Source organism: Cavia porcellus, unplaced genomic scaffold (assembly GCF_034190915.1).
Source record: "Cavia porcellus strain 051 isolate PalLab524CR breed Dunkin Hartley unplaced genomic scaffold, mCavPor4.1 scaffold_12, whole genome shotgun sequence".
Classification (NCBI taxonomy): Eukaryota; Metazoa; Chordata; class Mammalia; order Rodentia; family Caviidae; genus Cavia; species Cavia porcellus.
Genome location: NW_026947495.1, coordinates 9,740,790 through 9,884,968, shown reverse-complemented (window position 1 = coordinate 9,884,968; position 144,179 = coordinate 9,740,790). Strand labels below are relative to the sequence as shown.

Below are 144,179 nucleotides of genomic sequence, written 5' to 3'. Positions count from 1 at the left end.
ACGCATTAGGAAAGGTTTCAAGATGCTGGCTGAAAAAGCAGAGCTGGAATGACTGAGGCTGTACTTGATAGAAGATTCTGGTCAGAGACCAGAGTGCTCATAGAAATTCTGCTGGTGAAGGCCAAGCTCAGGAGGTTTCTGCTGGAAAAGAGGACTATATTAACTCTTGGATTCCAGATTATGTGTTATGCCTGAGCAGAAAGTTTGTCTGCATTTTCCTCATATCCAGAGACTTGGCCTGAGATTGAGATTAAGGACAATGGACTATTCAACCTTGCATAAAAAATTTCTAGGCAGTCTAGTGTTGGAGCAGTATCATGGCTAATGTTAGGATTTAGCCAGATTTATACTGAGAATCAAGAGTAAAGGGTATAGCAGAATGATTTTAAAACATTTTAAGCTCCAGGAAAGTTGTGCCTTGTGAAGATGGAACAGAGGAGAAATTGGTTGCTGAAAAGAGTATCAAGAAACAGTCAATTATTTCAGAAGAAGACAACAGAAAAGATGGCATCACAAGAAGTTGCAGGACTCCACCTTTTGCATGTTGCAAAAAATGAAAGATTGCTTTGAGAAGAGACCTCCAGAGCACCATTTTTCAGAATGGTAGCAGCTTAGGGAAGTTTTTCCTCAGGATTTATTACATGAGCACTGGACCTATAGGCAAGAGAGAAAAGCTTGGCTACTGTCCCAGCTGGCAGCAGAACTGGCATCATTCCTGTGGTTCTGGTTTTAGGTGCATGTAAAATGCAAGAGTTGTGGAATAAGGAAGGCTTCTACCACAGTTTGAGGTCTTAAAGGACAGGCAATGTGCCCCTCAGAGGGCAGTGTGTGAAGCTGTGAAGTCAAAGGTGCAGTGGAGAAGCCAGGAGTATGGATGGTCTGAGGAAAAGTGCAAGGAGGGAGCAAATCTGGCCCCAGAGAGAAGCCACAGGAGCTACAACCATCAGCAGTGCTGCAGAGGTGAAGCCACCCAAGCACTTTGGAGTTCACAACTTGTCATAGATTGCTGGAGATGCTGGAAGCAGAACTGTGGGGTTTAATGTTTGCCATGCTGGATTTTGGTCTTGCTTTGTTCTCATTTATTTTGTAGCTTACATTTATCTTATGCCATTAAGTGTTGGAAATGTTTAACTTTCTTTTCATTTGTACAGTGGCTTGCAGCGAAGAGTTCACCTTGAATCTCAGAGGACACTCTGGTCTTGAACTTTTCAGTAGTGCTGAAACTATTAGGATTTTGACACTTCTTGGAAATGGACTAAATGCCCATTGCATGAAAGGATATGCATGAGTCTTTGGAGGGCCAGAGGTGCAATGTAATGCCTTGCATTTAAATATCTTCTCAAAGTTTCATCTGCTTTAGGTGGGGTTTATTCAGAGGTGGCTGAATCTAGAGTGTGTCATGATGGAATTGATATGGTGCAAGAGCACTGGGATTAAGGATACGTGTGCTACTGGTCCTAAGCAGCCTGGATAAGATATGAAGGACAAAAAGAACTGTGGTCATCCCTTGTTGCTTTGTTACCTTCTGCCCATTGTGAATGGTTTCTCCTCTGTAATACCTGTCTCACATGTCACCCTACCTTGGAGCCAGCCAATTATGGACTGCAACATGTACACATTTAGCTAAATAAACCTTTTCTTCCTTAACTTATAAGTGTTGGATATTTTGTCTCAGCAACAAGAAAAGTAACTAAGACACCCAGCTAGTGGGATTATTGGGAGAATTTTTTTTATTTTTACTTTTGAGATCTTGTGTTGCCCATGCTTACCTTGAATTTGTAATCCCTCTACTTCAACCTCTTGAGTAGCTAGTGCATGAGAACATGAAAACCTCTCCCAGGTCCCCATCACCCATGGTAACATATTGGCCATCAAAGATTCATGCCTACACTTCCATAAAGATTGAGTCACAGCTGAAGAGCTAGCTCCCCACTAGGACTGCACTACCCAGACTCCACCCATCTGCAGGGGCATGTCACTTGTTCTCACTAATAGAATGAGACTGGCAGTGATGGGGATCACATCCAACATGAACTGCTTAAAAGGGTCTTCCTTCTTCACTCTTTCTCCTCCTGCCAGACACATGCAGGTTAGTGTGATGGATTCATCTCATCCCAACCCAGGAAAGCTGTGACTGATACCAAAATCATATATCCTTGAGAGGTAGACACACACATCCTCCCCATCAGCACCCAAGTGAGCCACCAAAGATTGAGCTTTTCTGGCTTCAATAGTTGTAAGGCATGATTTTCCAGGTGTACCAGGAGGTCTTCATGTGCTGTGTCCTCTGGGACCTCTCTGCCTGCATGTCCTGCCCCACACAAACACTCCTGAGTTACCACCTCCCCTACAACCTGCCTCTAGGAAGAGTGGTAGCATCCACACACAGAAATGCTGGGGAGCCTCTGCCTCTCCACTGGAACCCATTCTGTGACCTACTATGTCAACCAGCCATCCCCCCAGGTTGAGTGACTCCTGTCCCACCTCTACTTATCCACAAGACAACCCCTCTAAAGGAGGTGCCTACCCCTCTGAAGTCTTGTTGTATATAACTATGAGGTTACATACACCCCCACATGGTAACGCCCTGACAACTGTCACCACACAGATTCCATTTTAAACACCCAGTGCACCAAGGATCAGTGGGAGCTACACCAAGGAGGCTCAGCCAAATTGGCTAAGGACATAAAAGCAAAAACCTTTAGGTTCCACTTAACCAGGAACATCACCAGCTCCTATCAGAGGGAGGAAGGATTCAGTAAATTTCAAAGTGTTATATCACAGTGTGTCTAGTTCGTAATATATAATTATGCCCACACTAACTGTACAGGGAACTCGGCTTTTCCCTCTCAGTGAATCCCTTTACTGTCGTATCTTAAAGTACAGACTTTTTCAAGGTTTCCCAAGGTCCTACAGAGAGCACTGAGGGTACATCCACCCACTCATACTGTTAGGAATCTGATACCCCCACCGACAGACAGCTGTGCGAGGGCCCATAAATGAAAATGACTCCTTCACTTTTTCTTCCTAACTTTATTGGTTTGTTCTCCACCACCACTGCATAAATAACATACACTTTCTCTAAAACGAAAAGGACCAATGGCACAGAAAAGCAGGGGAGGTTTCGTTTCCTCCACAGCAACTATCCTGACATTTATCTGTCTGCAGGTTTGATGCTTATTGGGTTGATTGTGCTTAGGTTTACATAAATGAAGACTGTTGCTGGAGCAGTGAGGCCACTCACTAGATCTGTGACCTGAATTTCCTTATCAAAAAGTGAATTAAGAATGTAGTGTCTGTCTCACGGGGCTGCTGAGAGTACCGATGAGTACCCTAGAGGCAAGTGTTTTACCCCCTCTTGCATTTGCATTTGTCATTTAAATGCAGTATCTTCTGTCATGCACGAACTCCTCTGTACTCTCCAGCCCATACCATAGAGTGCATACATTGTTCTGTCATGTAAAAATCAGGTAGAGGCCAGTGCTAGGAGCCAGAGCACCCCGCCTTTTGCATCAGAAACCCTTGACCCTCATCATACCACCAGGCCTCCTGGTTACGGATGTTGGCCAAGCTCATCCCTGGAGAACAAACCATCCCCCTGAAGAACCCCAACCTGCAACTGCACCTACCCCAGCTTCTGCCACAGTCCACTTTGGACCCTGTGATTTAGGACCAATGCAGGAACAACATAGCAACCAGCTCCCTCAGGCAAATGGGACTTCACTGACTGTGGCCACCACGGGGCCCTATGCATCTTGAGACTAGGGAAAGAGCACGCTTCATCTCCCAACTGTGTTTCAATTTTCCTCCTATAAAATGGAACCACTGCTTTAAAAGTTCTTGAGTGTCCCCTCTGCCTTGACATTCTGCCTACTGGGACTGTTATGGAGATGTAGGTCTCGCTTTAGACTTCTAGGGCCTGCTTTGACCTTCCTAAACTGGGCTGTTTCCAGCCTGTCTGCCCCTCCACCCAAGTGTGCCCACCATCTGTCCTGATCCTCCCCTCCTTGATCTTAACATCACACAAAGTCACCCAGCACTGGCAGTGGCAGGCCAAACATCCTGTTCTTAAGACAGACATGTAGTCTGAAGCACTTACTTGTTCAGATCCTAAAAAGGTATAGGCACCACAGAAGCCAAGGCGCCATTTTCACTGTGTCACAGGTTTTATCTCTATGATTAGTCTATAAAAGAGATGTAGGTGTCAGGAGAATCACTTGAAATCTGGCCCCAGGAACTCTGTAATATGTTTGCAGACCCATGCGTCAGGTGGCCTGGCAGCTCCTATGCTTAGTCCGTAACCCTGAAGAGGTCTCAGGTCAGGTGTTAACTTCTAGCAAAACGTAAAAAGGTTTGCATCCCACCAGTCAGCCTCAGCCCCTGCAGGGTTAAGCAGTTTTGGTACCCAGTGCATTGGCACGATTAACAGAATGGATTCCACAGTTTAGCAAGTGTGCACATTTGTACTACAGAGTGTTTTCACATGCTAGAAGCTTGGATTCCAGTGTGGCAATGTTAAAGCTGTAGAATTCTTTTTTTAATTTTAGGTCTCGTTTTGTACTTTAAAAACAACCAAAAAAGGATAAAAACAGTAACAAATTTCAAAAAGAAATAAAAATTAATACTAGTTACTATATTGTATATCTTGAAAGCAGTTGTTACAAGACCTAGGCATAAAAAATGATCAGTCAGACACGGAAAGCACAAACTGTTCTTTTTGATGAACAGAAGTTAGCAGCATAGTTATCCATCTCATATATATTTACATACATGCATATGTATACTTTTCCCTTTATCTTTTCTCCTTTCCCTTAGCCCAGTTGTTCTTTCTTATTGAGCACTGTCTTTCACTTTTGTTTTCACAATACTTGCTGTACATTTTGAATATTATTTATTTTGTTTTGTACTACGGAGGCAATACACATGTGAGTCTGACTCATTTCATTTATGAGTATAATTTCTAGTTGCATCCATTTACCTATAAAAGCCTCATGTTTATACCACTTCATAGCTGAGTAATATCATGTTGTATAAAAATACCATATCTTTTCTATCCATTCTATGGTCAGTAGACATTTGGGTGGTTTCCAGGATTGGGCTATTACGAATTGTGATGCTATCAGCATGGCTGCACATATATCACAGTGGTATAATGTTTTCCGTTCTTCTGGGAAAATATCCAGAAGGGAATAGCTGGATTGAATGGGGCTCTGATCCTAGTTTCTTGAGGAACCTTGACACTGATTTCCACAATGGTTGTATCAGTCTACACTCCCATCAAGAGTGGGGAAGAGTTTGTTTTTCCTCTCAGACCCACTAACATTTGGTTGATTTCTTGATAATAGCCATTCTTTATGTAGTAGGATGGAATCTCAGTGTTTAACTTGCGTTTCTCAAATGACCAGTGATATTGAACATATCTTTATATATTTAGTCTCATCTGAGAAGTGTGTGTTCATCTCAGTTGCCCATTTTTGGACTGGGCCTTTAAATTTGGGGAGGCCTGATGTTTTTCAATTTTTTATATGTTCTGGATAAAAGTCCTTTGTCTGAGGACAGTTGAATTACATTCTTTCTCTGTGGGTTTTCTTTTCACTCTGTTGTTGATTCCTTTTGATGTGCAAAAACTTTTTAATAAGATGAGATCCCAGTTGTTGATTCTTTGAAGTACTTCCCATGTGGTTAGCATTTCGTTCATGAACTCTTTGCCTAACCCTATGTCTTCAAGATTTCTACCTACCTTGTCTTCCAGAATATTTAGTGTTTCTGTTTTAATATTTAGATCTTTGATCCATTTTGACTTTAGTTTAGTGCATGCTGATAGACATGTTTCTAGTTTTACTCTTTGGCATGTGGAAAGCCAATTTTTCCAACACCATTTATTAAAGAGGGTATCTTTCTTCCAGTGAATACGTTTGGCATCTTTGTCAAAGAAAAGGTGACTGTCTTTGTAGTTGTGTCTGCATCATCTAATCTGTTTTGCTGGCCCCAGTTCTTTTTTTTTTTCCAATACCATGCTGATTTTATCATAATAGCTTTGTAGTATAATTTCAGGTCAGGGATTGTGATACCTTCTGCCTTGCCTTTGTTACCCAGGATTGCTTTTGCTATTCTAGATCTCTTCTGTTTCCAAATGAATTTCAGGAACATTTTTGTTACATCTGTGAAATATGATAATGGTATTTTGATCAAGATTGTATTCAATCTGGGAGTATTGTCATTTTCACAATTTTAGTTTTTCCTATCCAAGAGCAAGGAATAACTTTCTATTTTCTAATATCTCCTTTAATCTCCTTTTTCTGAGTGCTATGTTTCTCAATGTAAAGATACTTTACATCCTTGGTTAGATTGATTCCTAAGTATTTCATTTTTTTTTTGATGCTATTATGAAAAGTGCTAGTGCCATAATTTCTCTCTCAGTGAATTTGTTTCTTTTCTTGTGTACAAGAATCCTATTGATTTTTGATTGTTGACTTTGTGTCCAGCTATGTTGCTGAGTTTGCTTACTAACTCTAGTGGACTTTTGGTGGAAAATCTGCAATCTTCTTTATAGAGTGTCATGTCATCTGCAAATAAGGGTAATTTAACTGCATCCTTTCCTATCTTTATTCCTTTTAATTCTGTCTCTTGTCTAATTGCTCTGGCTAATATTTCCAAAACTCTATTGAATAGGAATGGTGATAGTTGACACCCTTGTCTTGTTTCTAATTTTAGAGTGAAAGCTTTAAGTTTTTATCCATTTAGTAAAATATTGGCTGTGGGTTTGTTATAGATGGCTCTTATCACACTGAAGTAGACACCAGACCATCTATTCTGATTTTTCATAGGGTTTTTATCATGAATAGTTGTTGGACTTTATCAAAAGTTTTTTCTGCATTTATTGAGATGATCATGTGATTTTTGTGTGTGAGTTTGGCTCTGCTGATGTGGTGTGTTACATTTATTGATTTGTGTATGTTGAATCATTTTTGTATTCCTGGGATGAATTCAACTTGGCAATGGGGTATAATCTTGATGATTTGCTGCATTCTGTTTGCTAGTATTTTATTGATAATTTTTGCATTTATGGCCATTAAGGAGATTGGCCTATAGTTCCCCGTTTTGGTTGTGTCTCTCTCTGGTTTTGGTATCAGAGTAATACTTGCTTCCAAGAATGAATTAGAGGGGCTGGGGATTTAGCTCAGTGGCATAAGCGCCAGCCTTGCAAGCAGGCAGTCCCAAGTTCGATCCCTAGTACCAATAAAAATGAGAAAGACCAAAAAAAAAAAAAAGAATGAATTAGAGAGAATTGCTTCCCTTTCAATTTTGTTAAAGAGTTTGAGGAGTATTGATGTTAAATCTTCTTTAAATTTCTTGTAGAATTCAGCTGTGAATCCTAAGGACCTGAGTTTTTCTTTGTTGATAAGTTTTTTTAATTTTTCTTTGTTTCAGTAACTGATATTTGATTACTCAAAATTTTTATATCTTCTTGATTCAATTTTGGTAATTCATATAGCTATAGGAATGTGTCCATTCCTTATGTGTGTTCTAGCCTACATGAGTAAAGACTTTTGAAGTAGGTTTGATGATCTTCTGAATTTCCACAGGATCTGTAGTAATTTCACCTTTTTCATTCCTCATTGTGTGAATTTGAGGTTTTCCTTTTCTTGATAAGGTTTGCTAGGGGATTTGCCAATTTTTTTTATTCTTTCAAAGAATCAACTCTTTGATTCATTAATTCTTTGCATTGTTATCTTAGTCTCAATAGCATTAATTTCTGCTCTGATCTTTATAATTTCCTCCTTCTATGAGTTTTGGTCTTGACTTGCTCTCCTTTTTCTAGAAACTTGAAGTGCATCATTATGTTATCTGAGCTCATTCTGTTTTCCTGATGTGAGAATTCATTGCCATCTATTTTCCTCTTAGGACCACTTTCACTGTGTCCCACAGGTTCCAGTATGCTATATGTACATTTTTAATTAACTATAGATAATGTCGAATTTCTTCTTTAATTTTATCTGTGACCCATTCAAGAGAATGTTATTTATTATCTGTGTTGGTGGGATTTTTGCAACTTCCTTTAACATTAATTTTCAATTTCAGTGCACTATGGTTAGATAACATGCATGAGATAATTTCAGCTCCTTTGCATTTAGTTAAGCATGCTCTATGGACTAATATATGGTCTACCTTAGAGAATTCCCACGTGCAGCTGAGAAGAATGTGTATTCTGAGGTTACTGGGTGGAAGTCTGTGAACATCTAGTAAGTTCATTTGTTTACAGCTTTATTTCAGTTCTGTTATTTCTCTGCTGGCTTCTTGTCTAGTTGATCTATCTCTTTGTGACAATGTGATATTAAGGTCTCCTGTTACAGTTGTGTTACTGAATATTTGATTTTTCATGTCGATTAGTATTTGTTTTGTATAGTAGATTATGCTCATATTTGGTGCATATACATTTATGATTATTATCTCTTCCTCTTGAATTTTTCCTCTAATGAGTATATAGTGATCTTCTTTATTTCTTTTGATCATTTTTTTTGTTTTAAGTTCACATTGTCTGCAAACAAAATGGCTGACCTCTGCTTTCTCCTGGATTCCTGGCAGGTGGAATATTGTTTTCCATCCTTTGATTTTCAGACTATGAGTTTCTTTTTGAGTTAGATGTGTTTCTTGTACACAGCATATTGTTGGATCCTATTTCTTGATCAATTGTGACAATCTACTTTTTTACATATAAAAGGGCCTTTATTATGGGTATGGGAGGATTGTAGAGGAGTGCAAGATCCTCTCAAAGGAGACAAAGACAGGGAGTTGCTTTTATGGGATTGGGATCATGGTAGAGACTATGTGAGTACATAAGTCATCATGTTGGGAGAGGACTGGAGAACTTTTTGACACAGGGGATGGATACTACCTGAATGGACAGTGTCAGGAGGAGGGTTGGAGAATCTTTGTTGAATGCACAAAAGGGAGACAGAAATTTTATTGTTTTGGGACCAGATGATGAGCACAGGAGTCAGTGTAGGAGGGATATGCTGTTGTTTTAAGAGTCAGTGCCATGATGACTGGCACCATTTAGAACCTGGCAGAGACCCATATCAGCAGAACCTGTAATTCCTGTCTTGGTATTATGGGCTGATGATTCTTTTAGGCTGGTTCCTGCTGATAAAGGATGTTCTAGTTTGGGACAATGAGTTGGGCTCATGTAGAAGCTGGTGTCAGGGATCTTTGCCAGGACAAGGAGTTTTCTGGTAGTGGAACACACAACCTGGATTGAAGAAATCTTGAAAAAATTTAAATAGATGAGGAGCTATAAGCAAATCAATAACAAGTAGTATGAGGGGGTCCTACCCTGGGGAGAAGATAAGGAGCCCAGCGTCCTATGGAAGAACATATGGGAAAATGTCGGTAAGAAGCCTCCTTTAGGATGGAGAGTGGTAACGTGCCTAGAGGTAGTATATTTGTGGATTTTTGCCTTATCCATTATGATATTTGATTAATTAATAAAATACCAGCATTTTTTTCTAGCATGGTGCCCTTTTATATCTAACTTATCATAATTTTTATATATCTTTTAACCCTCTTTTCTGCTGAATGTTTAAAACAAAGTTAAATTAAGACCTGTACTAATTCACATTAACCTCTTGCTACCTATCAAAGTCAGTTAAGTCTCCTCAGGATTTGTCTTGGAATCATGTATAGAGCCACTTGGTTCTTGACAGTGTCAACCACAAGGATGAGTCATGGCCATTGCTTGACCAAGTTGTTTTGTGTAAAAGCTTGGTGATTCTCCTTAGGCACACTACGTGTGATAGATTACTTTCCTCTGTGGTCCCTTAGTCTCCTTGATCAGAAGACCGAGGACTCACAGGGTTATAGGATGTTGCTACAGAGGTTCTCTTACATCCTGAGTCCTCACTGGCCTCAGTGGGCTACAGACAAACTGTTGGTTGCCTTCCTAGCCCATTTATCTTCTTAGTTTTTGTTTTCTGAATCTCAGTTGCTGAGCACCCAGAAGAGAAGATTGATAACATTATAATGTAATAAGGCAGTAAGCATAACATTATTAATTTATCTGAATATCAAGCACCTTAGAGCATAAAATAGAACCATTTCTTTTAATCAATCATGGATGTCCTGGTACTTAAATCCCTGTAGAATATTAACAGTTACATATTTTATATTAAATTTGAAATTAAAACCATAATATGGTAACATGATAACTATGACATTTTGTAACAACTTGAATTTCCATTTTAACATGAAATATCTCTTTTAGTCAGTCATCACTGTCTAATACATAAAAAGCTTTTATTTGACTTGTTGACCTTTGGTGGGATGTACATCACAAAAGTTTTTGTTAAAGTCAGAGATCAGAATCTAAAACAAAGTCTATCACTATAAACAATCCCTATTTTACATTTCTGAAGACCTGTAAATCTGAATGCATGGATACATTTAATTATAGTTATATGAAAACCTTGATTTTTTAAATTTGGTTTGGTACTAAGAGCATGTTTTATGCAAAAACTTTATTGTATTACTTTTATAAAATTTAACCTTTTGATGATGAGCAATGTAAAACCCAATCAAAACAAGAAAAGTCATGATACATAAACAACAGTATACATTAAATTAATTACCAATTATAGGATTATTTTGATCAGTTGGCAACTCAGGTAGAAGCAGCCTTTTAGATCTATAACCCATATTAAATTTTGAATGAATGAGCCAAAAATGAAAAAGAGCAAAAAATGTTGAATTCAAATAAAAAACAACTGTTTATAGATATGACAAGGAAATATATATAGATGATCTGTACAGATTGAACATAGAAACATGTACAGTTTATTAAACTAATACCTTATAAAATCAGAGTACACTCAAATATATTTGGCAAATTTGAATTATAACTTTTTTACAGTTTTTATATTTGTAAGTATAAATAGACTAGTTAGAACATTTTTGTAGGTCAACTAACAGAGTTTTTGTAACAAAAATCACAAAGCATAAAGCCTTTTGCATCTTTGAAAGCAAAGACAGTTATTAAAGTAAAGATAGCTATTAGGAAGTCATAGGAATTAATCACAAATTGGAGCTCTTTTATGTAGTTGTGGGGGTCTGCTGAGAAAGAGCCCAGGCTGGGGTTGCAAGACTGATGGTGACGACTGGAAGGGGCAAGATCACCACGGTGGGAGAGATCACAAGATGGAGATATGTGGGAAGAGTTGCAAGGTGCTGGCATGTGGGGGAAGCTGCAAGAGAGATGGTGGTGGGTGGAAGGAGCAAGATCTAGTATGGTGTGCTGGTGAAAATCATGGTGACAGTGGAGCAGAGGAGGAGTCAGAAGGGGAAGGAGCAATGAAGAGCGGAGGAGAGCACAGAAATGGAGAAGAGGTGGGAGGAGGGGAAAGATAGAAGAGAAGGAGAATAGGGAGAACTTTGAGAATATGGTGGAGGGAGGCAAGAGCAGAAGGAATATCATCTATAGGGTCAGCAGGGTTGTCAAGTGGGGAATTCAGCAGTGTACAGTGGGCCAGAAATGCTTGGACCACCCCACAATCCTGAATGAGGAAGAGACCTTCCCTGAGAGCAAAAAAGGCCTGGACATAAGGAATCTCCAAACACTTGCCATTTTGGTAGCAGAACTTGTCTAGATCACAGAGGATGGCAGAAGGAAAACTACCCTCCTCTGGCCAGTGGCTGGCATTATTGAGTTTGTATTGAGCTCAAGCTATCTGCAGTAAATTTGGGGGGTTTGGAAGGAATATTTCCCATGGTGATAACTGACATGGATCAGTGTTGGATGGAGGCTAGCAATGGCGAGGGCAGGGACAAGGGGAGCTAAAAAAAAAAGGGTGAGAGAAAGCAGAGAGGTGGCTCATTGGTAGGGGGATCTCAAGCCAAGGGTGACCCCTAGTACTCACCCCACGAATCTGAGTCACAGCACCAACATGTTAGATTTTTTGGCACAACTGAGAGAGAGAAAGAGAGAGACAGAGAGACAGAGACAGAGAGAGAGAGACAGAGACAGAGACAGAGACAGAGACAGAGAGACAGAGAGAGAGAGAGAAAAGCCTTTAATGTGGGCCCAGCAAAGGTGTAGAAAAGTGTAAGATTCCCTCCCAATCTATTTTAATTGATGGATTGAGGCCACTGGCATTGATAGTTATTACTGATACATATTGGCTTACCTTGGTCATGTTGCTTTCCTGTTGTTGGTTCCCTGCTTTTCCCTTTGTTTAATTGCTTAGCCTCCTTGGTGGTTTCTTTCTATTGTTCTTCTGGGAGTTACAGTCATTTTTATCTCTATCTATATTTTACAGTACTCTTTCTAGGGTAGGTTTGATGAATATGATTTTCTTCAGTTGTTCTTTGTCATGGAAGTATCTTATTTCCCCATTATTTTTTTATCGGTACCAGGGATTGAACTCACGACCATGCTCTTGCAAGGCAGGCGCTTCTGTCACTGAGCTAAATCCCCAGCCCCGACATTCCCCATTAATTTTGAAAGAAAGTTTTTCTGGGTACATCAATCTGGGTTGAAAGTTGTTTTCTTTCAGAACTTCAAATACTTCAAGCTCTTCTTGATTGAGAGTTTGTGTTGAGAAGCTGGCCATGATTCTAATGGGCTTTCCTTGTTAGATGATCTATTTCTTTTCCCTGATAGCTTTTAGTATTCTGTTTTTATGTGGAATTGTTGGGCTCTTGATTATTATATGTCTGGGTGTAGATTTATTTTTATTATGGCTATTTGAAGTTCTATGTGCTTCACTTACCTATATATCAGATTCTTTTCCAATGCCTGGAAAGTTTTCTGCTATTACTTCTGAAAGTAGTGTTTTTATATCACTTGCATTGACTTGTATTTTCACTGACACTTATCAATCTTATTTTGATTTTCTTTGCATCATCTTGGAGCTGTTGAATTGTTATTTCATGGCCCCTTGTTATTTTTAAAAGTTCTTTCCTTTGTGCTCACTAGCTGTGATCCTGTTTTCAAAGTCTATATTCAATTTCATTCAAGCATTTTGCCAACTTTCAATGGAATTTTTAATTTCCTGGATATCTCTTTGGGTCTGTTTCATGCATTCTGTTTCTTTCCTATATTATTCGTTCAAGATTTCCATCATTTTTCATGCTCCTGCACTTTCTTATATATGTCTTCTCTAGCTAGGCTGAGTAACTCTTTTGTTAAGGCTGTCATTTCTTTCTTTACCTGATAGATTACTTCTGATCTGATTTCTTCTATAGCCTCATAGATTTGTTTGTTTACTTCATTTGGTATCTTTTCAAAATTTCAGGTGTGTGACTTAACAATGTCCTCTACTTGGTCCAAACGGGCTATGGGTTTATGATTGCATTTTGCTTTTTCATTTTGTTGTTTTCACTTCTTGGTTAATATTTACATCTTTTGAATCCCACTAGTCTTGACTGCCCATCATGTGTGTCTCAGGGTCCTACTGTGTAGCTGACATTTACCCCTAGAGGTGTAACCAGTCACCTGAATTCCTCCAGCAGGGCCAGTTGGATGAGTCCTATATTCTTCCTTGGCTGACTAGCCTAGGAGTATTGATGTGAACCAACCCTAACTATACTGTTACTGTGGCTTCAGACTGTTCCAGGCTTCCAGACCCTTCTGTCCATGGTGTGACCCTACTGTGTCACTGGAGATCTTGCAGGCCATTAAGTTTCCCCTGAGTTGAAGGAGGCCTCACCTGTTCTCTTGCCAGCCCACCCAGGGTTCTATGAATGGCAGAAGGACTCACCCATGCTCTCACCAGCCTGCCAAGGTCCCCCTGGTGAGGGGAGGGTTCACCAAGGCTCCTACTGACTCAATGACATCCTCTGGTTGAAGGGGACTCACTACACTCTCATTGACCTGCTGATGTCCTGTGGATGAGGGAAAGGGTTGCCAAGGTTCCTGCCAGCCCACCAAGATACTACAGGTGGCAGATGTCTTCAGGGAACAAGGGAGTGGTGGCTGAGGTTCCCCTTGGCTGTTGAGGTCATCAGGGAGAGGGAGAGGAGCACTGAGGCTCCAGTCAGCTGCTGAGGTTTTTCAGGTACAGGGGAAGGGTCTGCAGAATCTTTAAAAGGGGGTCCCAGCAGGGCATGGTGACACTCCCAGATACTCTGGGAGGGCGAGGCAGGAAGATCACAAGTCTGAATCCAGCATGAGCAATTTAGAGATTTAGAAAAACTCAGTGTCAAAACAAAATATTTTTAAAGGCCTGAGAATGTAGGTCAGTAAGTAGGCTCTGAGTTCAATACCAAAAAAAAAAAGTGAGGCCCAGTGGAAGATAATTAGGTTGTGGGGTTCCAACTTCAGAAGGAATTAACATAGGAGTAGATTCATTCCTGCAATATCAGATTGTTATAAAAGAGCAAGCCTGTTCCCTCGCAGGTCTCTTGCATATTCTTTCATGTCATCCCTTCTGCACACACTACTCACCATGGACTCACTCTACATCGTTTATGCCCTCATTAGACACCAACCCCATGGTATTCAGACTTTGGTGCCACCAGAATCATGAGTCAGATAAACCTTTTTTTTTCATACATACCGCAACTGTTCTGGCTCGGCAACACAAAATGAACTAAGACATCGGGGTTGCCTCAGTGTGCTGCTTCCTGGGTGAATTTCCCCAGAATATGCCTCAATTTCCTGCAGAGTGATACTGGCCCTGGCCATGCCAGCAGTGCTTCAACTGGACATTCCTGAAGGTCAAGGTCATTGTCCCTGAGGGCATAAACCAATGAGCTTGATCCTACTGTGTTTTTCAGGTTAATGGTGCTTTATTCAAGTATAACTGAATTGAACCCAAATCTTAAATATTCATATACTCATGTACGAATCCAACATTATCCAGACCCAGACTTAGAACATTCCAGTCACCACAGAAAGAGACACTCATACCCTAGAGCCTCTCGCCCTTGCCTGCTGCCTCCAGGCAATTACTATTGTAAGACCTTTTATTCTCTAATTTCAATATATCTATAAACATCATACCATTTGCTACACCTGAACAGTTTAACTTAACAAAAGTTTTGAGATTCATCCATTATTGTATATAGCAGTATCTTTGTTTTCTAATCATGAAACGTGTTCCATTGCTCAACCCTACCATGGCTGTCCCACTTGTTGGCAGAAACTGGATTGTTTCCAGATTGGGGCTGCTGTGGAAAGTCCATGAGCATGTGCTTTTGAAGACAAGACACTCATTTCTCCTAGATAAACATCCAGTATTGGGACTAAAGAGCCAAAGGGTCAATATATGTTTAACATTATCAAAAATGGTCAAATAACTTTTCAAAGTCATTGTGGCATTTTATATCCCCATAATTGGTATGTGAGATTTTTTTACCTGGCCCACATTTTTATTTTAGCCAGAAAAGTGGGTGTATCATGGTATTTCATTATGGAATTGTTTTTGTTATTGTTACTGTTTCATTTTGTTTTATCTGCATTTCTCTTGACTAAAGAAAATGAGCACATTTTATATATTTATTGTCTATCCTAATATCTCCCTCTACAAAGTGCCTGATGAACATTTCCTCATTTTATAAATTGGATTATACAGTTTTTTGTATTATTGATTTTAAGGAGTTTATTATTTGTTTTTCTCTGAATCCTTTGTCAGATATCATATACATGCAATGTTTTCTCTGTGTTACTTGACTTTTCACTTCTTTAATGAGGATTTTGGTGAGCAGACATTATTAATTTTTATGAAATTCAGTCACCAATGTTTCTGTCATTGTTAATACCCTTGTGTTCTGTTTAAGAAATGTTTCATTTCCCCAAGCTCATGAATATGTTCTTCTATGTTTTGTTTCAGAAGCTTTATAGTTTTAGCTGTCACATTTATGTTTCCATTCCTTTCAAATTAATTCCTTTGAAAGTCTTGAGGAAGGAGTTAAGGCCAATTTGGTTTTCCTCATGGATATTCCATTGTTTTATCACCACTTTTTGTAAAAACTATTTCCTTGCTTCTACTGAATTCCTTTGGTGACTGTTGAAAATCAGCTTACTGCGAAATGTAGGCCTGCTTTGCCTTGGTACATTGATCTTACGGAAGGTAGCTAAGAAATGGCCAAAGAGGAAAGGGAAGGCCAACAGTGGAGCCTGCACTCTGAGCTAGATCTGCTTTCCGGGTTAAACTTCGAGCCAGTTACATGATAATCAGTTCTAAATGCAATGAGGGAAAGTAACCAAGTCATACACAGTCAGTGTGCAAGCATGCACCCATTGCTCCTCAGCACTCCACGGCAAAGCCCAACCCTAAATACAGAGGCACTGACTATGTGGTTCTGACACCCCTCATACCTTGGGCTTGGGGCACCATGATAGCTCCTCGAAGGGCCCTAAGAAGTCACAAACTTTCCAACTCAGTGACGAGGTAAGGTCAGTCTGCTCATTAGCAAGAGCAAAACCCCAGACTGACCCCTCAATCTAGGCCCCAAACCTAATACTTAAGACATGCGACACCAAGCCTCCATGGGACTCTCCTGTTCCCACCCTGTGGAGTGTACTCCCTTTTTAAATGTTTGTATCGGTGTATGCGGATGGTACATGGTGATTCCATCCAGCTTGGGGGAAGGTTTGATGCACACACCTATCACTTCTTGCTTCTTGACCTTATTACTCCCCTTCCCCACCCCAGCAGCTCCTCCTTGCCCAGGTCTCCTTCTTCCCACAGAGTCCACCTCTGCACTGTTGGTGAGAGTGTGGACTGGTGCAACCACTGTGAAAGACAGTCTGGAGATTCCTCAAAAAGCTGGGTTTGGAAGTCCCACTTGACCCAGCTGTTCCACTTCTTTTTTTTTTTTTTTTTTTTTTTTTTTTTTGTCTTTTTCCTTTTTATCGGTACCGGGGACCAAACTCACGACTGCCTGCTTTCAAGGCAGGCGCTTATGCCGCTGAGCTAAACCCCCAGCCCCAGCTGTTCCACTTCTAGGCATATTCACAGAAGAACTGAAAACATCATACTACAGTGATATATGTGCACCCATGTTTACAGCAGCACAATTTGTAATAGTCAGATCTTGGAAACAACCTAAATGCCCATCAACTGAGGAATGAATAAAAAATATGTGGTATTTTTACACAGTGGAGTACTACTCAGCTATAAAGAATGATCACACTGAGATATTTATAAGTAAATGGTTTAGCTCAGTGGCCTAAGCGCCTGCTTGACAAACACGAGGTCATGAGTTTGATCCCTGGCACCAAAAAAAAAAAAAAAAACCAAAACACCATTCTTACCAGACAAGGGTAAAATCTTAGTGTTGTTTTCATTTGCATTTATTTAAGTGCCAAATACACAGAGCATTTTTTGATTAATTTATTGGCCATTTTTGTGCTTCCTTTTCTAAAAATTGTATTAATTTCAACTACCAATTTTTGATTGAATGTTATTTTGGAGGGAGTCTATTTTTTTTTAGTTCTTTATATAATATAGCTTTTAGTCTTCTGTCGGATAAGTAAATGGCAATTTTTTCCCCATTTTCACCCCATTGGTTGTTTTCTTTCCTGTGCAGAAGATGTTGAATTTAATATTATCCCATTTGGTGAATTTTGATATTATTCTTTGTGCAATAGGAGTCTATTCAAAAAGTCCTTATCTGTGCCTATGTTTTCAAGAGTTTTTCCTGGTTTATCTTCTAGCAGATTATTTCTATTTAAATACTTAAGACTTTGACTCATTTTTATTTTATTTTAGAGCATAGTAAGAATTGGTCTAGGTGCAGTCTTTTGCATGTGCATGGCCAGCTTTCCTGGTGCCATTTGTTAAAGAGTCTGTCTTTCCTCCAGCATTTGTCTTTGGCCTCTTTGTCAAAGATCAGATGACTGAAGGCGCTTGGTGTTGTTTCTAAATCCTCTAATCTATTCCATTGGCCAAAAAGTCTGTCTTTGTGCCATTATCACACTGTCTTTCCCTCTGTGACTTTGAATTATAACTTGGATTTTGAGATTGAAATGCTTCCTGCCTTGCTCTCGTTGCCAAGAACTGCTTTTGCTATTCTCTGGGATCTCTCCTGGTTCCATTTAGATTTTAGAATAATTTTTTCTGCTTCTTTAAAAAATTTTAATGGTATTTTGATGGAGATTGGGTTAAATATACATATCTTTTCTATAATATGGCTATTTTGATGATATCAGTTCTGCGTATCCAAGAGCAGGAGATGTGCTCCATTTTCTATTATGGAAACAGAAATATTCTCTATAATCACTTGTTCACCATAAATTTTGCTATTGAAGTCTTTTCCTTCCTGGGTTACATTAATTTCTAGGTATTTAATTTTTTGAAGCTAGTGTGAATGGGATACATGGGATTGATTTCCTGATTCTTTTTTTCATGGGTTTATTATTGGATTTTGGTGCTGGAGTCTCTTTGTGGAAGCAGTTTCTAGGTCTTTCCATCTTGAGCAAAAAAAAAAAAATGAGTCAAGACAAATACACACTGTAGCAAGGTTTTTTAAAAGGTGGGAACAGAAATTGGTTCTACAGAGTGAGTTTGAGCTAAATAAAAGTAGAAAAATAAGTACACCCTACCACTCCAATTATTTAAATACATAAAGATCAAAATTCACATTTCTAGTTAATTTTATAAGATAACAGACAATGTAATTTTATCAAATTTATTCACTACTTTTTGTGCATATGCTATATTTCACAACATTCAATACACAATGCAATGTTATAGTCCAGACAGCAGTACCTAGTCTCTTAGCTGGGTGTGGTGACATACATCTGTCATCCCAGGACTCAGGAGGCTGAGGTAAGAAGATCTCTGTGAGTTCAAGACCAGCCTGGGCTACAAAGTGAGCTAAAGCCCAGCCTGAATTGCACAATGAGACTCTGTCTCAAAAAAAAAAAAAAAAATGTACTTGGTCATTTTCTAAATTCTTTTTACATTATTGTCTTTCTTTGAAAAACACGCTATTGGCCTTTCCTTTTTTTCTGCAGATGATATAATTTCAGGAAAACATATATCCTATAAATGTAACAGTGAAATTGTGAGTGATAGATCTTCCAGTTGGCTCCTTCAGGTGAGTTGGGTTCACTGGCAGGTCTGGGCTCTGCAGTGAATGTGGGTGACTGTCAGTGTCTGTGGGTTATATGAGGGCAGGGCCACCCAAATGCTGGCCCAGGCACGTGCAGTACAGAATTTCTATAAGGAGGGTACAGTATCTGTCAGTGTCTGGGGACCACATAGGATCGATGCCCTACCAGTGGGTACAGAGGAAGCCACTCAGCTGCTTTTCAGCTAGTAGAAAGATAAACAGGCTTCTCATTTGACTTGTGGAAAGTTTTGTTGAATGAACTATGCCAAAGTGGTATCTCCTGGGCTGCAGGAGAGATGACATAGCCTCCTGGTTGGCTTGCAGGGCTGGACTGGAGAGTCCGTTTGAGGCAACTGCTTGGCTGCTTCCCAAGACCCGGGGAGGTCTCAAGACAGGTCCATTCAATTAGCGCCCTGGTGAGGTGGGGCAGAATAGGAGCTGAGTTCTTCGTCATGGACAGTGTAGAGCTGTCCTGGCATCCTCTAACTTTGGCGGAGGGCTCGCTAAGGTCACAGGGTTCTCCGGCGAGAAATACCTCTAGTATCCATAGCATGAATGCGGACTTCCAGGAGCCTTCTGATTTCTCCACCAAGTAAAGTTCTTCTGGATCCAGGATTGATCTTGGGAAATAGAACAGTAGATGCTGTATGCTTACTTTTCTTCCTAGCAGCCCAGCCTGCATCTCCCTGCTTTGTAAGGCTTCTTTTATTTCCTCACTACACACTGGCACTGAACCTCTCTCCAGGGAAATCATCGTGTTTTAGTTGTGAGAAAGGTTGCCAGGCAACCCTAGTCACACACTGTCTCCTGCCCCAGTCCTCCTGATGGTATTGTCAGTGTACTGTTAATCTGAGTACGTATTTTTCTTTTTTCACCTATCAACTATCCTTTAAAAAAATTCAAATAAGTTTTTATATTTATCCAACTATTATAGTTTTTAGGGTTCTTCTTCATTTCTTTTAAATCTGACCTCATGTCTGGGATCTTTTACCTTTAGCCCAAAGACTTTCTTTGTCATTTTCTGAAGCACAATTCTCTTAGCCACAAATTACCTCAGTTTTTGTTTGTCTTTTTAAAAGCCTTCCCCCACAACACTTCATTTTAGAGAACATTTTTACCCAATAAAATATTCTTGGTTTTCAATATTAACATTTCTAAGATGTCATTTCATTTTTTTCTGTTTCCATTGTTCTTGAAGAGAAATCAGCCCTGATTCTTCCTTTATATTACATGGCTGAAATATTAAAAACATACATACCAGTTACTTTTGATATTTTGTCTTTATCTTTGGTCTTCAGAAATTTGATGATAACATGCTTATTTAATTTTCTTTCATGATGTTTACTGGGCTTCTGAGATCTGCAGTTGAAGTTCTGCATCAGTTCTGGAAGTTTTCAGCAATTATCTCATTTTGAACATTTCTTCTCTCTTCATTTGAGATTCCGCTTGTTCATGAGGTACACTGACATTATCTTAGAACTGTTTTGGGATGGATTTTTGTTTCTTTTTTCTTCTTAGTGTTCAGTTTGTGTAATTTCTATTTACCTGCTTTCTATTTCATTGATTCTTCTCTCAATACAGCCGGACTAGTTTTAGGCTAATTAGAGAAATTTCAACTTCAAGGAAGGTGTTTTTCAGTTCTAGAATTTCCATCTTAAATTTTCTTAAAGTTCACATTTCTTCAATGAAATTGTCCATCTATTCACTCTTTTTTCCATCTTTTTAATAAAATGTTAAAATACTTAAAATAGTTGAGTTCAATCTCTGTGTTATCTTTGGTATATTTTTATTAATTTCATTTTTTTTATGGCCCACATTTTCCTGTTTCTTTGCAGGTCTGGTTATTATTTATGATATGCTAGACATTGTTAGGGATGGTTTGTGGAGATTCTAGATTTTATCATCTACCCAAAATTATGCAAAATTTTGTTCTGCTGGCCATCTAAACTACTGTTGAGGAGATTCTGTTTCAGATTTATTCTTAGACATGACAGTATTTCTTGCCCAGGATATAGTCTTTTATCTGAGATGTGATCTTTCTTGGTTTATACTAAATGCTGTGTTCAACAAGTTTGCTCTGCTTGGAGCTCCAATATCTCCCTAACCCTTTATGACATCAAAAAAACTATTTAGCTCTGATTACAGAGCCTAGTTTCTGTTGCTACAACTTACATTCCTTCCAAATTTAGCAATTTAAAAACCACTTCTGTTATATTCTCAAATTCTGGGTAGGTAATTATACAAAGTATGCTATCTGTGTTGGCTACCATCTCCTCTACAGTATCTCAAGCCTAAGCTGGGAAGATTTGAATGCCAAGTCTAACATGACAGTTTAGACACTGAGCTGTCTGATGCATGGCTTCAGATGACTGAAGTCCAGGACTCTGACCAGAACACCAACATGTAGCTTCTCCATGGCTTAGCTTTCCCATAGCATTGTATCCTTGGTGTAGCCAGAATTATTACATAACTGCCCAAGGCTCCAAACACAAGAGATCTAGAGAAAAAAGTGAAATGCTAATGCATTTTTATTGCCTGACTTCACAGATCACACACCCTTTCCCTGTGTGATCAGTTGAAGCAGTCGTAGCATCTCAAGGGGAGAGATACAGACTTCACCTTTTAACAAGACCATGCCAAAGTCATAGTTTTGAACCATATGTGGGAAAGCAGATATTGCTTGGCCACTATGGTAGATTGCTAACTGGTGGTCAACTTACACACTAGCAGAACTGAATCAGCATGGTGTTGAGCATAGATGGCCCATCTGAGGACTGTTGCCAGCATAAAAGGGAGAACCAGGGAGGAAGAATAGGTGTTGTTGGTTCTCCTATTGCCATGAGTTCTCCTGGAGACGCTTGTTGAACTTCTTTCCTGATATGAACTTGGCTATTCTCATCATCAGAGGAGCTCAGAACCTACTGAGAATGGCTGCAGTTCACTTGGAGAGAGCTTTGGTCCTTACTTTGAGCATCACTTCCCAGCTCCAAGGGGGAAGATGGTATGCTGTTCAATCTCCAGGAGAAGCTTGTCACACTGTCTTCCTGATATGAACTCAGCTGTCAGTGTCAGAGGATCTCAAAGCCTCACTGTTGCTGAAGGTGGCTGTGGTACTTTTTAGGGAAGCCCCAGTCCTTACTTGAGTGTCACTTATTGACTACAGATCAGAACACTTAACTTACTGGCACAGATCCTTCATCTCACTGGCACAGACTTTCTGGCTTCCACCACTAACTACTGGGTCTTCCCAGCACAGATTCATGAAATAGACTTGCAGGAGTCATTGTCATGGACTCTAGTCTTCAGCTGGACTCATGGAAGACACTGCTGTGGGATCCAGACCCTGAGCTTGATTCCTTGGGTCTTAGTGTATGAACAGATTTCCTGCACTTACTTACTAAATTTAACTCTTCGCATGATTATTATAAGCTAATCCTATAAATTGTGTGTACTATATTGTCATGTTCTCCTTGCAAACTCTGAGTACAAAAACCATCTTTATAAAATACAATCTGCCACAATCCTTCAGCAGCTATCATCAGAGTCTTTCACTACATACAAGCAACCTGGGATTGGTTAGATGCCCAGGGCATTTCGGGGATGTCTCTGTGGTTGCCTCCTTTCTAGTACACTGTCACTCAACTTCCAGCCACCTAACAGCCCCAATTCCAATTTTTCTCCCTCTGCTTGGGCAAAACAGCACCTTCTACTTATAAGTTCTATTTTCCTGAGCTCAGATTTATAACTGCCCCCTAAGCAGAAAGCCAAACTAAATATCGAGCTCAACTCCGGTGCTTCCCCGGGGCTCACTGTCTAGTGCTGTCCTTGGGTATGTTTGAAAATAGTTGCTTCAAAGATTTTGTTCTATTTTACATGCATTCGAGTGAAATGCCCTGGAGGACAGACCCTAACATGACTCTCAGTTATCTCTGTCTCTTGATGTGTATGCCCTGGTGTGAGCCTCTTCCCCTTGAGCGTGGGAATCAGTCATATAGAATACATACAAGATAATGGGGTTTATGTGATTATGTGTCATGATTACTGAACGTTATTATGATATTTGAGATTGTAGTACCTCTTTTACCACAGCCTCTCCCTTCCTCGATGACTTTTAGAAGCAAGCTGTCATTTTATATGGTAGCATGTAGCCAGCAGTGATCTCTTGTCAAAATCCAATACAAAACTGGAATCCTTTGCCTAACAACTTTCAAGGAACCAACTGATGAGACTCCAGCTAGATCCAACATCACATTGTCACCTTACAGAGATTCCATCTAAAGGATGTATGGAACCCTGAGCCACAGAAACTATGAGAAAAGAAGAATGTGCTGTTTTAAATTACAAAGTGTGTGATGATGTTGATATACAGCAAAAGATAACGAACTCAGGTTCAACAGCAAATCTAATACTACCAGTTCATCTGCAACTACAACCACAAGCCATCCTTTGCTGTAAACCATAGATGGGGAAGGCCTGTAACATAGGGCCTACCTGGGAGGGTGAAAGATGAGGCATCACATGCAACACTACTGCTCAGACAATTCAAAGAGACCTCCCAGCCTCAAAGCATTCCGTTACCCCAGTATTCAACAATCCACCTTCAGAGTTTTATTCTAAGCACTCCTGCATGCAAGAAAGTCATATTTTTTCCCGTGTGGTAGTTTCTGTGCTTAACACTGAAGAAACAAAGGTGAGTTACAAGCTCTCCCTTCCATCAAGAGAGATACAGTGCTTTCTGCGTTCTGCTGTATCCACCGCCCGATTTGGTGCTCATGATAAGCCTATGGAGTGGGTGCCAGTATTGTCCACATATTGCAAGAGAAGAATTATTTAGAGAGATGGAGTCAATCATCATAGACATAGTGGTGGAGTCAAAATGGTAACCCAGGATTGCTTTTACTCCTATATTTTCCCATTACATCATGGGCAGCTACACAACTTCCTTAGGGTTCAGTATTTCAATCATACAGAATTAGTTCCCACATCACAAGTTATTGAGAACATTATCTGATGACCAAAAGCTTAACTATAAATAAGGAAAAAAGACACATGAACCAGAGGCAATATTGTAAACTAAGTAGGCTGTACCTAGCCCTGTGAAAAATATTTGTATGCAGAAAATTTTTGGAACCATAGAAATGATAACAGTGATCATCTTTTGGTCACAGTGCTTGAGAAGAAAGAATGTTTCTTTCTGTTTTTCATCTCAAATCTGAGAATTTGAGCATTTTTGGTTTTCCAGTTCTGCTATGGTGATGCCCTGTCCCCATGCTCCAGGCTCCATACTCCTGATTTAGTTACCTGAACAAGGGGCAATGCAAGTGTTAAGGGCCCACCAAGGATAAAATAGTTCTATCACATCAGCAATATGCTCTGCTGTGTCTGCATTATGCCTGCTCAGACTTATCCACGGTATCTCCTTGGTCTTGAGATGAAGCCGCACCCCACATATACCCCACATACATCAAATCTCAAGTTGTCTGCATCATGCTGATCCTTCCTCGGGGGGACATATTGTATGTACAGCTTCCCCAAGCTCACACACTTACAGGTAGGTCCTCTCAGAGCCCTCATGCCTTGGAAGCTGCAAGCCTTGCTTCCAAGCCCTTTCCACCATTGGGAAGCACATACCTTCTCCAAAACACTGCCCAGATCTCAGACCCACCCTCTCTGCAATCAGCCTCAGCTATACCCAGGTCTTGCCTTCTGCACAGTCTCCAGGGTACAGAATTTTGCATCCTTCCTCGAGTTTCCATGGAAGCTTCTGCTGCTTACTTGTCTGCAGCTAAGGGCAGATATATGTTAAAGCATATTTGTGAAACACAATCCAACATATCAGAGAAAATCAATCCTTGAAAGCAAAAATGGATGGATAGGTGGATGGGTAGATAGATGGACAGACTGATGAGTAGATATATGAGTCATAGAAAAAATGAAAGGAAGGACTCTTGCCTCCTAGTTCCTCCCTCTGTCCAGAAGTTCCGTCAATCTGCTCTCAATGTCCTGCCTTCTGGCTGCTGGCACAGCATCCTTCTTCCTCTGTTGCCTGGTTAGGAAGCAGAGCTGCTCATGCCTTTGCTTTCCACTGCCTAGCATCCTCCTTTCTTTGGAGATTCTTCAGCTTGTCCTCCATCCTCCCTGAAGCTTACCAGCCAGCCAGCTCTCTTCACACTCTCTGCCTGAAATCACTTTGAAAGGCCCTTTGGATGTTGGAATCATCCATCCTTGTGCCTCTGTCCTCAAGATTTCTGGGCTATGAACACAGTATGTGCAGGGCTCCCTGGGAAGCACAAGGCAGTGGCAGAAAGATGAATTTTCCAGAGAGAATCACTTGAGTTCAGAGGCGACCCCTCCACTCTGTAGCTGGGAAAGTCTTGCCTATCTCTGACAGAGTTCAGTTTTCTCTGCCATAAAATGGGCTCAGTTTTACCCTCTTTCGCAAAACTTTGAGGAATAATGGAAATGTAAATAGACTTGTAATACCAAGTTTTCAGTTAATGTGAGTTCCCTTTTCTAGAAAAGATAACTCTTTTGCCAACTGTTGTGGATGGGTAATTGATGGTCAACTTACACATCAGCTGAACTGAATCAACGTGGTGCTGAGAGTGGGGGTCCAACTGAGGACTGTTGCCAGCATAAAAAGAAGATGTGGCAAGGAAGAATAGCATGGTGGGTTTTCCTAAGTGTTGCTGTTTGAAACCGTTGGTTCTCCTGGAGGAGCTTGTCATGCTGGCTCCCCTAATATGAACTCAGCTGTTATCATCAAAGGAGCTTGGGACCTTGTCACTGAGAATGGTTCTGGCTCACTTTGGGGGAGCTCTGGTCCTTACTTCGATCATCACTTCCTAACTCTGAGGGGCAAATGTGTGCTGTTTAATCTCCAGGAGAAGCTTGTCATGCTGGTTTTCTGATATGAACTCAGCTGTTCTCATTGTCACAGGGGCTTGGGACCTCAGTGTTGCTGAGGATGACCGCGGTACTTTTCAGGGGAGCCCTGACTCTTATTTCGAGCATCACTTATTGATTCTAGTACAGAACACTCAGCCTGCTGGCACAGACTTTCTGGCTTCCACTGCTGACCTGTGGGCCTTACCAGCTCAGATCTGTGAAACAGGCTTGGATGTCATTGTCATGGGCTCTAGGTTTTTAGCTGAACTCATGCAGGTTATATCTAGGCCTCCCAGCTGGATTTTCTAGGTTGTTAGTGTTGTAGACAGATTTCCTGTGCTTTCTTTGTATATGACTCCTTGAGTGGCCATTATCAATAATACTATAAATAATGTGTCCTGTATGTAATTGTTCTCCTTGTAACCCCAGACTACAACACCAACTCCTAGCCTATGAGTAAAAGCCACCTAGCTTCTTTCCCTAACCACAGCCTGTACGCACTTTTCCTGAGACTCACCACAACAGATTTAAGGTCTATTCAAGTTTATGAAAGACTCCAGTTCATCACTCAGCCCAAGAAGTGGCATTTGTTTCCGTCTCAGCCTGGGCAGGCCCTGGAACACCCACAGAAATCAGGGACCTGGATCTGGCCTTTCGAGAAGTAACTTCCCCTTCCTCTATCCTGAAACACTTGCTCCTGAGGATGCAGCCTCTTGGACAACCAAGCCCAGATGAGCTCTGTAGGAGGTCATCAAGAGGCAGCTGCAAGCCACCACTGCATTCTGGAGAGGTTTGTTACTGAGCAAATTGGTGCCCAGAACAACTACCTTGGCGAGAGTCACATGCAGCTTGATTCTGGCTGGGGAGCCTATGGAGAACAAGGGACTTTGTCAGGTCCCTCAGCTTTCCCTACATTAAGCTAGAAGCAGCTGGCAGAGAAGCAAAGTCAAGCACAGGGTTCTGTCTCCCCCTTGCTGAGCTGAGCCAGCACTGCAGAGCACTGCCTGCCAGGCCTGCATCTGGGTTCCATTCCCCTCCCACTCCTTCTCTGCCAGGGAGCTGGCTGTCAGGCCCACAGCAGCCAACACCAGGAGGACAGCCAGCCCTGGCACTCACAGCGGCTGCCAAAGGATTTGAGAGAACAATGTGAGGTCTTTTCCTCACAAATCAGGGGCTGCTCCAGAGGACGTGACTGGCACTGGGACTGAAAGCGGTCTTAAATAAGGGTGCCAGCAAGGCCTGGCCAATGAAGGGGTCCTTCCTCACCAGGAGAAGACCTCACGGGGCCAGGAGGAAATGGTCAGAGAAAACAAAGGGCTCATAAGTCAGTGAGTCCCTTCCACTCTCCCCAGAGTGAATGCCACTGAAGTGTAAATTCTGGATTGTTTCCTATAGTAAAACACATACAACACGTATTTACCATTTTAACCATGTTGCAGGTCATTCAGTATGTCTGCACTGCCATACACCTGCCCCACCCATCCACCTCCACCATCACTCTATTCTACTGCTGTGTAAATTTCTGTGCTCTGAGTACCTTGTGTGAGCAGAATCACACAGCCTCTGACCCCTCGAGGCAGGCCCATCTCCCTGAGTCAGGCTCATCTCCCTTAGCGGTTGGTGTTCTCACCACCTGCCCAGCTGCAGCATCAGAACCCCTCTCCACTGAGGGCCTCACAGAAGCGTCTTGCTCCATCTGTCTGTGCATCTCTCCGTTTATGTTTGGGTTGTATCCACCTCCAGCTGCTGTGAATGTGAGCATGTGACGACCAGCTGAGTCATTGCATTCATTTCTTTGTGAACATCTTAAAAAGGATTCTTTTCCTTCCATTGATTTAAATTAGAAGATCTGAACCTGTGGGACTCCCCTTGAATGCAAAACCAATGCTGCAACTTTGATTATATGGAGACTGATTTCCTTATACTAACATGAACAGAGCTGGCTACAGTATTTCCTTCTCTCCTCAATTGGTTTTAAGCACTGCAAATAAGGCTAGGAGAGGTACTGGTATGTAATCTCTAAAGCCATCAGACCGTCTCCTGTCTCCTCACATAGTGTCCTCTGTAAAAGATATGAGCACAGCTGGATGGTAGAGCCCTTAGCTCCAGGAATGTCAACTAGGTATCAGCCTCAAGGTAAAGAGGCTATGACTTCCCAGGGCACAAAAGCTTACATATCAGAAGCAGAAGCAACAGCCTCCAAAAACAATTCATTTGCTACCTTAATTGAATTATGCAAATTGATCCTTCTTCATATCTCTGCATTTTGCAGAGATACTTTTCTCCCTACCTGGCTAGCCAGCTCAAGTTACTCATGTAATTCCTGCCCTCCTATCACTCATCCTCTAGTCACTGGCTTCTTCACAAGAAAATAAATTCTGGGAGAGGCCTACGATCAGGGCCTTTGTCCACACATCCTCACAGGGATTGAATTTAGGACCCCTTGGTTACCCTTAACTTGGAATATGTCTCGGTGTCTTTATTCTCTCCATGGGTTGCATTGGAGGTGGTAGATTGGAATTAACTTGCTGGGATTCCAATAACATCTCAATGGGATTGTAAATATAACTTTTTGGATTGTAACAAAACTAGAAAAGGGATTACAATATTTGGATGACTGTATTAAATTTTTGGTATTACAATACAAACCTAATCTTGCAACCTAACCAAAGGCCAACTTGAAGCTTCACTGCTAAGCCTCTGAATTTTCCATCAGATTAATAGTAACCAGCATTCACAAGGTAGTTATCACCTGTTGAGGTTTTATGGATGCTCTAAGTCCATAATAGCTCTACATGGTGTGTGTTATCGTCTCCTCACTTCACAAGCGAAGCATGGATGGGGGATACCGTTGTTAAACTGATCAGCAGGAGTTAGTGTCATCAAGGCCATGAGAGTCGAAACTTCACACCCTCACAGCTGCTCTGCACCACCTCATCCCATCCCTACCCTGAGAAGTCCACTTCTGTGGTTTGTTTTGCTCTTGAAACATCTTTCTCCTCTCTCCCTGGATCAAAACTGCAGTGTTTCTTCCCTGAGAGGAGGGGTGAAGACTGGCACCCTGGTAGGCACCTGCCTGCACCCACCCAGGCTGCCCTTCGAGCCAAGGCACAGAGCCTGCAGGGGCCAGAAGGCAGCCTTGCCCTGAGCCATGCGTGGTGCCCACTGGGAGATGAGGACATAGTCTCCTGGGAGGCAGGATACAGCCAAGCTCTTTTATGTGGTTCAAGTCTTTGTGCTCAGTCTCTTTCCACCAGAATCCAGGAATAGAAGTGAAAGAAAAGGAGTGGACAAGCCAGGCATCCAGCCCTTTTGAAACTTTGCCAGGGAAAAGAAGGTTCAGCCAGGGAGTAGCCAGTCTTCACTGCAGAGGAAGGCAATGCAGCAGCTGGAGACTGACCCAGATACTACCATCCATGCAGCTGATAAGCCCTGGCCACTGAGAGCCAGAATGCCTGTCCAGCCCTAGTGCTGAGATGTGCTGAAATGGTATGCAGACCTAAGAAGTGGATGTGCACTCTCTGCACTCTTAGCCTTCAGCTGCTCAACCTCCAGTCTTTGCATCTTGGAAACCTCAGGACAACAGAGTGCAAACCTCAAAGACCACCAGTCATGTTTTAACCAGATGATTTCCTGGAGTCAGTTTACCCTTGAGCCTGAAGGCAGTGAAGCCAGCGGGGTTTCTCTGGACAGAGGCATAGCCTTCATTGGGAACTTCCAAGGTGGATACAGGAAATGTCCAGGAACCTCTCCTCCCATCAACAAAAAGACTAAGGGGCCTCTCCACAATCACATGAACCTCCTCAGCACCCCATCTCATGGCCAGGAGAAACAAGGAAGCACTGGAGAGGTGAGAATGGGGCAGAGGAGAGGAGAAGCCAGCAGGGCAGAGAGCCAAGACTCACCAAAGGCCTCCATGGGGAAAGCAGCCAGCCTGGAGAAAGCACCATAAAAATGGAAAGGAGGCAGGGGTGTTGCTCAGTGGTAGCCAAATCCAGGCCTGCCATGTCAGGGAGCTGAAAGAGGTTGGATACCTGCTGGATCCAACTGTAACTCAGGACTCCCATGGAGAGTGTGGGTGTCTGCCAAAGAATGGGCATCTGTGCCCTTTAATGTGCAGTAACAGTCATTCAAGGCTGGACTGCAAGTAGCAGCCTGTTTGCTTTAAAAAAAAAAAGTGCCTCTCTCCATGGCCCTGGCTGTGACCTCACTTTGGAGAGAGGAAGTAAGATCTCATTCACATGAGAACAGATGTTGCACCAACAGAAGGTATCAGAATCCACATCAGTGGAAACTGCTGAAGATGTTCTTAAGAGAAAATAAAGGGGAGACTCTATGGAGCAAAAACAAAGCAAAGGAAAATACAGACTCTCTATAGATATGCACCAATAGGAAGATTGTTCACAACTTAGAGCAGAAATGGGGATGATCAGGACCCATTCATTATTTTGTGAAATGCGTGTGGATTGGCTGCCCAGTTCTGGGCTGTGTGTTGTGACAGGGACCACTGTGGTGAAAAGTGCAATAGCCTCTGAGTGTCTTGCTTGGACATCTGGGAGGAAGAAAGTTGCTCCACCTCTTACTGTACCCTGGGACATCTCCCGGGCACATTTGTTAGGATAGTGTTGTTGTTACTATAATGGAGACCAAGATTAATGAGGATGAAGCAAAATTAAAAAGTGTATTTCTCACTTAGAGAAGTACCCCAGTAGGGACCTTGGGGCTGGTGAGGAAGCTGCCCTCATTGATAACCGTTTCCCGTATTCATGGCTTCGCAACCCTTAACATGGGGCTTCCATCACAAGCACTTCCGGGACAACATAGCGGACAGATAGCAGCAGCTACGGAGGCTCTCTGAAACACCCAGCTTAGAATTCAGGAATGGTGCTGAGTAAGGAATCATAAGCAAGAGGAGATATGCCCCGGTGATCCAAGAATGAACTGGGCTGAGAGAAACCAACTGGGAATGCAATCCTGGTGCTATAACAGGAACATATAAAGCCTCAGTGTGGAAGCTAGAGCCCGCACCATTGGAAGCCGCAATTTGGGTTTCCTGCTGCCACAGCTGCGTCTGCATCAGCTCGGCAGGGAGAGAGACGCACGGAAGCTCTGAGAACGGGAATCGGTGAACGGAGTTGAGAGCAGGACGGGCGGGGAGCCGTGCATCCACCTCCAGTGAGTGAGGGAAAACTGGGTCTCTTCCCCACGGTCTAGGAGACTCCAACAGAGGACATTCTGGGACCGGGCAGACTTGCAGGAACAGGGCGCTGCAGTGACTTCAGTCGCCAATCCGCCTCTCAAGCGGGATTGGTGAGCAGTGCCTAGCCCACGTGACGCTGCTGGTTGAGACCCAGTAGGCTAGCACAGCCCAGGTCCCAGCTCCTGAAGGTAGATTGACCTGAAGGGGTGGGCCCCGCATAGGCTGCCTGCTCTGCAACTTCCTGGTGTGCTGCGGTGGGTGGGAACACCTAGCCGGCACAATTCAATCAGACTGTGGCTGACAGGGAAGGAAGCTGGGCCTCCTATATACGCTTGCATATATAAGGAACAAAGAATATGGGAAGAGGCAGCAACAAGAAAGGATCCTTGGCCCCTAATCCTGAGAAAGAGGCAACAGCAGACACAGCACCAATACATATAAAGCACTATCTCGAGAGCCTCATAGACAAGTTCAGGAATGAAGTTATTAATGACCTGAAGCTAGACATAAGCAGAATAGTTAGAGAAATGCTAAGCACCACCCAAGAAAAAACAGATGGTGGAATGGAAGAACAGAAAAAGAGTGGAAAATAGAGAAAGCATAGAATACGTGAAGCAGGTTCAAAGAGAATACCAGGAAACTAAAAAGTCTATCGAAAACTGGCATAACAGTTTGAAAGAAACTAAGGACAGCCGGGCGTGGTGGCGCACGCCTGTAGTCCCAGCTACTCAGGAGGCTGAGGTGGGAGGATCGCTTGAGTCCAGGAGTTCTGGGCTGCAGTGCGCTATGCCGATCGGGTGTCCGCACTAAGTTCGGCATCAATATGGTGACCTCCCGGGAGCGGGGGACCACCAGGTTGCCTAAGGAGGGGTGAACCGGCCCAGGTCGGAAATGGAGCAGGTCAAAACTCCCGTGCTGATCAGTAGTGGGATCGCGCCTGTGAATAGCCACTGCACTCCAGCCTGGGCAATATAGTGAGACCCTGTCTCTAAAAAAAAAAAAAAGAAAAAGAAACTAAGGACAGATTATCTGAACTGGAGGGCAGATTTGTAATATGGGAGCATGAAATGAAAAACTTCTTAAAAATAACAAAGAAACAAACAGCAATAATACAAAGACTAGAAGATGATAAGAGGATCTACAACTTAAGAATTAAGAACATAAAAGAAGAAGTAGGGACACAAACAAATGAACTACAAAAGCTACTCACAGAAATAATCCAGGAGAATTTCCCTAATTTAGCAAAAGGTAAAGATACTCAGTTGTATGAAGCATACAGGACCCCAGCCACCTACAACCCAAACAGAGCAACACCCAGGCATATAATAATTAAAATTACAGAAATCCAATATAAGAACAGAATACTAAAAGCCATCAGAGACAAGAAACAGACCACTTACAAGGGAACACCCATCAGAATTACAGCAGCCTTCTCGGCACTAACCATCAAATCACGAAGAGCATGGGGGGAAATAATTCAAGCTTTGAAAGATAATAATCTCCAGCCAAGATTGATATATCCTGCACAACTGTCCCTGGAAATTGATGGAAAAACAAGGTCTTCCAGGATAAAGAGGAACTAGGGGAATATGTAACCACCAATTCAACTCTACAGAGAATACTGCAAGATATTCTAAAAAAGAAAAATACGAAGAATCCAGAAGTAGCGGCAGAGAGGCCACAATGAATGGAGCAGAAAACAAAATGAAGAAGACAAACTGACAACTAATGACAGAAAAGGAGCTCAACAGAAATGAGGCAGAGAAGATTGGATGATAGGAACAGCTATTTTGGAGAAAATGACGTCTTAAGAGGTAATACTGATTTAGTATCATCTTGTTTTGAAGTCTCATCAAGCTTTTGTTCTTCTGTCTCCATTGGTCTAAACAGGTTGTATCTTATTGGATTTTATTATATATGATAGTATAAGCAAAACCTTTTATAGACAAGGAGATTATACAGAAACCATTGTTTATTTTCTGTTAGTTGATTCTAAATACCCTGTAATACTGTCATTCTCTTGAATGGTTTTACATTGTTTTGATATATTTGATGCTACAGTATATGAAGTTATGCTCAAAGATTTCAAGGAAAGAGACAATATGGTAACTACTTTTATGTCAGGATTATCTTGTGGTGAAACACTATTTTGCTTAAATGGTTATGTTTTGATCTGCGCTGATTTGCTATTATGCCCTCTTTTATCTCAATCTCCATTTTATTATTTACTTTTTTTATCCTTTTAATTAAGGGAAAAATAAATTTAAAAATAGCAAGATATATTATAGTAACCCACTTTGACTTTCCATTATCTTGATTTAAAGCCCTGTATTGCTCTCACCATCTTGTTTTGACTGATGTTCCTCTATTCTGTTTTGCTTGATAGTACCAGGTTCAAAAGTTTAGGCAACAGCTGTGAAGATAATGAGATTCATTATAACGCCCATTCTGGTTGACTATTATCTACTTTTGAAGACCTATAATGTCTCCAATGTTTTGGCTTTGTTGGTTTTGTTCTTTACTGTTTTGTACAATTTTATTATAACTAATGATATAGGCAATTCTATTATTTTTTTTATCTTTTTTTTTTTATTTAAGAGGAAAAAGAGAAAAACACAAAACAAACCAAAGCAGTGTAAGGGTACACGTAATACAGAACTACAAAAAAAAAAAACAAACAAACAAACAAAAAAAACATAACAATAAGAAATCACCTGTTAGTATATTACATATTATCATCTTGAAAATAGTTCCTCAAATCACAGTATCAAAGAATACAAGGTGGACATTCAAACAGGTAGACTGCAAACAGCTGTGTTCAATGATCCAAAAACATTGATACAGTCAGCTATTTAACACCCCTAAACACACTTGCTGTTATATCCGTTAGAGCTCTTTTTCTTTTTTTTTTTCCCTCTCTTTTTTACAACAAAATTCACGCACTTTGGATTTCATTACTCCTTAGTGCTTATTACTTTTTTTTTGGGGGGGGGGGGGAGAATACAGTCAAATATGGCAAAACAAAGCTGTCAGTCAATACCAAGGATAGACATAGCACATGATGTAGAACAGAGTACAAGTTTATCAACAATGGTTATCAACGTTGTCCCTTGATTCCTTAAAAAGAATTGTCTATGTCATTAGATATTATAAAGTTGGACAAAACAGTAGAGAACAAGACCAATAAAACTTAGGCATTATAAACATTACAGGACTTCCAAAGAAGACAATAGTCAAACCAGAATGGGTATCTTAGTGAATCTTATTGTCTTCAAAGTAGTTGCCTATGTCTTCAAACTTGATACTACCATATAGAATGGAACAGAGTCTAATCAGTCAAAACAAGATCGTGGGAGTACTACAGGACTTCAAAACAAGTTAATAGGAAATCAAAAAGAGTTACTATTTATATATCCTAATTTTTTGAATTTTTTCTTTAATTAAGACAAACATAAGAAATGACTAAATAATTTTTTTAAAACAATAAGGGGGAGATTGAGATAAAGCAGGACATAACAATATAACAATAGAGGTCACAGCATGACTGTTTCAACAACCTAGTACTTCACCACCATATAACCTGACTTAATAGTAGTTACCATAGTGTCTTTTTCCTTGATATATTTGGATAAAACTTCATATACTCTAGCTTCAAATATTTTCAAATCAAGAAGCCCAGAATAAAGCCTTTCTAATTAATGAGTGAAAACTTTATAAGGCTCCAAGGCCACCAAATGGGGAATCATGATTACCACATATTTTTATATATTTGAATCATTACTTACATTAGGGAAACTATTCGGTATTCACACATGCGAGATTGATTTATTTCACTTATGAGTATGGTCTCAAGCTGCGCCCATTTATTGATAAATATCTCAATGTGATCCTTCTTTATAGCTGAATAATACTCCATTGTATAGAAATACCACAACTTTTTTATCCATTCCTCAGTTGATGGACACTTGGGTTGTTTCCAAGATCTGGCGATTACAAATTGTGCTGCTATAAACATAGGTGCACATATATCACTGTGGTATGATGCTTTCAGTTCTTCTGGGAATATGCCTAGAAGTGGAATAGCTGGAATAAATGGGATTTCCAGTCCCAACTTTTTGAGAAATCTCCAGACAGATCTGCACAAAGGCTGTACCAGTCTACACTCCCACCAGCAGTGCAGGAGAGTTCCTTTTTCCCCACAGCCTCTCCAGCATTTGTTGTCGGTTTTCTTGATCCTGGCCATTCTTTCAGGAGTGAGATGGTATCTCAGTGTGGTTTTAATTTGCATTTCTCTAATGATCAATGATGATGAGCATTTTTTCATGTATTTATTTGCCATTTGCATTTCTTCATCTGAGAATTGCATATTCATCTCAGATGCCCATTTTTGGATTGGATCTTTGAATTTTGGAGGTCTGAGTTTCTTTAATTCTTTATATGTTTTAGACAAGAGGCCCTTGTCTGAGAGAGAGTTCACTAAAATCTTTTCCCAGTTTGTGGGTTTTCTTTTCACTATGCTGGAGATTTCTTTTGACATGCAGAAACTTTTTAATAAGAAGTGGTCCCAGTTATTGATTCTGGGAAGTATTTCCCGTGCGGTTTGAGTCCTGTTCATGAATTCTTTACCTACTCCTATGTCTCCAAGGTTTCTACCTAATTTGTCTTCCAATAGATTTAGTGTTTCTGTTTTAATATTCAGATCTTTGACCCATTTAGATTTTAATTTAGTACATGGTGATAGACATGGGTCTAGCTTTAGTTTTCGGCAAATGGAGAGCCAGTTTTTCCAGCACCATTTATTAAAGAGGAGCTGGGCAGATCTGGGGTGCCCTCACCGGCCTCTCTGCGTGTCTGGTGGACTCTGGATATCTCCACCCAGACTGCTGGAGTTCCCCCAGGCTTCCAGGTGCAGTGAAGGAGAGAGGTGGGTTTGAGGCTTCCATATCAGCCTCCCCATTCCGGCTCCACTTGGAGACCTGCTGAGCTGCGGACGGATGGGCGGGCCCACACTATCAGCCTAGCCCAGCCTGTTTAGCTGCCGCGCCTGGCCATAGGCCTGCAGAGGAGGAGCTGGGCAGATCTGGGGTGCCCTCACCGGCCTCTCTGCGTGTCTGGAGGACTCTGGATATCTGCGCCCAGACTGCTGGAGTTCCCCCAGGCTTCCAGGTGCAGTGAAGGGGAGAGGTGGGTTTGAGGCTTCCACATCAGCCTCCCCATTCCCGGCTTCATTTGGAGACCTGCTGAGCTCCCCATAGTGGGCTGGCCCACACTACCAGCCTAGCCCAGCCTGTTTAGCTGCCGCGCCTGGCCATAGGTCTGCAGAGGAGGAGCTGGGCAGATCTGGGGTGCCCTCACTGGCCTCTCTGCGTGTCTGGAGGACTCTGGATATCTGCGCCCAGACTGCTGGAGTTCTCTCAGGCTTCCAGGTGCAGTGAAGGAGAGAGGTGGGTTTGAGGCTTCCACATCAGCCTCCCCATTCCCGGCTTCACTTGGAGACCTGCTGAGCTCCCCATAGGTGGGCTGGCCCACACTACCAGCCTAGCCTAGCCTGTTTAGCTGCCGCGCCTGGCCATAGGCCTGCAGAGGAGGAGCTGGGCAGATCTGGGGTGCCCTCACCGGCCTCTCTGCATGTCTGGAGGACTCTGGATATCTCCGCCCAGGCAATTCTATTAGAGATAGCAGGAAGCATTATGGTAACCATTGTTGATCACCTAGTATTATGCTTTTACATTATCTATTACGTCCACCCTTTTGATTTGACTGACTGTTCTGTCACATTTGGTTCTACTCTCTTCCAAAAAAGTAATAAGAACTGTGGGAGCAACAAAACCCAAAATGTGTAATTGTCATTGTACAAAAGAGAGGAAAAGAAAGTGCTCTAAATGATATAACTGCATGTGTATTTAAGTGTATAGGATAGATAATGATATTACTGAGTTTTGTTGGATCATTGAACAGAACTGTTTGCAACCTCACTGTTGGAATGTCCACTTCATAAGCTTTAATTTTGTAACTTGAACAATTGTTTCTGAGATGACAAAATGTAATCCATTAACTAGTGATTTCCTACTGTTTTATTTTTTTCTGTAAATCTGTATAACTTGTACCCTTTCTCTGCTTTTTTTTTTCTTTTTCTTCTTAAATAAAAAAAAAAAAAAAAAAAAAAAAAAAAAAACCAACCAAGCACAGCCTCTGCCTTCACTCTCACCTCCAGACTGCTGCAGGCACAGCATGAGGGGACAGCCACACTGTCCTTCCAAGGCAGAGCTGCAAGCCTTCCCATAGAGGGCGTGACCGCGCATCATTGCCGTGCACATTCCTTTCCTCTGGGAAGCTGAGACTCTGTCTTTGGCTGCTTGGCATTGTGACAATTACAGCTTCCTTTACCACATAAGGAGAGACATGTCCTGGGGAGAAACCAGCAACTCTACTACACAGTGTGGCTCTATTAGCCAAAGAGATCTTTTAAAAAGCATCAGTTGAATTCTTTCAACTGTCAAATTGAAATCTCATCCCTTTGTCATGGTTAAGCTTGGCTAATTTGAGGGGTGCAGACAGAACTCGCAAACACTGTCTAACTGTGTCATGGCACATGTCCAGAGAAAATTGTATGCAGGTTAGTAAACTGAGTGGGGAAGACCTGCCCTGAGCAATCCCAGCACCACCCAGTGAGCTGGAGGCCTGTACAGAACAGGAAGAAGGGGACCCTCCTGCATACATGCCTCAGCCTTCCTGAGCAGACAGATCATTGCTGCTGCTGTCACCCACGGACATCATGATCTGGACTCTGTAGCTTTTGAACACACACGCACTGACAACTCTCCAGGGACCTGTCTGGCCTGCATCCTAAGACTTGGGCTCCTCATTGCCACCTTTCTCTTGTTCTGACGACTCCAACTTCTTGGACTAAGCAGCAACTGATTTCCCGGACTCTCCCACCTGAAGGTGACCATTGTACTACCCAGTCTATAGTCACATGAGCCGATCTAACAAATCCTGACTATATTTCCTAGTGGTTCTGTGTCCCTAGAGGAACCTAATACACCCGTAGAGTAAAATCCAGTCCCTTACGAGAGTGCACAAGGCCCTGGAAGAATTGGTACCCACCTACTCAACTTTGTCTCGTACCTTGTTCCCTCTTGCTTATGGTTCTCTCTGGCCACACTGGATAAATCCTGCGAGATTTTGGTAACAGAACTCAGTTCCTCGCTAGAATGAGACTTTAGATGTTCAGTCCTCTCAGCCAAGAAAGCTCTGCTCCAAGCTCTTCCTTATCCTGCAGGCTCAGACAGCACAGGACCCTCAGGGAAGCCCCTGGCCAGCTCACATGAGCCAGACCCTTCCCGCACACCATGTTCCTCTCTACTCATCACTTTACACCTCTGTTTGAAAAGACTTATCAGCGTGTGTAATATTCATTTATTTGGCTGTATTTACCGCACTTCTCTAACTGGAAACTCCACGAGGGTAGGGACAGCACTGTTTGGTGTCTGATGTGTATGCTGAAGAGTCCCTGCACCTGCCAGAGGGAGGCACTTGGTGAGCATTGTTTACATAACCCCTGGGTAGTCTAAAACCTCTTCCTAGAAGAGTAAACCTTAAACCCATACCTCCAGAATGCTTGAAGAAAGTTAGGTAGGTAATTTATTCCAAGAAGACCACTGAATCCACTTAGATAACCAGCCACCTGGGGCAGAATGTCTCTCCTACATCTACTTGTTACCCCATGAAGATGTCACACAGGGTAAGAGAGAAGAAAACTACCCAGATTTTCCTAGCATGGAGGCCCCATCACAGTGACCCTCCCAGACTCTGTCCCTCATGGAAGTGCCTCAGACAGGGAGTGAACTGAGAAAGGAGGCCTGCTATGGAGAGGAGTAGGGCTGTCTTCCTACACTAGAGAACCGGGGCGGGGCGTTGGAAATGGGAGCCAGGGCTGCAGGTGGGGGAGCAAGGGAAGCCCCGCGGCACAAGGCAGAGCCAGCCTTGGTTCTGAGTCTGTGCTGCCGGCCGTAGCTACATCTTTGCTTGCTCAGAACAAGGACAGATCATGCCAGTGTGCGAAGTGGCAGTGTCTCCACCTGGCTCATCAGAGTCAGCTATGTTACCTGTAAAGTCCCAGAAACTCCTCATGGCCCACAGAGAGCAAGGGCTTCCTTATTACCCTCCAAGCCCACCCAGCTCCCTCCGGACAGGCTTCCTCTGCAACCACCTCCCCTCCTATCTCTGCTCAGCTCCTTTGCTAAATACACCTCGTTTGGTACACACACGTCAAGTATCAGCAAAGCAATCTGAGGAGCATCACTTTGCTGGTCTGTCAAACCAGGATGTGTGAAGCAACCAAGAGTGGCTTTTTGTCTTCTTTGCTGCCTTGGCATAGAAAAGCAAATAGTAGCATCCTGTGCCCTGGACAACAGGTGTTAAGGGAGCCAGGAACTGCCCATCCACAGCCAAGAAATTCCTAGTTGAGTTTCGGCTTTTCTTTCTTCATTTGTTTGAGTTTCTGTGTGCCTTTTGTTTTGTTCTGTTCTGTGATGTTCTGTTCTGTTTTGTTTTGTTTTGTTTTGTTTTGTTTAGAGGCAGGGTCTCCTAAGTAGTTTGAGCTGGACTTGAATTCACTGTATAGCTCAGGCTAGCCTTGAACTCATGCTGATCCCCCTGCCTCCAAGTGCTGACTCCCAAGTGCACCACCACACCTGGCTGGTTGAAGACTTTTGCTATCAAAATCCCTCATAAATGAGGTGCTAACATTGAAAGTAGCATCCTTTTGGATTCCAAGGAAAGCAAAATTTATAAGGGATTAATTTTTTTTAATTTATAAAGGTTCCTCATCAAGATTTAGCTAAATAAAAGCACAGAGATTCTACCAAGAATGTGGAGACCAAATGGCTGGGGATCTGTTTTAAACTCACCCCTAGACTAGATGCCGTGAGTGATGAGACCCAGGATGTAGCAGCAGCTTTAAGCCAGAGTCTTTACATCTCCTTCTTCTTTTACAAGTGGGCTGTAAAAACTGAACAAGTTTTTTAAAACACGACAGACACAAAAATTAAAATCTTAACAATTCTACAATGTATCAAAAAGTAAAACTATATATTAAGAAAGCATCTGAAAACAAAAATATTTTCACAAAACAAAGATCCAAGTCAAGAAGTCTACCCCCAGAGAACTTTAACAAACACTTAGAAAAGAAATAAATACAACACTACACACAACCTCCTGGAGATATAAAAATAAAAAATGCTGCCCTAGTCATTTTATAAGAGCAGCATAACTTTAATTAGAAATTAGAAAAAAAATTGGAATTTCTGGATAATATATGCAAAGTTTCCAAAGCACAAGAAAGTAAATAAATAAAGGTATATAAATAAAGGGTAATATATAACAAGGCTGTTTAACATTCAAAAATTAACCATATTAACTGCATAAAGGGAAAAATAGAATTATTTCATAAGAAGCCAAAAAGATGCATGTGATGAATATTAAGACTTGTCAGTAATAAAGTTCTCATCAAGCTTAGAATCAAATGAAACTTCCTAAGTCTGACAGCATACAGATCACATCCTCCTTAGCTGTGGCAAACGAAAATCTCCCCCAGAAGTGCACAACTCAAACTACCTCACATTCTGTGAATACCAGAGGAGACTGCAGCTCTGAAAGAACTCGAAAGAGCTTGTGTGGCAGTCAGGCCCAGCCACTACTAAAAGCTACCTAATCACAGGAGCGACTATATCCCCCTCACATCTCCACAGCCCATGTGAAGAGCGTCTGTGCATCAGTTTTGGGGGACACGCTTCAGTTCTGCCAAACGCAGTCCATCCTCTGGCTCCCTAGTCCCAAATACAAGAACAAATTCACCTTCTAACAAAACAGGTGAGGGCCTCAACACATGAAAGAATCAATCTGAAGTTCAGAATCTTAAGATAAATCTCATTATATAAGTATCTAAACCCTGTGTGACCAGGCTCCCAGCATAGTCCATAAAGCACAGTCCTGGGCACATTTCCTCTTCATGTGCACACCCGTGACCCCAAAAAGGGCCATCTGCCCCCAACACCCTCCTCATGCCCTTGTAGGGCTGGTATAACTTCTAGTTAAGAGCACTGAGCTTCTTAGACCTGACACCAAAAGTGTCTAGGAGGAAAAACTGATGCACTGAATCTCATCAAAATTTTAAAGTTTTTTCTGTAAAAGATTTGCCTAGAATAAAAATGTGGGAAGAATGTTTTCAGACCACGTGTCTAACAAAGAGTTAACTATAAGGCATATGTAAAGAATTGTCTTTAAATCCAGTGAAAAACGTACAAATGATCCAATTGGAAAATGGACAAAGGCCAGGAACAGATGTCTCACCACGTGTGTACACACAGCAGACAGTGAATGTCAGGAAGGAAAGATGTTCAACATGCATGAACCAGTGCAAATTATAACTGCAATGAGATATCACCACACACTGTTTCAAGCGGCTAAAATTAACTGTGGTGACAACATCACATACTTGCAAGCATGCAGAAAAACTGGATCACTTGTAGACTGCACATGAGAGTGCAATAGTATCACTGCTCTGGAAAACACTTTGACAGTGTTTTGAAAAGCTAAATACATAAATACTGCATGAGCCAGCAGCAATTGAACTTTGGGATATTTATCTCAAAGAAATGAAAACTTAGGTCTACAAAATCTGTGCATGAATATGCCTAGCAGTTTTATTAGCCGAAAACTAGAAACCATGCAGCAGGTGAATGATAAAACAAAATTGTAATACACCATACGAGGAATACAACTCAGCTGTAAAAAGGAATGAACAACGGTCTCTCAGAACAAACTGGGTGGCTCTTCAGGCAAGGGACATTTTGGGGATGGAAATGCTGTCCATCTTGGCTGCTCATGTCAGTATCAGGTGTGATATTTTGTAAGCTGTAACCGTCAGGAAAAATTGAGTTGGGGTCACATATTTCTTACATGTGAAACTTCAATGGTCTCAGAACAAGACACTTAAAGAAAACATTTAAGTAGCTTTGGAACTGGACAGCATAGTTATATTACTAATTTCTGTTCATCAAAAACAAAGGTTTGTGCTTATATTGCTTGATCAATTTTTGTGCCCATATCTTGTAATCTGAGCAACTATTTTGAAGATAACAATGTGCAATGTATTAGCCATCCTTACTCTCATACTGTTTGGTTTTCAAATTTCTTATCGTTAGTGTTTTTTCCCTCTTTAAAGTAAAAAAAGGAAACTGATAAGAAAAAACTGACTGCCTCAAACAAAACAGGTAGAAACACCAATGTTAAAGATGAAGTTGAAGGTGGAAAGGAGCAAAGTAGAGAAATCTTAAATTGCCTTAAATAACCCTAAATCTCTGTGAACAAACTCTTAATAGAAATCTAAGCCATAAGAACATTTTTGGCAAGGAGCCTGTCATTGGAAGTTGAGAGAAGGAATATCCTTGTTACACGGTAAAATAAGTCTTAGCAAAATTATGTCATGCAGTTATATCAAAAGCCACACACAGAGGCCACAATTTCCACACCCTGAATCCCACCAACTGTGGATGGAAAATATTCGAAGAAAATCTGTGACTGTGCCGAATGTGAACAGGATTTTTCCTCTTGCCATTATTCATTAAACAATACAGCATAATAAGAATTCACATATCATTTGCCTTGTATTAGGTACTGTAAGCACCTAATTATCTGGAGATAATACACAAGACAGTGTGTGTAGGTTATACGCAAATGCTGTGCCATTTTATGTAAGAAGTTCGTGCATTCTAGATTTTGGAATCTGCAGGGGTTTCTACATCCCATCTCCCACAGATTCCAAGGGATGATTGCACTTTAAGTACCACATTTACACATTTGCTTACATACTAGAGACCTCAAAGCACTGACCACAGGATCTCCAAATGGTCTCCATATTACATAGGGGAAGTAAATGTAACTCCAAACCTGCTAGATGTCTGATATGCATCCTGTCCTGAGAGAGACAGGAGGGGTCCAAGTGGGCTGCCAAGGAGCTCACTTCACAGAGGAAGTTTTATAGAACAAAACCACAAGGTAGATACAAGGTGGATTAAAGTTACAATCAACCAATAAGATTACAAGTACAGCCACTTAGATAATATTGATCCAGTGAAGAAGCAAGCCATGAAAAGAACAAAGAACTTTTGGGAAAGAGACAATTCCAGGGGTCTTGGACACCCACCAAGGTAGTCTATCTAAACTTTCTTAGACCAGCTGTTACCACTTACCTTGTCCCTTGGGGAAACAGGTAGGCCTATTCATTCGGTCCTTATCTTGAGGTCTGACCTCTAACAAATGCACTTGTGGTCACAGCTCTAGTATGTTTTCATCTTTTATATTGACTCTTTTGAGGGCCTATGCCTCTGACTCCCTCTAATATTTCTACCTAACTCAGCCATCTATAAAAACAGTACTTTCTAGTTTATTCCTGTTGCTATAAAGACAGAAATGAGAAAAAGAGAGAAAGAAAAAAGAAAGGAAGAAAGAAAAGAAAAGAGAAAGAAAGAAAGAAAGAAAGAAAGAAAGAAAGAAAGAAAGAAAGAAAAGAAGGAAGGAAAAGAAAGGGGGCAGAGACATAGAGAAACACAGAGAGGGGGAAATGAAACAATAAAACAAAAACAATAAAACAAAAAGGAAAAGAAAGATTAAAAAAAAGTAGTCTGCTCCTGGGATGAAAGTTCTCTAGATGTCTATCAGGTCTGGCTGGCTTATGGTGTTGTTCAAACCTTCTGTTCCCTCATGTTTGCTAATTCTATCCTCTGTCACCTCTACAATTACTCCATTATTGAGGGCATCCACTGAAATTTGGTTTTGTGTTTAGAATTTTTGTCTTGTTTGTCTTGTTTTGGTTTTGGTTTGAGGTATTTATTAGTTTTATATTTTCCATTTGACCTTTTTAAATGGCTTTTTTTTTTTTTTTTTTTTTTTTTTTGGTACTGGGGATCAAACTCATGACCTCGTACTTGCCAGGCAGGTGCTTATGCCACTGAGTTAAGTCCTTGGCCCTTAAGTGACTTTTTCTTTGCTGAGATTTTCTCCTTTTTTATTTGGTTCCAGAAAATTCATGATTGTTTATTGAAGCATTTTTTGATCATCACCCTAAAATTCACATCATATAAGCCACAGCTGATTCTTCTCAAATGCCAATTGCATTTTTGTGTTTTTCATGTTTCTTGATGTGACTGATGTTTCAGTGCCAATGTGAACATGTGGGATATTAGGGATTCCATTTTTCTTTTTACACAGGTAGCACCCATGCAGAGTAGTGCAAGAAATGGTTGGTATGTGTGTTCAACCCTCTGCTGGCCTGACTGGCAGCATCCATGAAGGGGCTAATGACTCACTCTGCCTCTTTGCAGGCAGGTGAGGTTGAAGTTTAGTTCCTCCCTCTGTGTCCACTGACATCTTCCTGATGCACTAAGTGGTGCAGACTCCTTGCTTCCATTTGATATGCAAAATTATCCCTAGGGAAGGCCACATAGCTGTGAAGGGAGGCTCAGTAGGAGAGGGCTGAGTCCTACTGCTTCACTGCTACCCTGTGGAGTCAGAAGGCCAGGGAGGAGGGGAAAGAACTCCAAATAGCCCCATTTTCCTTGGCTTTCTTCCACCAATCTGATCCCAGGGCGGGGGAAGGCTAGTCCCCCTCCTACTACCTTAGTAAGTTTTATAGCAAAAGAAAACCTCTCTCTCTGCAAATTAAACTGCTATAATGTAAATTAGCAGGAGAAAAAACTTTTGTTTATGCATACAACATATGTGCACACAGGAGAACACAATAGTGAATAACTCAAAATCGTGATTAGAAGTTGGGGGGAATAAAACCATCTTAAAGGGAAATAAACTTGTAGAGAAATGGAAGAAGAAAAACAATTTAGGCTTCTAAGATTAGTAAACTGTGGGAAGGAGAATATACACCGAAAACTAAGGGAAATAAGGATTATTTTTAGCGAGTTGAGTCCTGTTTTTTTTTTTCCAGATCCAACACAACACCGACTTTTGCCTCCAGTAGTACTCCTTGTATGAGAAAGGAAAAACCCAAAAGCATACCTTCTCTTTGGGCAAAAAACGGGGAGGGTAGAGAGCTTTTCCTGTGTCCACTATTTCTCACTTCACTTCAGCTCAAAGTAATGCCAGTGCCAAGGAGGAATGTTTGGGGCAGCCTATTCTGACCCCCTTCTGTCCACTGCCGCCAGAGGGGAGTGGAGGCTCGATCACCACAGGGCCTTCTTCACACCTTCCTGGTAGGAAGGATGGAGCAGCACCCGCTCCCCTGGTAGGAGCTGCTCTGCCCACCGAAGCACAGAGTGTGATTTCCACCGGCGCTGGCTTGGAAGAAGGAGATCACTGAGAAGGTGCCTGGCCGTCACCCTTTCCCAGCCCTTGGGTGGGTACTGTTTGTGGCTGTTGGCAGTCCTGCATTAGGGGTTCTGCACACTCGGCAGCTGTTCAGCAAGCAGTGCCAGAATGGGGCTCACCACTGTGTCCTGCCTCGTGTCCTAAGGTCCTAGGAAGCTAGCTGAGTGCTAACTTTTAGGGACTTCCTATGGTTGTTTGCTCTATTGTGGAGAGGAATTTTTAGCTGTACGAGTCAGGACAGAGGAGGCACATGGCTGCTCCATCTTTGCTCACATTTTAGATACTTAAGAGCAACACCAAACTCTCAGTTTTAAAGTCTGTATCAGTTTGCTATTACTGCATACCAGTGGCCATAATCTGAGTAGCTTAGACAGCATTAACTTACCACCTTTTGTTTCTGTGGGTCGAAAGTCCAGGCCTGATGTGACTGGATTCTGTGCTCTGATCGCACTGCCTTCAGCTTTATCGTCCTCTCACTGGTTCTTGGCACAGTTCACTTCCCTGCTGCTGTAGGACCTAGGTCCCCCTCCCTCTGCCCCACTTTTGATGGCTGTGTGCCAGGGACCACTCTCAGCTCCTGAAAGTTGCCCTCAAGTCCTTGTCCAGTTGTCCCCTCCTTCTCATGAATTTCCCTCATATCAACTACTTCTCATGCTTTGAATCTCCCTTACTTCTCTTTCCGCAACCAGCCAGAGAGTTGCTTTTCAAGGACTCCTGAGATTAGGACCATTCAGATATCTCTCTATTTTAAGGTTGACTGTACCATATGACAACCTAATCACAGGAGTAAAATCCATCACCTGCACAGCCCTGGGGATGAAGTCAAATATTAAGTTATAAGGATAGGAAACCTTGATATCTTTAGGTCCTACAGCATCCCACAGCACCTCTCCCCAAACTCACATTACATTACTAACATAAAGTCAACCATGATGGAGTCTATTCCATTCAGAAGTCAGCAATTGTAAGCTGGGGATGGTGAGTTTCTCCTTAGCAGAGCAGGTTTACCAGCTCATTATTGAATAAATCTAATAACAGATCTGCAAAAATCTCTAGCATTGAAAAATGCAAGACATTGTTGTTTCAGTAAAGGTGATGGACCAATATCACACCCACGGATTAAAAAACTTAATATTGTTAAAAAGTCAGTTCTCGGGGCTGGGGATTTAGCTCAGTGGCATAAGCGCCTGCCTTGAAAGCAGGCAGTCATGAGTTCGATCCCCGGTACCAATAAAAAGGAAAAAGACCAAAAAAAAAGGTCAGTTCTCCACAAATGGTCTAGAGATACAATCCAATCTCAACCAAAATCCCACCAACTACATTAGCATGTGTTAGGTGACTCAAAAATAAATATGTAATGCAAAGATCTACTATAGATATAACAATGTTGAAGCAGAAAAAACATGTGAAAAGTTACATATAACATTTCAGAGCTGACACTAAAATCACAATTTTTTTTAAAAGTGTACTACTGGCATGGAAATACAGACCAGAGATACAAATTTCTCAGCCCTAGGAAAAGACTCACACATATACAGCTATTTAATTTATGACAAAGACACCACTGAGTTGCAGTGAGGGAAGGATGGTCTTTTGAATAAAGGATGCTACAGAAATTAAACTTTGATTCTTCCCCTATGAAATGAATTTATAATAGATCACAAACCTAAATATGAAAAGTGACTCACTAAAACTATTGCCAGAGTTAGGACAAAAGCCCTGGCTACATCAGTTTCAACAAAGGAGGTGCAGCTACCCACCCCAGGAAGCTACTGCAGGAGGTAAAGCAGAAGTGAAAACAGGAAGGAGTTTTATTCTCAGTGCGGCCACACAAGGAAGAACAGAGATCCGTGATGCAAGATATTTCCAAAGTGCCTCCAGTAGTTTCAGAGACACAGAGAAAAGGAAGGCAAGCAAGGGTTTGGGTCTCCATCGTTGGACATCCAGGTGGTCTGGGTCCGGCTGTGGTCTGCTTGGTTTTCTGGGGCCATCATTACACAACAGGTCATGCAGAGCTTTATTGGTACCAAGAGAGTCAGTGATGCTTGGAGTCATTTCAGTCCTCAGTGCCACGCTGTTCACCATTTAACCCTGGACATGTTTTATTCAAGGTGGTCAACATCATTACTCTCCCAAAAAAATCACAAAATAAAGCCATCACAAGATTCTACTACACCACTAATAAAAGTAAAAATCAAAGGAAAAGACCATACCAAACACTGGCCATGATCTAACCAACATCCTCATATATTGCTAGAGAATTAAGACATCAGCTTTTCCCTAAGGCCCATAAATTGCACACCTGATTTTATTCCCCAATGGCAATGTAAAAAGATCTTTGTAAAAACTTAATCACAAGAGAAGGTCAATTCAATTTTCCACAAACAGACTGGGTAGATATTTAATGGCATGTTCATACAATGGAACACTCTCAAACAATGAACAAACTGAGATATATACTACAGTGTGAATGAATCACTCAGATATAACGATGGGTAAGAACAAAAATGAGTATATATAACGTATTCTATTTATATGAAATTTAAGAATTAAACTACTCTTCCTACATTAAAACATTTGGAGAATTTTGATTAGTACTAGATACTACAAATATTAGAAATTTAATTTTCTTAGTTCTGGTGATGGTATTCTTATCATTTATCTGAAACAATTAGAACTAAAAAGTGTCACAATATCTGCAACTGACTTTTAAATGGTTCTCAGGAGCATATGTGAATGTGTATGTGTGAGTCAGCCTTCCACTACTGTAAAAAAATATCAGAGATGGTCAGCTTTAGAAAAAGAAAGGTTTATTTTGCCTCACAGTTTTAGAGGTTACAGTCAGTGGTCAATGGGCCTTGTGGGGTTTGGGTCAGTGTTGAGTCAGGGTACGTAACAAAGAATTTATTGTGGAGGGAGCTCTCTGGCTGGGAAGCAGAAGATAGAAGAAGATATTCCAGTGTCCAATATCACCATCAAGGGCATCCTCGGTGGCCTAACCTACACCTAGTAGGACTCACTTCCTAAAGATTACACCACCTTACAGGCCAGATACCAGATCTTTAAAACATGGTTCTTGGGTGACTACCCTACACTGCAACCCTGGCATCTAACATAGGCCTGGTCCAGAGTAGCTGTGGGTCCAAATGGTAGTGGTCTCCATTTTGGACCAGAAAATGAAAACGAACTACAGTTTTTTCATAAAATATGACATAAGCACTTAATTTTGTAATAACTTTTTAATAAGGCTGTAAAGGAAAGGATTGATATTTTTGTATTGAAATTAAAATTTTATTTTATCAAAAAATAACATTAAAAATAATAAAGGAGTTAAGTGTGGTGGTGCACACCTGGTAATCCCAGCATTCTGGGAAACTGAGGCAAGAGGATCACAAGTTTGAGCCCAGCCTGGGCAACTTAACAACTTAGTGAGACCCTGTATCAAAATTTAAAAAAAGGAAAATGGGCTGACAATTTAGTTCAGCTCACAGCACTGAAGAATAAAAAAAAAAAAAAAGAAAAAGAAAAAGACCAAGCTGTAAGATAGAAAAAGATAGTCCCAGGTGTTCATTTCATAGTAATTCATTAGTCTATATATTTATATATTTTATGTGTATCTTTGAATTTGATGTGTATCTTTGTTATCTAGTATAACAAATAAAAAAGTTAAGAAATTAAGTTGTAAAGGACCAAGTAGATTTTACTCGGCCACGAGAGACTCCAAGGAGCTTTTCATCCTGCTTGTTAAGTGGGTCATTTAGCTGCAAAGAGGGGTAGCATTGTTTTCTATGGAAGCCACTAAAAAACAAACAAACAATAAAACTAACAAGCAATATTATCCAAAGTTCTGGAGAAGAAAAGCCAGAGGCTGAGAAGAGGTGAACGCAGCAGTTGGGGAGCCCCTCCTGGAAAATGTGAAACATCACGATGCCAATTAATTTTCCCTGGTTGGCATGGAAATTAATTTACCTAAGATTACTCACGCTGGAGGGTCCTAATTATTCATCTCCATCAAAATGCAAATTGGGTATTACCAGGGAAAACAAGAGGGAGGCTAAAGGGAAAATGGCAGGGAGTGGAGGGCAGCCAGCTGGAGGGAGAAGGAAGGTCTGCACCGAGGGAACGCGGGTGTGCAGCGCTAGGGGAGCCCCAAGGCCTGCTTACCTTTGAACTAGAGTGGTCCTTGCCCATGAAGGGACACTGGGATGGAGCAAGACTCAGGTGGTCACTGTGCCAGTCCCATCCCAGGAGTGATGCCCAAAGTCGGGACCCCAGACACACACTGTCAGCTGGCACCAGGGTCACCCTGGGGATAGTTCAGGGTGAACTATTTTTTTTTTATTTTATTTAAAGAAAGACTAAACAAAACAGAAAATAGGTAGAAATAATACATATGTTCAGAGAAAAAATAAACAGTAAGAAATCACTAGTTGCTGTTTACATATTGTCGTTTTACAAATAGTTATTCAAGGTACAAGAGTGGAATATATAAAGTGGGAATTCAAACAGCGAGACTGCCAACAGTTATGTTCAACTGTCCAACAAAAATCTAGTAACATGGTTGTCAATCCTATACACTTAAACATACATGCAGTTATCCATATCTTCATTTATGTTTAGATTAAACAAACTAAAGCAGGTTAAAATCATTCTGAACAAAGAATAATAGCATTGCTGATTTCACATCATGACACTCCATGATCAGCACTGGGTACCATAGTGTCTTTTTTTTTTAACTTAATTTAAAGAAAGACTAAACAAAACAGAAAAGGGGTAGAAATAATACATAATTTCAAAGAAAAAATAAACAGTAAGAAATCACTAGTTGATGATTACAGATTGTCTTCCTACAAATAGTTATTCAAGATACTAAAGTGGACCATATAAAGTGGGGATTCAAACAGTGAGATTGCAACCAGTTCTGTTCAACTATCCAACAAAAACTTAGAAATATGATTATCAATCCTATACACTTAAACATACATGCAGTTATCCATATCTTCAATTATGTTGAGATTGAATAAACCCAAGCAGGCTAATATCACTCTGAACAAAGAATAATACTATGGCTGGGTTTCACATTATGACACTCCAGGATCAGCACTGGGTACTTTAGTGTCTCTTTTTCTTCAAATTATCTCTTCATTTCATCATGTGTCATAAGATTAGTTCTCATGAACTGTTTATAGATTCTACACATGCATGAGTCTTAACATGTATTTATATCCTTTCTATATTAGAGGGAGAAACAAAAAGCAAAGCAAAACAAAACAAAACATATTCCTACAAACACATGAAATGAAATAAACATATAAGACCATTGTACAAAGAGTTCTACCATGATTCCTGTGTTGTCTCTTGTTATCTCCAATAGAATTGGCTATATCATCAAACATAGTATAATTGAATATATCAGTACATAACAGTATTAATAAAAACACTTTGTATATAGCATAGAACTTCGAAAACTGACATTTATCAAACCAGAATATGTATCGTAGAGTCTTGTCATTTCAGTGCAATTGCCTATACTCTCAACTTGATACTATCAATCATCAGTTTTGAATAAAATCTTCTCTGCCTCATTTCTGTTATGCTCTTTTTTGCATTCAGTTGTCTGCTTATCTTCTTCATTCTGTTTTCTGCTCCATTTATTGAGGCCTCTCTGCCACTGTTCCTGGAATCCTAGTACTTTTCTCTCTCTCTAGAATGCCCTGCAGTATTCTCTGTAGAGTTGATTGGTGGTTGTGAATTTCTCAAGTTCCTCTTTGTCTTGGAAGCATCTTGTTTCTCCATTAATTTCTATCAGGGTATATCAATCTGGGCTGGAGGTTATTTTCTTTCAGGGCTTGGACTATTTCACTCCAGGTGCTTCTTGTCTTGATGGTTTGTGTCGAGAAGTCTGCTGTTATTCTGATGGGCATTCCTCTATAGGTGATCTGTTTCTTGTCTCTAACAGCTTTTAATATTCTGTTCTTATATTGAATTTCTGGAATCCTGATTATTATATGCCTGGGTGTAGCTCTGTTTTGGTTGTAGGTGGCTGGAGTTCTGTATGCCTCATATTTCTGAATATCATTTCCTTTTCCTATGTTTGGGAAGTTTTCCTTAATTATTTTTGTGAATAGCCTTTGTAGTTCTTTTGTTTGTACCTCAGCTTCTTCATTCACATTTTTTATTCTCAAGTTATAGATCCTTTTGTTATCTTCTAGCCTTTGTATTGCTTGTTTCCTTGTTATTTTTAAAATGTTTTCCCTTTCATACTCCCACATTGCAAAATTGTCCTCAAGTTTGAATAATCTATCCTTAGTTTCTTTCAAGCAGATTTGTCATCTTTCCATGGAGTTTTAAATTTCCTGGTAATGTCTTTGAATCTGCTTTATGTATTCTATATTTTTTTATATTCATCAAATGGTTCTCTCCTTTGTTTGAGTTCCTCCCTTCTTTATCTGTGTCTGCTTGAGGAGTGCTTAGCACCTCTTTTATTGATTTTCTTATATCTTGCTTTATTTGGCTAAATATTTCACTTTTGAACTCCCCTATGAGGTCCCAAATATCTCTCTTTTTGTCCACTGGTGCTGTGTCTGATATTGCATGTTTTCTGTTCTCATTCTTCTTTGTATTTACCTGTCCTGGGTCAGTGTTCTCAGAGTTGGGACCTGGGGACTTTTTGTTGTTGCTTCCTCTTCCCATCTTTTTTGTTTCTTCCAGGAGGCCCCAGTTTTTTTCTTCATTGGTTACAATTCTTCTGAAGTACGCTGGCTAGATGATCCTTCACACTGCCGTGTGCTAGTGAGTTGCAGACAGGGACAGCATATGCTGACCCCTCCCCTCCGGGTCAGTCAAGCGCTATGCCCTTCACTGTATTTCTTTGCATCACCTCCCCTCTGGGTGATGACGGCTGGAGCACGGTGGTGGTGGCGGTGGCAGCAGACTGCACTGCCTCCCCTACAGGTTGGCAGCGGCAGGGGTGGGAGCAGGGGCAGCCAGTGGGCACCCAGTCACTCCTAGGCCCATGGCAACAGGCCTAGCCAGCAGCCCGGAGGCACCGCAGGAGGTGGCTGGAGCGTGGCGGCACAGGGATCAGTCAAGTTGCTGTGATGTGCACTGCATTTCTTTGTGCCACCTCTCCTCTGGGTCAGTTAAGCTGCTGTGGCCTGCACTGTCAGTCAAACTTCTGAAGTTTCACTGCGTTAGTGTGGTTAGTGTGTGCCACCACTGTGTAGGGACTTGATTTCAGATAATCTATTGGGTCTCAGCCAGGGCACAGGACCTAGGCCTACCTCATTCCACCAATCCCGTTTCAGAAGGGTGCAATTGACTGAAGTCACTGCTGCCCCTTCTACTTGCCAGTCCTGCCTGGTCCCAGAATGTTGTCTGCCAGAGCCCCCTTATTTATGGAATGGCTCTACTCCCATCACTCACCACAGGTCGATGTAGGCACCCTGCCAACTAAGCTCTCCCTTTGGCTTGCCAACCCCGACTCAAAGTTGAAGTGGAGGGACCTCGGGCAGTTACAGTGGGACCTCTGCAAGTCGCAGCAGGACCTTGGCAAGCCGCGCCATGGCGAGACCTGTGATGGTCAGCAAGTCACCTTAATTTCTTCTTGGGATGAGAGAATTCATCTCCCTCTGCTTGGGGCTTCCCACTCTGTATTATGTTGAATTCTAAGTCGACTATCTCAGAGAGCTTCTGTAGCCAGTTGTTATCTATCCACCATCTTTGCTCCTACCTTTTGTCTTTTTGAAACAGGGTCTCATCATCTCAGTAATAATTTTAACAGGTGTTTTTTATATGTATCTTTGCCTATGATGCATGTTCAATAAGTGTTTGATGATTTGCTGTTGCATTAATTATATTCTGGTAAACCAATTTTAGAAGTCACCTTCCATAGGAATAAAAAATCCATTAATTATGCAAGAAATCTGTGCTACACAGCTACTCTGGCCAGGCCCGTGTTAGATGCCAGGGTTGCAGTAGGGGCAGTCAGCATTTATGTCCTGGTGGAGCTCGCCATCTAGTGCTGAGACCACTGAGGTGGTGAGGGCTATCCCAGCAAGGGAGCAGAGACATGTAATGTTTCTTTCACTGAAAACACAAAACATAGTTGAGGGAAAATAAAGATGATCTGAGAAGATGGAAATTCAAGTGACCCACATTAAATCAGAGCACTTTAAAAAGAAGTAGATTATTTGTTGTCTAGGCTAGCAAAACACTGCAAATTGATGGTGCATTACTCAGGAATCTCCACAGAACCAACAAGATGTAAATAGAGAGATTTTTTGAGACAGAGATTTATTTTTAACTAATTGCATCATGTGACTGGGGAAAGTCAGCAAAACCAAAATCCACAGAATCTTAGAGTGGCAGGCTGGAGACTCAAGGAAGGCTTGCACTTGAATCCAAAAGAAGTATCTCAGTCCATTTTCCTTTTGCTCTAATTGAATATGACAGACTAATTAATTTTTGAAGAAAAGATATCTATTTATTTCCTGGTTCTAGGTGCTAGAAGTCCAAGAGCATGTTGCTGGAATCTGATAAGGGCCTTCTTCCCGCATTGCAACATGGCAGAGGACAGCACACAGTGACAAATATAGCTAGGCTATGGATCCAGCCCAGGTCTCTCTTCCTCTTCTGATAAAGCCACTAATGCCATCATGGGGGTCTCACTCTTCTGGCCTCATAACCTTATCAAATCCTTATTACCTCCCCAAGACTCCACCTCCAAACACTATTAACATCTGACTTTGAAGATTAACTCTCACGGACACATTCAAACCATAGCACCCATCAACATACATTAAGCACAACAGCCAAGAGGAGTACATCCCAAAATTACAAATTTGACTTAACATTTAAAAATCAATTACATGATTATATCAATTGATGCAGAAAAAATAGCATTTGACAGAACACAACAAATTTCATATTTTTTTTTTTAAAAATGATAATAGGAATACGTCTTCAACCAAACCAAAAGCATCTGCAAAAATCTATGGTGAATTCTCCTCCAGGAATTGGGGACACAGCAGGTCTCTTATGTATAAAAGGAAAATGGATGGAACTGGGTAGTCCAGATACATTTCAGGAACTGAGAGACCATAGAAGTACCTCTCAGATTTTTCTACTGTGAACAAGAAATCAAGACCCACAAAGACTTCTTGGTGGTTACTGTGCCATCTACTTGAAATCTTTTTGTACAAGCAGAGAGAGATCAGGACTCTTGGTTGTCCATCTTCTGAGACACATACATTCCTGGCAGGCTCAGGCACAACACACGGAGGCCGACAGGGCTCTCAGCACCCAGCACCCATCAGAGTTTGCTACCATTTGTGAACTCTGAGGCCTAGAGAGGATCAGTTACCTGGTTTCTGCTCTTTTGTTGCTTATGTTGTCACTTCTCTTTGGGGAGTTATTAATTCATGAAATTTTAGGTGGCGACAGCTGACAATTTGAACGGGAAGAGATGAACGCTAAATATAACTATGTACTATTCCATAAGACAAAAAAAGATTTCTGCTTTAGATTCAGCAGATACTTTCCATCCCTCTGATTTTATACCGGCACAAATTTTATTTAGAAGCTGCTATGACAGGTCTTGGTCAAATTCCACTTTCTTGGTTTCATAGGAACCAAGGTGTCCAGCCTTTATCCAGCTACTGACACTTTCTTTCCTTCTTGTTATATCTGGTCAATGCTGGTAATGGGTCAAATTACTTGATATCTTTAGTTATTAGGTCATTGTTATTTCCCACTCGGTGGAAAACCGAAGCATGAAATCCCTAGAAAAAGCTTTTATCTCTGCTCATCTTTCTGAAGCAGATGTAGTGGTAGTGACAAAGGGCAGATTGTTATTGAAATGCAGTTGTGACAGTGAAGTGTAATAATGACTCCTCCTCCCTGGTGAATATGCACTGGACCAGTCTGAACGTGGATGGCATAGTTGTCTTGGTTCACTCCATTGTGGGAGATGCTGTGGGGGAAACTGAACAGGATGATTTCCTGGGTAATTCTGCTGAATACTGGCATTTAGGAAGAGGCCATAAGGCAGAGGGGTCCTGAAGGTGTCTATCTGGTTGCCATCTCAGGAGTCAGGTTATCAGTGAAAGAGAAGGTACAACTCCTCTGAAGTCCAGGTGGAACCTTGCTCTTGGATCTTCCAAAGAAGCCCTTTCCCAAGCCAGCCGTGGGACTTTGGTTTCCTCAAGCATGTGGATGAAAACTCACTCACTAGTGGGAATGGTAAAGTGCTGCAAATTGTGACATAATTTAGGACAACCCAGATTTGCCTCAAGATGTTTTTCATGCCACTTATATACACAGGTTACAAAAGAGAACAGATTATCACTTTTAGGCAAAGCCTTTGCTTGAACTCTATTGCTTTTATGTCAATTGATTTTACTAGAATTTGGCAAAATGGTACACTATACAAAAAGGGCTATCTTCCCTTTCTCTAAAATGACTTTCAGATTGTGCTAGAGATTTTGTGCCCACATAGTCTAGAGATTGGGGATCCATGCACTGAAATGTAATGATTGAACATCCAACTATGTAAAATTATATCGTGACCAGTTAGGCTTCTCTATGACAACACTCAGTGCCCTTTATGAAGACTTTCCTAATTTATCTTTTTCAAGTAAATTTGTGCTTCTCCACTCAGAAATTTGAAAAATACTTGTTCTCCTTTTTTTTAATTATAGGGGTATGAGAGAGACCAATTTTCTGCCTAGGATTTGGAGGACAATTTCTCCCACCTTGAGTACCAACTCCGGTCTTCCTGAGACCTGATTTGTTATCTCTGGGAATGAGGACTTGCCAAAATGTGAGACACTAGCTGGTGAGAATGTGGGTGATTGTGCTCCTTGTTACACTTCTCTCCTGTTACATTCATCTCATAATGTATCCAGGGCAACAGAGAGACCTTAATCCATTGGGACTGATGGTGACTCTGAGGATGATGTCATAGTGCTGATGCTGAAAGAAAAGAGCCACTGCTACCACTGTTGAAAATGTCCCTGGGTTTCTCACCTAGCCCTCTAACATTCCTGTGAGTTTGGATACTGTACTATCTTCTTCTTTTTTTTTTTTTTTTTTTTTTTTTTTTGTCTTTTTCCTTTTTATCAGTACCAGGGATCGAACTCACAACTGCCTGCTTGCAAGGCAGGTGCTTATGCCGCTGAGCTAAATCCCCAGCCCCCTGTACTATCTTCTTTTACAAGGACATCACTAAAAGATGTATGGCACATACTATTACCTTGCCATAGTAACCAGTCCAAAATGTTATATTATAGTAGAGGGACTCAATCCAGGTTCATGTAGCCCCATATCTCAAAACTACAGGCTGCCAGAGCCCTTTTTTATGGTTCTGGTTTTGGCACCAGACCCAGGCTTTGCCCATGCTAGGCAAACTCCCTGTCACAACCCCAGACCAAGAAACCTTTTAAAGTATGGCTTTGTTGCTTAAAAAAGGAAACCTCTAACTCCGCTTCCATTTCCTGTGAATATGGTGACACACAGCTCACATAAGCTGTGTATAGTGGTAGAAATAACTACATACAATGGCAGATTTATGTTATACTAAGCAGATTTCATGCCAGGTTTCTCAGCCACTCCATCTGTCCTTTCACTGAGAGGTAGTAGAGCTTAGAGACTCACAAGAGAGGAGAGCCACTCTGATGAGTATGGATGGAATGGCTATTGGCTCTGGTTCCCAGTTCATGAGCTGACAAGGTAGAGGAGAATCATCCAGCAATAGCAACTACACTGTCATAGCTGCTCCTGGATTCTGAGGATAGGGGACATTGGTGTTAAACTTGCAACACAGAGAACTAAAGATGGAGGATCAGTAAGCAGCAAAACACAGAGCTTCCCCAAGAGAAACAACTCAGATGCTGGAACAAATCATCCTGGAGAGGACTAGACAGAGGGAGATGGATCCTCTCAACCTCTGAAAAGCCTAAAGGAAAAGTCAGACATGTGTTTGCAGGGCTACCATCAAAGCAGCTCACATTCATGGCCACAGTGCTCTCGATGGAGCCACCCAAATATGCGGTTGCAGTACACTCGCCACCAGAGCCATAGTCACGCTAAAGTCATGGGTCAGCAAGTCAAGCAGAGAAAGGATCCAGCATGGAGACCTGCAATAACCTGCAGTGAGTGCTTGGAATAAGACCCTCCCATGGGAAAGGGGTGACCAACTGGACACCATGTTGGAATCGGGCAGGATGGGCCTGAACTAGGGAACAGCAGTGACTTCAGTTGGTTGCTCCCTGCCCAGAATGGATTAATGGAATCTAGTTGGCCTGGGTCATGCCCCTGGCCAGGAGCCAGTGAGTTGTCCCAAACTGATTCCTTACACGTGGCACACACTAACGTGGTGGAGGCTCCCACAGGTGACTGGCTTGGAGGGGAGGGGCCAACATACACTGTCCCCGCTTGCACCTCAATGACCAACAGCAAACTGTAGACGGCAGAAATCCCTAGCCAGCATGCTTCAGAAGAACCATAGCCAACAACAAAAAAGGGCTGGAACCTCCACCATATACCTAAGAAAAAGCCCCCAGCCCCCAACCCTGTGAATATTGATCCAGGAGAGGTAAATACAAAACAGACTGAGGGCAGCAAACATGCAATATCAGACACAGCATCAGCGGACATAAACAGATATCTTTGCGACCTCATGGATAAACTCAAAACTGAAATATTAATTCAAGTAAGGCAAGATATGAGAAGGTTAATAAAAGAAATGCTAAACACCTCTTAAGAAGACACAGATGGAAGAACAGAGGAACACAAAAAAAGGAGAGAAACATTTGATTAAGAATATAAAGAAAACCTAGAATACATGAAACAGATCCAAAGAGATTACCAGGAAATTAAAAACTCCATTAAAAGCTGGGTAAATTGCCTGAAAGAAACTAGAGATAAACAAAACTTGAAGATAGATTTGCCACATCTGATTGCAAAAGGAAAGATCTCTTAAAAATAACAAGGAAAGAGGCAGTAACAATACCAAGGCTAGAAAACAAGAGGATCTATAACTTAAGAATACAAAATGTGAGTAAACAAGCAGGGTTACATACAAAAGAAATACAAAGAATATTCACAGAAATAATTAAGGAAAACTTCCCAAGCAAAGGAAATGATAATCAGATGTATGAGGCATACAGAACTCCAGCCACCTACAACCAAAACAGAGCTACACCCAGACATATAATAATCAAGATCCCAGAAATTCATCATAAGAACAGCATATTAAAAGCCATCAGAGAAAAGAAACAGATCACCTATAAAGGAAAACACATCAAAATCACAGTAGACTTCTCAACACAAACAATCAAATCAAGAAGAGCTTGGAGTGAAGTACTTCAAGCCCTGAAAGAAAATAATCTCCAACCCAGATTGATGTACCCTGAAAAACTGTCTCTCAAAATTAATGGAGAAACAAGATGCTTCCATGACAAAAAGGAACTGAGGGAATTCCTGACCAACAATCCAACCTTACAAAAAATACTGATGGATATTTTAGAGAGAGAGAGAGAGAGAAATACTAGGATTTTAGAAATAGTGGCAGAGAGGCCTCAATGAATGGCGCAGACAGTGGAATGAAGGAGAAAAGTAGACAACCAATGGCAGAAAAGTAGCATAGCAGAGATGAGCCAGTGATAGTTGACTGAGGTCTCTAACATAGATGCTCCTGATACACTAACAAAAGAAACACAGGCAGAATAGATCAGGAAGTAGGATCTATCGAGATGCTCTGTACAGGAAATATAATTAATCTGAAAGAGGGTTTATGGACCAAAATTCAAATATGAGAAAACAATGCTGTATGTGACAGGAAACCAGAGAGAAACAGAGACAACTTGACCAGCACCTACAGATAAGTTGGAAAGACAGGATACTTTTGTGCAATAGAGAACTACTCAGCTATACTGAAGGAAAACCTTGAGGTTTTTGTAGGTAAAGGAATACAACTTCAGATAAAGCCCAGGAGTAAGAAGGTTTGGAGCCACTTAGGTAAATAGCAAGTTGCCCCCCCAATCTAAAAATTGAGGGAGTTGGTGGGGCCCAAAATGTGCAGTGCACCCTGTGGGAGTGAAAGGGGAAGAACTGTCTAAAAAAGGAAGGCAGAGGATATTATTAATAGTGTATCAGGATTTAAAATCCAAATTACTCTCACTGCTCTGTTTAGATGGATTGTATTCATTTCCAGTTTGTCTACATGTACTAGATTTGAGGGCACAGACAGGTATCCCAAAAATAGCAGGATATAGTATAGTAATCATCCTTAATTTCCTATTAACTTAATGTGAAGCCATGTATAACTTACACTGTCTTATTATGACTGATCTTATTTGAATATGATTTGTTAGATTGCTGTTTTGTATTGACTGATTTTATTCAAATCTGATATGATTGAATAGTATCAAATCTGAGAGTATAGGCAACTACACTGAAAATGACAAGATTCACTAGGCTACCCACTCTGGTTTGATTATTACCTGCTTTTGAAGACTTATGTTTCATTTTTATTAATATTGGTATGTACTGCCATATTCAATTATACTATGCTTGGTGATACCAACAATGATATTGAAAATAACGAGACATCATAGTAACCATTGTAGATCACCTTGTATTGCAGTTTTATATGACTTTTTCATTTCATGTTTTTCTAGGAATTTGTTTTGTTTTGTCTTGCTTTGTTTTGTTTTTCCCTGTAATACAGAAAGGATAGATATACATGTACAGACTCATGCATACATAAAACTTACAGTCTGTGACATCTGATTATATAATGCATGATGAAATGAACAACTACTTTGAAGAAAAAGAGATACCACAGTACCCAGTGCTGATTCCATAGTGCCTTGATGTGAAATCTAGCAACACTATTATTATTTGTTCAGAGTGATTTTAGTTTGCTTTGTTTTGTTTCATTTCAACATACGTGAAGGTATAGACAATTATTTTGAAGAGAATGAGAGACACTATGACAGCCATTGTTGACTTGCCTATTGTCTGGTCTTGAAGACCTAAGCCCCTTCATCGTCCTGTTTGGATCAGTTTTATACTATGTTGTTTTGTATGAACTCACTGTATGTGAAGATATGGACAACTAATTGGAAGAAAATGAGATAATATGATAGATAATGAAGATCTCTGGTTATCTTGCTTTGAAATGTATGTCTTACATTACTTTCTCATGTTCTGTTTTGTTCTGTTTTGGTTAATTTTATCCTCTTTAAAATTAAAAAATAAAAAAAAATAAATTTGCAGCACACATTGTGTGTTCACAGCAGTCTCCTGCCCCCTCCCCATGCCTGTTCTGTAACACTGTGCACTCAGTGTGAAGTGAGAAGCATTGAGAGCAGGTCCTTGTGCATCCTCACAAGCATGGGGAAGAGGATGCTAGTAAAGCTTTGCAGTGTCTGGCTCATTCTGTATAAGTGTTGGCCTGAACAAAATGCCTAAAGGAAAGACGACTTTTGCCCCTTTCACTGGGCTCAGTAATGGAGAGTTTTTGAGAAGCACCTGCTCTTCAGGGAACAATTACCCTATGATGACCCTTGACCACTCAGCCTCCAAATGTAGACTGAGCCACATTCACCTGTCGGACATGTGGAGGTCAGCTCCTACTGATGTAGTGTCCTTCCAACACTGACCCCAGACACCTCTTTCTTTTCTGATGAAATGCCTCAGATTCCTTGTGTAGTGACCAAAGAAGTGCACACTGACAGATTCCAGGTCCTAGAATACCTGGGGTCAAAGGAAGAAATTCAGGATGTTCTTTGCTCAAGCTTTTGTGCTCAGACCCCAGGGCTGGGAGCAGAATAGGTTTCCAGTATGCACAGCAATCAAGTGTTGGCAATCTTGAGTCTGCCTAACCCAGGGCAGTGGGGTGCAATTGGAGTTCTGTCACCTTCCCGTGAGCTTTCACTGCCTGTACTCCAGTGGTAGGAAGAAATAAATCCTTTGAATTTTACTAATGACTAATAGATGAATGGGGGTCACATTCAAGTCCTCTTGAGCACCACAGATGAGCCCAGGTGTCTAGGAACTTCCCAGCTCAGGCATCAGGCTGCCAGGCTCACCTTCCTTGTCCCCATGCATAATGGGCACAGACTTGCAGGCCACAAGAGTCACTTCCCTGTTCTGTCCTGGAAGCTTATTTGTCTTGGTGGGCTAACCCATGCTCCCCCTGGGGGCTGACTGTTTTGCTCCAGTGACACCATGCCCTGTTGAGCACAGGTGTAGTGGACACAGCAGTGGGAGACCAAGATGACCATTGCAGTACACAGCCACCCAGGCTGTGACAGGCAGCAATAAAGTCACAGCTTGAGGGAGAAGGGACCCTGTGGCTTCCCTTTCAAATTATGATGTGGAAACATATTAGGTAGGGATGTTTTTGGTGATTTTGTTTTTGTTTTTTCTCAGCTTTTCATAACCCACTATGGGGGGAGGAAAGGAATGGCTGAGAATATTCTTGATTATGTTTCCGCCTGTGTTCCTCAAGTTCAATTTCCTCATTCTTGGTTTTGAAAGAAGCTTTACCATATATTTCAGGTCCTTTTCTCTTGGCAAGGAGAACCTCCTTAGTGTCAGCTCCAGATTTTTCCAGCATGTTCTGTACATCATCCCCCATATCATCAACATTACTGCAAAAGGTCTTTTCTTCCCACACTTACCACTTACGGGAGTATTTCCTTCAAAAACATCTTTCCCTAACCACTCAGATATTTACCTTCTTTCTCAGCATCAAAGGCTCTGCTACTGCCAAGATGCATCAGCTTGTTTTTACCATATCTGCATTGTACTCACACAAGGATCCTGTAATTTCTCCTAGCAGGCCCTGTTGGATGTGTGCATACTGGATTTGGTTCCAGCGTGGAGCAGCAGCCTCAGTCTAAGGGAACCACCCCACCCCCCCAACAGGCACCACTTCAGGCGAACTTGCTGAGTCCTTCTGTTTGCTCTGTGGCACAGCCCGCTGGCCAGAATTACTTGGTTTCATCCTTTCACAACATTCTAGTTTAACTAGTTACTGTCCTACTAAACTTGTATTCTGAAAATACAGGTCAAGATGGAATGTCTTCCGGTTGCTGTAACATTCTGAGTTTTTCATTTTGTTTCAACTTTGATTGAGCACTAATTGTCTGTAGCCAACCAGCTACTGACTTGTCTCAAGAATGTCATTTTGTTGTCTATTTGGTGATCTGGTCTTGGATTTTGTAAGATACTTGTGTTCTTTGAATAAAGTTTTTTGTTGGACACACACACAAAAGTAAACTTTAGTTAGCAGCCTATTTAATCTGAAGGACTGTTTCCCCCAAGTAAAAAGCAAGGAGAAAACGTCTATCTTTAATTTTATATTAGCATAATAATGGGGATTCTACCCATGACAGTAGGCAGGCAATGAAAAAGTAAAAGCAATAGAATTAAATGACCTTTTTACAGAAAACAGGAAGGAACCTATAGGAGACTTTAGAAAACCTACAAAACACTGTAAGAACTATTAAGCTATTTCCTTTTCCCGTAAACAGGCTCTAAGCAATGTAAATAGGGCTGGCTGAGGTGCTGATGTGTAATCTTTGAAACTAGGTGTTTCCCCATCCCAGTGTCTTCCTAAATATGGTTCAGGTGGCATGCAGGATACAGAGCCAGGGGTCCAGGGCTGAGTTCAGCCTGGAGATGAGAGGCTGTGACTTCCCAGGGCAGAGAAGTTTGCACATCAGAAGCTGAAGCACCAGCTCCTAATATCAAATGCTGCCTCAACTGTGTTGTGCAGATTGGTCTTCCTGCAAATCTTCTCTCTGCACGTTGCAGAAGTGCTTTCAGGTCTCCCACATAGCCCAGCTCACAGCGCATGTATTTCCGCCATTCTCACAGTCACTCATCCTCAAGCCCCTCCCTTCTTCATGAATTAATAAAATCGAGGCCCTGGTTCAAGGCCTTTTGTTCCATTGAAGTGTCATCTGGGCCAGACTTCAGACCCCTTGATTTCCCATGAATATAAATATGTTTTAGTGTCTTTATGCTCACCACAGGTTACACTGGAGGGGGTAGATTGGAATTAACTCACTAGAATTCCAAAACCTTTCCCATGGGATTATAAACACAAACTTCTCGACGTGACAAGGACAGGAAAGGGACCACTACAGATATGGTGACATGTCTATAGCCAAACCCAGAGCCACAGCCTATACCCACCACTCCTAAGGGCTTTCTCCGTCCCACTGCCCCCTCCTGGTACCTCCTGTATCCTCCGGAAACCACTGTCCACATTCTGTCCCTGGAGAACTTTCAGTTTCTAAAGATGTATATAAATGGAACCATGGAGTATGTATCTTTTTGACTTTTATTTTTATTTCTGAGACAAGTCTCATTATGTAGTTTAGGCTGTCCTTGAATTTACTGAGTAGTTCAGGCTGACCTCAAAATCCTGGCAGTTCTCCTGCTTCAGCCTCCGGAGTGCTGAGACCACAGGTGTGCCCCGCCAGCTGACTTCCTTCGCACATAATGACTGCAATTCACTCATGCCATAGTATAAATCAATAATTTCCTCCTTTTTTATTAACCAGTATTCTGTTGTATGGCAATACCACAGGTAATTTATCCATCGCTTGGTGGTAGCGATTTGCATCGTTTCCAGCTTGAAGCTGTTATGAGCAAAGTTTCTATGAACATTTTTTGTACAAGTCTTTGAATCAATACAATTTTATTTCTGTAGAGATGACAAGTAAATTAGAAAATAAAATTAGAAGTATGATATTGTTTATAACACCATCCAAAGGAAGGCATAAGTTACTTTTATTTCTACTGGGAAAACGTTTTAAATTTTTATGACAGTTTTCCTAACAGTTTAAGGAACTAAGCTCTCAACTAAGTGAAAAGCTCATTGGTACCTGGCTCTCTCATCTGGAAATCTCGGGGCAACCGTTTTTCTAGCACACATTTTCGTGGTAATGGCTATCGATCAATGGGGATCTTACTGTCTTGTTTTCATTCTACATTTCCCAAGTCAAAATAAGCATTTTCCGACTCATGGTTAAATTATATAAAACTCCAGATTGATGATACTTAGTTTTACATTTTTAAGAAAGAAGGCAGAGGGAAAGAATAGGAGGGATAATATAATACTGAGTTCTCCCTCTCGTGAAAACTGAGGCTTAAAAAGCCTAAAGCACAAACTCACACTATGTGAATAACAAATCCCAGGTTATTCTTCTGCTTTCAACACATGACATGAAATTTATCATCCCATCAGTTTTTAAGTGTATAGTTCAATACCAGTAAAAGGCTGACGCAGGAGAACTACAATGATGTGGCAAACTCATCACAACCACTCACCTCCACAAATTCATTCTACTTCTTGATTATCTCAAGTATTTCCTATCCCTAGAATCATAATGCATTGTTCTTTTTTGTGATTGGCTTATTTCCCATGCTATTCTAACCATCTGATGCTCCATACCATGACCTCAAGTTTCATTCATGTGATAGCATGTGTCAGAACTGTTTTCCTTTTTATGGTTGAGTAATATTCTATTTTGTATATGACTGCATTTTGATTACCTATCCATCCACTGATAGACACCATAGTTTAGATGCTGTAAATAATGCTACTGTGAACATGAATATATATTGTTTCTTTAATACTCTGCTTTCAATTCTTCCTGGTATACATGCAGAAACAGAATTTCTAAATCATATAATAATTCATTTTTAATTTTTTGATAAAATTTCATTTTGTTTTCCTCATCAGCTGCAGTGTTTTACATTTCCACCAACAGAAAAACACTTCTCCACAGTTCCTCCAATACTTATTTTCTGGTTTTGTTTTTCTAATATAGTTGTAGTGAATTTGTTGAGACACAATTATAATGTAAGAACACATTTATAAAACAGCAAACATATGTATTTCATAGATAGAAATTAGAGGTCTCTGACCAAGTTTCTGACTTGGACAGTATCTATAGTCCAGCTGCATACCTCTGATAAGCACCGAGTCAGAGTGATTGTCTGTATCTTAAGGCACCCTAGGCTAATCAAGGACACTCTGTAGGCAAGATGCAACCTCAGACTTCTAGCTCATCAAAGATAAATCAACGAGGCAAAGAGGTGAAACAATCCAAAAGCCACCCACCTAGATTTTCTGAAGTAGTAACAGTGGAAATAACAAAGCAGATGAATGAGGTTCTAGAAAACCAAAAATAACTAATCAGATAACTAAAGATGATGACCATAATGAAAAACATGCATAGTGACTCTAAAGTAGACACAGATAAATTTTAGGAAAATGATGGAAACCACGAACACCCAAAATAGAAAAGAAATGGAATCCATAAAACAAATTCAGATATCCATGAGATTAAGTACTCCATTGAAAGTATACACAGCAGAATGAGTCAATATGTGAACAGAATCTCAGATACAGAAGACAGAATTGCAGCTACCACTCATGAAAGATTTCTTTAAAATATCAAGAGACCATGAAAAATCAATCCAACAGCTGCAAGATGGTGCAAAGAAAAATAATATATGATTGATCAGAGTCAATGAAAAAGGAGAAAATAGCATAAATGACATAAAATACCTGCTCACAGGAGTAATGGCAGAAAAATTCCCAAGCAGGGAATAATAATTTGATGTGAAGATAAATGAGGCACATAGAATTCCAACCAGCTATGCTCAAAAAAATCTAAACTAAGGCATGTAATAGTCAAGATTCCAGATATTTAGCACAAAAACAGAATATTAAAAAAGCTGTTAGAAAAAAGAAACAAATTATTTACAAAAGAAAACCCATCAGAATCACAGCTGACTTCTCAACACAAACCCTGAAGTCAAGGAAAGCTTGGAGTGAAATATTTCAAATCCTAAAAAGAAAACTTCCTCCAACCCAGACTGATGTACCCTATAAAACTATCTTTCAAAAATTCGTGGAGAAATAAGACACTTCCATGACAAAGAATACCTGAGGAAATTCATGAACACCAAACCAGCAATCCAAAACATTCTGAAGGACATTCTAGAAAGACAACAAGGACTACAGCTCCATGAACCTCAAAAGAATGAATCTACCAGGCAAATCAAGCAATTGAACAAAAGGGAAGAAAAGCAAACCAACAACTGGAAAGTAACATGACAAGGGTAAGTCAATTCGTATCAGTTATAACCATCAATGTAAATGGTCTCAATTCACTAATCAAAAGAAACAAACTGGCAGAATGGATTGAGAAGCAAGATCCAACAATATGCTATATACAAGAAACACATTTAATTTCAAAAGAAATTCACATACTGAGAGTAAAATGATGAACAACAATAGCCCATGTAATAGAAACCCAGAAAGGGTGTCTCTATTTGGAGACATAATGGATTTCCAGACAAGACTAGTTAAGAGAGACAAAGAAGGTCTTTATGTCCTTGTAAGGGGAGCAATCCAAGAGGAAGAGATAACAATCATAAACGTGTGCACAAAATACCAGCCCACCCAACCATATAAAAATATTAATGGACATGGAAAATCAAATAAGCATTAATACAATTGTAATGAAGGACCTCAATACGTCACTGTCACAAATAGATCAACTATACAAAAAGAAAAATCAATAAATTTATCAGAACTGAATCCAATTTTTTAACAAATGGACTTAAGTATATGTCTACAGAGTGTTCCATCCCACGACATCAGAATAAGCATTCTTCTGAGTTGCACATGTGACATTCCCTAAATGTGGCCACATACTAGCTTAAAATAGACCACATGCCTGCTTAAGTAAATGCAAAGGAATTGAAATTATCCTATACATATTAGACCATAAAGCAATGAAGTTGGAAATCAGAGGCAAAAGAAACCACAAGAACTTCATAAATATATGGAAATTAAACACCCCTCTCTAAACAACCAGTGGGTCACAGACACAATTAAAGAAGAAATTACTCTACAATTGAACAATAATCCCGATACAACACACTGGAACTTATGGGACACAATGAAAGCAGTCTTACAAGGGAAATTTATAGCAGTGACTACCCATATCAGAAAAACAGTGAGTTCAAATAACCAACCTAAAGTTGAACCTAAAGCTTGTACAAGGGAAGAAATTATAAAGATTAGAACAGAAATTAATGCAATGGAGGCTAAGAAAATAATACAAAGACTCAATGAGTCAAAGAGTTGGTTCTTCGAAAGATGAAATAAAATTGATAAACTCTCAGCCCACCTTACCAAAATAGACTCAAATCCATGCAATTAAGAATAAAAAGGGTAAAATCACAACAGATCCTGTATAAATCTAGAAGATCCTCAATACCTACTTCAAAAACCTGTATTCTAATAAGATGGAAAACACAGAAGAAATGGATAGATTTCTAGGTATTATTGAACTATCAAACCTGAGTCAAGAAGATAAAAATTCTAAACAACCCAATATCAGTCAATGAAATTAGAGATTTGCTAATTAAAAATACCTACCAACAAAGAAATCCTTAGGCCCTAACTCACTGTTGAACTCTACAAGATTTTCAGAGAATATCTAATATTACTACTTCTCAAACTCTTTAATGAATTTGAAAGGCAAGCAATACTCCCAGATTCATTCCTGGAAGAAGGAAAGCATTACTCTCATACCAAAACCAGAAAAGAGAACTACAGGTCAATCTCCCTAATAGACATGGATGCAAAACCGGTCAATACGACACCAGCAAACAAGATGTAGCAAATCATCCAGAAGATCATACACCATGACCATGAATATCTAAAATGCACCAATAAAATGTTAGCAACTGACCACCCTTAGTCACTGAGCTTAACAGTATCTGCCACTAATCTGGTTTCTATTCTGTGGCAGATGTACTTCCTTATATCCTTCTGTCAGGAAGAAAACACTTTGGAATGGCGAGAAAAAAAACATGACAGAATGACCTTTCACTGAAATCTGGCTATTGTCCAGGTGCTATGTGACTCCACAGGGACACATACTTTTGACTGTCATTAGCTGGGCTACCTTGCAATTCTTTAGACATAAATTAATTCATAGAAGGCTGGATGGTAAAAACATTTTCTGTCCATTGTAGTGCAAAAACGGGTTTTGCCCAGTGGAGAACATAAATATTTGAACTGGATCCTTTTTCAAGAATACCTCATTACAATCTTTAACATGCATTCATTTATATTTCTTAAAGCTATGATTCTACCTTTTTGAAAATCACCCTTCAACAATGTTAGCAGTACCACAGCAAGACCAAGCAGATTCTGCCAAAAGGCACCTTGTGAGTACTGGGGGTAAAGCGTCTCATTTCTTGGCCTCTTGAGAGAATTCCAAGTAACCAAAGAACTTTCACTTTTGTTTCTCTCAATTTATCTCTCCAATCTTTGCTGAATTTGTGTTTATATTTTATTTCTGGTCCATATGTGACTGATAAATTAGACTCCGCTCTTGGCTACAATTGGCAATTTAGTTTACGATTTGACCATTTGGTAATCTCTGCAAACGGATGGTAGGGATCCAACCTTTTCTAAGTGAAAGATGGCAGAAAATGCAGCTCCTTAGTCCTTGTTCCTTTGTTGTTGCACTCAAGCAGGTGACAACGCAGGCCCACTGTGAGGAGGAACAGCTCTTGAGATGTGGGACTGCGAAAACCTTGTTTCGTGTTTGTCTCAGCCTTGACTGCAGTGGCTGGGCTGAAGGCACCGCCTCCCTGTGTGTCTGTGATTCCAAACTCCTGCAAAACCTGCAGTGCCCACTTGGTATGTAGTGGGAAATACATTAGTGAATTAAGATTATAAATACTGGTTTCCCTAGTGTAAGAAATGATAAAAATACATAAAAGTATGTGGTAATCATTATTCCCCATTATATTGGTTTGAAGCTTTATAATGTTTTCACTCATTTAGTGGAATGGTTTTATTCTGGGTTGTTTGATTTTATTGTCTGTGATAGTATAAACAGCTATTTTGAAGAAACAAGGCATCAAAATAGCTAGTGCTGATTTAATATCATCTTGTTTTGAAATCCCATCAAGCTGTTGTTCTTCTGTCTCCATTGGTTTTACCATGTTGTATCTTATTGGATTTTATTATATGATAACATAATCAATTTTTTATAGGCAAAGAGATAATATAGAAACCATTGTTCATTTTCTGTTAGCTGGTTCTAAATACCTTGTAATATTTTCATTCTCTTGAAATATTCACACTGTCTTGAATGTTTGACACTATGGTATACGAAGTTATACTCAAGTATTTCAAGGGAAAAGACATTATGGTAACTACTATCATGTCAGGTTATCTGGTGGTGAAACACTATGTTGCTTAAATTGTTCTTTTCTGACCTGTGTTGTTATGTTGTTATGCCCTCTTTTATCTCAATCTCCCCTTTTTTTAAAAATTAACTTTATTTTCTTATTATTTTTAAAGGAAAAAATAAATTAAAAAATAGCAGGATATATTATAGTAACTTTTTTATTAACTTGATTTAAACCCCTGTATTGCTTTCACCATCTTGTTTTGACTGATTTTACTCTATTCTGTTTTGTTTGATAGTATCAAGTTTGAGGGTATAGGCAACTACTTTGAAGGCAGTAAGATTCACTCTGATGTCCATTCTGGTTTGACTATTAACTTCTTTTGAAGTCCTGTAAGGTCTCCAATGTTTAGGTTTTATTGGTTTTGTTCTGTACTGTTTTGTTCAATTTTATTATACCTGATGATATAGGCAATCCTTTTTAAGATAGCAAGAGGCATAATGGTAACCATTGTTGATCACCTGGTATTCTGTTTTTACATCATGTACTATGTCCATCCTTCTGTTCTAACTGACTATGTTTTGTTTTGTCACATTTGGCTTTATTCGCTTTAAAAAAATGTAATAAAAACTGTGGGAGTGATAAAACCCAAAATGTGTAATTGTTATTGTAAAAAAGAGAGGAAAAGAAAGTGATCTAAAGGATATAACTGCATGTATATTTAAGTGTGTAAGACAGAAAACCATATTACTAAGTTTTTGTTGGATCATTGAACAGAACTGTATGCAATCTCACTGTCTGAATGTCCACTTTGTATGCTTTAATTTTGTAATTTGAACAACTATTTCTAAGATGACAATATGTAATCTATTAACTAGTGATTTCTGTTTATTTTTTTGAAATTCTGTATTACTTTTACCCTTTTACTGTTTTGATTTTTTCTCTTTAAATAAAAAAAATTTTTTAAAGATTATTATCTCTTAAATCAAAGATACTGTTTTGATCAGTTTATAAAAAAATCCTAACTTCTCACAATCCCTACACTTTGAAACAACATGATCTCATACAAAATCAGCTAGCAAAGAAATAGTTTTACAAATCCAAGTGTGCATCATTAAGGCAAATCTCTGATGTCAGACTAGCTCAACGATTTTGATTTGAAAAAAGGAGTATCTGGAGGCATGGAGCTCAGGGGTAGGGTACTTTTATGAGAACCATAAAACTGGTGTTCCTGTGGGCAACAGGGAGACAAACTGTGCAGCAGCCTCACCACGCAGAAGCATCGCCATGGATTTAGGCTGGCCTTGAACTCACTGTGATCCTGCCTCAGTCTCGAGGTGCTGAGATCACAGGTGTGCGCCACCACGCCTGATATTAAAGGGAATGATTATTTAGACAAATTTATTAACCTGTTTTGTCATAGATTAAATAAAACTCTCTAGCTAGCAAAAATCTTAGTATTTCAGTAATGGAACCATTGGATACTTAGCTAAATTTCTAAGTACTTTGTTTAGTTTTGATTATTTTTGTACATGCTGTTTCTATGTTTGAGTCTTGTTAATAAACATATCTCTGCTTGACACCTCAAGGACTACAAGGCATCTGTGGTTGTGAAGATTCACACATGTGTGTTCATATCCTCTGCCAACCTGCAGGAATGCTCCTGGAAGGAGCATTCTCTCAACTTGCTGCCACCTTCCCAGTGTGTTCTGTGAAAGCTGGCTAGCTTAGATGAAAGTTATCATTAACACAAGTGGTTGGTGGTGCACATAAAGCAAAAGCAAAGAATAGAAATGTGCATATTTTTGTTTTAGATGGCAAGAGTATTTTGATTCAGAATATGAAGACTGCATTGAAAGGGCTGAATTTTATTTGCCTGGATTTTAGACACCTTCTTCTCAGAAATAGGTTAAAATGCTGGCAAAGTTCTCACACTCGGATGGGCTTGCTGCCTCTCGCCTTCCTTGATTCCTGCCTTTGTCTGCAGTACGAAAGGTTACTCTTTACCATTCGTGAAGTATTGCATACTTTTTTGTCTCACCAGGAAAATGTCTGTGTTCTCTACTGACTGTATTATGTCCTTTATTATTTAAATCAAAACACACAAACCCTCACTTGCGAAAATGATAGTTGAAAATCATGTCACCTTCTATGTTTACCGTTTTTAAAATTATTACAAGGATGGGCAAAATTTGTCTCTCAGGCACCCATGATATTCTTTAAGAATCAAGTTTCCTCATCTTGGATGACTCCTTTAATTTTTTTTTCCTGAGATCATATCTTAAATACAGAAACAGCAAAAAAAATCTTTAAAATATGCTTAGATACCTACTAGAGGTCCCCTACAAATTCACAAAGATCTGTTGTTTCCCTTTATAAAACAAGAAAAAGAACGTTGCTAGAAGTAATTATGTTCATTGTTCATCAAGGTTGCATGAGAGAAGCTAGTCTCCCCAAATTGAGTTCGTATCAGTAAAACACCATTCACATAAATATTTCAGACCTCGCCTGCTTTACGAGAAGACCCTGAAGGGTTGCCAGTACCTTTGCTATCTGTATAAGCCATTTTCCCCTAACACTGATCAAACTCATGAAATAGTCATTTCCCAATGGAGGATTTCAGCCTCCTGTCTGTATTATTGCTTGCTGTCATAAATTAACCACAGTTCTTGTCATCTGCAGTCAGTTTTTTCTTTGCTCTGCCATGAGCTGCAGCTGGGTGTGGTGTCTCTAGTGAAGGCCAGGCTAGGCCTCCTGATGGGAGCTTCAGGCCACAGTGACAGTGAAATCCGGATTCCAGGCCTCTCCACTCAGGAAGCGCTTCAGAAAGTACACTACGGATCAGGACTCAGCAAGCAGGAATCAATCGCACAGCGCTGAGTGAGCCCATTTTACTGGGGTCCTATTTTGAAGTATCATTGTCACTTTAGTGTTCCTTCATTTATAGACCTGGTAGCAAGCACTTTTCTTCCTTCTTATCCTGTGATTTAATAGAATTTGCTTTTTGTCAAGTGAAATTTTTTTGTTTTATTTTAAAGAGTTAAAAAAACAAAAAGAAAAATGTAGGGTTTCAAAACAAACCGGTAGAAGCCACCAATCATTATTATATTGCATATTGTTATCTTCAAACTAGTTGCTCAGATTATCAGATACAGGAATGCAAAATTGATCAGGCAGTATAAGCCTCATCCTTTTCCATGAATTAGCACAATTATCTTACCTGTTGTTCTTTCCTTTTGAGCAATTTCTTTCTCTTTCACAGTATCTATTGTACCTTTTAGATCAGTTTACTTTCAGTTTCTTACACTAGGGAGACAATACAATGTTAGTCCATGTGAATCTGATTCATTTCACTTGTGAGTATGGTCTCTGGATGCATCCACTTACTTATAAAGGCCTTATTTATCTTTCTTTACAGTTAAGTAGTACTCCATTGTGTAAAAATACCGCATCTTTTTTAGCCATTCCTCACTTGAAGGGCATTTCAGTTGTTTCCATGATTTACTTATTACAAATTGTGCTGCTATAAACCTAGGTGCACATATATCACTGTGGTATGATGCTTTGAATTCTTCTGAGAAAATACCCAGAAGAGGTACAGCTGGGTCGAATGGGACCTCTCATTCTAGTTTTCCGAAGAATCTTCACATAGATTTCCACAGTAGTTATACCAGCCTACACTCCCTTTAATAGTGGAAAAGGGTTCCTTTTTCCCCACAGCCCCACCAGCATTTGTTATTGGTTGATTTCCTGGTGATAGTCATACTTTCTGGAGTGCAGTGGAATCTCAGTGTTGTTTTAATTTGCATTTCTCTAATGACAATGATGCTGAACTTTTTTTTTTCATATATTTATTTGCCACTTGTATTTCTTTGTCTGAGAACTGTGTATTCATTTCAGATGCCCATTTTTGGATAGAGTCTTTGAATTTGGGGGGAAACATTTTTCAATAATATCTGATTCTCACTGGTCTCCCACAATTCAAAAGCTTACTCAGTCTTCTTTTCTTGGGAATACAGTTATTTTCATGGGTTCATTGAGAACCTGGCCTCCTTTCTCTGGCCACAGAACTGTACTGTGCTGTGAAGGCCACTTTGTGGATGGCAAAGTCAAGCATTATTCTCATGTAACAAGGAAAATAAGCCTCTGTACACAGAGAATCAACTCTGCAAACTCCTGGAAGAACACCACTCTAGACCCCTGACTTGAGCAGATTCCTAGAGGCCAAGAATATTACATAGTCTAGGAAACTGAGAGAGGCAAGAAAATCACCCAAAAATGCAAATAAGGAAGTGAGACCTGTTAGTGACAGTTCCTTGGCTTGTTTTCCAGCAAACACAAGTCCACGCTGAGGGGCTGAAGGTATGACTCAGTGGCAGAACACTCGTCTACAATGCAAGAGGCCCTGGGCTCCATCCCCACACCCAAAATAAACAAAATATGAGGCTTTTCTATTTGAATAAGATACATGCTGAGTCAACAGGACTGAAACTTTCAGCCCAGCCTGGGCAGCCTAAGACTAGGCAAGACCCTGTCTCAAAATAAGACATGTGTAAAAGCGCTAGGAAGTGCTAAGGCCCTGGGTTCAATCACCAGCACTGCAAAACATGAAATAATTCAAGAAATACAAACTGTCGGGGGCTGGGGATTTAGCTCAGTGGCATAAGCGTCTGCCTTGCAAGCAGGCAGTCGTGAGTTCGATCCCAGGTACCGATAAAAAGGAAAAAAAAAAAAAAGAAATACAAACTGTCATGCAATACTTATTAATTCACAAGACAAGCCTGAGTCAAGTATCACTACCATTTTTGTAGGAAGCAAAACCACAGGCCAAGGTAGAACCACACCAGCTCTTGATTTCCAACACCTGCTTCCAGGGGGCCAAATGCAAACCAAGAATCTGCCTGTCATTGGCTCTGGGCCCTTGGACTTCTGAGATCAGGATCCTTGAGATCTTGGATCCTTTGCTCCAAGCAAAATGGCACCTTGCCTCTTCCTAATTATTGTGAAGATCTCAGTTCCTATCCTATCTCCAACAAGCTTTGCCAAGCAAGGGCTCAGGGAGGTGTTTCATCTATCAGCCCTACAAAGCCCTCTCTTCTCTACAGCAAAACCCTCTCTGGTCTAGGTCAGCTCCAACATGCAATCAGTTCCTTCCCGTGATTCCTCAGTGCTATAGGAACACACTCAAGGCTAGCAGAGAAAACCAGGATGTTTTTTCAACTCAACGGAGTACTAGAATCAATTTTAAACTGAGTACCCATCTTCAGTGTCCTACAACCAGGATACCTGTCCTGCAGGATACCTGTTCCCATGCCAGGTCCTTCTCCAGGTAGGGCCTACTGCCCTCTCCTAAGAGCCTGGCCCCCACAGATGCTCTCCCTCATTCCCTCTGCCTCTCCAGTCAGGGTGGGTGGGAGTCTTCACACCCACAGGTCACCTTACTGTCCACACTCTCCCACCAAAAGCAGAAGAATCGTGCAGAGCAGCTCAGCCCTGAATTCCCCCACCCAGGCTATGGCTGGCAGGACCCTCTTTCTAGAACCAAATATGCTCTGTCAGGCTTTTTTGTCCTCAACAGATATTTTATTTCCACTGGAGAAATGTTTTGCTTCCCTCCTTGCTCATCTACCTCAATGCTAAATAACAGGCAACTTTCAAGCAGAATGTTTCCATGGCCTGAAAATTAAATTCCCTGACACAGGATAATTTCTCAGCATGGCAGGCATCCAAACTGCCATTACAGGCTCACGGTGCTTCCCAAGCTGGAATTCTAGAATGTGCAGAGCAACTGCACGCACTTTTGTTAGAAGGACACACACAGGTACGTGTGCAGTCACGCCACATTATTTAGAAAAATACATGTTCGTGAGGATGGGCGCTTTTTGTTGGTGCAGATTACTATGGACATGTTATCCCTGCTGTGGGATCTTACGGTCTCCCATAAAATTCTTGCAACCAAAATAGAAAGATTAGCAGATTACAGGAGGACAAAGTAGAATCAACATTGGGAAAACTGCCATCCCAAGAGTATCAGAGTGAGAATGAGTACACGCCCAGGCTCGGTGGCAGAGTTGAGCAATCTTGCTACAACATAACCCTGTCACCCAAACTCCTTGCTTACTGAGGGGAAGCCAGTTTGAAGGCTTTAAACAGGCTGTGGAGGCCACAGAGTGGATTCCAAGGGGAAAAGAAGCTTTCTCTGGTTCTTTGTCTGCCCTGGGCTCAGTCTGGGTAACAGCTGAGCCCACAGTAGGACAGAAGTTGCAAGGGAAACCTGCCCTAGCCAGCACAGGGTGGATTCACTTTAGTCTGAACAGGCAAAATTGAAAACAAACCTCTTCAGGTGGGAGCAAGGAGCCATGGCTTACGGCTTCACTTTGAGTGAGCAGTAGCCTGTGGCATCTACACAGCAGCAGGCAGACTGTGGCAGTAGCCGGGCACGGCACACTCCTGCTCCACGCCTCCTGAGCTGGGGCTGGCCTGGCTCCAGGGGGCTCACAGGGAGCAGGTATGAGGGTGTGGGGATCCGCCCTGCTGCCTGCAGCGAGGCAAGCAGCAAGACAGGCAAAGTGGGAAGAGGTCTGGGCCTCAGTCCCACAGAGGAGCTGGGTCAGCTGGGAAGGAAAGGGCGCATCACTGAGAGTGCTCAGCTGCAGTGTGGCAGAGGCCACACAAGGAAGAGGACACAGGGGTCATGGCCATCAGAGGACATACACTTTCGCGCAGGGAATGGGAGAAAACAGGAGTGTCCAGAGTACACAGCGCCCAGTTTGTGGACCTGGGCTCGCATGGAAAGGTGCAAACACAGCAACAACGGGAAACATGTTTCAGGGAAACCTCCCCGGCAGCCGTGCTCTGCTCTGGCAGGTGCATAAGCAGGAGATACAGAGGACACTGGACCCACTGTGGGTGCAGGAGGAAATGGGCAGTGAGAATTGCATAGAGCAGGGTGCAGAACTAAAGGAGGCCAAATGTGAGAATCTAGGGACAGATGCGGGAACAGTCAGAAGGCTGTTCAAATAACAGATCCCAAATACACACAAACAATGTGCCGTCATGTGATGCTTCATACAAACACAGGCCAGAAGTACGGCCACCAGCTGGGCTAGACACTCCATCTCCCGCCTCTGTGCTCACTCTGCCGTCCTCAGCAAGCGTCTCTTTGCCCTCCCATATGCAAGCTGTGGGTCACAAGAAGGCTGCTACTAATCTAGCCTCCATCCAGGGTGGAGGAGGAGGTAAAAGCCACACTTGGCCAAGTTGTGACTTGTCTCATTAGGGAAGATATGCCCTCCCTCAGCTCGCTGGCCAGAAAGTGTGATAAAGCTACCCAGAGCTACGAGCAAGCTCGGGGAGTGAATGGTGTTAATAGAGCACAAAGTCAGAGTCCTGCCGGGAAGGAAGTGACAATGCCTGTCAGCCATGCACACTTACTGTCCACCCCAGAGGCAAGGCGAGAACGCCCAGCTTAACAAGCCCCTCTCAGAAGCACCTGAAGTTTGAGGTGTCCCGGGCCAGGGATTTGGGCTGGCCCACTCTCCTGCTTTCACTACCACTGCAGGGTGACATAAACATACATTCATTCCACCTGCAAGTACAACTGGTTCCGGGGCCTACGAGCCCAACTTCCACTGTGCCTGGAAAAGCCTAGGCCACTGCTGTGTCCCCGGCCATTCAGACCAGCCCGCAAAGCTAAGGCTGTGCTCAGCAGGAGTCACAAGATGGGATAGAGGCAGCAAACCAAACTCACATTTGAGCCAGGCAGGCCCTCTGGCCCCGGCAGACTCAGGCCCTGGGCTGCTGGGTACCAAGCACCCAGACCCTCACCAAGATCTCCAACCAGCTTCCCAAGCTCCGTGGGCCTCAAGGTCTTCATGTGTGGAGCAGAGTCCTGGTCCCCAACTCTCGGTTCCCAAGGTCACTCAGGACATATCAACCCTCGGGCACATGTCACCAGAGCGCCAGCTGAACAGAGTGGCCACGCAGCTGGCACCCCAGCCGGCAGCAGTGTCACAGCCTCAGATGGAATGCCAGAGACAAACCAGACACACTGACATCTTTCAGAGTGATTCCTGCCAGATGTTGTGTTTTGCTTTGTTTTGAACACTAAGGTTTATTTTCAAACGGCACACAGAGTCTGCGGGCGGGGCCAGACTGGGCTGGCAACTAGGCCCCACGCACTGCAGCTACCAGGAAAAGAGGACCCCTGCTCAGGCCGGCGGTGGCCAAAGCTTCAGGCAAGCGCAGTGGTGGCTTGGTGGCCCCCAGCCCGCCCTGCAGCCAGGCACACATGCAGGTAGGTGGGGATGCCAGGAACTCAACTAGGGCACACAGCAGCTTCAGGTACACCGGTGAACTCCACAGACGGGCTGAGACCGGGCTCTTTGGAAAACAACCTAATGTTTAGGAGAACACCTTTTGGCTCAGGTCTCCCCTCTCTCAATTTCCCTTTACTTTTTAAAAGTTTTAAAAACAAACAAACAACAACAAACAAACAAACAAAAAAAAAAAAAACCCAGAAAAGAAACACACATTTTTCAGGAAAAGATGTTCTTCAAGTGCCCAGAGGGCTGCAGGGGCTCTGCCGTCACTGCACACGTTCCGTGAAGTTCTCGGGGAAGACGCCCCGGCATTTCTCCAGCTCCTTGTGCTGGTTCCAGTCACTCTCCTTCACCCCCATGAGCCAGCCTTCATCCTGCAGCAGGGAGGGCACCCAGGTCACACCAGGGTCAGGGTCGAGGGGGTTCTGACAAGACAACCCCTGCTCCTGCTGTTCCTTTCTCCTCCTCCAGGCAATGTTCCCTGAGATTCATTGCCACCAGCCTCTGGTGGTAAACAGGTAAGCAGCCTGTCCTCGGGAGTTAGGGTGAGGAGAACCCTACGCTGGCCTGGGAAGCGATCTCTTTCTGGAAAGCAGCCTGGCCACTGTGCTGGTCTGACCACATCTGAGAACTCCGTCACTCCCAGGCCCAACAGCTTCCCGCCATCTGGAACCTACTGAGGAGAACAGCGGCTTCCTTCCAGGTCTCACACTTCTAGAAACAATATCACAAAGCTCCAGAGGCATGGACCAGTGGACAGCTTCCAGAGCAGTGACGGTAAACCTCAGAGCTTTCTGTGATACCAACTGCCCACTGCGGCATGCGTGCTGCAGGTTCTCCACGACTGCTCTGGAAGGTCCCATGCGCTGTGCACCCAGCCAGGTGCCCTGTGCTTCTCCCAGCCTCACCCTGGGCTATGGTGGCTGTACACCTGTCCCTGCAGCCAGGCTATTCCTGGGCGCTGCCTGGTCTGATGGCTTCACTCTATGTCCCACCTACCCCTGCCTCGTCACAGATTGGTCTCTGCTCCCTCTGAGCACCTACAGTCGGCTCTAGACAACCATGCACCCCACGGGTTGGGGGCAGAGCTCTTGAACCCCACCCAGCCCAAGGAAACCCACGAGGCAGTCGCTGGAGGCATAGGGGCAGGAAAGAACCAGTGGATTCAGCACTGGCCTGGAAATCCTTGACTCAGGCCTCCCATCCTTGTGCCCTTCAGCCCCGACCGGGGTCCCCTGCCTGGCCTCACCCTCAGCCATCCTGACAATTGAATCCTGTGGATGGGATGATGACAAGGGCCCCTGGCTGGCCAGGCTCCAGTGCAGGGCCTGCAGGTGCTCAGGGCTGAACTAAGAACAAAGTTCAGAGGTCCACATGGGCACTACCATCAACCCACAAAGGCTAATTTATGTCAACGGCAGCAGAGCTGCCCAAACCAAACCACAGAACCGGGACTAGCCCAGGTTCAGCCAGGGCACCTCCCTTATTTGTTCATTTATTTTCTCTTCTATTACTGACTGAACCCAGGGCCTTCCCACTGAGCCATTTCCCCATATCCCCAGCTCTCTTACGTGTTTTGAGATAAGGTCTCACTAAATCACAAAACTGCCCAGGCTGAGCTGAAACTTGCAGTCCTCCCACCAGGCCACAGCACTGTGATAATAATCCCAGCCTTGGGACCTTGCTCAGAGAGTCACTAACATAGCAGGGGGTGAGGGGGACCTCTGGAAGGCATCTGGGCTGACTCAGCTCAGGACACAGCTGGGAGGCCCAAGACCCTGTGTGTGCAGCCTGCAAGATGCAGGGCCAATGGAGGCCCACTGAGAGGGAACCAGGGAACGGGGCAGGAGGAGAGGAAGACCCTGCCCCAGTGTGGCCCAACTCTCTCAGAGCGGCCTCTGCTGCCCCCTGCCGGCTGCTGCACCTACTGCGGTGGCAGTGGAGGAGGCTGGCCCACCACACACCTGCTCCTCGGGGTTCTGGAAGGGGATCACCAGGACTACGTCACCAGCTTTGAGCTGCAGCTCATCCGTGTCGGTGGCTGTGTAGTCGTGCTGGGCCTGTACCTGTGGAGGTTGGGGAGTACGTCAAGGCCCAAGGTCCCCGGCACAGCCCTGCGGAGCCACATCTGTGAGAGAGGGTGAACAGGGTGACCCAGCCAGCACTCACCTTGAACATGAAGCCTGGGGGCAAGTCCAGGCGCCCGGCCCCGCTGCCACCCTCCACAGTGCCGTTTACAGTTGCTGAGAAGGTTTCCACCACCACAGCCGGAAGAGAGCTCTGGGGACAGGGGACAGGTCAGCAGGGCTGAGCCTCAAGGGTTGGCCCTCAGCCACAGGGAGGGAAAGGTGTCAGCCTGTGCCCAGGCACCTGCCCCGGCTCCACCGAGCGTGGCCAGGTACCCCGGGGTCCACAGGCAGCAGGCGACAAGCAGGCAGTGGGGACAAGGACAGGGCTCTGGTCCCTGCCATCTTACGGAGGCTGCTTCACTTGCCGCCGTCTCCCCGGGCTCCTGGGCTCCAGCCGCAGGTTGGTTCCCACCCGCCACCTCCGAGGCCTCTGCTGGCTGCAACATAAATGCCGGCAAAAAGTCAGATACAGGGTGGACAAGTGACCAGGACAGGGACAGAGGCCATGGGAGATGCAAGCCAGGGTATGAGCAACTGGACAGAAGGTACAAGCAGGTCCCTAGATGCCACTCTGACCCTGGCCCACAGGTCTTGCCCTCTCACGCAGGACCTCTCATAGCCCAGGTTCACCCTCCCTGCTGGATAGTCCCTTGTAGGTTGGCAAGGGCCTGCAGCACATGCTCGTGCCCTCTCAGACACTGCATGGGCTAGGTGGGCAGCGAGGTCCAGCCCTGGACACTGCCTCCTCCCCTGAGGATGCTGCATGGTGACAGGGGTGTCCCCTTGGCCATTTCTAAGCACTGGACCAAGCTACCTGACCTTTCTGCCCTCTATCTCCGCATCCATGAAAAGAAGCATCTGCTGATGAGATTTCAGAGATCAGGTGAAGAGAAGTGCAGGAAGTGCCCAGCGTACACTGGCACCTGTTCTCAGGTGCGCCACTCCCCACCAGGCACCCTGTTGCAGCAGTAAGCACAGCTGTGGATGTGACTCAGCACATCTTGGTGAGCCCTGTCTTCAGGTCCTGGGGCTCCCCTTGTTCTCAAGGCCAGGGGCCTGGCCCACTCTGCATCCTGTCTCTGGGCTCTCTCTCTACACTACACCTGAGGGAGGACGAGCCGAGCTGAAGAGGGACACTTACTTGGGCAGGCCCTGGCTCAGCTGTCTGGCTGGGCCAGGACACAGCAAAGGTGCCCTCGGCAACGCTGGGCTCCCCAGAAGGCCGGCTGCCAGCTGGACTCTCTGTGGGCTGCTACCAGGCCACAAGGAGAGAACAGGGGAGGGCAGTGGGACCATGGGAGAGGCGGTGGGAAGGGTAGTGAGACAAGAGAAGGCGTCGTCAGCAGCCAGGGCCAGCAGGGAAGTGGGGCTCCCAAGTCAGGCCAGAGTAAGGGGGTCACCCCTCCCACCCCATTTTCCTGTCACTGTCAAGGGGACCGGAAGGTGCGATGGCCACACCCACCAGGTTGCTTCTCTGTGAAATGCTCTGTGGAACCCCCTAACCACTGTGCACCCTGGGGACACATGTGTGCCACATCCACCAGGCCTGGCTCCTTGCCTATGTCAGGAGGCCTCAGCCCTCATCCAGGAGGCTGCATGGAAGTCCTGCTCTCCCGCTGCCAGGTGTCGGGTACATGTAAAGCCCTCCCTGAGCTCCCGCCCTGCTGAGCTAACAGGCAGAGGTGACACTAGTCCTAAATGAGCTGCCCTAGGTCTTGGCAACAGGCCCTGCTCCCCAAGGGCATCTGCTCACCTCTTCCTCCCTTCCCTCCCGATAGCTCCCTGCACCTCCCGATGCATTCCTGGCTTAGCAAGAGCCTCTCTGATGAGGCCCTCCTGCTTCTCAGGCCTCGCCCCACATGAGGACACTCTGGCCACCACCTAGCTGCTGATCTACAGGTAGACACCTGCAGCCTTCAAAACTGGGCCACATCACGGAGGACTCGTCTCATGCAAGCCAGGGTCCCCTTTCCCACAGGCCTGACAAGGAAGGGCAGCAAACAAGCTGGAGAGGTGGCCTCAGGTCAGCTGGCTGTGCCTGCGGGTGTGCGTATGCACCACGGACTGGTGGGGCTGAGAGAGGGGCTGTGGGCCCGGGCAGGCCTGGGAAAGCAGGGCCAGGCACAAAGTGAATGCAGCTTACCTCCCAGAGGTCCCACGGGATGGACTGAGCGCAGCAGTGAGGGGGAAAGGGCAGAGTTAGCACAGAGTTAGAGATGGGGCAGGCAAGCAATCTCTGGGGACCTCTTACCCCAGGGCTCTCGGCACAGAGCTGGCTGAACAGTCCCAGAGCCTCCTCAGAGGCTGCTGAGACGGCACTGCAGGACATGTCTGGCTAAGGGTGAGCCCAGGGCCCTTGTCCACTCTCTGCTGTACCCCATGGTGGGCCCTGAGGGCCACGATGCCAGCTGTGGGGCAATGAGGGGACGGGAGCTTGGTGATCCCCATGAGCTTAGGCCTGTGTGACCCACATAGCAGTGGGCGAATGTGAGCCCAGGGCCGAGCCCTAGGGGCCAGCAGGCCCATGGGCAGTGGTGGGCACAACCAACCTGACCAGAGGGTGTGGGTGCCTTCACAGGGCTCGCCACAGGCGGGATGGGGTCAAAGTCCAGGTCCAGCAGGCTGGCCTGCTCCGAGAAAGGCCCCGGGGCCTCAAACTTGGCAGCAGAAGCAGCAGAGAAGAAAGGCAGTTAGTGAAGGCTGAGAGCTCTGGCCTCTGGCACAGATGGCAGGTGTGCACGCGCATGTGCATGCACGCACACACACACACACACACACAGACACACACATGCACTACAGCAGTGCCCACAACCACACCTGATGATGACATGAGCTTCACATGGAGATACCGTACACCTCAGACACCCAGCTGCTGTGAGACCAGGGCCGGGCCAGATCTTCCCACCCCCACCCCAGGCTGGGGCCTCCGGGAGCCTGTGCCTCTGCTTCTGCTCCACACGCCCCAACCCTGCACCTGCGTGGCAGAAACAGCCTCAACCCCCTGTGGGCCCCCCCTTCCAAGAGGCCCCCAGGCAAGTGACCCTCTGGCTCCAGGGACAAGGAAGGGACTGCCCCAGCATACAGATCTTCAAAGTGGGGTTCACATTGTTACAGGGCTTCAGAGCGTCCCAGGGCACCCCAGCCCCCACCCCAGAGAATGCCTTCTCAAGAGGCCTGGCTTCAGCCAGAAGAGCCCTTTGGCAGGGCCAGGAGTAAACGGACTCAGATAAGCCCTGAGGTGGAAAAGCCAGGCACAGCTGCTGTGAATGGGGCTCACAGGCTGCGGCCTCTGTCTATTCTGTGGGTTCCCCCTTCCCAGGCCCCAGAGAGGTATGTGGCACAGGGATCTCCCCTCGCCAGCTGCCCAGCTACCCTCACTCTTGACAGGACCAAGCACTGAGAAGGGAACCTCAGGCCTGAGTCTGCTGCCCAGCCTCCATCATGGCCCCAGACATAGTGCTCTGGGCAGGGCACCCCAGGTGCTGAGACACTCAGGCCTGGCTGTCACACAGCACCAGCCTTCAGGGCCACACACAGGCAGACTCACTTCCAAGGACCCAGGGAGCCCAGCCCCAGAAACCAGCTCTTCCGCAGAGCCCAGCCCTTCTTGTGGAGCCCATTCGGCTGGCCACCCCCAAGGAGCAACTGCAGGGACACAGGAGTTTCCGCCACGGGAGGCAACCTCTCAGCACCCTTCTCTTTCCTCAGAAGCCAGCCAAGGCCACAGCACACAATCCAGTACTCCGGGAGGGTCACAGCCAGAGTCTTGGCCAACTTCTCACTGCCTACCATGGCAGGTGACACCTCACACCACACAGACAGACTGAGACTCACCACATCCCAGCAGAGCAGCCCCAGGGACAACAGCAATGTGGCCAGGACAAGGCCAGCCCTGCTGAACATGACACCACCCCTACCCCACACTGGTCAGGCATGGGTATGGGAAAGGGAGGTGGGTGGTGACATGAGAGACAGGTCCACATGAAGCCTAGGCACAGGTTCCTTCTCCTGCAAAATGAGGCAGTGCTCTCTGCCAGGTATGTAAGAATCAGGAAAGGTGGTACAGGCACATGGTGGGGACCAAACCTTGCTCAGTTTTGCTAAGTGTCATGCTTACCCCATGTTCCTGGTCTAAAGACACACTGTCCAGCCTGCCTGGGCTCCCCAGGGGCACCAGCACACATGGACAGGGGAGAGTTGGCAGCAAGCGGCCCTGGTGTTCAGCACCCCTAATCTCTCAGGCTACTCCTATGTCTCCCAGAGGAGCCCACATTGCCCTCCAGAGCTCTGGCAGGGCCCCACCCATCTGCCACCTGCCTTGCATGTGAAGTCTCTTGGTCCTAACCCAAAGTCCTTCCGGGGAGCTAGAAATCCAGCCTTCCAAACCTCTCTGAGCAGAGACCACTATTCTTGGTTCGGGTAGGGCCTTCCCATGCAGCCTCCAATCCTCTCCTCCCAACCATGCAGAGGAGCCCACAGTCTACTGGGCAGGGCTCCAGAAAAATCCCCTTAGTCAGGTCCTGCAGTGTGGACCTGCCATCCCCACAAAAGCTTTGACCTGCAGGAAGGAGGCCATGAGGCTGAGGAGCCAGCCCTGAGTGGGAAGCTCTCCATCATCCTAAGCTGAGCTGACAGTGTGCCGGCCACTCCAATGCAGCCAGCCTTCCAACATGAGAGGCTCCTCCCTGCCCAGCCCCTGGTGGGCCCAGGCCCATCGGGAAGTGGACACCCATAATGTGCCCCTTGGGCATCCATGGGCTGCAGCCCTAAGAGCTGATGCTTCCATGCCAGGGCCGTTGCAGGATATGCAACTGCTCCAGGGGCTGCTCCTCCACACACACACACTAACCTGAGCAGCCACCACAGAGAGCCTTCCATGCCTCCCATCCATCTCCTCTGTCTCTGGCTAAAGTGCTGCCTGAGAACCCACCAGGCAAATGTCACTTTCTCCCCGTGAGCCCTCCATACTCCTGCTGTAGCATGAATCATGCTTTAAGGTCATCCCTGAGCTGACCACCACTGCTGGCAGGTGAGGAGACCCTGCACTTCTGTGTCCCTGTGTCTGGCCACAGTGCACACTCAGAGGTGGGAGGTGATGGTGATGATGGTGATGGTGATGGAAGATGAGGGTGGGATGGATAAGAAAGAGCGACTCAAGGCAACCTCTGGAGCCAGATGCCAGGCTCCTGGGAAGGGTGTGGGATGGAAGATGAAGGCCATGCAGGCTCCAAAGAGGAGCAGAGAGAACCGGGCTGTGGTGGCCACGGCTGACCTGGGAGGGGGTGGTCACGCTGATCTCAGGGACAAACGTGTCATCAAACAGGCTGAGGATCTGCTCCTGCTTGACCTCCTTGGATGGGGTGTGTTTGGGGGGCGGAGGGACCGGTGGGCCTTTCCGGAGCTGTGGGTCAGCAGGCGAAAGGCAGCACAGGAGGCACAGCACAGCGTGGGCGTCAGGGAGACAAAGACAAAGTGACCGTGAGTCACCGCCCACCACAGTCCCACCCAGCAGCTGAAGAAGACAAGGTAAGGGAGGCTCGTGGCTCCCTGGACAGGGACACCGGACTTCGGGCCATCCCAGGAGGGAGACCTTGGCAGGAGGTCCAGAAAGACTGCCGAGGAAATGGAGAATGAGGGGGAGAAGTAAAAGGGAAACGAGAGGACGGCAAGCGAGGTCAAAAGAAAGGGAGAAAGCAGCTCGGGTGCCCAGGAGAGGGTCACTGGGAGAGGACCTAGAGGCATGACAGGCCATCTCCCTGGCCACCGCAGTCCTCCCTGGCCCAGAGCTGCAGCACAGCTTGGGGAAACCAGCATGGGGCCAGGTTCCAGGAGGGCCACACCCCTGTTCACCAGTTGGGGCCCACAGGTGGGTGGGTCACATCACTGCAGAGCTGGCTCCATCACCTCTCCGGGCTATTGCTCAGGGCAGCAGGGAGGAATCAGTGGACATCAATGCAGGAAGTACCGGCAGTGTCCAGAGGAAGGCTGAACACTGGGCATCGTCACTGCTCTAGCACCACGGTACTCATCACCCACTAGGGTCACAGCCTGAGACCAACAGGGTTTACCCCTTTCGGCCCCATGCAACTGCAGCTCCCGCTCCCTCGGGAACCTGGTGGGGAGGTCTTTTGGGGTAAGGCCAGGTGAAACAGCACAGTCCAGAAGCCCAGGCCTATCCTCCTCAGCCCCCACACAGCCTCACTGACCCCTTCCTGTCCCTTTCACGGTCCTATGTGGCCACCCGTAAGGCACCTCCCAGCCTCCTGCAGGAGACCGAAGGCAGCCAGCCCCCTCCGGAGACTCATGTCTGTCCAGAGAGTAAGGAAAAGAAGAGCAACAGTCAAGCAGCAGAAAGGCCAGGAAGAGGGAGAGGTGAGGCCACGGGATGGTCACATCCCAGCCCCCTCGACATGATCTGTGGCTGCTGAGCCCACCTAGGCTGTGGGGGCCCAAAAGGATCACAGTCCAGACCCAACTTTCCCTTCCAAACCTACCTCAGGCCAGGCAGGGGACAGAAGGGGACAGGAGACAACAGCAAAGAAAGAAGGGAGGGGTGAAGACCATTGGGTCACTATGCCTACCTGAGACGGGGACTTGGGGATGGTGGCCCCAGGTGTGGCCCCGCTGGCCGGCTCTGGTTCATGGTTCACTCTTATCTCAGGGGTGGCAGCCGGGGAGCCATCCGGTGGAGGGGAAGGGCTCTTGTTCCCTTTCGCAGGGGCGTTGTCACTGGAGGACAAGAGAGGAGAGGGAGCCCGATGCAGGGGGCCACAGCAGAGGATGAGTGGACTCAGGCTCCAGCCAGGGGCTGTTTACACACGTGGGTGCCCGAGGCCACTCCGGGCCTTACTCCTGTGCCTGTGTGACGTGTGAGCCCCAAGAACTCCTGTCGCAGTGCATGTACATGTAGCGCCACATGTGAAAATGTGTCCATGTACTAGCCCCACCAATCCAGGCATGTGTGTCCCCAGGACCCACGTGTCTGTGCACACGTGTCTTCATGGATCTCCATGTCAGGGTGTATATGTGAGAAGAGGGAAGCGACGTGCAGGGGCAGGAATGCAGGGGCCTGGCCATGCACCCCCTTCCCACGAGGTCACGCAGGGTCAGGTCGGGATTCCCACAGGTCTCACCAGGCTCTCCCAGAGCCCAGCACTCGCAAGCCAGGCATCCTAGACGCAAAGTGAGTCAACCCCACGTCACACAGCAGCGCCCCGGCCTGTCCACCCACAGGGCCAGCCCCACTGCCCACTTCCCGACCCCTCACTATCTCCATATTTCGTTCCCCATCTGCATGTCCTGGAGAGACATCCACAGACACCAAAGACCAGGCAGAGCCTGGGTAAATGCGGTGGAGGAATGGCAGTGCGCCCAGCAGCCACAGGGTGTGGTGGCCACAAAACAATTCTTCCTTCCACACTTGTAGGAGAAAGTTCCAGGACAGTGCTGCTCAATGTGGCAACCCCTGGCCTTGGGATGACGGTCACTAGTAAAACCGAGCAAGCTCCCACGCTGGTCACAGGGCCACGCTGCAGGTGTTCGATAGGGCTAGAGGTGGCCACTGTGGAGGCCAGCATGGTTGGGGTGGACAGTGTGGGATGTGTGTTTTATGGGATGCTTGCCTCCTTAAGGAGCTCCTGCCAACACAGCACATCCTACACATGTGACTGTTTCCAGAAACCACCTGCTGCAGTGTCCCTTCCTGGGCTCCGTCCCAGTCTCTCCCTCAGCATGGAGTAACGCCGGGCCACACCTTGGGCCACCCTAGCCCCTTGGTCCCGGGCCCTCCCCACACGAACACAGCACCACACGCAGGCGGGCAGTCAGGGTTAGGGTTAGTGTCACCCTGTCGGGTGCATGCGCCGCTGCGGGGCTGCTCCCCGCAATACCTGTTCTTCTTCCTGCGCAGCCGAGAGAACAGTTTAGTTTTCTTTCTGTGGGGACCGACGGGGTATGGAGGCCTTCATTTGGGGAAACCAGAAACGATAGGCCCTGACCTCTGCCCTCCCCACCAGCGCTTTTCTCCGGAGGCTGAGGGCACAGAGTACCGCGCTCAGCCACGTGTGCCAGGGTCCAGCTATGCAGGAGGGGACAGGCGCTGCCTTGGCCAGCTAGAGGCTCTAGGGGCTCTGTAGGCCAAGGGCTTGGTGGGTGTGTGGCCCCAGAAATGAAGGCTACCAAGAGGGGATGGGTCAGCCCGTCGGCCGAGGCCCAAACTCCACCTCCGGCCCTCCCTCTTCCCCGGATCGCTCTTCCTAGCAGCAGTCCCAGCGCCCCATCAGGGGCACTCACCATCCTGGAACCAGCCTGCCAGATTCCGCCCCACCACCCCAAGCTGCATCCCGGCACCCACGGGCCTTTCTCCTTCCCACATATTTTGGTACCACTCAGAGGGCCCACAACATGCACTACATACTTCCTTAGCCTGGGCAACACCCCGATCACCCCAAGAAGCAGATACAATCGCCCCACTTTGCAGACACAGAAAGCAAAGCTCATGGTGCTCTGCACTCCTGGGGCAGGCACTTGTGTACACACCAACACACCCTCACCAACACATGCATGCGTGCACCCACACACCCACCCACACACACACACACACCCTAAACCAAAGGGAAATCCCAGGCTTCCCCGATACCCCCAGTCTGAGCCAGAGGAGTGGTATTTTCCCTACAGCTAGGGGCTCCCAGCAGGAAACATGAAGCTCTTCAGCAGCTGGTCCCAGGGTCGAGAGCCAGGCAGGGTACAGGGCAGCACACAGAGGTGGCAGACTGCAAGTGCCTGAGCTTCCCAGGAGGCCCCAGCTGAAGAACCACTCAGTCCTGTACCCCTAACGCCAAGCACTGCCTCCCCCTGATTCGCTCCTACTCCTCAAGTGGGAGAGGCCTGTGACCTTCCTTCCCGGAACACTGGGACAAGAGCAGCTAACGACAGGGACCTGCTCTCATCTTCATCCTCGATGCATGGAGGCTGAGCTACAAAGGACGCAGAGCCCCAGGCCCAAGCCCATGGGCCCAGTGAAGGCACCAACCACAGACAGGTCCCAGGAAGCCAGCTCCCAAGCCCCGCCAGCCACTGGTCCCACCACAGAGCCTGCGCACCTGGGCTGGGCCTTGACTGTGAAGGTGTTGCTTCCGTGCTGCTTCTCCAAGCTGACCAACACGTCGTTGAGGTTCTGGTTGAGCTGTGGAAGAGACAGGGAGCAGATGGAGCCTCCAAGGCCGCCCAACAGTCCCTGCCCCAGAAACTCCTGCTGCTCACCAGCCCCTGCCCCTCCCCAGATCAAGCGAGTGCCTCTGTCCCTAAAGTGACAGCCAGAACTGGCACAGCAAAGACACCAAAATCTGGGGAAAAAGAATAGAAAGCGGGCTGAGTGCATGTCAGGTCTACTTTCTGGGAGCTCTCTTTGTCCTTTCTTGCTCTGTATAGGGACTGCCTAAAATACTACAGAGGCCAGGATGTTTTCCATGAAAACTGTTTCTTATAGACTCACTGTTGATCCATTGTCTAGGCCACTTTGCAAGATACTTCTCAGGCTACACTCCACTCCAGAAATCCCACCGGAAGCACAGCAAGAGCGGAGGTCCCGCTCACACTAGCCTCGGCAGGCAGCACTGAGCATGTTTCCCTCTTTGCATGGACAACAAAGAAGCTGAGAGATAAATTTTCTTCCCACTTCTACAGAACTGTGCTCTGTGGCATATATTTCCAGAGACTAACTTTAAATAAAACTTTCCTCCCCCAAAATGCTTATTTGCTGAACTTTTCACAAATTTTCTAATGAGGGGAGAGGTCTAAGATCTTTGAGGGGAAGAAAAAAGAGGGAACCCTGAAAACTGGTCCCTGTCCTCCAGGACTACTCCAGGCACGGGGAGGAGGTCAGGGCTGGACCTGGGGCCCACTCACAGTCTCACCCGAGTAGGTGGCCACTTAGGGGGTCTCCCTGGTCACTCGTGTGCTATCCCCAGCAGGGACAGGGGAGCCTGGGCTACCACCTCCATGCCTTGGCCTCTGGTCCTGGCCAGCACAGCCCTGAGGCCTGGAGGGAGTCCACACCTACCTTACTCATCTCCTTGTGGAAGTTCTCCTCCAGGCCTGCAATGCTCTGGAACGTGTTGACATAGAAACCTACACGGCTGCCAGTGGGAAGGGGAAGAGGAGAAGGTGGGTAGCTGGCCCAGGAGAGCCTGTGGGGTCAACTTCTCAAGCCAGGTACTCGCACAGGACCACGGGTGCCCTCAGAGACACAAACCCCAGGAGGGCGGTAGGCACCACAGGGATGCAGGAGGCACAGGGGCCCTCCTGGCCTCACCTGTTCCACAGGGACGGAAGCTCCTCCTGCAGGTCCACATTCATCTCCTCAAACACCTTCTGGGCTTTGATGAGCTCTTCTTCAGCCTGAGGGCGGACAGGTCATTTCCTCTCTGGGCCTCGATCAGGAACCAGGCCATCCCCAAGCACCTCATTCCCTAACCCATGCCCAGTGAGCAAGCCCAGGGCTCTGGGCAGGCAGAGGCTGGGCTGTGCCTGACACCCCAGGGACCTCCCACTGCAGTTCCCGGGGCCCCTGTGACAGTCCTCTGGCCACTTTGGAAAGGAGAGGGGATGGCAGCCGTGGTAGAGGGTAACCACCCTATCTGGCCCACACGGCCTGGACGACAGGGCACAGCAAGAAGGCTTGTGACTGGAAGAACATAAGAGTCTGACCCCAAACTCAGCCAGGTGGCAGCACTGCCTACATTTGTGTGACTCCACTCCAGCTGGAGCCAGCCCTGCCTCTGGGCCCTGGGCTGCTGGCTTCGCTGCTGTCTCCCGAGGGCGCCTTTCCTCTATTGAAGGATCAGCTCCCACTCAACTTTATCCCCCTGCTTTCTGCAACCTGTCTCACCAGGAGTCCTGAGGCAGAGGCTCAGGCAGGGGCAGAAGAGGGTGACAGGGGAAGGTGGACCCTGGGGCTGATTGCCCTCCTAAACTGCGCAGGCTGCTCGCATCCACCAGGGGGCGCTAAGGCCCCACCAGCCAGACAGAGGCGTGCAAACTCACACTGCAGGGGCGGACGCTGGCAGCTTTCTTCTGGAGGATGCTGCTGAAAGTGACTGGGGATGACTCAGATTCAGGTCTGAGTCACAGCCCAGGAATGTGGTGGCCCCACCCAGGAGAAAACTCGCCAGCAACCTCACGTTCTCAGACTGGGCTATGGCAAAAGCAACCAGCTGGCCGAAGGCTCTTTCCCAAAGCACTCAGTTTTCCCAAGCTTGGACAGCTGTTCCTTCCCGAGTCAGGCAGCCCAGCCCAGCTCAAGAGAGCTGCTGGCAGCAGCAGGCCGGTCCCTCCTAGCTAACAGGTGGGGCAAAAAGTGTGGGAGGGCACCATGCCTTCCGACTGGTCCCCTCTGGTGCTCACTAACATGCACAAGGTTCCTTGTCTCGTGAAGTGGGGTTAGGGGGAAACGCTGGATCAACCTGTATGACTCCTGCAATGGATCGGAGTAGGGAGGTCCCACCAACACTACCCAACTGGGCAGGTCTGGTTCAGACTTCCCAGATAGCCACTGTCCGGTACTCCCTCTGGATCACAGTCCTCATATTCTGCCCTTTTGGAAGTACTTGGTGCAAAAAGTTGGGGAGAGGATGTACTACTCCCCCTAGCCAGGCCACACTGGGCCCCAAGTGCCCTTGCTCACGCTCGGCCACCACGGCTTAGCCAGGCCTGGGGGAGAGGAGGGCATGGTCAAATAGAAAGGGGATCCAAGTGACAAGCCCATGCCTTGGAAAGGCAAACCCATCTTGTGGAGTATTCCAAGATGCTTTTTAGGGCACCTTCCCAGCCCAGCCCCACCCACAGTCCCAAAGCAGCTGAGGAATTCTCAGGATTCTTGCTGTCCCCATAAATAGTCCCCCAGGTCATCTCCAGAGGCCCTGGATCGCCAAGGTCACCCTGCTACCCACCTTTGGATGGGGCTGTCATCACTCATGGGTCAGCCAGTGATGCTTGCCCCATCCTCATGGAGCCCCCAGTATGAAGGGAACCCCAAACCTCCTCAGGCTGCCTATGCCAAGGTTTCACTGGAGGAGCAACCGTGTGGTCCACCTTTCTTGGGGCCCAACCTCCTGTGGGCCCCAGCCACACCGGCCCATCTCAAGGACGGATGAGCCCCAGCTCTGTCATTAACTGACTCTGCGAGCCTGGACAGGAGCCTGTGTCCCCAGGCAGCTCTGTCTCCTCAGCGCATTCAGGACAACCTTGGAGTTCTGGGAAGCTGGAAGGACAGTGCACACCAGGGCAGGAGTCCTAATGTCACCTCCTCCCTCTCACCAAGTCCTCAGGGAAAACCAATGGCCCAGTGACATTAGTCCTGCTCCTGGGTGCAAGGACTGCAGAGAAGCCTCACAGGGACATCCCGGGCCCCCAGCCTCTGTCTGCCTCAGACTCTTGGGTCGAACAGAACTAACAGAAGCCCCTGCCTGGCTGCACTTGGCAGCGCCAGGTCAGGGCTGGATTTGGAGGCCGCTCCTGGCTCTCAGCAGGTGGCTGTGCCTAACCTGCTCAGGAAGCCTGGCCTGCTGGGCAGATAGGCACCTAACTAGAGGACAGGATGACAGACCAGATGGCATCAGCACGTGCAATGTTAGAAGCGAGTGTCACCTGATTTCGGAGCAGGTTAGTTTGGGCTACCAGATGAGCCTGCAGTTTGCCTTGGCACCACTGGGGGGCAGCTTTCTCAAGCAGCGAGACAGGCTGAGAGGGGGCAGGTCAAGGCAAAGGGGAGTGGAGAGACAGGAGGCAGATAGGGAGAGAGAAACAGACACAGATGTTAAACACCGAGCTCACAGGACAGAGCAGTCAGCCCCACCACAAGGAAAGGCCTCTGCGGCGAGAGAATTAAAGGGAGCCGCCCAGGTGGTGTGGAGAGGGTGAATTCCAACTGCAAGGCAAACAGGAGAGTCGTTAACACAGCAGAGGTGCAGCAAGCAGGGTCCTGCCCCAGGGAGCTGGGGAGCTGCCCCAGCCCCTCACCACATGGCCTGAGACCAGCCCACCAGCTTGTTCCAGCCAGGGCTAGGTCACCTCCACCTCGGATCCCGTGACAGAATTCCACTCCATGTACCAGACAGGGCAGCACCGTTCCAAGGAAACCCAAACCCACTTCTCCTCTCCTGGAAAAGGCACGAGAGCAGGGCAGAGGGGCCTCCAGAGGGCAAGGGGGACCCGTACATGAGCAGGAGGGACCTTCTTAGCAGTCTCGGACCTAAGCCTCCCTACTAGGTTACCCCCACCCCTGCTCCCCTGGGTGCCCCTGAACCCCCCAGCCTTTACCTTGGCAATTTTGGCTTCATCCTTCTTTTTGGCAGTTTGCAGGGACTCGTAGTGGTGCCGGGCACTGTCATAGTCCACCAGCTTCCGCCCCCGCTTGGCGATTCTTGACTGTAGGATAGACAAATGCAGAAAGCAGAGGTCAGTGGGCCCTGGGGTCCATGTGGAGGTGCCCGTCGAGGCTGGGCCCAGAGAAAAGGAGGAGACAGAGACGCATGGAGAGCCCCAGCAGGGGGTCTGATGAGGCTGCTGGGCACTCAGCTGGAGTCCTTGCAGGGGCAGGGGCCCATCTCCAGCACAGCCTCCCCCCAAGGCCAGCCAGCTTCCTGGCAACACTGGCTAGGATGGTACAGGCCCAGTGTCTTCTAGGCCAGGAGCTCCTCAGGTGCCTCCTGGGCCCTGGCTTCTCCCCAGAGCATCAGGGAGTCTGAGGCATCGGAACTGGGTAGCCCAGGGGCCCCTCCAGCGTGACATCCCCAGCTGCCTTCTTGGATCAGGTTCCACACAGTGGCTGCCACCCTGGCTTGACATAGCACAGGGCCTGCTCGCCTGGAGACAGCCTGACTCTCTGAGAGCTCCTAGCATGTGTGTGGGTTCAGCCAGCAGCCAGTCAGCCTCCTGTCCAGACAGAGAGACCCAAGTAACAGGCACACACAGTGCCTTCAAGCACACGGCATCTCACACAATCACAGTCATTCCAGAGCACACAGCCACACAAGCATACCTGGTGAGTGCAAGGGGGAGGCCCCAGGCAGGTGCAAGGTGGGCAGGGCTGCGGAGGCAGTCACCTCCGGGCCTGAGCCAGGCCCAGCCTCTCCTTGCTGCCCCCACCCCAGCCCCTCAGCTGCTGAGTGGAGCAGGACATATCTACCCACAGAGCTCGCACCTTAATGTCAGGGAACTGGCCCAGGTAGGTGTCCATGGTCAGCAGCGCCTGGTCCACCAGCTTCTGGTGGTAGTCCATCCATAGAAGGTCATTGTTCTGAAACAGACAGCAGCCCCAGAGTGGCCACCAGGGAGCAGGGCCCAGTCGCACTCCCCAAGGCCTCTGGATCAGCCCCATCTCCACTGCTTCAAAGCTCTGGGGGAAAGGGGTCTCAGGGCCTCGGTGTGCCCATCTATCCAAGGGGGGTAACAACTCCTGCCCTGTAGTTTCTCACAAGGAAGACTGTGAGGTTTGAACACACTCAGGACCGAGGGGGTTGGCGAAGGAGACTTCCCTGGTCTCAATCTGTCACCTCATCCCTCAGTGACAGTGTCAGGAGAAGCACAATCCTCAGAGGCAAGGCAGCTTTCCCAAGCACACACAGCATACATGTGTGCCCAAGGCATACCAAGACCTGGCAAGAAGTGTGAGGTTGGGGGATAGGATGTGTGGCAGAGGTTCTCTGGGAAGGGCCATAACCGCCTGCCCTACACAACCCCTACCTCAGCGATCTTGCTTGCCTCCTCTCTGCCGGGCCAGTCGGGCTCATACACCTCCTGGAGACACTCGTTCAGCTTCTTGGAGGCCTCATGCATGGCTGTGGGGCAGAGAAGAGGCAGATGGCCTCTGCAGACAGCCCCACACACCCTCCCTGCCATGCATGCACCCTGCCACCCTCCCAGCTCCGCGCCCACCAGCTCCGCATCCAGCTCTCCCTCCAGCCTGACCTTTGACCGAGGCCAGGTAGGTCCGAAGATCCTTCTGCAGCCGTGTGCCTTCAGTCTGCCAAGAAAGGTGAGAAACAGGTCAGGGTCTGGGATGATCTCGGGTCCCCAACCTCCTTCTGCCATGCCCACATGACAAGACAAGCCGCTGTGGCAGCAGCCACCACCCAGCCGTCCTCAGAGGACAGCAGCAGTAAGCACACACTGAACGGCGCTGCACTCCAAATGCTGCCCCCACTCAGGAGTCCTGGGGGCCCCTTGTCAGTCACCCCTCCCAGCTCTGTCAGGAAAGCAGGGTGCCTGTGCCCTGGAGCTGCCACAGTGGGGGCAGCTATATGTCACACACGACATGGCGCACAGGTCCAGAGGACGGACCTTCCCTAGACAATGGTGGACAAGAGACCGGCAAGTGCAGGTCACGGTCCCACCAGGAGGCAGCTCATCACACCTGCTCAGTGGTGCCCAAATCAGATCTCCAGCATGCTGGCAAGCAAGGAAGGCCTGGGTGGGCCCTACGGGACAGGAGGGCACTGTGGGGTGGATGGCAGTGCACCCCCAAAGGGAGGCAGCTTCCGAAAGAGGCAGGTGCTGGTGGGCTGCAGAAGGTCATGCGGTGAGAGGACACAGGACCTATGCAGCAAGGAGGGCCTGGCCTGCAGGAAACTCCCGGACAGGGAAGAGTGGCGAGAATGGGCAGAGCTGCAGGCTGGACTCGAGTCCCCTGGGCCACTGATACCACAGAAACAGAGATCGAGAAGACAACACGTTCAAGGGGTGACCACCAGGTTGAAGCCACCATGAGAAGTGGACCTTTCCAGAACTCACGTGAGAAACGGGGAGCACAGGTGGGCTGGGGCCTGTAGCACACAGGTGAAGGAGCTTATCTGAACCTGTGTCTCCTCACTTGCCCATGGAGGCAATGACCCTGCCTGGCGCACTGCAGCTGCTCAGGGAACAGCCAGGTCCCTGATGGCCTCGGGAGACAGGCTTCAAGCAGAGGGACGCAAGAAGATGGCAGCAGTGGCTGAGGCTGCCCCGTGTTACCGGAAGCATCACTTGTGCCCCTGCACTGGCCACCTCACAGAGACACCCCTAGCCCCTTAGGGAGATGTAGCCCAGTAGCTGGTCATGGTCCTGGAAGATCTAGCACCCCTGACAAGGTCCCTACCTGCAGGTCTCCCTCCAGGGGGGCATGGGCAGCCAGCTTCCTAGGCTTATCACAGCCCCTCATGCCCCTTCCATCCCCACACACAGGCCTTGCTCCTTCCTGGGGTCCACGGCTCCATGTACTATCTCGGTCCCGGCCTGATGAGCCAGGAAGCTGAGGGGCCACCTGCCCAGTCATGCGGACTGGAAAACGGGAGACCCCACAAGGCCGGGTCCTGGGTTGCAGGGTGCTGAGTGCTCACACAGTGATGTGGCCCTGGGGAAGCCACAGGTTGGCCTATTTATTACAGTAGGCCCTTTCCCCTTAGATGGAGGCATAGCAGGAAGGGTTTAGAGCGGCACACTGTATGTGGCATGATCAAAAACAGTGCATGTTTAAATGAAAGTCATTTATTAGAGTAAAAGACACTTTAATACCAGTAACCCAGCGGGTGTGGTGGGGTACACCCGAAATCCTGGCACTCGGGAGGCCAAGGCAGGAGAACACTGTCAAGTTCAAGGCCAGCCTGAACTGCACAGTGATGCTGTCTCAAAAAGCAAAACAACATTAAACCTCAAAATACGCCCTCTAGCTTCAACCCACCAGTCCTTTCTGGAGCAGTTCTGGAACCCTCTCTCTTGAATCTTTAGTTGCTTGTCACAGGTGTGTCGATGTCTTGGATCGATTCAAAGCATTTACCTTTGCTGACCACTCTGACTTTGAGGAAAAGCCCACAGTCATGGGCACAGGGAACAGGTGCAGAGAACATGGCACCACGGCTTTACCATTCACCACTCTGCTGGGTGGCACTCAACAGAAGCACTCTGTGTGTTTAAATCACACTTCACAGACACTCTGGAAAGAGCACTTCCAGAACTGCTTCTGAAAGTGGCAAGATCGATGGGCTGCATGTGTGCAAGGCACGCAGAAGGACTGTCAGGGAGCTTAACGGCACTGTGTCTTTCACAGTGGCAATTTCGTTTTAGATCTAGACTTTCGCCATGCATATCTCAATCGTTACCTCATATAATAAAGAGGGGTGTGGAATGGAACGAAAGCACTCTCTAAAATTCCTTCCACTCCCAGAGCCGGTGTTTCTCTGGGGTAGACCGCCAGGCCTCTGGCTCCCCACCTTCAGCTGCGAGCAGGCACACGGTGTGCAGATGAGAAAGGAGCTGTCCCCCTGCACTCACTGCAGCTGGGCCCCAAGCTCGGCTTCCCACCGGCAGCAGCTATACTCACACCCAGGCAAACCCAGAACCCGCCAGCTGCCGTGACCCCGAGGAGGGAGGTTACCCGAGACTGCAAAGAGATTTCAAAACCGCCTACTTCCTACCTCTGGCACCTGAACAGCCAGCCACCCCAGCCAACCTGGAGGCAGAGCCTCAGCTCAGGGGACCCCAAGCCCAGACAACCAGACAGCCACCAGTACCACCTGTCTGTAGCCCTGGCTTCTCTGCCAGGCACCTCTGCCTAAGGATCAGTAAGTGACTGTCTGCCCCTGGCCAGGGACCCAGCAGGATGACCCTGGCTGGCAAGCAGGGAGAACAATGCTGTAGATTCAGTTCTGAGAGCAGGCTACTGGGAACCTCAGCTCCTACATCTGTGCTTGCATCACCCTCCACTACCATCCCAACCCCTACCCCTACCCTACCCCTACCCTACCCATACCCAGACTGTGGCTTTCTCACCAGCCCTGCCCACTGCTCTCAGCATAGTTCCAAAGAGGGAACCTGAGAATAAATGAAAGAATCCAGGATCTGACTTTAAGCCTCTATGCTCCCAAATCAGCTGTGTGAACTTCAGAAGTTGCCCAAACTCTGAGCCTCCTGTGCCTCATCTACAAAATAAAAAAAGAATTATCAACATCCCATTACAAAGATTGCAAGGATACATCTGTTAAGCACATACAAGAAACCAGCCCACAGTACCCCTACAAAGACTTCACAGCTGCCTATAACCTGAGGAAGCCAGTGACTAGAGGACACATCCAAGAGACAGAATCAGACACTGAGACTACAAATTTCCCCTACATTTTATAGGTAAGAAAACCAAGGCATAAATTCCCTGTTATGTGCCTATCTGGACCTTGAAAAAACTCCCATTACTGTCCTGGAGAAGCAGCCATGATGGACCCTCATGTGCTGAACTTCTCTGGAAGGTCAGAGGGCAAAACTATTGCCCTCCTGCCCTTCTCAGTCCTTCCCAGCATGCTCCTAGCCTTCTCTCAGAATGCTCTTGACCCTCTCCCAGAATAATGCCAACCTTCTCTCAGTATGCTCTTGACCCTCTCCCAGAATAATGCCAATCCTTCCCCAAAATGCTTCCTGATCCTTTCCCAGAATGCTCTTGACCTTGTCCCAGAAATACCAACTTTCTCCCATCACACTCCCTGACCCTTTCCCAGCATGCTTTCTGACCCTTTCCCAGTATGCTCCCTGAACTTCTCCTGTCATGCTCCCTGACTTTCTCCCAGCATGCTCTTGACCCTCTCCCAGAATGCCAACCTTTTCCCAGAATGCTTCATGACTCTCTCCCAGTATGCTCTTGACCGTGTCCCAGAAATACCAACTTTCTCCCATCATGCTCCCTGGCTCTTGCCCAGTATGCTCTCTGACCTTCTCCCAGCATTCTTACTGATCCTCTCCCAGATTAACGCCAAACCTTTCCCAGAATGCTTCCTGATTCTCTCCCAGCATGCTCTTGACCTTGTCCCAGAAACACTAACTTTCATGTTCTCTGGCCCTCTCCCAGCATGCTCTCTGACCTTCTCCCATTATGCTCTGACCTTCTCCCAGCATGTTTCCTGATCCTCTCTCTCATCACACTACCAGGCTTCTCCCAACTGCTCCCATCCCTCAGCCATGAGTGTCTGCAAAGGACACACTCCCTCTCCTAGGTTTCACCCAGCTGCAGAGGTTTTTGTAGGAAGCTTCAGTGCTTTTCAAGGACTCAGACATAGACCAGAAGTATCCCTATCCTAGCTCCACTATTAGGGTCCATGCTGCTGCATTTCTAGCAGAGCTTAGAACCTGACCTTGCACGCCCAGAACCATTCCTTAACTGGCACTGCCATGAAGCCATGGCCTAGTATCCCTTCTTTCCTCCCCCTAACCCTCCCTAGGGGAAAGAGACTGCCAGGGTCATCTCCCTCTCTACTGTCCTCAGTGACAGCAACAAAAATAGCTGTCTCTGGCTTTTGTTTCAGGGGCAGCCAGGACAGTGGGTAGTTAAGAGTTTTCCCATCAGTAGTAAGTTCTTCCTTGTACCTAACCTCTGCCCCCAGGTGACTAATGTAATGAAGTCCCTTCTCATCACTGACCCATAGCTTAGAATAGAACTTGGTAAGGATTCCTTGGGGATTCCTTCCTGGTTTTAGAATTAAATCAACACAGATCTGATCTGACTTCCCAAGCTGGATGGACTTGAGTGAATGACCCTGCTTCTCTGAGCCCCAACTGCTTCATCTACAAAATGGGAACAATGGGAACAATTTCTGGGTTGCTCAGAAATATTCACAGTCACCTACAAAGGGCTCTGCCTAGAGCTGCCACACAGCCTAACCTGTCATGCTTGCTAATGTCCAAATCAAATCCAGCCTGCTCTGCCCCTACACAAAACCCTGCAGGTGCCACTCTCCTAGTAAGAAACTTCTATAGCTCCCATTTGCCTTCCACAGTCTAACCACATCTGTTCCTTCCCCAGGTCCCCTCCCATCCCCAACACTTTCTCTGGGTCTCACAAGGACTTAAGCTTGCCTTCCCTTCCCAGTAGTCTGCTCAGGGCCGGTACTCCCTCCTCCGGAGTCTTCTGTGGCCTCAGCAGCTCATTCCGATCCCTGTCCTCCCAGCTCCCCTTCTTTACCAACTCAGTTCTTGTCCTCTTCCTCCTTGCACACAAGCACCCCAAGGCCAGGGCCACCACACTCACCAGCTGCTTGTTGAAATTCTGGACACACTGTTCAAACTGCTCATCCTTTGTCTCATCCGCCTTCCCCAGCTTCTGGAGGACCTGCAGAGGCAGAGAGAGAAGGGAAGTGTTACCTTACAAGGCAGAATCACCAGAGCAAGTGTGCCTGGTCACCAAGGCCAATGTCTGGGCCCCAGACCATCAGATCTCCTGCCACTGCTGTCCTTGCAGCCTCAGTGCCGGCAGGTGGGATCATAGGGGACGACCAGCTCACCAAGGCTCTGCCTTCACAAACAGATTAAGTCATCTTGAGAGTGGTGCTCATCATTCAGTATCCACAGGAGCCAGGTTGCAGGACCCCACCTGGATTGCAAAGCCCACAGGCTCGCAATAGTGTGGTGCGAAACCAAGAGACATCCCCTGCAGATTCCTGGGAACACACGACACAGTGGAAATGCTGTGTAGTGTTGTACTGTATTATTTGGAGAATAACAAGAAAAAAGTCCACACTTTAAGTGCTGACACCAGCACTATAGGCCTAACCACGCTGCAGATCTAGGAATGAGGTGACGGAAGAACAGCACTAACAGCGGTACTGGGGGGAAATCGAGGTTGTGGGACTCCAAGGCCACAGCCGAGTGTGCCCACACCAGGCCGCACAGTGCGGGTTCAGTGTGGTACTCGGCGCACAGCAAGCTTTGGAACGTTTCAGAACCAGTTTTCCCCAAACGCTTCCAATCCAAGGCCGGCTGGGTCCATGGATGTAGAAGCTGCAGACACAGGCCTAGCTCTCTGGAGGTCACCTGCACATTCTGCAGTGCTGGCATCTGCCACATCAGATGTGGCCCTTGGCCTGGGACTTCCCAGGTCCAGAACTGTAAGAAATCAGTTTCCTTTCTTCATAAATTTCTCCATCGGACGTGTTATTTTTTTCCTTTATACTTTTATTATAATTGTTCACGTATATTAGTTATACGAATTAGTGAGTCAGACCCTGACTTTTCCGACAGGCACACCAGGTGTTCTGATTGTATCTGCCCTCCCTTCTGCCTTCCCTCTACCCTAACCTAAGTCCCTCTCCTACTTTCAGGGTCATCTTGGTTCTTGTGTTTTCCACAGGTAAGAGAAGCCATGAACTTGTCTTTCTGTGTCTAGCTTATCTTGCTTAAATGTGATGATCTCCTATTCTATTTGCCTGCAAACTACACTGTCTCCTTCTTTACGGTTGAATAATACTCCGTGGTGTATTTATAACCATCTCTCCTTTTTCTGCTCATCTGCTGCTGGGCCCCTGTGCTGATTCGGAACTTGGCTCTTGTGAATAATGGCTAATAACACAGACACACAGATCTCTCTGTATGCCGAATTCAGCTCCTTCAGGCAACAGCAAGTAGCCCAGATGGATGACATACATGGTCATTGCATTTTTAGTTTTTGGAGGAACCCCCACACTGATTTCAGACCGGCTGCACATTCCTAACAACAGTATAGAGGAGCTCCCTTTCTCCCACATCCTCATCAGTGCTGGCTATTTTTTGTTTCCTTGATAACATCCATTCCAGATGGAATCAAGGAAGTTTCAATTTGCATTTCCCTGACAGCTAAAGATTGGGAGTGCTTTCCCACATATTTATGAGCCATTTGTACTTCTTCTGTAGCAACACAGAATGGTGAAAAGCAGAGAGACAAGGCCTCAGGCTGAGGCCTTCCCACCCTCAGCCTTGGGGCTCAGCCAGTGGTTATGAGCAGGGGCCGCAGGGCCACTACAGCCCTGCACCCAGGTGGAGCTTCAGACAGCAGAGCACCAGGCGTCTTCCCGCTGACCTCACACTGCATGCCCACCCTGGCAGCTGACAAGTGAGCTGAGCAGAGTGGCCCGCACCCCCATAACTGCACTGAGAGAGCCAAGTTTACTCCAGGTGTGAGTGGCGGGCAACAGTGGCAGGCATGGCTGGGGTCCTTTGGAGATGGCACCAGTGTGACTGATCTGTCAGATGTGAGCTGCTCCAGTGCCCAGCTACCTCCTGTATCACCTGACCCTTACCATTGCACACACTCACACATATTGTCACATTTACACACACACACACACACACACACACACACACACACACACACCCCACCTGTGCTACCTCTGGTTGGAAACCTCAGAGGGAAACCCAAGGCCAGGGGACAGGAATGGCCTAGAAAGAGTGGGGAACTGGACCAGGGGCTGAGAGGAAGGGCCCAGCCCGCAGGCCCTCCTGACCTTCCTCCCTGGCCCCAGAGATCTCTGTGAGGGAGACGAGAGAGAGGTAAAGAGGTAAGGAGGGAGAGGGAGCCCTCGGGGCAGAGGCAGCCCAGCAGCTCCACAGGTCAGCAGACCAGCACCAAGTCCCCCAACATGCCTTTCCTTTGAAGATCCTGAATCAGGCCACACTTCTGAGGATGTCAACCCTGCCCACCTGGTGCCAGGCCAGGGCCAGCCTGGGACACTACCCACACTGCCTGATGCCCTTTCTAGGGCCCGCCACGACAAAGCCAGCTGCCCCAGCCATCTGTCACCAGGGCCTGCCCTGTGCTCGGCTCAGTCTCAGAGATGATAGACTGGGTACACACAGCTATCTTCAAGGGGTACACACAGCTATCTTCAAGGAGTGCCTGGTATGGCTGTTAGAGGGGGACAAGGACAGCGAGAGGGACAAGGACAAATTCCCACCACCCAACTCAACCCCAACTCCCTACTGCCACTTTGCACAGCAAGACCCTGCCATGCCCTAGTGGCTGTGGAGGCCTCTCTGATGACCCCAAGCACCCAATACGAACCGGCCCAGGACCAGCCCCCTACCCAAATGCTGCGCAACCCTGGGCCGGGGGCACAAGGGTGCGCTCCACAACCCCACTAGCACCCTCACCAGGAGACACATCTACAGGTACACACGGCACTCTGCACACTGAGAGGGTCCACAAATGGCGAGAGGATGCCCCGTGCTGAGCTTGCAGATGCTCCCCTAAGGGTAAGTGGGACTGGTGTACAGGAGGGGCCTGGTCCAGCAGAGCCTACAGCACAACCAAGCGGGGCTGTGAAGAATGCACAGGAATTGGATGGAAAGGAAAGCATGGAGGCACAGACACTGTATCCAGGGTACCACACAGATCCCAGGAGGAAACCCCAGGCCCTAAACATCATTTACACTCATCAGGCACTTACCACATCTCTCACTTCATAATAAGCCAGCAGCAGCCTTTGATTGTGCGACAGAGAGAGACATGGGCAGCAGCAGGAGGGGCAGGGGAAGAGCAGTGCCTGGTGGCCTCTGCCACAGCAGTCTAGGGAGCCTTATCAGAGCCACTCAGTGTCACCACTTCAGCACTTCCCCTCCCAGGGCCTCAGCCAGCCATGAAGCCAGCCAGCCAGCCGTGAGTGAAGCTGGTGGCGACAGGGCTGCCCATGCACGGCCCCGGAACCGCCCTCTGCAAACATCTCTGCAGCAGCTGCGGAAGGAAATGGCACAGCTTCCCCTGGGAGGGCTGAGAAGTTTCCTGGCATGGCACGGGGCCTTCTGGTGCCAGAACCTGCAGGCTTTGGTGAGAGGGTCCTGTGAGCAACAGGGAAGGGAGGAGGCCTTCTGACCTTTCCAAGTGTCCCCTGCCTGCACGCCCAGGTCATCCCCAGCCATCCTGCTTCCAATGAGATGGGAGCCAGCCAAGCCGTCTGACAGCTGGGAGCAGGTGAGCCCCACGAATGAGGGAGTCCCTGGATGGTGGCTACGCAGAGCCACCAAACCCAGAGGAAAATACAGCCCCTGTCCCACCAGGTTTGTCTCAGTGGGGGCATCACTTCCTGTGCCTCGCACCCCACACTCACTGCAGGATGCCCAACAGGTCCTCCTCACACAGCACCCATCCTTGCCTCCATGGGACGGGTGGGTCCAGATGATTCAGGACACATGGCCGGGGAACACCTGGTGGGGAACGGCCAGGAGCATATCTTCGAGGCCTCCTTCCCAGGGCTCTCCAGAGGGGAGCTAGGCTCACTGTCTAAAAGCACAGCCCTGGGCAGGAATGAGGACTTTCCAGAATCCAGGGCCACTGAGAAAAGCCACATCCAGAGGCCCAAGGGAGAAACTGAGAGACACAGGGCCAAGGCCACATTCTTGGTCAGCCTGGTCCCCTGGTCCCCGACCCAGCAGACACACTAAAATGTCCTTGTCAGCCAGGGTACATCTCAGGTCATCGCCCCTTATTCAGTGTTCCCAACATGCCAACACACACGTGTGCACTCTCCACCCTGCTGCTGAGACCCTCCCCAGAATACATTAGGCCATCACCTTCCTCATCATCTGCTCCCGGTCCCTGTCCAGCCACAGCCTCAGAAGATTCTGTCAGAGTGAGGTGCACCCAGGCACCAGAGGTCTGCGCAGAATGTCTTCCTCTCGGCAGAGCGTGCGGCTGAGGACCACAGCAACAGGATGCACACGCCCTCTCACCCTCGCTCGTCACACCAGACACCCCAGGCAGGCCACAGGCAAAGGCCACAGTGAGACACCAGCCAGCTTCTCTCTGGGCCTCAATCAAAGTGAATGTAAAAAGGGGCTCCCAGAAGCAGGCCAAATGCACGTCTGCCACCTACCCAGGCCCCACCCTCCCACAGCAGCTTCTAGGGTTTCCTCTTGTGACCCGACCCCCCACACACCGGAGACACAGCTGACAGCACAGGGAGCTTCTGGGTCCTTCTGCCCCATGAGAGACAGCCCAGGAAGACAGATGGGGCAGGGTCCAGCAGCAGGCCTCCTCATCCCAAGCTGAGTCTCTGCAGAGACAGAGCTGGCGGCCCAGTCTGCACAAGACCAGGGCCTGTGTGGGCAGGCAGAAGTGAGCCCCCAAACAAACGGGGACAAGGACCTCCTGCCTCTCTCCTGCTTCAGAGGCCTCTCATTGTCGGGGCCAACAGGATTGGGACCCGAGTAGCAGAGGTGAGCAAGGGGACTCTTAGGTTCCCGTGGCAGAGGTGACCTGGCCTGAGGACAGCCTCACCAAGTCCTCATGTCATGGGACCCCTCATGTCAGCCGCCTGCTGACTGCCAAGTCCAGTCTACGTCTCATGTGCAAGCTGCTCCAGGCCCAGGCACTCAGAGCTATCTCCTGGGTGCTGGTGGTTCCTTTCCACCCTGAGGGAAAAGCTACCCTTCTTACTTTGTGACCCACCAGGCACTGAGAGCCTGGGCAGACTGCCACACCAGCAGGTGGGTATCTGAGTGGCTCCAGGAACCCAGGTGCCAGCGCAACCACCAGGAAGGCAAAGGAGCTGAAACAGAGTTTCAAAGCCACCACCAGCCCCTCCCAGCTTCTTATTTGGGAAATATAAACTCCAAAAAAAGTTGAATAGTACCGTAAACCTCCACCCTTCTCCTGGAATCACCAACCAATTGCCAGCACTTGGCCCCACTGGCTTTCACCTCTCTCTGCACAAACAGCTGAATTCATTTATTATGTGTTTGCCCACCCACCAGTAAATAAGCTGCAGGCATGACCACCACAAACACGCAGACCTGAAACACGGCAGCACACTTTCCAAGAACAAGATCACTCTCCTACATACCGGTGACATCACAAACATGCCCCATAGATTTAATGTTCATTTGATATTTTCTAATACAGTCCACATTCAAATAACCTATCCCCCAAAATGTCCTTTGTGTTTGGACAGTTTGTTTCTCTACATGGAAGCTAAGTATAGTTCACACGTTCCTTTTGATTGTCATTTCTCTTGGCTCCTTTAACACAAAATATTCATATACAGACACACATGTTATTTATTTTCTGAAGTTAGTACACTAACATTTGTGAATACAGTACAAACCAGTCACCAGTCGCTTGCTCAGGATCCATCTGATTATTTATCAACAAAGCTGAGGTTGAGCTCCATTACTTTGGTGGTGACGCTGAGCTCTTCCCGCTGGGGCTGGGATGGTCCCTGCCTGGCACACTTCACTTGCCCACTTGATCAGAGCTAGGTTTGCCATATCTCCTGGAGACAAAGGTAACTTTTCCCTTGGTAACTGGATACCTGCTTGGTGACCGGTGCCCCTGTGGCATGTCCGAGACTGACAACGTTCTGCCCAGAGCCTTGAGCACCTATCTCTGGTACTCAAAGTGGGACTACAGACCAGCTGTGTCAAGCCTGCTGACAGCCTATGAGCTCAAGAACTACAGCCTCTGCTCCAGACCCACCAGATCAGCTTCCGCTTTCATGAGGCTCTCGAGGGCATAAACATGCATTGAAGTCTGAGGGAAACTGCACTGCCACCTTCCCCAACCCCCACATTCTATAAAGAAGAGCTTCCTCGGTCTAGCCTTTGCAGATAAGGTAGTATGGTATCAGTCTGAACTCATGCTTTCACTTTCTACTCAGTGTGTTATAAATCTATCCCGTTAGTAATTTTTGCTGCTCAAACGTCCTTAACGTGGTCAGAGGGAGCCTCCTCTACCTCCTTCCTTTCTAGCACCGAAAGATACTTCAGGCTCAGCCACAGCCTTCCCGGCCTCAGCCCTAGAATCTGCCACTTCTTTGAGAAGCCCTGAGCCCCGTTACTGGGGAGGTGAGCACTACTGGGCATCTGTGCTCTCGGGCACTGCATCTTCACATCAGCTACCCTTACTCTGTCGATAAGAAAGCAAGGCAAAGACGCCACCGTACTGAACATGACTGAACCCAGATCTGTCAGCGCGGAAAGGAAGACAGACCAACAGCCCTAGCAGCCACCCCCATGTCCACTACCTTGACCATCACCATGCCTGTGCCAAGGCCACAGCACTCACAGGCTGCTCAGGCCAGCAACTAAGTGGGGAGGGGGGAGCTCGGTGAGGAGCACAGACTCAACAAGTGGCTTCAGCCCAGGGCTGCCCACTGGCCAGGCCAGATGTCTCCAGGGCTAGGTTGCAGCCTGAGCCTCTTCTGGCCAAGCCTGCCTTCTTCCACCTGTCTGCAGGAATAAGTGAGCACATGGCAGTTTCACTGTGAAGGAGGTGACAGGGCCAGGCCAGGCCTTTGCCACAGACATGGCTCCAGGGGCAGCTTCCACACAGCATCCAGACCAGCTCTGCCTCTCTCCCGTAGGAGCAAGGGAACTCATGCAGATCAGGTCAGCAGCTCTGCCCTTTGGCCAGGACTGGGCTGGTGGCAGTCAAGACCTGGAAGGCAGAGCTAGGGCGCCACCATGCCATGAGAAGAGATGAGCAAAAACAGAGGGTTAGAATAAACAGCCCTCCTGTGAACCTTGGGAGATGGGCCCAGGTTCCTGCTCAGAAGCAGAGCCTAAGGCACTGGGAACTTAATCCCAGAAAGCAAGACTGAAACCAGCAGTGCAGAGATGGCTGACAATCAGGCTTCATCTTCTCTCTTCCAGAGGCACAGGGAGTTTTTAAGAAAGATGTGGGTGGAGATACTTGCCTTAAGCAAGAGCCAGGACAATACTCCAACTATACTGCCAGAGGCATGAGCACACTCCAGGCCCCTACCCCAGGCATACAAGCTGGGTAGTTGTTGCGATTAATACCTTGTGTCAACTTGAGAAGTTTACAAGTTTAACTAAGGGTTTCAGCAAGGAGCCAAGGTTCCTAACTTTGTAAACAACCTGAGCATAAGCAAGAGGACCACAGGATATTTTAGAAGTGCTACACCCATCCTGGGAGTAGGGGTGGCCTGTGTGCCATATAAGAAAGGAAAAGAGTTTTGCTTTCTCCCATTTTGTTCTGGCTGCTATGTTGAAGTGTTCCCCCAGTACCATGCCATCTTGCCTTGGAGTCAGCTGATTATGGACTGAAACTTCCACAAACAATGAGCTAAATAAACCTTTCCTTCCTTCATGAATGTCAGGTATTTTGAGTCAGCAGCAAGAGAAAAGTAACCAAAACAGAATTTAGTACCAGGAATGGGGTCATTGCTGTGACTATATGTGACCACGTGGTTCAAAAGCCTTTGAAAATAGCTTGTGGGAAGAGTTTAGGGATGTCACCTTAAACGGCTTAGGCTATTTTCTATGGGAGATTCTTGTTAGAGCTCAGACCAGAAAGCTGATAGAAATCCTGCCAGTAAAGACCTAGCTCAAGAGGTTTCTGCTGGGAAGAAGGATGGCATTGGTTACTGGACTCCAGTTGATGTGTACAGCTTGGCATAAAATTTGTCTGCATTTTGCTCGTGTCCAAACTTTGCCTCTGACTAAGATTAAGGGCTACAGAGTAACTAATCTGGCAGAAGACATTTCAAGGCAGTTGAATGTTGAGGCGATAACATGGCTATTGTTGGAGGCTTTTAGCCAGATTTATATTGTGAATCAAGAGCAAAGGGTCCACGAGGATGATTTAAAGCACTGTGTTGTCTGGGGATTTAGCTCAGCGGCATAAGTGCCTGCCTTGCAAGCACACAGTCATGAATTCGATCCCTGGTACCGATTTAAAAAAAAAAAAAAGTCTCTTAAAGCATTGTGAATTTGACCAGAAAGAAAGCTCCAGTAAAGCTGTGGACTGTAAAGATAACATAGATCTCCACTGTTGAGAAGGAACAAGAAAATAACAAAGATGACCTGGGGGCATCATGGGAAGTGATAGTGGGTCACCACCCTTTGCAAAAGTGAAAGGCTTTGCTGAATGAGAAAGCTACAGAGCACAACGTTTCAAAATGGCATGGGACGTCACATGACATTCCAAAATGGAGGCAGCTGCACCAGGTTCAAGAATGGAACATAGAGAATGTGTTCCTCAAGTTAGAGTGCTCAGCGACCCCTACAACCAAGAGACAGAAAATGCCTCAAGCTGGCAGCAGACGCTGGCAGCATCCACATACTGATTTTTTTTTTTTTTTTTTTTTTTGTACCAGATATTGAATTCATGACCTCAAGCTTGCCAGGCAGGCACTTATGCTACTGAGCTAATTCCCCAGCCCCATGGTACTGATTTTAAGCACACAGAGAATGCGCAAGTTCTGAGGTTAAAAAGGCTCCTACCAGAGTGTGGGTGCACCATCCCGAGCCCCAAGAGTTTAAGATCCTCGCTCCCACAGGCCAAGGAACTTCCCAGATTCCTGCTGCACTTGACCGGCCCCACAAGTCTTAGGCCTGCCTGCACCACCCACAATGACCCTCTCTCAATCAGGGAACTGGGCCACTGGAGGCTCCACAGGTTTTGGGCCTGGCTAGGCCACACAGTGAACTTCTCTCAATCCAGGAAACTGGGTGGCCAGAATCTCAGGAGCTGAGGGCATAGAAGACGATTTCCAACAGGCCCAGGGGAAGCCTTGGAACAACACTTGAAATAAGGGAATACAGGAAAATGACAAAAGGAAAGACCAAAATGCAATCTCAAACCTCCAGCCCATCCCAAGAAACCTTAGGAGCTATGTATATAGAAGAAAATACATGCCATATACCTGAAATACCTGAAATAATAACAACTGAAATAAAGAAGCAACTCTGAGAAACTTTAAAGGAATTCAAGCTAGAAATAATCTCTGGGGTAAAAGAAGAAATGATAAATGTAATGAAAGAGATGCTGAACACATCTAAAGAAGACACAGTTAAAAAATCAGAGGAACAAAACTAAAAGATAGAATCCCTGGATGAACAATATAAGAAACAAAAGGAATACATAGCACATACAGATTCATAGCACATACAGAGAGACATACAAGAAATCAAAAATTTCATTGAAAGTTGTCAAAATCGCCTCAACAAAAGTGAAGATAGAATTTCAGACCTCAAAGACAAGATTGCAGCTAGTGAACAGGAAAGGAAAGATCTTTTAAAAATAACAAGGACTCAGGAAATAAAATTCAACAGCTGTAAGATGATGCAAAGAGAAACAACATAAGATTGATAGGGATAAATGAAAAAGAAAGTGACAACACAAAGGCTATCAAGAGGAAATTTAGAGAATAGCTGAAAATTTCCCAAACATGAGAATGGAAACTGACATCAGGATCAGTGAAGAATATAGAACTCCAAATAACCATAACCAAAATAAAACTACACCCAGACATATAATAATCACCATCCCAGAAATCCAACATAAGAATAAAATATTAAAAGCTGTTACAGAGAAAAGACAGATCATCAATAAAGGAAAACCTATCAGAATCACAGCAGACTTCTCAGCACAAACAGTAAAGTCAAGAAGAGCATGGAATGAAGTATTTCAGATCTTAAAGGAAAATGATTTCCAACCTAGACTGATGTACCCTGAAAAACTGTCCTTCAAAATCAATGGAGAAATAAGATACTTCCATGACAAAGAACAGCTGAAGAACTTCATGATGACCAAGCCAACCCTGCAAAGAATACTGGAAGACAGTTTAGATACACTTAGGAAAAAAAACCCTAAATTACACAGACAATTAAACAGAATGGAAAGATAAATATGCAACAGCAGAAAGATAACATGTCAACAATAAACTAATTTATAACAGTTATAACCATTAATGTAAATGGTGTCAATTCACCAATTAAAAGAAACAGACTGGCAGAATGGATCAAGAAACAACATCCAACCATATGCTGCCTACAAGAAACCCATCTAACCCAAAAGGACAGACTGAAAGCCAAAGGATGGAAAACAATTCTTTATGCAACAGGAACCCAAAAAAAAAGCAGGGGTAGCTATTCTATTTGCAGACAATGTGAACTTCAAACCAAGAATGAGCAGAAGAGATAAAGAAGGTCATTACATACTGGTTAGGGGAAAACTTCAAGAGGAAGAGATAACCATCTTAAATATATATGCACAAAAATCCAGAGCACCCAGTTATACAAAGCAAGTATTGATAGAAATGAAAAATCAAATTAGTAATAACACAATTATAACAAGAGACCTTAACACACCATTGATACCAAGGGACAGATCAACCAGACAGAAAATCAGCAAAGAAATAACAGAATTGAATCACACCTGTGAACAAATGGACTTGATAGACATATACAGAGTGTTTCATCCAACATCAGAATATGCATTCTTCTCAGCAGTACACGGTCTCTAAAATAGACCATATACTAGCTCACAGAACACATTTAAATAAATGCAAAAGAGTTGAAATTATCCCATGCATGTTATTGGATGATAGCACCATGAAACTAGAAATTAATGATAAAAGAAACTGCAAAAATCCCACAAACACATGGAAATTGAATAACATACTCTTGAGCAATCAGGGAGTCACAGGAGAAATTAAACAATACCTACAAGCAAACAAAAATACAAAAACAACTTACCTGAATCTGTGGAATGCAATAGAAGTGGTCCTCAGAGGAAAATTTACTACACTGAGTTCCCACATCAGGAAAACAGAACAAATACAAATAAATAACCTAATGCTACACTTCAAACATCTAGAAAAAGAAGAGCAAGTCAAGCCCAAAGCCAAAAGAAGGGAGGAAATTATAAAAATCAAAGCAGAAATCAATGCAATAGAGACTAAGAAAATAATCCAAAGAATCAATGAATCGAAGAGTTGGTTCTTTGAAAGAATAAATAAAATTGATAAGCCCCTACGCAACCTTATTTAAAAAAGGGAAGAAAAAGCTCAAATTCAGGCAATAAGGAATGAAAAAGGAGAAATCACTACAGACTCCGTAGAAATACAGAAGATCATCAACACCTATTCAAAAACCTCTACTCTCAAAAGTTTGATAACACAGAAGAAATGGACAGATTCCTAGAAACATATTAAGTACAAAAGCTAGGTCAAGAAGACGTAAAACTGTTGAATAACCCAATTTCTATTAATGGAATTGAAAATGTAATTTAGTCCTTACCTACAAAGAACAGCCCAGGCCCAGACAGATTTGCTGCAGAATTCTACAAGAAATACAAAGAAGACTTAATGCTGACACTCCTCAAACTCTTCAATGAAATCAAAGGAGAAGCAATTCTTTGTAAGTCATTCCTGGGAGCAAATTTTACTCTAGTACCAAAACCTGAGAAAGATCCAACTAAAAAAGAGAACTACAGACCAATCTCCCTAATGAACACAGATGCAAAAATCCTCAATAAAATATTGGCAAATAGGATGCAGCAAATCATCAAGAAGATTATACACCATGACCAAGTGGGATTCATCCCAGGCATGCAGGGATGGTTCAACATACATAAATCAATAAATGTAATCCACCATATCAATAAAGCCAAAAGTAAGAATCACATGGTCATTTCTATAGATGCAGAAAAAACTTTTGATAAGGTCCAACATTCATTCATGATAAGAACCTCACATAAAATTGGAATAGATGGTCTTTACCTCAATATGATAAAGACCATCTATGTCAAACCAACAGCCAGTATCATACTAAATAGCCAAAAACTGAAGGCCTTTACCTTAAAATCAAGCACAAGACAAGGATGTCCCTTATCACTGCTCCTATTTAATATAGTACTGGAAATACTAGCCCAAGCAATTACAGAAGACAGAGAAATAAAAGGGGTAAAGATAGGAAAAGAGGAAATTTAATTATCATTATTTTCAGATGACATGATACTCTACACAGAAGACCTCCAAACTCCATTGAAAGTCTCCTAGGTATAGTAAATAAATTCAGCAATGTAGCTGGATACAAAATCAATACTCAAAAATCAATAGCATTTCTATACACTACAACAAAATCACTGAGAGAGAAATAAGAGAAGCCACAACCTTCACACTACCATCCAAAAAAAATGAAATACTTAGGAATTAATCTCACAAAAGAAGTGAAAGATCTATACAGGGATAATTATAATACCCTGAAAAAAGAAATCAAAGAGGATCTCAAAAAATGGAAAGACATCCCCTGCTCACAGATAGGAAGAATAAATATTGTGAACATGGCCATTTTCCCAAAACTGTCACAGATTCAAAGCAATCCCAATAAAAATACCATCAACATACCTCATAGATCTAGAGAAATCACTCCTAAAATTCATCTGGAACCAGAAGAGACCTAGAATAGCGAAGACAGTTCTAAGCAGCAAAGGCATCACAGTCCCTGACTTGAAGTTGTACTATAAAGCAACTGTAGTAAAATCAACATGGTACTGGAATAAAAACAGAGCTGAAGATCAATGGAATAGATTAGAAGATACAACCACAACTACAAACACACTGTACTACCTTATCTTTGATAAAGGGTCCAAACATGTTCACTGGAAGAACGACAGTCTCTTTAATAAATGGTGCTGGAAAAACTGGCTCTTTGTATGCCAAAAACTAAAACTGGACCCATGCCTATCACCATGTACTAAATTAAAATCTAAATGGATCAAATATCTGAATATTAAAACAGAAACACTAACTCTACTGGAAGACAAATTGGGTAAAAACCTTGAAGACATAGGCGTAGGTAGAGAATTCATGAACAGTACTCAAACCACATAGGAAATACTCCCCAGAATCAATAACTGGGATCACCTCTTATTAAAAAGTTTCTACACATCAAAAGAAATCTCCAGCATAGTGAAAAGAAACTCACAAAATGGGAAAAAAATCTTAGTGAACCACTCCCTCAGACAAAGGACTTCTGTCTAAAACATACAAAGAATTTAAAAAAATCAGACCCCCAAAATTCAAACATCCAATCCATAAATGGGCATCTGAGATGAATACACAGTTCTCAAATGAAGAAATACAAATGGCAAATAAATACATGAAAAAATGTTCATCATCATTACTCATTAGAGAAATGCAAATTAAAACCACACTGAGATTCCAGCTCACTCCTGAAAGAATGGCCAGGATCAAGAAAACTACCAACAACAAATGCTGGAGAAGCCATGGGGAAAAAGGAACTCTCCTGCACTGTTGGTGGGAGTATAGACTGGTGCAACTATTGTGGAGGTCAGTTTGGAGATTTCTCAAAAAGCTGGGATTGGAAGTCCCATTTGTTCTAGTTATTCCACTTCTAGGCATATTTCCAGAAGAACTAAAAACATTATACCAAAGTGATATATGTGCACCCATGTTTATAGCAGCACAATTTGTAATAGCCAGATCTTAGAAACAACCTAAGTGTCCATCAATGAGGAATGGATAAAAAAGCTGTGGTATTTTTATACAATGGAGTACTACTCAGCTACAAAGAATGATCACATTGATACATTTATAAATAAATGGATACAGCTTGAGACCATACTCATAAGTGAAATAAATCAAACTCACATTTATAAATACCATATAGTCTCCCTCATGTAAGAAATGGTAAGAATACATAAAAGTATGTGGCAATCATGATTTCCCATTATATTGCTTTGAAGCCCTATAATGTTTTCATTCATTAGTTGGAATGGTTTTATTCTGGGGTGTTTGATTTTATTATCTGTGATGGTATGAACAGCTATTTTGAAGAAAACAAAACATTATAATAGCTAGTGCTGATTTAATACCATCTTGTTTTGAAGTCCTACTGTGCTTTTGTTCTTCTGTCTCCATCGGTTTTATCATGTTGTATCTTATTGGATTTTATTATATGTGATAATATAAACAAAATTTTTTATGGACAGGGAGATAATATAGTAACCATTGTTCGTTTTCTGTTAGTTGGTTTTGAATACCCTGTAATACTTTCATTCTCTTGAATGGTTTTATACTATCTTGTTATGTTTGATACTATACTGTATGAAGCTTTACTCAAATATTTCAAGTAAAGAGACACTATCTATGGTAGCTTCTGTTATGTCGGGTTATCTTGTGGTGAAACACTATGTTGCTTAAATTGTTTTGTTCTGATCTGTTTTGCCATGTCTTCTTTTATCTTAATCTTTAAAGAAAAAAAAAGGTTCCTATCCTGATTTCAGAAGGCCTGGGAGACCAAGCAGTGTGTCCCTGAGAGAGCAATATATGAAGCTGTAAATGTGAAGCCAAAGGTGCAATGGAGAATCCAGAAACTTAAAAAAGCCAGGAGCGTAGATCATCTAAGGAAAACTACAAGGATGGAACAGAGCAGGCCACAAGTGCCATGGGAGTGAAGTCACTCAAGCCTTTTGAAGCTCACACCCAGACTGCTTCAGACGCTGAGCATGGAACTCCAGAACTTAATGTTTGTCCTGCAGAGTTTTGGACTTGTTTTGGTTCCAACCTTTGTATTCTGTTTGTACCCTTGTAAATGGTAATGTTTATTTTGTACCACTGTATGTTGGAAGTGTTTCCTTTTGTACTGGGGGTTACAACTAAGAGTTACTTTAGATCTTGGAGGAGCCTTGGGACTTGAACTCAGCAATGCTTAAATTTCTAGGACTTTAACAACGCTCCAAAATGGACTAAAAGAGACTTGCTCTTTGCCATTTTGTTCTGGCTGCCATGCTTAAGGATTCCCCTGGTGCCATGCCACCCCTCATAAGAGCCAGCAGATTATGGACTGAAACATCCACAAACAGTGAGCTAAATAAAATAAATCTTTGCTTCCTTCATTTTGGGTGTTGGGAATTTTGATCTAGCAATGAGAGGAAAATAAGCAAGACAGTGGTGCTCACCAGGTGCAAGCCTCAGATGTGAGGTGACATGCACACGTACACCCACACACACCCATGCCTGCATGCACTCACATATGAGCACAACCTCCAAGGCAGGGGGCCCTGCCCATAGGGGTCTCTACCAGCCTCTAGGCACAGTAGGACACGGCAGGAACCAAGAAGAAACCATACAGCCAGCCAAGAGACAAGGATGAAAGAGGGGAACCAAAACCCAGAATGAGGAGACAGCTGAATGGAGAGCCAGAGGTAAGGAAGCCCATAGTGAGCCAGGGCAGCAAGCTGGACTCCTCCCCTTACCTGACTTACACAGAGGGCCATCCCAAGAGATGGACCTACGCTGTCTCAGTCCCCTTCACTGGCTGCCTCTGGGGTCCATCCTCAGGCCCTCTGTTTCCCCAAGGCTGGCTAGGAGATGGCTGCAGGAGGAGCTGCCTTGGGGACAAGCAAGCCATCGTCCAGCTGCCATTCCCTGGGGCCAGTACTGTGAGCTCGGATTCCACCAACTGAGTCCACTTCTCGGCCAAACCGGCCCAAGGCATGAGTCCCTGCAGAGGACCCTGCCCCTCCCCATGAGCTCCACAGCACCTACCTTGAGGGTAGCTCACCACCCCTAGCACCCTTCCCACCTAGGCTCACCCTTCTTGGTCATCCTGAGGTGGGCACCCAGCTAACAAGCACCAGAACCAGGACCCCAGCTTGCTCAATTCCAAAGCCCAAACTCAACTTGTTACTCTTAAGCTGGGCTTGCAGATACCTGGGAACAGCAGGCAAGAAGCCTGGGGTTTACGGCCCAAGACTCACACACCATCTTGCTGCATTCCAAAAACTTAATTGGTAAAGAACACTTGTGACACAACCATCACAGACAGATTGTGGATAATAATACGAAATTTCCAAGGATTTTTGCAATGAAATACAAATCCAGAAAAGCAAACCCAGGCCAAGTGACCCTGGGTGGATCCTCCCTGGGAGCCCTCTCAGCCATGCACTCCACCACTCGTGCCACCCCACCACTGGGTGCTCTGTCTCCCAGAGAGGCCTTATGCACTGCATCAGACTCACTGCACTTCCCTGTGGCTTCTGGTCAGCCGGCGCCCAGGAAGCCAGAGCCTCTGGGGAACACCGAAGCCAGCTCACCCTCACCTCCCTTCTGTGGGTATTTTCCCTTTCCTTGGGGAAAGGTAGCACAGTGAAAGCGCAATGTCTGGCTTTTTGTTTTTTTAAATCAGTCCTTAACTGATTGAATAAACATTTGGCCACCTGTTGTCAGCCCCACAATAGTTTCAAATGTGAGGGGTGGTCAGAAATCAGAGCGCATGGCCAGCTGTTGCTCGGGTATTAGGGGAGTGCCTAACCACACCCCCAAGAAATGGGGAGTGAAGGGAAAGATGAGAAAGGGGAAATATGAGGAAGAGGTAAGACGAGGAACTAGAGGGTCTCCCCCACTACACCTAACCCCTCAGCAGGGAAGAATGCTCTCACCCACAAAGGGGTGTTCAGCTGTCCAGGGTCAGGAATGCAGCGCCCCTGCTCTCTCCTTCCCATCACAGGATGCCTGGAATTTCAACTAGCTCAGCAGCTAAACCTGAAGCTAAGTGGCCAGGCTGGGGCCACCAGGACCCCACAGGAAGCCAGGGTGGGCTGCGAGGACCAAGCAGCAGGACACCACAGGGCCACCAGCTCAGGGATGGGAGGGGGTTGGGGGAGAACTCAGAGGGGCCAGCAGGGCTGTGCAGGCTGTGGATGGGCCGGGAGACAGAAGCATGGCTCATCTAAACCCAGGCCTTCTCAGAGCGCAGCAAGGACAAGGAGGTGTCCACGTTCACACACAGCCACTGCCCCCCCATGCTCCCAGACCCTCCATTCTCAGGTGCACCCTGCCCTGGGGGGCAACCAGCCCAGAGAAGGGAGGGCATCTGACTTCCCGGGGATGGGTAGGGGAGGCGGCTCCCTGTCCAGTGTCGCAGTCTGCTGGCCCTGCTCTGTGGGAAACCCTGAAGGCCTCTTCTGGAACCTGGGTTCTGAGGCAGAGGCAGACTGAAAAGGAAGCAGGGTTCTGGATGAAACTGCATCAGGGTGGAGAGAGGATGTGGAGAGTATGGGGTGTGACTCTCAGGCAGGGGCAGTGGGGAGCTGCCCCTAGGCAGACGCCTAAAGAATATGTAGTAAACTGGAGGATGTGCATGTGTCAGGGAAAGCAGAGCAGTAGAAAGGCCCTGAGGCAGGCACAGGCTAGCAGTGTTTGTGGCTAGGCAAGGTAAGCGCGGCTGAAGAGAGGGTGAGAGTGCAGGCCCCAAAACACTGGGTGCCAGGCGTTGCACTGGGCCTGGGGCGTGATTCCCTAACCTCCTTGATAACCTTCCAAGGGAAAGCTATCATATCCCCACTCTGCAGAAAAGGAAACTGAGGCATTGCTTTAAAAGTTCCCCACGCCCACACAGCCAAGTCACAGGCATGACCAGGGTCCCAATCCCCAGTCCACTACCAGTGTTTTAACCCTTTACCCTCTACACAAACCAGGTGCCAAGGCTACAAGGTGGCTCAGGGACCATGACGGCGCTGGCACCTGAAATCCAGGTGAAACAGGAGCCCGGTAGGCTGGGAGCTAAGCTAGAGCTGCTCCGCCTCCTGTGTGGCCACACTCCCAGCTGCGGAGTGGGGACGACGCCCTTTATAGTTTCCCTAGTGTAAGAAGTGATAAGAATACATAAAAGTATGTGGTAATCATGATTCCAAATTATATTGGTTTGAAGCCATATAATGTTTTCACTCATTAATTGGAATGGTTTTAATCTGGGTTGTTTGATTTTATTGTCTGTGATAGTACGAATAGCTATTTTGAAGAAAACAAGACATCATAATAGCTAGTGCTGATTTAATATCATCTTGTTTTGAAGTCCCATCAAGCTGTTGTTCGTCTGTTTCCATTGGTTTTAACATGTTGTTTCTTATTATATTTTAATATATTGTGATAGTATAAACAAAAATTTTTATAGGCAAAGAGATAATATAGAAACCATTGTTTGTTTTCTGTTAGCTGGTTCTAAATAGCCTGTAATACTTTCATTCTCTTGAATGGTTTCACACCGTCTTGATATGTTTTCTGCTATAGTATACAAAGTTATACTCAAATATTTCAAGGAAAGAGACACTATGGTAACTACGATGATGTCAGGTTATCTGGTGGCAAAACACTATGATGCTTAAAATTGTTCTGTTCTGACCTGTGTTGTTCTGTTATGTCCTCTTTTATCTCAATCTCCACCTTTTTCCTTTTTTTTAAATTAATTTATTTTTTCTTATTATTTTTTAATTAAGGGAAAAATAAATTTAAAAATAGCAGGATATATGTTATAGTAACTTTTTTGTTTTCCTATTAACCTGATTTGAACCCCTGTATTGCTCTCACTATCTTGTTTTGACTGATTTTACTATATTCTGCTTTGTTTGATAGTATCAAGTTTGAGGGTATAGGCAACTACTTTGAAGGCAGTAAGATTCACTATAATGCCCATTCTGGTTTAACTATTACCTTCTCTTGAAGTCCTGTAAAGTCTCCAATGTTTAGGTTTTATTGGTTTTGTTCTGTGCTGTTTTGTTCAATTTTACTATACCTGATGATATAGGCAATTCTTTTTAAGATAGCAAGAGGCATAATGGTAACCATTGTTGATCATCTCGTATTCTGTTTTTACATCATGTACTATGTCCATCCTTCTGTTCTAACTGACTCTGTTTTGCTTTGTCACATTTGGTTTTTTTCTCTTCAAAAAAAAAAAGTAATAAGAACTGTGAGAGTAATAAAACCCAAAATGTGTAATTGTTATTGTAAAAAAGAGAGGAAAAGAAAGTGATCTAAAGGATATAACTGCAATGTATATTTAAGTGTGTAAGATAGAAAACCATATTACTAAGTTTTTGTTGGATCATTGAACAGAACTGTTTGCAATCTCACTGTCTGAATGTCCACTTTGTATGCTTTAATTTTGTAATTTGAACAACTATTTTTAAGATGACAATATGTAATCTATTAACTAGTGATTTCTTACTGTATATTTTTTTTCCTGAAATTCTGTATTACTTGTACCCTTTCAGTTTTGGTTTTTTCTCTTTAAATAAAAAAAAATCCTTAAAAAAAAAAAAAAGAAGGTAACCTCTCAGCCTGCAGGTGAGAGGCAGCAGGGGCTGGTGGCGATCAGCAGGCAATGAGAGGTGCCCACGTGAGGGGACAGCAATAAGAGCTGGGGGCCAGAGAGTTTGTGCAACCAGAAAGCAAAGCTGTCCTCACCCACATGGGATACCGGGGGAGCAGGGCATGACCCAGTCCCGGTCATCTCTCACTGGCCCCTCAGTCCCTCCCCAGTCCTAGAGACTCTGGCCAGCTAGCTGGGCACCCTGGTGGTGCAAGGACAGGGGACATGGAACCCCAGGCAGGAGCCTCACTCTCCCAATCTGCAGGGTCTCTCCATTAACATGAACCCAGAGACTCTCAGGAGTTTTTAGGGGTCACCTCCAGAGAGGAAAACCTAACACAGTGGCCACTGGTTCCCTTTTGGTCCCATCCTCGATCTTGACCTGGGGTTTCCTCACTGTACCCAAAAGCTCAGAAGCCCACCCTGCTGGTCTTGGCTCTGGCCACTCTCTGCCACCTACATGCACTCCCCCAGCACCTGCCACGGGGAGCCCCTGGCCAGGACTCAGGCTCACGCTTCTACTCCTTGGAAGCACACACCACAAACTACCCTCGGACTCTCTCAGACCAAGCACCCTGCAGCCTGCAGCTTGCAAGGACTCTGGTTCTCTTCGCTCATCAGCACGACAGCAGCTCAGTCCCATCTCTTCCGGTGACACCAGCCTGAAGGCCTTGGCCAGACCTTCTATTCCACCCTGGGTGCCAGAGCCGAAGGTTACAGCCAGGATATAGATGGTAGAATGTGGGCACCAGGACAACCCAGCCTCCTCTGCCCACTGGGTGGGGCCTACTACAGACAGCACGTCTTCAAAGGCTGGAGCCCCACCCTTGGCCACAGCCCTTCTGCCCATCTGTCCCAAGCTGTAGGCAGAGCCCCACCTGTTCTCCCTCAGCTTGGGTGCTATTCTCAGCTCCTGCCTGGATGCTGGTGTAAACAGAGCGGGATCAGCTCCTCCAGCACAGCAGCCTCCTGCCCACCCCTCGTCTCCAGCTTCCAGGCTCCACTGGGAACACTCAGGCGCAGGAAGAAAACTGACCACTCAGGCAGTACCCAGCAGAGCTAAGGGTCCAGGATGTCAGGACAGGGTTCCACCCATACCCATCTATCCCCAGGTCAAGTAAAGGTATGAGCTGGCTGTTTATGGGCATCTCCACACTCCTTGTTAGAAAACCCTGTCTCTCCAGCAATGCTAGGCAATGCCAGGCCAGCTCTTCATGTCACCTCCTTCAAGCAGCCCTCCCTGACTCCACCCAGGCACAAGGACAGCATTTGTCCCTCTGGACACTCTGGCCCCTTTTTTGCACATCTGCTTCTGTCTGCAACCCAGACATGCAACCAGGTTACCCACACAGGGATCAGAGTCCTCAGTCTCCACTCCTGCAACTAAGTGGTACCTGAGAGGTGTCTACCTACACTTCTCCGCTACTACCTGGGATGTTATTGCTGTTTCTGTTATCAAAGCAGTGCATGTGGCCAGGCATGGCGGCACATATCTGTAACCCCAGCTACCTGAGGCAGGAAGATGGAGTGCTCATGGGTGCTCGACTAGACTCTTTATTTATTTTTAGTTTAATGAGAAAAAAAATTAAACATAACAAAAAACAGAGTTTCAAAACAGGCCAGAGTAACAACAATTAATACACTGTGTATTGCTATATTCATAAGAGCTGTTTGAAGAAAAGATATAGGCATGGAATAATTCTATCTTTAAAACAAAAAAAGGGCAAAGCTCCCACTCCAGCCTGCCTACCAAAATGAGGCACAGCACGGGGAAGTCACCTCAGGTCCAGGGTCCTGGTGCTACATTTGGGGCCTCCTGCCTTGGCCTGGGCTGGTCAGTGTCTAGACACGAGGGCACCACCAGGCGTGTACCCCCAAACCAGACAGCTCTGCCACACCCCTGCCTCTGGCCTGACTCTGCTCTTCACCCAGTCCTACTCCTCATCTGGCCCTGGCCCTGAGCCCAGTCCTGCCCCCTCAGCTTGCTGCTCGGCCGGAGACTGCTGCTGATGTCCCCAGTGCTGATGTTCCCAGTGCCCCAGCCCTCGAGGCCAGCGGCCAACTCAAAAGGACAATGCAGAGGCAGCCAGAGAACAGACTGTCACTGACCTGTACCCTCAGAAGGCTCCAACCCAGTATCCCTTTGTGAGAAGGTCCTGGAGTGGCAGCCAGGCCCGCTCCAAAGACTCCAGAAGAGCTGAAGCAGTGAACCCAAGGAGCCCCACAGGAACGAGGGCAGAGGTCCCCAGACCCGAATGCCAACACTTGAAGCTCTCTGTGCCTGCTGCCCCTGGGCTGGGTCCTAGCTGCCCCCTCCACTCAGGGCCTCTTCCCCAGAAAAGACACAGCCCCGTGGTAGGAGTCTTGAGCAGCCAGCCAGAGATGCCCAGCACAGGCCCAGGCCAGAAGAGGGGCACAGGTGCTCTGGACCCCCTCACCTTTCATCCTCCCACACCTCATCATTTGGAGCCCAGGCTTCACCACTGATGGCCAAGGTTCCAGCCCTGGCCCAGCACAGGGCTGAGTCTACAAGACAAGACACTCTTGACCTTCAGTGTCCTCCATGTGAAATGAGAAGCCCACCCTCAATCTAACACTCAGAATCCCTGTCCCACTGCCCATCTGAGGCCCTAGGCACCTCCACACTCAGGGGTACAGGGGCAGCCTCCCAGTCTCCCAGCATGGAGGACAGGGTGATCCTTGAGGGCAGTGTTTCTGTCCTCACTGCTGAGCATGGTCTCCCAGCGCTGACTCAGCACTCCCAGCCAGGCCCAAAGCCCATACCCCTGCCTTGGGGAAGCTTCTGCCCCAGGCAGCCCGGGATTGGCTCCCAGGAGCAGGGCTATCCCCAGGTCCTCAAGAGGGCCCCTTGGCTGCAGCCTACTGCAGGCACCCAACCAGGAGGACAGGGTGAGGCTGGTCATCTGGGGGAGAGTGTCATTCCAGCTGGCCAGGCCTGCTTCCAGACTCTGCTTCAGAGGCCCTGGAAGAGGAGGGGACACCAAGAAACAAACTCTTGGCTTAGAGTGTACATCACAAAAAGAACAATATTTGGGCCCTGTTCCGGGTTCAGCAAATGCATCCAACTAATTCCATTTCTCTCTTCAGAGCAAGGCTCAGCTCACACTCCTGGCTACTTGCTCATCCTCGTATCACCTCCCAGGCCACTGGCACCCCCGACTCTCCCAGTCCTCCTCTGGAGGTAACAAGTGTTACATTCGAGCACCTTCTCTCCCCAACCTCGGGGACTCAGGGAGCAGTCAGGTCGGCTTTGTTTGACCTGAGACAGAGGCGCCCTGACTCCCATGGGCACTGAGGTCCCCTGCATCTCGCTTCCCTCCCAGAGTCCCTGCGTGTGCCCAGCTTTGGGAAGCCCACCTCTGTGGGGTCACCTCTTCCTCTGCTGTGTCTGCCTCCCCAGGGGTCAAGGGTCTCACTCCCACTCCCAACATAGCCAGGTGCTGTGACAAAGGCAGCCCACACACTGGTTTTCATGTGAAACCCAGAAAAGCTCTCTTCATTCTCCAGCACCCCACTATTGGGGCTGAACCCAGGGGTGCTCTTTCCTCTTCCGCTGAGCTCCAGCCCCAGGCTTTTTTTTTTTTTTTTTTTTGGTACCAGGGATTGAACTCCTGACCACGCACTTGCCAAGCAGGTGCTTATGCCACTGAGCTAAATCCCCAGCACTAGGCCTTTTAATTCTGAGGCAGAATCTCACTAAATTACCTCGTCTGACCTCAAGCTTGCAAGTCTCCCGCCTCGGCCCCCACAGCAGCTGCAGTTAGCATGGGCCACTATGCAATCTTCCCTGTGCTCTTTAATGGTCACTTCTCCTTGCACCTTCTTCTCTTTCCCTGAATTCCCTGAACAGGCAGGTAGACAGCAGCAGGTTCGGGCCCAATCTGTGACCCAGAAGGAAAGAAATTCAGGGTTTCCCGGAGTCTTTCCAGGTTCTCATCTGCCCAGTAGAACCTTACTTCAGTACTGTCTAGGTCACAGGCCACAAAGACAAAAATGGCAGCAAGTGACTCACAAAGACTCTGGCAACTCGCACAGCTCCGGGAGGATGCCAGCACAGCCCCATCCTCCTGAGCCCCCGAACTCAGCAGCCTGGCTGCTGCCGTCATACATCCCAGGAGAGAAGTCCTCAGGTCGTCCTGGTCCCCGGTCCCCAGACCCCAGAGGCAGACACCCAGGCTCCATGGCCTTGGTCTCCAAGCCTGCTCTTCTGATGCACATCTGGCTTCCCCACTGGATGGACAGCCAGACAGACAGACAGACGATTTGCCCCTTACCTACCCCTCCCCCAAGCCGTTCCCTCCCCCATTTCAATCCAGGTCCAGCTCAGAGAACTCTGACTTCCCTCCTTGGGAAGGCGATGCCACCACCTCCCAATTTAGCTTTTTCAGTCTCCACAGGGAAGAAAAGAAAATGTGACAGGAGTTCAATTTCAAGAAATCAGTACGAGCACAGACAAACGCAAACCCCACTGTGGCATGTTCCTGTGGGCTACCGCAGGCTTTCCCAAGGTCTCCCTGGGGCCGAGCACAGCCATCAGCTCACCAAAGGCCAGGTTCTAGCCAGGTGCTTTGCCATGGCCAAGGCGAGGCCAAGGCCCAAGACCATAGGGTGAAATGCTCCCATCCCACTGCAGAGAAGGAAATGAGCTCAGAGAAGGCAAGCAATTTGCTCAAGGCCACACAGCAAATTCCCACCTCTCTCCGAGAGTCAAGAGTCAACGCCTTTTAATTCTTCCCACATGCTCTGAATCTTCCTCTTTCCCTTTCTCTCATTCACTCTTTTCTCCCCTTGCCCGCCTGCCAACAGTCTTTGGGCCACATCAGCAGCCCTATTCACCCCATCACACATATCTGGTCCCAAAGGACAAACTGGCTGACATGTAGTAAGACAGCTGATGCCACACCAGGCCAGAGAAACGGAACCCACAGATTGGGCAGGTGGCAAACAGGGTCCCCTTGAGCCCCCTCTCTTGGCCCAGGCTCACTGAGGCCCAGGTATGTTGGCAGGAGTCCTAGGGAGGGGTGAGCTGACCAAAGGATCCAAACAAAGCAGCCAGCGCTGCCAGGAAAAAGGCTGAGCTGGCACAGGCTCTTCTGTCACCCGTCCCTTTCCAGCCCTGAAGTCTCCAGGCAAACTCCAGCCACTGATCCTGCAGAAGCACAGCCTGCTCACCAGCCCTAAGCCTCCGCCCACACCACAGCCTGAGACTCCCTCACCATCCTACCCAGCAGGCTACACCTGCAGCCAGGCTCCCCAGGCTGACAGGGCCACTCGGCCTCTCATGACCTCACCAGCTCCCCACAGGAGCACCAGACACCCAGTTCCCATCCAGGTCAATGGCCAGTCCCTCGGTGCTTGGGGTGCCATGAAGAAGAAACGGATCCACCTACCTGTTTTCCAGGCCCAGCACAACCACCCTGCTTCGTGTCACCCTGAGCCCAAGCAGGCCAAGAAGCAGGCACTCACATCACAGAGCAGACACAAGGTTATTTGTCCTCCAGCCCCTCCTCCAGCAGGGTCACCAGCCCATGACCCCAGCCCTGACAGGTGGATTCCAGGGTCACAGCCTTCCCCTGACCCTCTGTTCTTTCCTGGAAATGCCTTGATTCTCTGGGCACTCAGGACCTCACCACCTCCTCCTCTTCTTCCTCCTCCTTCTCCTCCTACTCCTCTTCCTCCTCCTCAGAAAGCCAGAGGCTCCCAAGGCCCAGGTCAGCAGAGCAGAGTCTTCTACTGGGCCCAGCCTGTGAGACAGAATGATGTCTCAGAAGTTACCTGAGGAAGAACAGCTGGCCAGGTCAACCTCCCACCCTACACTCACACTTTCCAGTCATCCCTAGTGAGCACTGGAATCCTGCATCTCTGCTGCCAGAAATGCGCCGCCACCCACTGCTGCCTTCCCTGACCTCGAACCAGCTTACCTGCACCCCCTCTGCCAGGCCCCACACCTGCCCAGGCCCAATGCACGGCACATAGGGAGCCCAGCCTGGGAAGGGCACTGTGCGTGGGGCAGGGAATTCTGGGCTAGAGGCGGATTTCTTTCCAGGTGACGCCTATGGCACCCAGCACCCCAGCCCACAGTGGCCAGAATACAAGGCAAGCAGACAGGATAGGCGTGACAAGATGCCAACACACACAAAGCAAGGAGCACATGTGGAGAGCCAGAAGAGCCCCCAGCAAAGGTGCCTTGTGGCTCTGAGGAGGGGAAGCCTGTGTGCTCTGGGCCCATCCAGTGGGAAACCCTTCCAGACCAGGCTCCGTCCCTCAGCACAGGCCCTCAGGAGCATGGTGGAAGGAGCCCAAATGCCCACCCATGGACACCCTAAGGCAGTCCTCAGCACTCCAGGCCTCGTGCCTACTGTGCCCTGCGCCCTGAGCCCATAGGCCTCACAGTCTGAGCCCTCTCCTCCCCTGCTGTGACCCTAATCCTGCTCATCTGTGCCACAGGATCTGGGTCAACAAGTGAGGCAAAGGCTGAGAGCAGAGGTGAGAGCTCGGGGAAGAGGCTCCCTGGCAAATCGCACTGCCCACCCCCTCTGCCCTGCCAATCAGCAACTCATACCGGCTGCCAGCTTTGAAAGCCCTCTGCAGAACAGCAAGGCTGACTCCTATCTGACATCTGATCTGACACTTGGCCTCAGACAATCACAAGAGCCTGGTTCCCAGTAGGGTCAGGGCCCACTACACCCTGGGTTGTCGCTCATCTGGGGAGGCAGGCAAGGTGTGAGTCATCCCAGGATGTGAGAAGCAGGGTGGAATCAGCACCCACTAGTTTAAACTGTGTTGAACGCTGCAGTCACAGGATCCCTCCCCCTACCCTCTGTACCCTGAATGAAGCCCAGTCAGCCCCCGGGCCTCACCAGCAGCTGTCTCTCCAATGCCTGAAGAAGCTGTACAATATATCCCTACAGGCAAGACATACAGCTGGCCCTGGGGTCTGCATCCTGATTCAACCAACCCAGCATCAAACTATTCCAAAAGAATTCCATCTGTGCTGAGCATATACAGACTATCTGTCATCATTCTGTTCTAAACAATGCAATATCACAACTATTTGCCATGAATAGTCATTATATTAGGCGCCATACAGCACCTAAAGAAGAAAGAATGCAGGAGGATGATCCTGGGTGATAGGCAAATATATGTCACTTTCTAGAGGGGACTTGAGCATTGGTATCTACAAGGACGTGAAGACAATTAGTCAACAACACTGAGGTCAAAGATACATTCACAGCACCCACTGGGCGCCCAGCTCGGGGTGTGGACGGCACAGTGCCCCCACGAGGCAGGACCTACCCTCAAGAGCAGATGCACAGCCTGGGCCGGTCCCGGGGCTACCCACCAGGAAGCATTTCCTGTGCGTCTGTGTGTGGTCCATACCATGATTATTTTCCCCCAATAAGATTTTTAAAATGGGGCTGGGGATTTAGCTCAGTGGCATAAGCGCCTGCCTGGCAAGTGCGAGGTCGTGAGTTCGATCGCCAGTACCGCAAAAAAAAAAAAAAAAAAAAAAAAGATTTTTAAAATGATACAAACATTGCTATTATTTTGCAAAAGGGACATTGTAGCAATGACCAAAACAAAAACATACAAGATATAATTTCAAAATAGTGTTTCCTTAGAAGGAATAAATTGGATATAGTTTTTCTTCTTTGAGAACACCACACCTCCTTACGTGCACACCAGACCCCAGATGGAGTTCCCCAATTTGTCTAAGGGAGGACAGCTCTGGGGTTAGACCTCCACTCAGCCACAAGTCTCCAAAACCCTTTGCTGGGCCCAACCCACAAGCTCACCCCACAACATAGTGACCCATAGGCCGGCAGCATCGCTAGCCCAAGCCTCAGTTTCTCCTCTGACTGAAAGAGTCTCCTAATGGCCTCACTCTCGGAGCGCAGTGACAGCTGGGGCAGAAATGCTGTAACCCATTCTTCTGCTATCAAGTCCTAGATGACAGCTTCCCTTGGGGCAAGAACCTGCCTTCCACGCCTCAGTCACAGCCCTGACCCTTGTCAGCCACTGGCTATGTCCAATGCTATAGTCTGGTTAGAGGAGGCAGCCTCTGTGAGGGGAGAAGCCTGCGGGCCAAGCTTCCCACAAGGTAAGTCCCGCTCATGGTCAGGGACCTAACCCTACACAAGGGCTCCGGGACCCTGCCCTGGGTGGCAGCATCCATCCCCAAGTGGTTCCTCTCCATCTTCCCAATGACCTTCATGACAGGTATTATTAACCCTAATTCAGATAGGCTCAGAGAGGTCAGCACAACTGGCCCAAGGCTAAGAATGCAGGGGGATTCAGTCCTAGTTCTCTAAAGCCTGAATCCTTCCACTCCGCCATGCCTCTGCTTGCTGTGGAATCTGATGAGTGCCCTGCCCAGTCTGTGGCATCTTTGGCACCTTCCTCCTCATCCTTTAGCCCCTCCAAACCCCTTTCTCCCACACACTGGGCAGGAGAGCCTGCTGCTGGGCCCTACACAAACATCCACCTGAGCTGCGCATCTTCTGGGCCAGCCGCCTTCCATGTTTTTAAGGTTTGTGTCCTTTTCTTTGCAGTTTTAATCCGGAAAGGAGACTTGCCAAAGAGACAGCTTTAGAAAAACACAACACATCAGGCATCAGATAGGAAGCTTCCCATGGCCTCCGCCCAGCCCCCAAACACATCTGAAATCTCAGCGCCCGTTGGGCCTCACGTCCTAAGTGTGCTTCTGCTGTCCTGCTCCTGCTGCTACTGAATACAAGAGTCACTCACACAGAGCCCACCTTCCCAGCCAGGGCAGCAGCTCTGCCAGGCCAGGCAGGGGCTTGGTCTGTCAGGGTCCCCTCCTCCTGCCACAGTGCCCAGCACATACTGAGTGCTCAATACTCATGTAGATAAATGATCAACTACTCAAACGCCACAGACACTCTGCCAAAGGTGAAAAGTAAAGAGGAGAAAGAAGTAAGTTTTGTCCCAACAGTCACAGAATACACCTAGAGGAGTCGAGATTCATCCAAAAGGGTCTGACTCTTGAGTCCAAACCTTGTACCTGTCACAGATCACCTCTCTTTCTTTTTTTTTCTCTCTCTCTCACACACACACCCACCCCAGGCCTAAGACAACACCCAAAACCCCAAGCAGCTCAGGGCTCAGCAGGGATTATCTGTCTGCAGAGGCCCATAATGGACACTGCACTGCAGGCAGACGGGGGATGTGGGGACAGAGGCTCCCCACAGGACCTCGGCAGCCCCGCCTGCCCACAGAGCGGGCATGCAGGGAGCACCTGCTACAAACCATGCACCTGTCCTGTGAGCAGCACACACACGGACAGGAAAGCTCGGCACTCAGCTTAAACCAGAAAAGGAGCTCGGGAAGGCCTAGCCCCTGGACCTCCGTCCCAAGGCCAGTGGGGGGAACCCAGAGCCTGCGTCCCCTCTGCCACTCTCCACACGGTGTCAGGCCAGACTGAAGACCTAACAGGAGGACTGAGGAGCGGTGAGGCAAAGGCCCTGGCTAACAGCAGGAGGAAGGAACAGAAAACTCTCCTCATTTTGTCCAGTCACGCAGCATACAAGAAACAAGCTGTTCCTGAATTCCCTGTCCGGGAGCAAAGGCTTGGTTAGATGCCAGAGAGCAAAAGAAACACCCCAAGGGGCAATCTGTGAGGATGGGGAGGGCACTCGGTCAGGCTGGGCTCCTCCGAATCCCAGGGGCACACAAACTAAATCACATCTGGCTCCAGTGTCCCCCGCAGCCAGCCCTGTTCTCCAGACATCCTCAGCATCCCCAACTCCTCCTCCATGCCCTGGCCCATCCTGTCCCTGCCCCTGTCCCTGTCCCTCCTGAGCACCTTCTCCTTCCCAGCAAGCTGCCCTGCTACACAAAGCAGTGTGCCTAGCTCAGTTCCTACCACGAGCCAGCAGGCTGTGCAGCGGACACCCGGGCCTGAAGCCTCAGGAAGAGAGGGGGTCTCGCTTCCAAGCTCTCCATGCCCACTCGCCTGAGCCAGTACCCACAGAGCACCTACGCACACCAGGTCAGGGCGAAGGTGCAGGAGCCCTCTCCTGGGGCCATGAACCATGGACAGAAATAACCTCGAAGCTAATCCAAGGCCTAGGTGAGTCAGGGGGAAGAGGCCAAGTGCAGAGACAGGCAGAAGCCGACGAAAAGACAACCTGGGGGTAGGAATGGGGGACAAGGAAAAGGCCTCAGACACTCAGAGAAGAGATGGACACGCAGATGGAAAGGAAGACAGGAGGACAGCAATATTGGGCTAGGGCTGGGAAGGGGGAGGCCATGCAAACTCAGGAGCCTGTGGACTCCTAAGCTGCATGACTGAAGCCCGTCTGCTCCCCCACAGACCCCTGTGCACCCAACTTTCAGGGTTGTGTGAACTTTCCGAGGACAGACTGAGTGTACAACAGGCCCAGCTCCTATTGTTAGGCGGACATGACTGCTACTCAGGACCACAAAGAGGAATGCAGTACAGGGCACAGCCAAGCCTCTGAATCTTATAAATAACCACTGCCACCCCTTCCCTCAGGGAGCATCTACTCAGCCTGGCAGCACTGCACTGTGCTGCCAGGGGCCTCCCTCCAGCTGGTGCTCCCCACTGATCCTCCTGCACCCTTCCCAGCATGCTCAGGGCTGGTCAGCCACGAGGGACAGGCAGAGGACACACTCCGGGCCAAGAGGGCCTTCTGTCTCCTCACTGGCCAGGCTCCACCAGCACAGGAACAGCCTCCTCATGCTCTCCCCACCAGAACTCCTGTGCCAGTCCTTCAGGGGCCAGCAGGCCAGATTCCACCCCCACCCCAGCTGTCCTTTTCCCCAGCCACACCACCCCCGGGGGCCAGCCTGCCAACCTCTAATCCTCTCTGTCACCTGACCCAGGGTCCGCCCTGAATTAGCTCTGCCCAGCCACCCTTCTGAGGTCCAAAAATGGACACAGTCATTTATAGAGGGTCCGACAAGCCAAATGCAATGGGAAGATGACCTCATGATGCCCACAGGCCTGCGCCCCTTGCACAAACTCTGCAACCCCATCACATTGCGAGTATCTAGGCAGTGAGGAGTGGTGGGACGAGACCTTAGGAGAGTAAGCACCATGCAGGACAGGGCACAGGAACCCCGTCAGGGCCAGGATCGGGGACTCAGCCTAGGACGTAGCACCTGGCTCATATCCAGAAAGGACCTGATGAGGTAGAAGTGGAGAGTGGTCAGAACACAAACCAGCCCAGCTCTAAGCTGCTTCATTAGTTTAAAAGTATTCACTAAGCACCAACAGGGCCAGAAGAGTGCCCAAAGCGGGTCCACACCTGCCACACCAGCAGTGGAGGCAGATGAATTGATGGGTGACAACAACCCAGGATCCAGGCAGGCTCATGCAGGACAGCTGGTCTCCTGATCCCCACAGAGCCCTTGGAACAAAGGGCAGGCTGCCCTTGACCATGCTGTCACCCTCCGAGTCTTGGGGGACTTCTGAAATGAGAGGGAAGGTAGAAAATCGGGGGAGAAGAGATAATGAGCAGCAGGGCCCTTCCAGCACAGCTCCTGCTGTTTGTGGTCAGGAAACACCCACTCATGGCAACATGAAAAGTGTGACGGTCCCCTTATCCATTGATCTGACCAAGGCGGCATGGGGACAGTGGCAGGGCTGCTTGTACCACAACGGGGACTGAGGTCCCATTAGCAATGGGTGTTAGACGAGTCCTGAACATCACAAGATGCTGAGGCAGCAGCCCAGCTAGCAGCATCCAGGGTGTGACAAATGCAGATTCTGAGCATGCAAGGCATACAGAAGAAGTTGGAGTGGGCTGAGGTGAGAGGCTTCCCGAAGCGGGCCTTGCAGTCACCCAGGAAGGGAAGAGATGAAAGGTTACTTTCTGAGACAGCCACGATGCCTGACATATGTTGCCCTGGCCTCTGACGCTGGAGGCCCCTGCCTGGTACTCACTGGGCAGAGAGCAGCTGTGGCACTGAGCAACTGCAGTTGCAGGCCTGAACAGAGCCAGCATCCATAGCCCACCAGCTGTCGGCCAAGTGGCCAAGGCCATGGAACAGAGACCAGTGATACACAGTCCACGCTTTTTGCCCCTAGGACAATACCAAAGATGCTGCCGCAGAGAAATGCAGCAAGGGCAGAGGATAGCGATGGGGAGGCAGGGAGAAATCAAACATAGAGGGGTACGCTTGTCTCTGTGGCCCTGTATTTTCCCGGCAGCCCTTTGGGAGCAGAGTGCAGGCTCCAGCCCAGGCACTTAGATGGATTACCCAGCCACAGGGCAGGGTGGGAGCGCAAGGGTGACCGAAATCTCCCCAGGCCCCTGCCAGCTCTGCCTGGGACTCTACCCCTTCTCCTGTGGAGGGAAGGTGCAGGTCTGGCCAGATCTGGTGCTGGGTGGACAGCCCTCCACTCCACACACACACACACACACCTTCTTGGCTAGCAAAACAAGGATGAGCAGCAGGGCTTCGAAGAAGTCGCAGGGAAAGCCCTCCCTCTCCCATCACGTGGCCCCATCCTTAGGGAGCCCCAGGTCTCAGCAGCAAAAGTCGTTGTTTATAAACAGCCACAAGGCCGGCGGGGAAAGGCCTAAATGCCCCACGTCCCCACCCGGCCCCACCACAGGGCACTGGGAGAATTACCCTAGCAGAAACAGGGACTCTGCAATCTCAGATTTGAGAGTCGGAACCAGCAGGGGAAGTGGCGTCAGCAGCAGCTGGCGTGATCCAATTCAATCAACCAGAGATGGCTTGGGATAAAAAGCCAACCGGGCGAGGACCCCAGCCCCCAACCCCCGCATTTCCTGCACGGTCAGGGTGCCCAGCGTCAGCCTGGAGTCGCTCCGGCGAAGAAGGGTTCGGATTTCCTGCGGCGCCCCCCAACCCCAGTCTCCTTACCCGCCCGCCACCACCCTCTCCCCAGCCGCCGGAAACGCGCGACCCCGGCTCGGGTGAGGGCACCTTCTCCGAGTTGCGCAGCCTTCTGCCGCGGAGGAGCCAGGCAGGAGTTCGCAGGCAACGGGCAGCTCTGGGAAGGAAACCCGATCCCTGCTTTGGCCCGCGGGGAAGGAGAGAAGCAGCCCGGGGTCGCGGGCGCGCGGAGGCACCAGGGTGGGGAGCTGAGCTCTGTCCGACCACCCCGGGCCTGGAGAGCCAGGATCGCAGCCTGGCCTCCAGCCTCTGGGCCCCGAGCCCCACGGTGGAGCCCGGGGCGCGGCTGCCCCTTCCCCGCGGGGCGGCCGCGAAGGCGCAGGGCGCGGGGCGGGGAGCACAGCGCGCCGGCTGGGGCTGCCGCAGCCCAGGGACCCAGGCAACGCTGGCCGACGGGCAGGCCGCCCAGCGGTGCGGGCAGCGGCTCCGGCTCGCTCACCTTCTCCTGCGCGCGGGTCAGCTTCTTCTGCACATTGCTGGCGATCTTCCCCGCCGTCACCCCCTTGCTGCCCATCTCTGCCATCGCGGCGCCGGCCTCGCGTGGGGTGGGCGCAGGTCTTGCGCAGGGAGGCCAAGCCTGGCCGCGCGTCCGGCTCCGGCTCCGGCTCCGGCTCCGGCTTCGGCGCCGCTGCACGCCGCGCACTGGGCTGCCCGAAGACTGCGGGGCGGAGCGAGCGCCTGGCCGGCGGGGGCGCCGCGGCCGCACGGGGCGGAGGCCGGGCCTCCGCGGGGGTCAGCACCCCCTACCCTCCCCTTGCAGACCCGACTCTGCCTTTTAAAGAGCCACTCCCGGCGCCTGGACCGTAAGGGCGGGGAGGAGGAGCGGCACGCGCCGCGCTGCGGCGGAGGGGACTCCCCCGGCGCTCCGGCGACGCCACCCTGGGGCGGGGACTCTCTCCACAGTCCGGGTCCAGCACCGCCCAGACCCGACGCTCGGTCCTCCTCTTCAGCAGGCCCCTCCTGCGGCGCAGGAAAGGAGGCCAGGTGGAGGCGGAGAGTGATTTCAAAAGTCACAGATAATGCACAGCGGCAGTTACAGGGCCCTGGCATCCAACAGCCACTAACGGGAGCGAGGCCCAAGAGCGCGGCTCTTCCCAGGCTCCACATCCACAACCCAGGCCCAGGGCTCCATCCTCCCTGCCCGGATAAATGGGCATCTCTGGGCGCCTTGGGCAGATCTCCACATCTCTTTCCTGCACGCTTAGCCTTTGGCCAGTTCGTCCCACTTTGCTGGTAATAATTATAACAATGATCTAAAGTGTGTGCCTTGTGTCTGGCCTGTGGTTTGATAGGCATTGACTTACTCAGTGTCCGGACAGCTCCACAAGGTAGGTGTTATTATTCTCCTTTTACGGAATAGATACCAAGAGTCCTGGTGCAAGACTTCTGACCACATCCCAGACCTTCCACCACTATACACCGGCTTGTTTCCTAATTCCCACAGAAGGGGATCATTACTGATGGAGAGAAGGTTATTCTTGGTCAGTTTTGCCAACACATGAATGGCATTCCCGTTGTACACCGGAGCCCAGGAGATTCCAAAATCATGGATGCTCAAGTCTGTCAGATGTAATGGCTCAGTTTTTGCATATAAGCTATACATGTCTTCTAAGTGCCTTAAATCATCTCTAGATGACTTTTAATAATGCATGCAATGCCACGTAAAACTTGTACTGTTTAGGGAATAATCACAAGAAAAAAATTTGCTCATGTTGAGTACAGAGCAGTATTTCCCCTGAATATTTTTGATGCTGGAATGAGAAATCTAGAGAGGACCAACTGTAATAAATGTGTACAGTCTTCCTATACCCAAACCCACTGTCCCCCAAAACCTCACTGGCTGTGAAGGGTTGGCAGGGCAGTGCTGCCTGGAAGTGTCAGAGAACTGGGGTGCTGTGCTGGACAGTGATGAATGCTGCCGCGAAGGCCCAGATGCATCCCCTCAGAGACAGTGTCCTTTCCTGCAGTAAAAGGAGCCTCAAGGACCTGGGGTCTGCAGACTGGGGCTCTGCAGACAGCACTCCAGTCCCTCCTGCCAACAGAGACGCTGGGCCCCAGGAATGGTGGGATCAGGCTGCAGTCAGAAAGGCCCATCTCTTTGCTGGCAGGTGGGCCTCCTGCAGGCTCTTTGGCCATTCCTGTTTCTTCCACTGGGACCTCCCATTCAGCCTACTACTGCTTCTGTTCCATAAAATGACAGACTTCAGCACAGCAGCTGTGTCACAAGTGAAAGTCAGATGGATCACAGATAGACCACAAAAATCTAGCCCTGAAAAGGCCACGACCCTGCACTTACTTATGTACCCCCACATCCAGTCTGAACTGGCCTGGCTCCTCCTGAAAGCACAGCATGCTGTCACCCACTGTCTGGTTCTAAGTGTAGGATTGTCAACCATGTTCTCAAAGCAAACGCTTCCAACACTCCTCTGAGGAAACAAGGAAATGAGCAGTTGTCAAGCCCTATCACAGTAAGCCCCAGGTAAGAGCAACTGCTTCTACTCCACTGGACTTTGGTGCTTCAGAATACCACTTGACACAAAAATTGGAAGCAACTGAAATGTTTGTCAGCAGGATAAGGTCAGCTTCGACAGCACAGCAACCAGAGGGGCCACTAGGAAATCATCAGGATCAACCATTCTGCAGAGCAGCATGAGAACGGAGCTAGCAGTATAATTATGAATGAAGAGGGACGACAGAAAATTGTGCATGTACATCCTTACAGTCATGTCACAATAGACACAGGCATTAGAATCAAAGACTCAAAAGCAGTTATGCATTAGAACAAAAATCACCAAGATAGTCACACTGTTTAACCCCATAATCTCAAGGCTAGGAACTAATTTTAAAAATTCAACAAAGTTTTGAATACACAAATGGGCTATCATATTAGTTAGAGAAGCACAAATACTGAAAATATCCTAAATATTACCATCTGAATGCTGTGTGAGTAATGAAGCTATGGGATGGATATGAGATGGATATGAAGCTATGAGATGTTTGCTGAAGCAGTAATGCTTTTGAAGTCCCTAGTGATGGAGAAATATGTTAGCAATGGAATAATGTGGGGCATTAAATTATAGAGGGTGCAGTGCTACACAGCCAACATGTGATCCATCTCTCTGAGGAGACTAATTGAGAGAGGGACTTTTTTCCTGCTTTATTTTTATTTTCCCAACTTTCTTTATGTCCTACTTTTGTCATCAGACAAAGATGCTATTAAAAAATACAAAATGAAATGAGGAAACAGTCTCCTAGGACATTAGTTTGGAGACCACAATTGGAGAACACAGACAGAAAACTCAGGAGTCAGCATGTGGGCTATGTGTCCAAATTGGAGGGTTAGAGAAACGATGTTTACGTATTTGTTCATGTATTTGTATTTAAGAGACTTCATTTTTTAGGACAGTTTTAGGTTCACAACAAAATTGGTGGAAGGTACAGAGATTTCTCGTATACCTGCTGCCCTCACATGTGGGTAGCCGCCCTCCCTATGGACACCGCACACCAGTGCAGCATGTTTATTACAACTGATGAACCTACGTTGACAAATCATTATTCCCCAAAGTGTACACTGTGGTTCACCCTTGCTAATGTATATTTTACAGGTTTGGGCAAATGTCTAATGATTTATATTTACCACCATAGTATCCCAGAGTGATTCGCTACCCTGAATATCCCCTGTGATTCACCTGTTCACTGTCCCTGCACCTCAACCCCTTTTACCTTCTCTGTTGTTTTGTCTCTTCCAGAATATCATGTAGTTGGAATCACATAGCCTGTAACCTTTTCAGATTGGCTTCTTTGGCTTAGTAATAGACATTAAATTTTCTCCATGTCTTTTCATACCTTGAGAGCTCATTCCCTTTTGGCACCAAATGTTCTATTGTCTGGATTTACCACATTTTATCTACTTATCTGTTGAAGGACAACTTGATTGTCTCTAAATTTGGACAATTATGAATAAAGCTGCTATCCAGGTATCATGTGGGTATAAGTTTCAGAATCCTTTGATAAATTCCAAGGTATATGATTGAATGATTAAGCATGTGTTTAAGTGTTATAAGGAGCTGCTTGTCTCTCAGAGTGGCAGAATCATTTTGCATTCCCACCAGCAAACAATGAGAGTTCCTGTTGCTCCATCCATGCCCTTGCCAGCATTTGGTATTGATGGTGTCTCGGACTTGAGCCACTCTAATACATGTACATTGGTGTTTGGTTGTTTGGGAAACATTTTTCAACCATGAGGATACAGGCAAATCAAGGGCAGCTCTTCTTTCCCTTGGAGACAAAACCACATTCCCCTACATTTCATTTATAATGCAAGATTTGAGGAAGAGGTTCTAAGCTACCAATATCACCATCAGCATCAGTAGCATCATTTTATCTTATGAAATAAAGTTGTCGTGTTTGTTAAAGGTGGATTTACCGAAGGCACTTGGCTCATAGGTCTTGTACTGAGACTGGTCAGCTCATAGGTCACCTCCAGGCTCTAGGGTAGACCATGTCTGTATCTCTTTCCTGGGACATCAAGCTTCACCCCTTGCCCAGGATCCAAAAGAACCTACAAGCAGAACCAAATCATAAGTGTGATAGGCTATCCAAGAAGGGATCCCTGACTCAAATGATATTTAACTCTCTCTGGTGTAAAATACCACCACTCTTAAATTCCATGATATTGTAGAAAGGGCAGTTAGACTTGAGATCACAAGTCAGCTCTTATTTGACACGTTCCCTTCCTTGAATATGTTGCATAAATGGTTTATAGTGAATTGGTAACTGGTGGTCAACTTAAACACCAGCTGGGCTGAATCAGCGTGGTACTGAGTGTAAATGGCCCACTTGAAGACTGTTGCCAGAATCAAAGGAGACCTGGGGAGGGACAGTAGCATTGTGGGTTCTCCTAAATGTTGATATTTGGCATCAATGGTTCTTCTGGAGGAGCTTGTCATGCTGGCTTCCCTGATATGAACTCAGCTATTATCATCAGAGGAACTCAGGACCTTGTTGCTGAGAATGGTTGAGATCTACTTTGGGAAAGCTTTGGTCTTTACTGTGTGCATCACTTCCTAGCTCTGGAGGGGAAGACATGTGCTGGTTAATCTCCAGGAGAAGCTTGTCACACTGGCTTCCTGATGTGAACTTGGCTGTTCTCATCACTGAAGGAGCTCGGGACCTCATTGTTGCTGAGGATGACTCTGGTACTTTCCAGGAGAGCCCTGGTCCTTATTTTGAGTGTCACTTTTTGGCTCTAGTACAGAACACTCAGCCTGTTGGTGCTGATCTGTCACCTGCTGGCATAGACTTTCTAGCTTCCATCACTGAACTTTGGATCTTCCCAGTACAGATCCATTAAATAGATGTGTGCTGTTCAATCTCCAGGAGAAGCTTGTTACGCTGGCCTCCCTGATGTGAACCCAGCCGTTCTCATTGTCAGAGGAGCTTGGGACCTCAGTGTCACTGAGGATAGCTGTGGTACTTTTCTCTGGTCCTTATTCTGAGCATTGTTTCTTGATCTTTAACTCTTTGCTCTTTGTGGTGTAAAATGCCACCACTCCTAAATTCCATGAGTGTTGAGCATTTGGCCTGTTGGCACAGATCCATCACCCTGTTGGAATAGACTTTCTAGCTTCCACTGCTGACCTCCCAGCACAGATCCGTGAAACAGATTTGCATCATTGCCATGGGCTCTTGGTTTCCAGCTGGACTCATACAGGTGATCACCATGGGATCCAGGCCCTCATCTGGATTTTCCAGGTCTTTAGTGTTGTGGACAGATTTCCTGTGCTTTCTTTGTATTTGACTCCTTGGGTGACCATGATAGGTAGTACTATAAATTATGTGTCTTATATGTAATTGCTCTACTTGCAACCCCTGATGGGAACACTGTTCAAATCTCATCTATAACCTGGGGAGAAATCACCCTCTTTATACTACTGTGGAAGTAATGAACAATATATATCTATCAAGCCCTTGGAATAGTTCAAGTAACACTGTAAATAAGAATTACATATATTAGACAGGACATATTATAAATTTGTTTTTCTCTGCTAATTGTCCTGCTGTCTTTGGCAAGCCTCCCTTGTGAATAAACTACAGTTTACATATGGTTGTAGTTTCCCCCAAAGGATTATGTACTGGAAGCTTGGTGCCTAAGCATTCAGAAATGATAGATCCACAGGGGTTAGTATAGTTCTCACAGGACCAGATTGTTTTAAAGCAAGGCCTCTCCATATGTTCACCCTTTCTATGTGTGGCTGTTTCTGTTTCCACTTCTCTGCTATGCAATAATGAAGCCTGAAGGCCTTCACCAGAGGCTAAGCCAATGAGACTGCCCAATCTTAGACTGTTAGCTTATAAAACTTCTTTTTATTATAAATTACTAAGCACCAGGTACTCAGTAACAGCAACAGAAAACAGGCTGTGATGGTATAGTTTGATGAACCTTGACCCTTGCTCCTGGGCTCAAGGGATAAGTACATGACCCAAGCAAACCCATTAAGCGTCTTTTCTGGGCTAACCTATGCTTGTAAGACCTGAAGTTCCTCATGCCACTAGACTTGCAAAGTTGGGAGGATGGTAGTCTAAAGCTACTGGAAGCCAGCTTGTGTACCATGTGAAACATCTAGAAGTAGAAGTCAACAAGAGTAGAGACAAAAAGATAGAATGAAGGACTTTGTATGAGAACTTGGTCCAGTCATGCTTGAATACTGCCTACTGTCACCTTCGACTATCCAGTTACATTTTTTCTTGCTAAATTCAATTTGACATCACTTGTAATCAAAAGAGACATGAGTATTATGCATCATCATAATAATGTTTTTCTGGGTGATAACCCCAGTGCATTCCTAATTTTACAGGTATTTCCAAGTTAGTCTCTCCAAATGCCTCCATCTGGCCCATCTGCATTGATGAAAGGGTCCAAAGTGGGAAAGTTTTGAGTGATTTGGAAAAAAATATAATTACACCTGGAAAGCAGATATAAACCAGGACCATTTTGGGCAAATGGAAACACATGAATACCTGACACTGTGAGTTTGGATTTTAAATGTTCCTCCCAAGGCTCATGTGTTAGAGTCTTGTGCCTGATACAATGGTGTTCAGAGATAGAGTTTTGGGAGATATTTGGATCATGAGGGCTCTAATCACATGAATGGATTCATCCATTTGTGGACTCATTGCTTAACAGGCTTTATAAAAACTTGTCTCAATCTCTGTCTCCGTCTATGTCTGTCTTTCTGTCTTTTTGTCTGTCTCTCTCTGTCTCTCTGTCTCTCTCTCTCTCTCTCTCTCTCTCTCTCTCTCTCTCTCTCTCTCTCTCCCCACACACTCTACTTCCTGTCACCATGAGATGAGTGAGCTTCTTCTCTACCATACTTTTCCACCATGATGCTCTTCATGGCCACAATCTAATTGGACTAAAACCATGAACCAAAACAAACCTCTTCTCCTTTAAGTTGATTTTCTCAGATATTTTGTTCCAGTGATGGAAAGTTGCCTAATGTTAGGAGATGAGTGTGGGAGTTAAGAAGGATCTCAAGTAAAAGGCTGAGAACATGCAGTTCATTATACGTTCAGGTTGTTGCTGCACATTGACATCTGTACCTCTTTGCATGGCCTGTCCAGGCCCTTTGAGATTATGTAGGCAGAGAAGGGAGGGCAGCCTTCCAGAGAACCCTCAGAAAGGACTTTTTCTCACCCCACACTCTGAGGCTTCCAAACCTACTGACCCAGATGTATGGGTCCAATTTCACCAGCCCTGTAGGGGGAGCCTGCTGAATAGGCCAGTTACTAGGCCACCAACTAGTTTCAGCATATTAACAAGGCTTCTGGTGACAAGTAGACTAGTTTTTTCTTTTTGCCACCAGAGGTTAAAGTCTTCAAGAGCACAAAGAAATGTCTCAGTATGACAGCTGGCTTGTTTTCCCTGCATGTCTTAAAATCTTTGATGATTTCTGAGTGGCACTTTGTTTAATAAGCCATTTGGGGCAGGGTAGAGTCTACAAAGATAGTTATTGTAAATTGTCTAGGGAGCACTGACAAAACCAAAGCCTGGCATCTTACTTCTAAAAGGTGTGGTTAAAGGGTAGTAGATTAAACAGAGAAAAACAGCGACAGTTTGGGCTTTAGGCTAGGAGACTCTGAATCCATCGGTATTATACATGTGGCCCTGGGCCAGTCACTCTGCTCCCTGTAAATGAAGCAGCAATACTTGCCAGGCCAAGCAGTTGTTGAGATTTAGAGGTGAGGTAAGCTAAGCAGCTCCTGGCCCTGGGCTGATCAGACCTTTGTAAATGGTAACTATTATCATAACATCTAGTCTCTTAGTCAGTCTCTTACGGGGCCCACATTGCCAGTTAGACACCATGGGCTGACTTTTGCCAGCTTTACAGATGGGTAAATAGAGGTACAGGAAAGCAAATAGCACTTTGCCCAGTACTGCTTCAATAAATCAAGGCTTGGTTCCTATAGAGGTAAGATTTGAGCCTTTGAAAATGCTCCCTAAAATTCTACTGGAATTGTCTCTGTATTTCCACCCCTGAAAATGGCTTACTAGAGCAAATGCAGATACAGAGCTCCACAGTGTGTTCTTAAGCCTTTTGTCATGGTGGCCTGTTGGTGGTGGTACTGCAGATTGAATCTAGGGCCTTCACACTGAGCTATATCCTCAGACCTTGTTTTCTAACTTCTAGTTTGAGAGGGAATCTTAGTCACAAATTACCCAGACTGGGCTCGAACTTGTGATTCTCCTTTCCTCAGTCTCAGAGTGCTGGAGTGACAGTTATGCTCCACCATATCTGTCTGGCTTTTAAGTATTTCTAGAGCTTCATTAATCTATAAACAAATTAACATGCTATCAGGCATCTAACAGGACCAGCTGGCTCCTTGAATCTGGACTTCATTTACAGGATATAAGTTCGCCTTTAGGAAAGCAGTTGCAGGGGACACAGCAGAGCTTATATCGGTTTGCACCCTGTAGAGCACTGGAGACTATATTAGAAGGTAAAAGACAGTAATGCTCCTAGTGACAAGTAAAGTGATAAAAGGTTGAAATCAATATAAGTGTTTAATCATGGGTTGGTTAAGAAAACTAGTTTTGACTGCGGCCCTTCCAGGGGGAGAACCAGCAGCATCTCCTGAGATTCACGCCATGCTGGAACTTAGGACTCTGGGAAGCCAAGCAAGCACCTCCCCTCCCTGGTAAGTGTTGGTGGTCTGGCAGACTGTGGCCCTTCCAGGGGGAGAACCAGCAGCAGCTCCTAGATCTGCACCATGTTGGAATTTAGGACGTTGTGAAACCAAACGACCATCCTGCCTCCCTGCTAAGCAATAGTGAACATACTGCTACATGGCCTACAGTCAAATATCCCACTTCCCCTATCCCCTTCTCCTCCTCTGCCTCGCCCATTAGCAAATGGGAACCAGATATCTGAGCGTCTCCTGGGAGGTTGAGCATAGCAAATAAGAGGGACTTCCCTCTACCATCTCTTTGAAGGCAAATATTTTTATTACTGTTTTGCTCTTTTCTGATTAATGGTACTGCTCTATTCAATATTCTGTTTTGATAAGTTCTATAGTGTTCTATATTTCATCTCATTTTGATATACGTGATTGAAAGAACAACTATTATAAAGATAACAAAATATACTGTGATACCTATTACTGTTATCCCGGTAACCTGCTGTGAAGTTCTGTACCAATTTCACTGTATGATCTTAGTTGGCTTTATTCTGACTTGTTCTGTTGTATACTTTCAAAATTAAAAAAAAAAAGAAAAAAGAAAACTAGTTTTGGGCCAGGGATTTAGCTCAGCAGCATAAGCACCTGCCTGGCAAGTGCAGGTCATGTGTTCAATTCCTGGTACCAAAAAAAAAAAAAAAGAAAAAAGCTAGTTTCTAAATTTTGACGTCTCTGTATTTTGAATGCTAAGCTACTGTTAAAAATTGATAAACAAGTTGGACGTGAAGGCACATACCTATAATCCCAGCACTCAAGAGGCTGAGGCAGGAGGATTACTGTGCGTTTGAGGCCAGCCTAAACTGCACAAGACTTTGTTTCAAAAAAAAACAGTTTGATGAATAAGACTTCAAAAAAAATTGTGGGGAGATGGCAGGGTCTTGTTACATAGCTCAGGCTGGTCTTGAATTCACTATGTAGCCCAGGCTGGCCTCAAACTGGTGGCAATCCTCCTGCCTCAGCCTTCCCAGTACTGGTATTATAAGCATGCCTTGCCATACCTGTCAAGACTTAAATGTTTATAAAACCTGCCCTCCCCAAATATTATTGTGAAAATCAAGGGATGATCCACTCATATAATACTATTCATAAGACAAACATCTAACAAAGGACTGTATTAGAATGCATAAGGAATTATTGTGTAACTCAAAAGTAAAAAGGCAAACAACCCATTTTTTAAAAAGCAAGTAATTTGAAGAAATCTTTCCCTACAGCAGATATACAAATGGCAATAAGTACCTGAAAAGAGGCTCAACTTTCTTAGAAAAGACAAATATAAACCAGTACTATATTCTCACAAAAACATTTCAGATTAAAAAGACCAACAGCCCTAAGTGTTGGCAAGAATGGGGAGCAATTGGAATTCCACCCACAACCACTCTGCCCTCTCTACCAAATTCCTCCTGCTTTGCTCGTAATGAATTTTGTTTCTTTTTCTGTTTCTCTTATCTCTTCCATCAAGTTCACTACATATATCTGGAATCGAATTGCAAGCAGGATGAATGTTTTACCTGAGTGATCTGATGGCTGCAAATAAACACCTGGATAGAGAGGCGCTCCCTGGCTCTAAAACCCACATGTCCATTGCAGCCTTGCATAGACAAGCCCTATACACCAAGAGGATGTTGAATATATCTTTTCTAAAGACATGAGGCTGAAAGAAAGCCTTCATGAATCCTGTTTCAGCCACATTTCCATCACTGTGAGAAAATATTTACAAGGAACCAACCTACAGGGTGAAAAGTTTACTTTGACTCATGGTTTTAGAGGTTCCAGTCCATGGTTGGTCAGCATTGTCATTTTTTGCCTGTGTCAAAGCAACACATACTGTTGACAGTTGTGGAGCAAGCTGCTCACCATATAGCAGCTTGGAACAAAAAGTTAGAGGAAAGAGTGGAGTCCAAATACCCACTCCAAGGGCACACCCCACTGACCTAATCTTCCACCAAGCTCCAATCTCTTAAGGTTCCACCATCTCCCAAGAGCACCACAAGCAAGGGACTAACCATCAACACATTGCCTTCAGGGCACATTTAAGATCCAAACCATAACATACCTTTGAATTAACCTATTGCCTATGCTCTTAATTACTTGGGGTTAGCT

General features: G+C 46.1%; 1 protein-coding gene across 30 annotated transcripts; it reads right to left on the bottom strand.

Moving 5' to 3' along the window:
- Nucleotides 1–64,068: 64,068 nt before the first annotated feature.
- Bin1 (bridging integrator 1) lies at nt 64,069–133,696 on the bottom strand. Of its 30 annotated transcripts, none has more exons than XR_010050757.1 (21): nt 133,282–133,696; nt 100,270–100,350; nt 95,196–95,250; nt 94,971–95,065; nt 94,429–94,524; nt 93,546–93,653; nt 92,874–92,966; nt 90,541–90,626; nt 90,289–90,364; nt 89,330–89,412; nt 88,118–88,162; nt 86,810–86,957; nt 85,501–85,629; nt 82,778–82,885; nt 82,372–82,395; nt 81,370–81,480; nt 80,576–80,665; nt 80,269–80,379; nt 80,064–80,165; nt 78,311–78,473; nt 64,069–72,758 (listed from the first exon to the last, which is right to left on the bottom strand). XR_010050757.1 is itself a non-coding variant. In XM_063258833.1 (20 exons), the coding sequence occupies exons 1-20, from the start codon at nt 133,363–133,365 to the stop codon at nt 78,366–78,368; spliced, it is 1,833 nt and encodes a 610-aa protein (XP_063114903.1). In that variant the 5' UTR covers nt 133,366–133,695; the 3' UTR covers nt 77,837–78,365. The 30 variants fall into 30 exon arrangements, 28 of the variants coding, with proteins under 28 accessions (XP_063114903.1, XP_063114904.1, XP_063114908.1 ...); XR_010050756.1 differs by lacking the exon at nt 64,069–72,758 and adding an exon at nt 77,837–78,174 and having other exon boundaries at nt 133,282–133,695; XM_063258833.1 differs by lacking the exon at nt 64,069–72,758 and having other exon boundaries at nt 77,837–78,473; nt 133,282–133,695.
- Nucleotides 133,697–144,179: the final 10,483 nt, after the last annotated feature.

Coding starts and splice junctions, on each gene's coding strand:
- Bin1 (XM_063258833.1), bottom strand. CDS start 133,365: ATGGCAGAGATGGGCAGCAAGGGGGTGACGGCGGGGAAGATCGCCAGC. Junction 94,525..94,970: donor AGGCAAGCAAGATCGCTGAG/GTAGGGGTTGTG, acceptor TGTCTGTTTCAG/AACAATGACCTTCTATGGAT. Junction 93,654..94,428: donor GCCAGTTCCCTGACATTAAG/GTGCGAGCTCTG, acceptor TCTATCCTACAG/TCAAGAATCGCCAAGCGGGG.